General features: G+C 40.9%; 2 protein-coding genes across 4 annotated transcripts; both read right to left on the reverse strand.

The window, feature by feature from the left end:
- Positions 1–18,882: 18,882 nt before the first annotated feature.
- Positions 18,883–70,171, reverse strand: FBLN5 (fibulin 5). The gene is made up of 11 exons (XM_086613508.1): positions 70,155–70,171; positions 67,974–68,028; positions 65,486–65,537; positions 63,651–63,893; positions 34,382–34,504; positions 30,971–31,087; positions 29,888–30,007; positions 25,326–25,448; positions 24,621–24,747; positions 21,560–21,755; positions 18,883–19,044 (listed from the first exon to the last, which is right to left on the reverse strand). Exons 1-11 carry the CDS (start codon positions 70,169–70,171, stop codon positions 18,883–18,885), a joined length of 1,335 nt encoding a protein of 444 aa, XP_086469634.1.
- Positions 70,172–86,012: 15,841 nt separating this feature from the next.
- Positions 86,013–118,710, reverse strand: TRIP11 (thyroid hormone receptor interactor 11). Of its 3 annotated transcripts, none has more exons than XM_086612635.1 (20): positions 118,572–118,710; positions 115,921–115,997; positions 114,681–114,791; positions 113,352–113,627; positions 112,430–112,498; positions 111,562–111,727; positions 109,473–109,838; positions 108,787–108,827; positions 106,744–106,947; positions 102,637–105,666; positions 99,635–99,775; positions 99,229–99,422; positions 97,663–97,826; positions 97,230–97,333; positions 96,793–96,892; positions 90,242–90,323; positions 89,317–89,431; positions 88,645–88,767; positions 87,304–87,451; positions 86,013–86,766 (listed from the first exon to the last, which is right to left on the reverse strand). In XM_086612635.1, the coding sequence occupies exons 1-20, from the start codon at positions 118,708–118,710 to the stop codon at positions 86,558–86,560; spliced, it is 5,859 nt and encodes a 1,952-aa protein (XP_086468761.1). In that variant the 3' UTR covers positions 86,013–86,557. The 3 variants fall into 3 exon arrangements, with proteins under 3 accessions (XP_086468761.1, XP_086468760.1, XP_086468762.1); XM_086612634.1 differs by having other exon boundaries at positions 106,744–106,950; XM_086612636.1 differs by lacking the exon at positions 99,635–99,775 and having other exon boundaries at positions 106,744–106,950.
- Between the last annotated feature and the right edge of the window lie 322 nt (positions 118,711–119,032).

A 119,032-nucleotide genomic window follows, 5' to 3' on the forward strand; every position in this document is an offset into this window, starting at 1 on the left:
TATCTAGAGAAATGCATCACATGAGACACTGGGCACGTTTCCACATCAAACGAAAGTTACAAGACCAGCTTAATTTAAGATGATATTTATGTCAGACTGCTGTTTAATAACCAGGGTAATCTGAGCCACCCAGGAATCCAGCTGTATGGCATACATTTAAAAAGTACACTGTGGCTTTTGAACAGGTCAGTTTGAAACTGCTTCCTATCACGACTGCTACTTTAACAGTGCTCTTGGATACAGCACGTTATAACGTCAGTAAATAAAATGTATTTTCTGATGCCAATTTCATCCAGTTCAGAAGGGAAATTGTCTAGCTATATTCACAACTTCCTTCTGAGTTTTGGCTAAACCATATCTCCAATTACCTGAAGTGTTCCTAGAGAAGGTGATCTAATTAATTATTTCTTGCCTATGATAATGCTTACATGTTAATTCACATAGAATATTTTGATTTTACAAGGACATTTTCCTATAGCAATACCAGGTTGAAGCTGTTTTAAGTACAATTTAATCTCAGATCTAATTTATATGAAGATTTAATTCTGTAGTAATTCAATATAGTTACTATTTTTCTACCTGCCTCCATTTCTCAAGGTCTGTCACCTGATCGAAAACACAGTCCTCAGCCGAGTCTTGGAAGCGCACTGTCAAACTAACACTCATGCAGCCATAAACAAACCAATCCCAGGCTCTGAAAGGTCTTCGCTACAAAGTAGCTACCTAGTAGTGGTAGTCAGCTACCACTGATTGTGCAGTGTGGTAGTAAGGCACGAGAGATGTGCAGCATCACCTGTAACACAAACGGCCTTCTGCAATTCGTGTTCTGCAAGTTGAATCAGTCTGTCAAGTTTTAGCCTGCTAGAAAAAACATGCAGATCAATATGCTGACACGCTTAAAGAATTCTGACTTTAAAAACATGCTGTCCCATTCAATATACCTGTTGGTATGCATGAGGTGAAACACACCAGGGCTTGTAAAAACGATCATTAGTTTTTCTTTCTCACGAATGAAGAAGTGAAGAGTGAGAAAATAGTAATTCACAAATGGCAAAAGTATCGCTGTATATTCACGTTTAAATACTCTAAGTATCAATACACAAGGCGGCTATGTTAGAGTCAATCACATCGGTGATGTACATGGATGGAAGAATCACTCCCGCGAGGCAGCCCAACAAAAGCCACCCTTCCCGGCTAGCTTTGTCCCCGTTCACTCCCAGGCGCGGCCCACGTTGCCGCACTGAGGTGTGCCGCGAGCTGGAGAGGCCGCTGGAGATCGGCAATCAGAGGGGTCTGCTACAAATACAAAGCCCAACTTCGCATTTTCGATGAGCGACCAGGCAAAGAAAGTAAAGCACCACCTCAACCACCCGCCGCGGGGGCCTGAGGAGAGCCGGCCCGCAGGGGACGCCCGCGCCGCCTCGGTTCGGTGCGCTACGCCCGGCTCCGGGCTCCGCCGGCGGCCGCCGCGGCGGGGCCTCGGGCTGCCCGCGGTGCCGGGCAGCTCCCCCGCCCCGGCTCTTGCCCTCCCCGAGGCCTCGCTCGCACCTGCCGCCGCGCTCCGCCGCCCCCTTCTCCTCAGAGAGCCGGCGGCGGGCAGCGCCGCCGCGGTCTCCCGAGAGGGGTGACGGTCCTCGCTCCCCCGGCCCCGTACCTGCCGGGAGGGCGCCCGACAGCCCCTCCGCCCGCCTTCGGCTGCCGCCGGTCGCCTCCTGCCCGCAGCTCCCGCGGGACTGCCCTGCCCCGGGGCCGCGCCTCGCCTGGCGGCTCCTGCCCGGCCGCTGGCTGCCCCTCCCGCCCGGCCTCTCCTCCGCCCGGCGGCCGCCGGCCCCCGCCTGCCCTGCCCTGCCCAGCCCAGCCAGGCACTGCCGGGCGCGCCGCTCGCACGGCCCGTGAGGAGCGCTCCCGCAGCGCGTACTCACCGATCCCTACCGCGGAGGGGGAGTTTCCCCGCTGTCTTGGGCCTCAGCCGCTTCACCAAAGCTGCTCACAGGGGCAGATTTATCTCCAAATAGCCGCCAGTAACTTTTCCTTGCCGCTCGCTGGACCGTTACGCCGGCAAAGTCAGTGCCAAAGCTGCCCCTCGCTTTGCTATAAGCAAAACCAGGCCTATATTTTAGAAAGGAAGAGTGAATTTTTAATTTTTTATAATGTTCTTAGTAAATGGCATGTCCAGCTGGAATATGGATCCCTGTCGAGTTAGGCTTTATGTAGACAAGTGAGAGAAAGCCCCTGCCAGAGTGCATAGTTTGTAGGTAATTTAAGGATCACACATGGTGGATTGGTTGAGAAATTTCAGCAGGAAATTCTGGTTCAGAAATTGCCTTACAGGAAGCAAAAGTTTTGCGAGGCTCAAGGTGGTCTCCCTCTCCCTCTTCCCCTTCCTCTCCTCGATTCTGGTTTCTGATAAAGAACTAGAAGTGCTAAAATACCCCAAGACACAAATACGAGCAAGAAGTGGGGCTGCATTAGTAGGAAAACGGGAGTATTTCCTCAAGGAAATGCTGTTCATGCTCTAAAAGCATTAAAATTCCCAGTCAGTGAAGTTTCACACAGTCACCCTAGTAGCTCTTGAATTGCAGCCTTTGGTGGATTCCCCATCCACCAAGACTAGTTTTTCTATGACGGTATTTTTTTATTTTAAATCTAATAGCACTATGGACCTGCTGCTAACTAAGAATTTCATGCCTGTCATCATGCAGTGCAGCACAGCTACTTTGAGCTCCAGAGCCACTGTAAGGGAAGACCCTTTGCCAAAAGCACAGACTCATCCCACTTGAGCTAACAAAGCATCTCTGTTCAGCTCTGCACACAGCCAGCTGTGCAGTACTGGGGTATCACATAGCGCAGCACCTCTGATTCCTGCTAACAGAGCTCATGAAGTTATGTGTCGTCACTATTTTAAAGAAATGCCAGCAACCTGATATAATTCCAAAATTATCTGAATCCTCCTGAGGTGCATATTGAGCGCACGTTTCAAGGCATCTCACTGAATTTATGTGATCAAAGAGCTTTATTTTCACTGCTCATAGAAGTGCGTTGTTTAACTACCGATAAGGTCCCTGCATGCAGCTTGCTGCTATCAGGTTACATCAGCATTTTCACGCTCAAGGGTTTTTCAGGCTCTTCAGCGACTTCCAGTCCTGCCTAAGAGGCTTTCCAGCTGCTGGAGTCGGCAGTGTGGTAGCAGCCAGACTTTGGGACTGCAGCTTGCCTCTCTAATGAAGGAAAGGACATTAAAAATGGCATTTTTGCAAGGCAGTTAAAGGAAAAAAACAATTTGTAAGACTACCTTTTTCTTTCTCAAGGTAAGGCTGTCCTTTAATTTGAAGGGGCCTCTTCTCGCATCCCTGGGGCTCTTTTGATGGTTTGGGACACACTTGCTTTCAGCTGCTTGAAAATTGGGAAGTTTGTTTCAAGAAGCATGAAATTCAGCTGCTCATGGTAAGGTATGTGGCCGACCTGATTTTGTATGGAAGGGGAGAACATTATTGTGCTGTGATTTTTTTAGCTGGGATGGGAAACAAACCTCCTCCCTCCCTTACAAGATTTTTATCCCAAATAGATCTGGTCTGAAGATCAAGCATGAAACCAATTTACCTCTGGTCTTCGCTCCCTAGACCTCTCTGTTAGCCGCAAATGTGATCTTCTTTCCTTGCTAGCCTCCTGGCAGCATGGGGAGTGCCCCATGCTCTGCTCTAGCAGCTGCTAATCTTTCAGTAACTAAACCTGGCATGAGAAACTCAGTGGTGTTCCCATGCCTCACTGACGCGTGCTCTCGGCCTCTCTCTCCTCTGTGTCCATCCCAGACTGTCAATGAAGTGTCCTCTCTCTCCTCTGTGTCCATCCCAGACTTGGAGACGTTCAAGGCCAGGTTGGACGAGGCCCTGAGCAACCTGATCTAGTTGGAGATATCCCTGTTCCTTGCAAGGGGGTTGGACTAGATGACCTTTGAAGGTCCCTTCCAGCCCTAACCATTCTATGATTCTATGATTCTATGAAACCACTTGTCCTCACTAGTTCCTGGCACTCTGCAGCTGCTCCTGCCGCCTCCACCCAGGGCACCCCCAGTACTAAAACCAAGCTGAGAAACTGGGCTGGTTTTGGCTGGCTCTGCCAAACCACAGTGCTCTCAGCTCCAGAAACACAGGGCTGAGACACTTGAGCAGCCCTGTGCAGAGCCAACAGAGGAGAATTTATTAGTCTGGGCTACGGTTCACCTCTTATATCCCCCAGTGAGGCCTGTCTGATCTGTTTTGAACCTCTGCACAGTGCAATTTTTCACTTGTTGCTGAGACTGTTTATGCTATTGGATTACAACTTCCCAGTGTTTTTCTTGATGAAAGAGGAGTAGCTAGAAGAGAAGACTAGAAAGTAGCTTTAACCAAGAGTGCATATCATCGTCTTTGGGCCTCAACCTTTAGGAAGTGGACCTGAAACAATAAAAACACCACGTATAAATACCAACACAGATGTTCTCGAATCATTCTTTATATCTGCAAAAGCTGTCAGACAGACTAAGACCCTTTTTCTTCACTTTGTGCAAATACTCCAGTGAGCAAGGTTTTAAGGAGGAATGCTGATGGAGGCTGCAGCTTTGCATAAACCAAGCCTGAATTCTCCCTGGTGACCCTTTGCATCAGAAACCTGATCCCCCCACTTGTGCACTTACTCAGTCATGCCAACTTCCATGTTAAAAATCAAGCAGTTCAGAGGTTGAGTCATGTTTGCACAGAGCACACTGAAATTTTTCAAGCAAAAAAGTCGAAAATATCATTGCCTAGTACTTGCCTAGTTTGCAAATGATTAAATACAATTAAGCAGCTGATGATTGCAAACAGCTTCCTCAGTTCTGCTGAGAATGCTTCAGAGCAAACAAGTGGCTAACACTGCTGCTTGTGCAATATTTTAGTTTGAGAAACTGACACAAAGTGAGGTACTTACGATCAGACTTAAAATCCAGCATATACTGCAATAGCCAAGTGACAAGCTCAGCTGTCGGGACCTAAAAGCAGGGCGTTATCAGGACATATCCAACCCACAGCATGCAATGTCTCACAGCCAAACTCCATGTGTAGCCACTAAATTATTTTTTCTGACACAGAGGCTATTTGAGAGAGAAAAATGGATTTTGCAACTTAGATTTCAGTGAAATATTGGAGTCCTTTTCAGCTGAAGTCTCTAAGCAGTTAATACACCTTTGTTATAAACAACTTCTGCAGCCAGAGGCTTTTACTACCATGAAAGTTTTTGCAGCAGTAATCTTTATTCCCTGAGGTTTTGCTGGGAGAAACATGAAACTCTTTCCTCATCCTCCCTGTCCTACTCTCAGCTGGAGCCTGGCTTTTTCCATCCCCATCATAACCTTTGGGTTTAGCAGACATCTTCCCTCCCCTACCACAGATGCTGGGTGGGGTCCACACACTTCATTATAGAAAGCTGCTATAATTCAGTCTGTGGCTATTATTTTTTGTTTTCTCCTTTTTTCAAACGCATGTTTAGCGTCATGCTTTCCTGACATAACCCGTTGTAATTCTGCCCACCATCTGAGCCTGCAGCCAGTTGCCTCTTCCCACAGCGCTGCAGAAGAACAGCTTTGTTGCACAATGTCCAGTATCTTTTGAAAGTGTTGCTAGGATGCCTAGAGGAGAAATTGCATGGAGCTACTTTGTTGTCCAAATTAGACCCTCTCTTTATCTCATTTAGATTTGATGTACTGTGAATTTGAAAAGAGATTTGCTGGCTTATTTTGTCTTGCCTTATGCTATAAGGCAGATTTTCTTTGTGCACAAACACATCATTAATATACATTCTGAAATAAAATCTGAAGTGGGCTCATCCTTCGTGCACCAGAACGCTTTGGTCCTGTGTCTCCTCAGCCAGTCCTGTGTCTCCTCAGCCAGTCTCACATCTGTGCTGGCTGCAATGTTTGCTTCTGAGCTACTTAGCAGCCTTCAACCTCGTAAGGTTGGGAGGACATTATCACACCTGCTGAAAAAAGACAGTAAGATTAAATATTATCAACATATTGACACTTTCAAAATGTTATCAACATATCGACACCTTCAGATATTTTCTAGGGCTTTTATACCTGCAAGATTGTGGGTAGATAGTGCTACCCCAGCTTTAAAATGAGCATGCTACATGCAAAAATAACTTGGCATATCAGATCTGTCATCGGGATCCAAACAATTCTAGTAGTTTCCTGTTTGATTTGGTTCTTTAAGCCAATATATTTAGTGTTTATCTGGATCCATAGAGTCTGCTGTTTGAAAACTATGTGTTCAGGGTAAAGGATAAAAGAGAAAGGAAGAACATTTTCTGTTGCTGATTTCAGGAAAGATTTGAAATCTGAGATATCTTTGAGTTCCTGTCTACCTTCCAGTGCAGTAGTTGGACTCAGTTCAATAACGGGGTTTCAAATTGTTCCCAAACCTTCATTGTTCGGGGGAAAAAAAACACAACCCCAACAACAAAACAAAACAAAACAAAAATCCCACAAACAAACAAGACCGACCTGTTTCAGGAGAGGCTGGTGTATCACTGAAAAAGGCTCCATGGAGCACCTGACTCTGAAATACTCTTATTTATTATAAATAATTTCCATGGCGTCACATTAACAAACATAAAGGTCATGAACTCCTGTATTTGAAGCAAATGTGTTTGACATCTGGGATCTGGCAGAAGTTTCTCCTGTGGGATAGATTGTTTGCGCAGAACTTTATTGAAGAATAATATTAAGAATGAATTACGAAATATTAGTGTAACCTAGTAAGAAATTATTGTATTTTACAAGCCAGAGACATAATAGATCTCACAGAACTATTTTAGCTCATCTGATTCAAAAGCACATCAAGGAATGATAGCTGTGACCAGTTAACACTGAAAATCTGTTCGGTTTAAGCACTGCAGTTAGAAATGGGCTGGAAGGGGAGGTCCCAATGCAGGCAATTGCTTAAATTGCTTAAATTGTTTTTGCTGTACTCCCACTCTACGAAGGGAGCGAGGAGGGAATTGGCAGGGAGCCACGGTAGCTGGGGAAGCTGAGGGCTGGGGCAGAAGCCAGACTACTCCTGAGCACCCCCCTGCCCCAGCCCCAGGCATCAAGCACGTTCGTGGAGCTGGGGATGGGCCAGGGATGGATGGGACACAAGGGCTCTGGGAAGCTGGAGACCATCGCTCCTACACAGTTACCCCTCTCTCCCCTCTTAGCCAGGCCAGTGGAAACCTCGTAGGAACAGCCCTCTCCTAATACCCGGGGAATGCTCCCCAGGCAATTTGTGAAGCCCAGTCTTCTCAGGAGGTGCTCTCCCAGCAGGCTGGGCTGGTGTCACCTCCTGGGGTGCCTGTGGAGAGTCTGCCCTAACACTGTTCTGGTCCCACTTGCTTGTGATGCTGCCCAGAAACGCCACTTTCAACATGCAAGAGGTGATGAGAGGCAGCTCTCCAGGTCCTCCGAGTTTCCTTGGAGCCTGGGTACCTACCTGCTCAAGCAAAGGGCAGAGCAGGCAGCCAACCCAGGGACAGGAGATGTCCAACTGCCTGCCCAGCCCCTTTCTTTCCCTCCCTTTTTTGGGACCACAGGGCCAGGTGCCACTGCTCTGCCCTGTGTTTTCACACCATCATCTCTCTGGGGTCGGCTCAGGGCCTCTGAGCTGGCCTCCCTCCCAAAAAAAGACACAGGGCTGCCCGAGGATGAGCAGATGTTCCTCTCTGCAGGATGCAGGGGCCGGCCAGCTGTCACCCGCATGCTGGAGCAAGGGCAACTCACCAAAGGTCCTTCCTGAAAGGGACTGAGTCAAGAAACAGGCCCCACTTGTGAAGCACAAAAATTGTCTATTGTTTGAAGTTGTAAAACTCTTTTTTTTTTTTTCCCTTCTTCCATTTTCAGGTGAAAGCAAACTTCATTTACGTTGCTTAAAGGAGGTGAGAGCAAAAAGCCATCCCAGAAATCATAACAATTTAAAGCCTGCTGGTCCCATGGACATGAGGGAGCTGGGAAGAACATCCAGGGAGACCAGAGACTGGTCACTCACAGAAGCTGGAAAGCTGTTTTTCCATCTAAAATTGCTTGATACAAAATGAGAGCACACACTGACCTTCTAGCTAAAGCTTTGGGCTCGTCCCTCAGGGAAAGGCAAGGAGGCAGAAAGAGACCAGTCTGGTTGGTACTTAAAGCCACTTAAGAAATAGCATATCTAGAAGAAACAGAGGTTACCAGCCCACTCTACCCTGATTTTAACCCTTTAATCCAGCTGCAGGATGTTTGGCCGTGTTCCCAGACAAACAGACCAGCATACAGCCCACCTGTTGCCCACCCTCCCAGCCTTCACTGCACAAGCCCTCCGGCAGCATTGGCTGCTCCTGACCAGTGCACCCAGAACCACTGGGAAGCAAACATGCAGCAGCCACAACTCTGGCTGCTATTGTTAGAGATTTTAGGGCAGGAAAAAGGATGCACTCTCACTCCAAGGCAGGGAATTATGCATATTTAACTCATGTTTGGTTATACGCGTAAATATCCAGAGAGGGAAGAACATGCAGGTCTTCAGAGATCACTCTGAAGTGGGTTCAGAGACTGAAGTGGGTTACCCTCTTGATACAACTTGATCGTATACCCGGGCTGAATGGTGCAGGTGTCATGAACCTGTGTTAAGCCAGAAAATTTAACAGCTGCGAACTGCAGGATGTTTACTCTCAACAGTATTGTCTTGACAGACTATTTTTAAGAATCCTGAGTCAGCAGCAATAACTGAAGATACAAATATTTGTTTGCAAGACACAGTAGCTTTGCCATGTTATTTCCCTGTGGTCCTCAAGGTAAAAGGTTTATATGTGTATGACTAAGGCTGGCCTTCCATAGTGAGCAAATACCCACTTGCCTCTAGTATTACATTCAGTTGTCACTATTGCTTTAACTCTTAGCTCCATAAGAACTAGATCATATGGTAGCAAGGAATTCAAGGGTGAAGGGTTAATCATTTCACTGCAGCTCAGGGATTAACTTCACATTAAAAACACATGCATTTGTATCCAAGTGACATAATGAAGAATGTGGTGGGAGATGGAAGGTGCAGTTGTTCAAGGAAGTAAGGATTTATTGAACTAGTTCTTCAAGATCATAGGAAATCTAATTGAACATTTCTCAGCCAGTGCACTGGCTGCTGCCTTGGTTAAACTGCTGTGGTGATCCCATGACCAACAAGGATTTTCATTAGCAGACAGATGGAGGTTGTGTTTCGGTACTGGATTTTAGGTTGCTTTGGCAATCATTCTGTAACGATATGGTGACTGAACTGTGCAAGAGCCCAGGAAAGGAGAAATAACTCAGGCTAGAAAGAGAAAAAATGAAAGTGCAGAAGTGCCATTAAAGATCAGCAAACAGCTGCTGTTTGGGACAGTCCTTAGGAACAGTGGCACAGGCTGTGAACCCTTGAACGAGCTGAGTTCACACATGCTGTCCTAATGAGTTACTGGTGTGAGAAAATGCTCACCTGTATGAGACAGGGAGCTGCCTCCGGCTTCCTGGAAAAACTATGTAGGGCTCATTTTTTCCATCACTGATGTGACTATGTGCAGGCTGACACAGAGGACAGCTTAACAGCATCCAGCAGCACCTGCGGGCCCAAGGAGCAACCAGTGCCACCAAAAACAGAGAGGGGAGGAGAAGGCAGAAGTTCTGGTACACAGAATACAGCCAATGAGACTTCTTAAGGAAATACAATTCTTAGCTCACCCTTAAGGAAGTGCAGCAGGAGTTTAAATCCCTGCAGGATATCAGTTTTACAGCCCAGCCAAACCCCATCTCTCCAGCAGCACAGTGTCCTTTAGCAGCTGGCTGGACAGCACTGACAGAAGAGAAAGTACAACCTCCTTCTTCTGTCTACACTTGTGAGTCAGCTCCAGAGATACCATTGCTTTATTGACAGAGCTCTTGCTGAACAGAGGGACCCTTGGCAGGGAGGATACTGTCAGAGCAGATTGGTCTTGCATTGTGAAAAGAGCAATAAAAGGGGAGGGAGTCACACTGTTCAGTCCCATGTGCAACCCCATCTAAAACAAATATGACAGCATGCGTAATAATAACAAGCTGAAAAGCAAACTGTAAGCAGCTAGAGAAAGGACGTGGTGACTCAGGACTGGAAACCTCAGATTAGGTTGCTAGAGCTGTACGCCAACAGCTAAATTAGAGCAATGTTTCTTCTCAAATTGTCCACCCTCTACCAAAGTGAGTGGAAGGCCCAGCCATTCGGTGGCTTCACTGGTCAGGCCACTTCCACCGAGGCACTCTGGTGGGGAATGAAGAACCAGAAGTCTTTGGTCATGGGTCACAGAGCTACTTTCTTATTTTCTTTGAGCAGTTCTAGAGAGTTGTTTGCTTCTCTTGAAATTTTGCAGCCCAGCGTTCCTGCAGTTGGCCTTTCCTCTTTCACTTTACATGCGTGCCCGTTTCGTTTCAGTGTCATTTTTATTGAGCATGTGATTCAGAATTAATGCATTTGCAGCGTAGTGGAGGGAACTGACATGTCCTCATCATACCGTAAATGAGCAGCGGCAGTTCCTTTGAGTTCAAAACAGCTCTAAAGATCTTTATCTGCTTTCTGAGTGGCTTGTAAATCATCACAAGCCCAGTGAATGGCGTATTGCCTGCCTCTGCAGTGAGTTATTTGAGCGATGAGAACGCAAGAGAGCAACTGTGTGACATAAGTGCATTCACTTCCCGCAAAGCAAACCAGAGCCAGGCTTGGCTGCCCTTGCAATTTGCTGAAATAAGAACATTCCACCTGCAAAAGACAAACCCAACCAACAAACAGCCAAACCTCTTTAGGCATGGGTCATTGAGTATGGTGTGGGTGGAAAAGCCTTTCTTGTACTAAAGTCACAAGCTGTGTAGTGCAGGTGGGAGTGAGAACTAGCTACTAGTTAATGATTTATGTATGAGGAAACCAGTTCAGCCTAAATTATCTTATATTAAAACTACTTTTTAAGGAGACAAGTTTATCCCACAGAGCTAAGCCAAATTCTGCCCATAGCTTCATGTTCACTGCACAAACCTCTGCCCCTGTGGGCTCTTTACTGGCCCACATTGCGCCTCCAAGAGCCAGGGAAACTGGGAGAAGAGAGTGGCACCATGTCAGGCTGGGAGGAGAGCTCGTCTCCTGGGATCCTCCGGGAACACCTCCAAGGCTGCAGCATGTGGCCTGTACACCCTCCCACACACCCTCCGAACACGTGCTGGTTAAAGCATGGCTGGTGCTTGGGGGAACCAGGCAAGGGAGCCATCCCCACCATCAGAAGCTATGACCTGCTCCTACCTTCAGTGAAGCTGCAAGGGAAAGAAATGCTCAGATACATCAATCTCCTGGTACAGATAAAGTAGCATTACACAAAATGTTAGTTTGAGCCGTATCATGCATAAACCCAGCAGGAAATGAAAGTAAAATACACATATGTACCTCCAAGTATAGGCAAGTTTACAACATATAAACTGTGAAAGCAAATTAGCCTCTTGAGAATTAATTGTATTTTGCTTTGAAGTTTTCTCTGCTACTGTATATATGTTACTAGTGCTTATGACCAATAGGAGTACCAGTATCATTGATCCTCATTCAACTTGCTTTCCAGAGGGATTACATGACTCTGGCATGAATGCTTGCAATGATCTTATGTGATCACCACTAAACCAGACAATGATCAAAATAGACTGTAATTCACTTACAATTTTTGTTAGCAATATATTTTTTTTTATTTCAAAAAAGCTTTAAAATAGTTCCTACTGGTGTATTCAATGTAAACTGCTCACAAGTTGTAAAACAATACAAGAATTAAAAGCTCATTTTCTGCTAAAAATGAATCATAGAATCATAGAATGGTTAGGGCTGGAAGGGACCATCAAAGGTCATCTAGTCCAACCCCCCTGCAAGGAACAGGGATATCTCCAACTAGATCAGGTTGCTCAGGGCCTCGTCCAACCTGGCCTTGAACGTCTCCAGGGATGGAGCATCCACCACCTCTCTGGGCAACCTGTTCCAGTGTTCTACAACTCTCATGGTAAAAAATTTTTTCCTAATATCCAATCTGAATCTACCTCCCTCTATTTTAAAACCATTACCCCTTGTCCTATCACAACAGGCCCTCCTGAACAGCCTCTCCCCATCTTTCCTGTAGGCCCCCTTGAGGTACTGGAAGACCGCTATAAGGTCACCCCGGAGCCTCCTCTTCTCCAGGCTGAACAGCCCCAACTCTTTCAGCCTGTCCTCGTAGGAAAGGTGCTCCAGCCCTCTTATCATCTTCGTGGCCCTCCTCTGGACCCTCTCCAACTGGTCCATGTCCTTCTTATGTTGGGGGCAATGAAGTAATGGTTATAGGTAAAAAGGGGCAGGATGAGGGACATCATTGAAACCATCCGTTTTAAATTACAGTATTCCTCTTCTGAAAAGAATGAAGACTACAAAATATAACATGTTTGTTAATCTCGACAGCTTGCAAGTCAGAGTTAGGGAAATGACTGTTTAAGCAGAAGCAGAAGTTCTGTTGAGCATCCATGTAGGTGGGCAGTGAGTCCTCCCTGCACCTGTACTGGCTGTAGGAGAAATTGTTGATATAAGGTGATGCCATATGTGCTATACGTCAAATTGTACTTACAAGTTTCTGGTGTCCAGTGCATCTTTTGAAAACTGATGCTGTGTTCGAACACGAGTGTTTGCCCTCCTATTTTTATTGAAGCGACTATTAGCACTTTCTGTCTTTCAAAGGCCCAATCAAAGCTAAAATGTTTTATACAGCGAGAGACTCATCTCAGAGACTCCGTACACTGAGAGCATTCCTTAGTACTTTTATGTTCTCTTGGTTTGTCCTTCCCTTGCCTCTGGCCTTGCCTGGCTCTTCCTTGACCCATCCATCAGCTAGCCATTGTGTCTGTACCCTGGTAAGGATCAACCGTGCTTAGTCCTGCCAGCGGGAGACAGATGCTGGAGGTCAAGGAGTGAATTCTTCCTTTTCCAGATGTTGCGTGGGATGTCTTCATTCCAGAGCTATTTATAGGCTATGTGGACTCTTATCGTTCTAAGGAGATAATCTCCTTTTTAATGTTTTGGGTTTCTGATTGATTATTTTTGTCCATAGCAATGACATCATAACCAAAGCACTGAATTTAACTAATGAGCAAACTCTTTTTTTATTAACTCTCTGGCTCAATTGTAATTTTATCCTTCAATAATTCTCTTTTTTCATCTATGGAAATGACTGTTCACTGGTGTGAACTGAGTGCTGTCACTTACACCATAGTAAATCACACCAAATCAGACTGCATAATTCTAAGGGAGCACAACCCTGAGGAATGGCAGAAGGATACATTAGACCTTGCTGCTGGTCGTATGTATATTATAGGCAACATACATATGACCTGTTATTTTACATTTTCTATATATGTATAAACACAGTGAGAAACTGTATACACATGACGAGGTAAATCTCCACTTGACATCATTAAGAAGCCAATGAAGGTATGTCTCCTCCAGGTGAGGACATGTCTCTATGCGTTTTCTGCCTTCCTCATGGACCTGGGGTCCAGACTTGGCCTGACAAGTCTTTCTGATCACTGTAGGAGCCCTGCGATCTCTGTAGAGCAGTCGCTGTTGTTTTGGAAGCAGCCAACTTTTCTGTCCCCCTCCTCTATCTAAATGGTATCAGATGTCAGAGTCCAAAGACATATTTTTAAATGATGAACTAGATTCAGGTTTTCTTGTGGATACTGATTTAAATAACAAATCTGTGTAATCTTGGCTGGCCTTCTGCCTCTTTGTTTGCATTTCACATCATCTGCAAAATGAGTTTACTGACTAAAAAGGTTCTTAAAAATAGCGATTTCTTATGGATACTGGAGAACTCTGGTGCTGGACTTTTGAATTCTATTTGTGTTATGTGTAGGCAGCCAGGAAACACTGTACGTTTTGAGGATTTTGTCAAAACTAACCTTTGTAGCTATGATTTCACATGTTGAAGACGGAACATTTGCAGCAAGTTGCTGATGAACAATCTCCAGACTAAGGTCCCAGTCTTGAAAAACACGTGCACATGCAGTACTTTGAACACTGCAGAATCTCAAGGAAGTCAACATAATCCCCTATAGGTTACAGAGAGGAACAGTTTCTATGAATGATGCATGAGCCATGACTCTGCAAAGGCTTGGGTGTAGCTTGATGTTTTGAAAATATGTAGAGTCAAGTGCCTTTGAAGAACAAGGTTGAGGAATCATTGAAGAACAAGGTTGAGGAATCATTCATTGAAATGCAGTAATGAATGGCTTGAACTACGAGAGGAAATTTTGAAGTATCAAAGAATATCTCAGGAAATCTTAAAGTACCCAAAGATAGTTCCCACAGAGAAAGAGATACTGCAATCATATTACTGTTTATTTACTGGAAACAATCTTTCAGGTCTACTGTAAAAATAATACATATCTGTTTACATTTATACCACTGACACTGAGATTCAAGACTTAAAAAAAACTGGGCTAAATCCAGACCTGATGTAAGGTGGTTAGTGATCACTGATTTCAGCATAGTGGTGATCACATTGCACTCTCTCTGACTGGGCCAGATACTGTTTTCAAACTGGGAAAACCTCATCCAAGGTGTGAAGAGCCTAAGGATGTACTGCATAAGCATGTCCTTATCAGGCCTCTTAAAAAGCCTTGAGACTATCAAGTCAGCATGATATAGATGCCATTTCAGGAGAAAAGTGACTCATCAGGACACAAAAGATCATCTATCGCCTTCAAAGCTGGGGGTCTGTGGGTTTTTTTTCTAATTCTCTTCATGAAGCCAGACTGTACCAGGCTGGGCAATCCCTTCAGCCATTCAGACCTAACACTTTGCTGTAAGGGTGCCTACTGACATTGCGGGGAGGGGAGTGCTGATGGTGGTAGTACAAAAGCAGCAGACCAGCCAACAGCAGTGCCTGCATTTCCAGCAAAACACATGAAGAGCTTGTTGTACAGATGGTGGTTGCAGAGGAACCTGGCAGGGAAATAACGGATCTGCCTTGGCTGTGAGAAAAGGAGCTGAGGCCCCTAACCGAACTAGCATGAATCACTTGGTTCGTTTATCAGGATAGATTCTCCTTCCCAGTCATTGTGATCTGTATCACAGATTACTGCCATTTCTGCTTTTTGTTTACTTTTATTCTAATTATTGCACTGGCAATAGGTGCTGCACAAACACACAGTGAGAGGCAATCTTTCTCCTGAGGATCTTCATTTAAACAGACAGGACAACGGGCAGGCGGGAGAGGCAAAGAGCTGTGCCTCCCCACTTCAGCCAGGAAACAGCTCTGCCACTCTGAGCAAGGAGCATGTTGGAGCAGAGCCAGAGGGAAGCCACACATACCCAGGCCAGGGTCAGTGCCCTCATCTGGTGCTGGTCAGGATATTCTCTATTAACCATATGGTTAAACTCTTTGTGTCAGAAAATCCTCTGCAATAGAATAGAATAAAGAATAATTTTCTTAGCTGACCTGAAATTCTGTCTGCTTTTAGGGAGGCCCAGCCTCAAAGGAGAACAAGAACGTATACAGCAGTTGCAAGTTTGCATTTTTAACTTTCATGCTGTAAAAACTTGAAGTATATAGTCCTTTTTTTTTATTTGGTGAGAATTGCTGTAATATATGAGCCTGTGATGGTCTATTGGAAACAGACCCCTGACTAGGAAATGGAGAGTTTAGATGTTATAAACTGCTAGTAATTTATTATTTTGAGATTGGCATATGTTTTGGCAAAGTTAAAGTTGGCTGAAGTGATAGCAAGTGATGAAAGATGTTATGGCGGTTGAGAAGTGGCTGAATTCCTTTATTTCATAGAATCATAGAATCGTAGAATGGTTAGGGTTGGAAAGGACGTCAAAGATTATCTAGTTCCAACCCCCCTGCCATGGGCAGTTTCCAGACTTTTCACTTTTTTTTTTAAGGCGCAGAATGTTTATATAGAAAGTGTAATATTGTTCTATGAGTATTTTCTGGACCCTGCTAAAACCAAGCATTCGAGCTTGACTCTTTTAACAAAGTGTTTTGTTATGGAATTCCTCTGGGTTTTGATATTTCTAAATTAGGGTTAAATCAGGTTGGTATGTGGGGGCCATGAGAGAACAGCCCAAAAGTGAGAAACTGTCTGATGTGTAACAGGGTGCGCTTCCTCTCCAGGAGGTGATGTGATGGCAGGAAGAGAGAGGACTCCTCAACTGGGCATGAATAAGCCATAACATAGGGGCACAAAATGGGGGGAAAGCAGCTTTTAAGCACTGGGGAAACTTTCAGCATGTTAAGAGTTTAATGTCTTTAATGCAAGTCACTGCCTGCTCCTTGTTGGCTCACTGGGCCACCAGAGTCTGCTTGTTTCCTGTGTGTCACTTCCATCATCTGGAACACACGAGCACTTTTAGTCTCATGGTTATAAACTAGCCTTCCTCCTTCCTGGTCATCTCTATTTTCCCCTCGAAGACTGTGGTATACAATGAGCCATGATACACTCAGGAAACACATTCTTGTTTCTGATATTTCTCTTCACATTTCCTCTACATTTATCTCCTCCGAGTTGGCTACTCACAAAATTCATTGGCTTCCTGGCCTCAGCTTGGTCCACTATACTCTGGAGTCAGGCTCCAGGTTTTTTGGTTTTGCAATAAAGGACAGCGTGTGTACAGAGCTCTGAGCCACAGGATTCCAGGATGTTGTAGCAGCATGGAGAAAACTTTCAATCATTAAGAAATGGGAGCTGCTAAAGCACACTCAACTCAGCGTTTCATTGCTGTGAGCCATTGCATCAGGGCTTCCTTCAAGCTGAGTACAAGTAAAAAGAGCAGAGTCTCTACTAAAGCTTGAGAAAAACCACTCCAGACTAACTCACAAAGCTTATTAGGAGCAAGAGAGTCAATTTTCTGATTGTGATGCAGCCTGTGTTGTGATAACTTCCTGAGTCTGTATTCTCCTACTTAATACTCCACTTTAGCAAAGACCTCACAGAATGTTTCTACTCTGCTCCAGCCTGCTCACATTATAATCTGCATACACTCCTTTTCCCAAGTAGCATGAAGCATTTCCAGCCCTCAAAAAGACGAAGCAAAGGTTAATCTTGCCCGCCCTAGTGATGCTGGAGAGCAATTAAGCCAATAAGGAAAATGCAGGGGGAAGAAACAAAAGAGCTTGCTTCAGAGAAATTTTAAGAACAAGGCATATGAACCCTCATCCCTACTAAAATAAAAGACCAAACTGTCAGTGGCTTCAACAAGGTAAGCATTTTATCTCCAAAGTATGCTTTTTTTTTTCCCTTTTTTTTCCAAACTCCTAAACATATATATAGATTTAGCTGAGCACTGTGAGGCCTCAGCTGGAATACTTTTCACAGTTTTGGGCACTGCACTTCAAGAAAGATGTGAACCAACTGGAGAGAATCCAGTTGAAAGCAACAAGAATGATCAAAGGTCCAGAAAATGTGATGTATGAGGAAAGACCGAAAGAATTGGGTTTGTTTAGACTAGAGAGGAACAGTCTGAGGGGAGACATGACAACAGTCTTCAGACATGTTAAAGACTCCTGCAAAGGGGAAGATAAACTGTTCTCTATTTCTACTGGAAGTAGGCTAAAAAGCAATGGATTTAAATTACAACAGCAGAGATTCAGATTAGACTTTAGGAGAAACTTTCTATTGGTTACAGCAGTTACACCTGAGAAGATATTGCCTATGGAAATTGTGGGATCCCATTGATTGAGGTCCTGGTATAGTGGGGCCTGCTTTGTGGCAGAGACATGAACAATAAGACTGCTCCAAGTCTTTTTCGGCTTATTTTTCCCAATGTTAGGAATGTAGGAGAGAGACTGCACGTGAACAGAACAATTTATTTTTTCTGAGGGAATTTGGACGAGTGTGAGCTGAGTGGTCTTTGAACAGGAGATTGGTTGCAGCCTTAATTACAGAGTTAGTATCACTGCCTTATAACCATTACAACCTGTTTTCAACTATCACACTCAAGGAAAAAAGGGAAGAATTAAGTTCTGATTCGTATCTTCTCTCAAAGTCCCTGGACACTATTCTGGCAGTGGAGGCCTGTGTCAAAGAGCCTGGGTGTAAATAAGCATAACATCCTAAATATTTAAAACATACCATCCAGTGATAGATTTCTATGAACTCTGTTATATAGAAAGATTTAATACAGGAAGGAACCCAAATATGTGACACTTTGTTAGAAAGTAGAAGATTACATAGTACATCATGTGTTTTGGAATGAATTTACAATTAATTTTAACTACAAAAGAGAATCAAAGAAAAAGCAGGTGAAACTAAGACAAATGCAGGGTGAATTGAGACAAAGTGCCTGACTGATAACTCCAGAGATAATTTGGAATTTAAGTTAGCACTTCTGAGATCCCTTGTTTCAATAGGTGGCTTTCTGTTTCTGTTTCTGCTTGTTTGTCTGCTTTCCATTTATAATGAAAGGAAAAAAAAAAAAAGCAAGATTGCAAAAGCCAGCTTTTTCCTCAGTTTCTTTGGTGCTTTTTTTTGCTAAGCAGCCTTGGAGCTACAAAGGTTCACAGTCTTTCAAACATAGACTCATACCCTAGAAGTGTTTACAATGGAAAGAAGAGTCCTTAAAATATGTGACCACATAAAGAATCATATGCGATCGGCTGACAACGCATCTTCAGATGTCTGCATCCTGGTAGAGGCTGAGCATGAAGAGGCCTCCCTCCTCAGACAGGCATAGGTCACCGGATCTGTGGAAATACTGATTTGGTTTGGAGCTGCTATACGTACTGGCTTCTGAGGAGAGAGTTCTGCAGAGGAGGAATGGTCTCTTTTGGTTTAATGTTTCCAGGACACAAACTCAAGGTTTAGAAGGAGTACTGTGATACATATATCCTCAGCCGGATGACAGAGCTTCCTCTGAAGTTGATGACAGTGTTAACAGTGATCATTTCCAAGTCCAACTGAATAGTACGGGGCCCCTTCACGGGGCGAGTCATCACCAGGGTAGCACTGATCGGTCCCGTTTGCTGTGCACAAAAAAAGAGAAAGTAGGTGAGATTTTCAAAAACAGCTCTTGAAAACTATTATCTCACTATGGTCTTCAAGCAACCGAAAAAACTTTTCTGTTGCAGTGCTTCAGACCACTGCAATTCACAGGAAAGATAGCTTCCTTTCAGCATTTGGCTCCATTTCAGTGTTTTGCATGAACTATCACCTTCTACAGCTTGTAAAGCCTTTGGGAGCCTCCCACATAAAAGGAGCTATTGAAGACAGAAATTTGCTATTGTTCAAATGGAAAAAGATGAAAACACGGATTTAGGGTATAAACAAGTAGTGACACTTCTTTTTTTTGTGTGAGATATTAATTTGTTTGATGTAAAGAACACTGTTACTTTGAGGCAGCGAACACCAAGAAGGGGTTATGTTAACAGAACTTGGAGAACAGATGTTCCCACGTGAACAGGATCGGGGTTTGTTGTATAATTGCATATGTTAACGTCACAAAACCTTACCCTCTGAAGAGAGCTTTAAATATGTGAAGGCACTTCAGAAAATCTGTCTTTTGGTAAGTGGAAGCAGACCTTTGAAGTATCTGGCCAGAACAGTGGATTATAAGCATTTAAACCCCAGAGCTTCTGACGTTAAAACGAAGTGCCATTTGTTTTCCACCAGAAACTTACGCACGCAAAGCAAGACCTGTTTTACCTCGAAACCGGGCGTTTGTGTAATCTCTGATCAGAGAAGCCCGACCAAGGCGCCAGGTGGAGCCGGGCGGGCTGCCCGGGCCGGCCCGCGGGCGCTCCCGGGGAGCAGCGGCCCCGCCGCCCCGCTCCTCCCCAGCGCATCTTCCCTTCCCGCCCGCTGCTCTCGCTCTTCCCAAGGCAACGAACAGGCACCACCTGCTGGCTACCAGCCTGAGGGAGCAGGGCTGCTGCCGGCGGAGGGAAAAGGGCAGCTTGTGCAAGCCGAGCGCTGTGGGTGGCACGTGGCTGGGTGTGTGATAAAGAAAGAAAAGAAAACTAGCAGACTCCAGCAGCGATGCTGGTCGCTGGAGCCTTACCGTCTGGTGGATCGACCCAGATGAGGGGAAAAGGTTGGTGGGAGCAGTAATGACTTTGCAACAGGAAAGCTCTTGTGAGGTATAAATGATCGTTCCTGAACCTCTTGTCATTTCAGGATTTTGAAACATTTTCCTTTTTTTTAAGGTGAGAATCTGAGGCTCTCATGAGAAATGTGTATTGGAATCTATCGCACTATCTGTTTCTGTGAGGTGTGGGAACCATCAATGGCCACTGAACATCACTAAATGTGAGTATCAAAGCCAGGTTGTGCCCAGGGTTAAAAGTCAACCTTCTGAATGCCACCATCCCTGGTGGCTGTGCCTCATTCTGTGCAGACACTTCCCATCACCCCCGCGTGTCACAGGTGCAGTGAAGATGACTGGGGAACGGAGACGTCTTCTGAGGAAAATTCATATTAAAATAAAAAAAAAGTAGTTGTGTTTTCTCTAACAGTGTCTACATAAAATGTGTGTTCTCAGTGAAAAAAAAATACGTAACAAATGAAAGCAAAGAATCTAGAAAGTAAATTCTTGGAATAAAGGGGGTTTTTTTGCTTCCTTTTTGGGGTTTCGAGTTTTTCAATTTCTAATGAAGATTTCAATAAAATAAATGAGAAACATTGACTCTTTCAGTGACGATTACTGACTGTCCATCACAAAAAAAGGGTTTCACACAATAGTTTCTCTTGAGCATAGAAGACTTGAGCTATTCTTAGACATGGGTAGAGCCCCAGACTTTCCTGAACCTAAGGTCTCATAAAACAAGCATGTTTGCTTTGGACAGATTACCTTCCTGAAAGAGCCAGCAGCCCCTGCAGATCAGCACACCACTTTCCATGTCTACATCTAAAAATGCCTCATGCTGAAAGTTTAAATGATATTCATTAAAAACTGAGTTCTGCTACCAGATGGATACCTTCACAAGAAGTACATGGAGCTACTGGAACGAGTCCAGAGGAGGGCCACGAAGATGATCAGAGAGCTGGAGCACCTCTGCTATGAAGACAGGCTGAGAGAGTTGGGGCTGTTCAGCCTGGAGAAGAGAAGGCTCCAGGGTGATCTTATAGCAGCTTTCCAGTACCTAAAGGGGGCCTACAGGAAAGCTGGAGAGGGACTTTTTACAAGGGCGTGTAGTGATAGGACAAGGAGCAACGGATTTAAACTGAAAGAGGGCAGATTTAGGTTAGATATAAGAAAGAAATTCTTTCTTTACATTGAGGGTGGTGAGGTACTGGAACAGGTTGCCCAGAGAAGTTGTGGATGCCCCATCCCTGGCAGTGTTCAAGGCCAGGCTGGATGAGGCTTTGGGCAACCTGGTGTAGAGGAGGATTTCCCTGCCCATGGCAGGGGTTTGGAACTAGATGATCTTTGAGGTCCCTTCCAACCCTAACCATTCTATGATTCTATGATTCTATGATTCTATGGATATTCAGCTAACGAGAAGCTACTCCGTGTTTTCTCACAGTGAGTGCCAGACTTACCCGCATGTAGAATTCTCTGCCCTCATTCCCTGATTTGATTTGGAAGATGTAATAGGCTCCAGGGTAGCGAGTTGTTGCTTGCATCTGAAAGATGTCAGAAGGCACAGACCGCCCGGACACCATATCCATCACTCTGTACAAGATGGTGAATGGCTGATCTCTGCAACCGGCGTTTTCAGCTGGACACATGCAGCGACTAGTTGTCAGAGATAGGATTGTCATCAGGGGTTATAAATTGCTGTAATATTTCATTCTTTATATGCAAATACAGCTGCTTAAATAAATAAACAAATAATGTTGTTGACCCGCTAAAAGGAACAATGAAACTTGTAATGAATTTGCTCACTTTTAGTATTCTCTGTGTTGCTACTCTGGCCTACCTACATCCCTACCTTCTTTTTCTTGTCTCCTAGGCAAAAATATCTTGGCATCCTTTGTCTCCTTCGATCACTTGAAAATCGGTACTTTCTTTAAAGCAGCTCTGCAGATGCAGAACGGCCAGGATGTGTTTCTTCTGATAGTAATTTTAACTGAGCTGTCCCCGGAATAATGTCAATTATCAGATCATTTCATTGATGTTGCTACATAAATATTGCATTCTTTGTTTAACAATCTTTTATATACTACATGTAAACATACAGCGAGACATCCTGGATCAAACCAAAGCTCTAGCATCAAATGCAGAGCCTTAAGGAAGAAGAGGATAGCAAGCCAAGCATATGACATTTCCACCAGCAGCCTCCAACTGTTTGTGACTCAGGAAATTCTTGAAACAAAGATGTGTTCTGTGTATTCATCAGTCCTTAATGCATTTATTATCCATCAGCTTGCTCACCTTCCCAGTATACCACATGAATGTTGGGCATCCACAGCCCACTCTGCCCAGGAGCTCCACAGCCCCCTTCACCTCTGCACTGCCCCTTGCTGACTTTGATGTTCCCAGCTCTTCCAGTGAAAGGAGAGCAGCCAGTCAATCCCTGCTCATCCTCCTCAAGCAACTCAGGATTTCATTTTTGACACTGTTCATGGCTGAAGAGTCCTATCTTAGTTGTTTCTCACAAGGAAGCTAGTCCGTACTTCTGATCATCCTCATTGCTCTTTATGAACCTTTGTCCAGTTATGTATCTTTTGAGAGGAGGGGAAGGAACTGCACAGACTTGAGGATATGGGTACACAATGGCACATGCTCTGAGGATATTCTCTACTTATTAACACCTCAAATTCAGATTGCTTTTCTGACCACTAGTGAGTACTGCGGATCATGGAGCTATCTATAACGACCCTGAAGTCTCAATTTGGACACATTATGGCCAGATCAGTGCTCTTTATTTAATCTGTACTTTGGGATTTTCTTTTTACTTTACATTCATCTTCACTGAATTTCATCTGCCATTTTAATTGCACAGTCATTGAGGCTCCTTCTGCAACTCTTTTCTGCCCACCCTTTTCTTTACTGTCCTCAGACACTGTTGCGGACTTTGCCCATCTCATGGTGTATCATTTTTTCCAGGTTGCTTACAAATATGTTGGACAAAACAGGTCCAGCTCAGACTTCTGCAGAACTTCACTGTGAAAGCTGACAATTTAATACCATACTCTATTTATTTTTTATCTTTCAGCCTCTTATTCTTCTGTTCTCTTACTTCTGGATGCTTGATTGCCATAATAACCTTACACGAGGTTCTTTTCAGAAGCCTGTGGAAATCCAAACGGACAGCATCAACCTATGTGCCCTAGCCACATGCTGCTGATTTCTTCAGAGAACTCTAATAAGGTTGTAAGGCAGGATGTCCCTTTATAAATGCCTTGTAGGGGAATTTACTGGAAAAGAGTTGGGTCTTTTTGCCTATTTTTTCTATAACCTCCACTACTGACATAAATTTCAGACAGTTCATCTGGCATGTCCCCCATAAAAAGGCTCCTGGCTTTACAAACACCCAATTCCTTCCACAGAAAACACAGATGCAAGGAATTCACTTGGCTTGTATACTGACCACTTCTAGACATATGTCACAAATTAAATGCAGTCACATCTAGACATGGACTAAAGCCACTGAACACAAAGCTCAGAGATCAAGAGTTCTGGTGCGAGCTGATCTGTGAGGACTCTATAGTTGGGCTCTGGGGAATTTAGATACAGAGGCTTCAGGTATTTCAAATTCCAGTTTAAGACTCTACCACCTCTGAAGGTCAGTAAACCCAGAACTGCAAGAATAGCTGTGTCCACTCCTCAGCTGCCCTAGTTCAGAAAGCAATGTAAAGACATGAAGGAATTATAATGGAAAGAAGTTGATTCTTCATCTCTTGCTATAAAATACATTAGGCTACCAAGCAATCCCAAGCAATTGGGTTTAGTGCAGACACTATTGATGAAATGCTATGGGCTGTGATTATAGAGATCTGTTGGGAGGTGAAATATTTTAAGCTCCAGACAAGTAGCTACAAAAATGTAAAAGAAACAGGCAATATTTAGAAATGTGGGATTTTTTTTTCTTTCTTGCTCAAATGATTCCAAATTTAGTCAGTAACAATGCTAATAGACCCATCCAGACGTATTCAATTTCTGGACAAGGCAAGTCAGTCTGTGGACTTTTCAGCACTTTCAACCTTTAAGCAGTAGGAAACTACTTGCATCCTGCTACAACTATCATCTAATGTTTCAAAGTACTTCCCAGACATAAGCTAGTTAATATTTACAGGAAATACTCATACTAATAAACAGGCTGCATTTGAGCTTGTGTGAAGTCAGTTAGTAATATAAGTACATGTCTCTCGTTACATTACAAACCTTGCTGTTTTCGCTACTCACTGATAAGTGTTTTTCCAGTCTAACTTTCCACACATCTGAGTATCATATCATATCCCACCTGGTGACCCGGTAAGGAATTGCAATTTATTATTTTTATAAAGCTAACCAATGGTAAACGCAGCAACAGCATGTATGTATAGCTCTGTAGACACACTTCATGGCCGTGTTGTAAAAATGCAGCTTGTTTGGTTCACTCGAGATACACTTGACACAGATAGAATTTGCTTTTGTGGCTGTAGGTATGTTACTCACTTCTCATTAATCTGGATATAAGGATCCTCGCATCTTACTGGGTCTAAACATTTATATTCTCCTGGGATATTGAAACATGTTTGCTGCGGAGTGCAGGTGAAGTTTCTGTTTTCACATTCATTGATATCTAAAACACAAGAAACAAGAGAAAGGCTAAAGCAGGGAAATACAAGCAAGGCACCACTCTTACAGACTGGTTTCTATCTTAAGGTTTCTATCTTAATTCTGTCTTTCTGGTTTCTATCTTAACTGCCCCAAACTTTGTAACACCCTTGCCCATGAGAAGTGGCCTTTTGATAACTGGCCCCTCTTTTAAGATCAGTTTTCACTCCACTCATTTCTGCTTATTGGAGTGCTCCCATGTGCTAAGTGCTGCAAAAATAGAAAAGAACTTGGCTGCTCAAGCTCTCTGAACTTAGAGAACAGGAAAACTAAAGAGATGTGGAGCAGAGAAGAGAGCATCTGAGGGCTTTCCTGTGTAGCTGTTTCCTGGTCAGTAAAGTCTTACTTACACCAACACACCACTTCACCTCAGTGGAACTATTCGCATGATGACATTCTTAACAGAATTACATAATTGGCCCCTATGAGTATTTCACTCTGCAGTGCCAAGACCAAGCATCTGAATCCTTGAAAACCTCTTTCCAGACACAGGACCTATTTTCTGGTCCCCTTGGGTTTTAATCAGCGCAGCAATGTTCTTACCTTGGCAGCTTCTGCTATCATCAAGCAAGTTATAGCCCGAAGGACAGATACAGTAGTAAGAACCAGGCCCATTCACACATTCGTGCTGGCAGAGGAACTCTGAGAAGCTGCATTCGTCCATGTCTGCAGTGGTAAAACAAAGTTTAGTGTCTTTGGCTTTACAGTCAAAAGAGCAGTCCCACAGGCAGGTGGCCATCCAGACTACGTGCCCATCACCCCAGCTGGAGATTGGCACTCTCCAGCTCCCTAGAGCTCTGCAGCAACCCAGCAAAATGCTATACAACAAGTTCTTGGTTAAACATTTTTTCCTAGGGAAACCAAAGCTGCTGCTGAACACAATGCATGGGCTTTATTTATTTATTTTTCTTTTCAAATACCTGTCACCAGCTGGCCATGTTTTCAGTTCTGTTTTACGTCAGAGATAGAGCTACTCCAACAACAAAGCTGCAACTGTAAGTTGAAAGGAGAGACTTGGCAGTGATTTTCTTTTCTTTTTTTTTCTTTTTTTCTGGAGAGCAGACTTCCCTTTCCCAGAGCCACATGGGTCCCAGCAGAACTCCTGCAGCCAACCCCAGCTGTTTTATGTTTCTTAGCCTCTAGCCAGTTGCTTCCAAGTCATTCCAGCAAGACTATAGAGCTCATCCCAGCTTAGGTCAGACCTACTGGAAGGCCCAACCATCTCCCAGATACCCAGGAAGCTAAGCAGTCTGTCAAATCTCTGATTGAATGCAGAAATTGTGCTCTTTTCCCCTTGCGCTCATGAATTGACCAGTCATTGTATACTGCGGAACTGTGCTCAAGAAAGAAAGACAAACTTCAGTGCTGTGCATGGACGCATGGCTGACTGAGGGGAAACACATGCAAAGGCGCTAGACTGAGGGAGACTGCAGTTAATCATTTCCTTACTTCCATGTTCGGGCGAAGAAAGAAACAAAGGCCAGAGCCCCAGCCAGGAACTCCCAAGTTCTTATTCCCAGCTCTGACATGTTGACTCTCCCAGGAAAATCACTTTTACTCTTCAGACTGAATTTCCCTTTCTTCTAAATTGAGCTCAGTCCATTTATCCACTTTTTGTGTTTTGTACAGATGGATTGGAAAGTATTTGAAGTCCGAATATGTTAAAGTGGCTTTGTGGCTGCAACCACGTTGTCAAAAGGGAGATGAAAGGACCTCTACATCTCCCTAGTCCTGTTATTGTGTGATTTGCCCAAGCGAGTTTGCTGAAAAAAACACCTTTCTGACAAAACATGGACTGAGGGCCGACTCCATAAAAGAACCGAGATATCATGCACCCCCATCCCCTCGAGGTGTCCTAGCCCATACCTCTAGCACATTGGATTCATACAACCTGTGCTCAGCTGCTGTCAAGTGCTGGAAGGACTTAAAGCCGCAAGAGTCTTACATTTCTGCTGCTGCACCCACCCAGGACAGATACACCTTTGCTATTTCTAAACATTTCTGCCATTCTGCTGACTACCTGCAGAGGACAAGGTGCTAGGCGTTTCAGAGCACATGCAAGACCTCTATGATCAGAAAATAATGTCGAAGTTGGGAAAGCCAGGTTGAAATCTCTGCCTCTCTCCTTGAATTGGGCAAGGGATGCCTCCCATCTTGAAGGTAAGCTGGCTGCTATGCCTTGGGCTAGTCCAGCAGCTGTTAAAGTACATCTGGATCCTGCGTGTCTCATAGAAGTGTCCTCCTAACCAGGCAGTCCGTTCGTAAGTCTCAGCAATGTCTAGTGATTGCTTGTGAAATGAAAGAAACTCATCAAGAGAAATTTGACCTGCTTTGACCAGCATTTTCCTGCCCAAAATTGTCAAAAAAAGGTTTTCTGCTCTACATCTGGGTGGTGGAAAGTCTCTTTTGCTGGCTTAACTCTCAGACATTAATGAGGCTGAAGAATCACCTCTTCTATCACCGTTTTGTACTGGCAATACTTATGTGGCACTGCATTGAACTTAACTGTTCAGGGCCCCAACTAGCTCAGGAGCACGTAAAAAGGTGCAGGAGTCTATCTTAGAAGCAGAAACTCCATTAGAAAGCAGAAAACTTAAGTCAGGTGTTGCTACATTAAATGTTAAATGCATAATACCCTTTAGATATTTAAGTCTCGCTTTTTTTCCCTTATAATAAGGAGGTTTGCAGGGAAGAACAGCTTTTGAAACCCTGATCATAGAATCATGGCATCAATCATAGAGTCATAGAATACTATGTTGGAAGAGACCTCAAGGATCATCTGGTCCAACCTTTCTTGGCAAAAGCACAGTCTAGACAAGATGGCCCAGCATCCTCTCCAGCTGAATCTTGAAAGCATCCAGTGTTGGAGAATCCACGACTTCCCTGGGGAGATTATTCCGATGGTTGATTGTTCTAATTGTGAAAAATTTTCCTCTTGCGTCCAATCGGAATCTCCCCAGGAGTAACCTGTACCCATTACTCCTCATCTTTTCCATGTGACTCCTTGTAAAAAGGGAGTCTCCATCTTCTTTGAAGCCACCCTTTAAATACTTGAACATGGTGATAAGATCTCCCCTAAGCCTCCTTTTCTTAATGCTGAACAAACCCTGTTGTCTCAGCCTTTCCTTATACAACAAGCTTCCCAGTCCTTTGATCATCTTTGTGGCCCTTCTCTGGACTCTCTTCAGCCTGTCCACATCTTTTTTTGTATAGCGGGGACCAAAATTGAACACAGTATTCCAGATGTGGCCTGACAAGTGCTGAGTAGAGTGAAATAATGACTTCTTCCCAACACAAGAAGGACATGGAGCTGCTGGAGCAGGTCCAGAGGAGGGCCACGAAGATGATCCAAGGGCTGGAACACCTCTGCTATGAAGACAGGCTGAGAGAGTTGGGGCTGTTCAGCCTGGAGAAGAGAAGGCTCCGGGGTGATCTTATTGCAGCCTTCCAGTACTTAAAGGGGGCCTACAGGAAAGCTGGAGAGGAAATTTTTACAAGGGCGTGTAGTGATAGAACAAGGGGCAATGGCTTTAAATTGAAAGAGGGGAGATTTAGATTACATATAAGGAAGAAATTTTTCACTGTGAGGGTGGTGAGGCACTGGAACAGGTTGCCCAGAGAAGTTGTGGATGCCCCATCCCTGGAAGTGTTCAAGGCCGGGTTGGATGAGGCTTTGGGCAACCTGGTGTAGTGGAAGGTGTCTCTGCTCATGGCAGGGAGGCTGGAACTAGATGATCTTTGAGGTCCCTTCCAACCCAAACCATTCTATGATTCTATGATTCTATGATTCTATGATTCTTTGTCACTGCTTGGTGATGCTTTTGTTGATGCATCCCAGCATCCTGTTGGCTTTCATTGCTGCAGCAGCACACTATTCGCTCATATTGAGCTTGTCCACTAGGACCCCAGGTCCCTTTTCACAGAGCTGATTCCCAGTCGGGTAGATCCCAGCCTGTGCTGCACTCCTGGATTATATTTTCCCAGGTGCAAGACCTTACACTTGTCCTTGCTCAACTTCATAAGGTTAGCTCACTCTTCCAGCCTATCCAGGTCTTCCTGCAGGGTGACTCTCCCTTCCAAAGTGTCCACTTTCCCACTCAGTTTGGTATCATCAGCGAACTTCATCAGTTTACACTTGATCCCATCATCCAGGTCACTTATGAAGATACTAAACAGCGTTGGGCCCTGGGGGACCCCACTTGTGACAGGTTGCCAGTTTGGAAAGGAGCCATTTACCACCACCCTCTGGGAGCGGCCTGTCAGCCAGTTCCCCACCCACTGCACAGAACACTTGTCTAGACCATAACACATCAGTTTCACTAATCTATACACATAATGCATATCACATATCTTGTCTCTCAGAAACAGCATATTACATCTGTTTACTGTAAATTAAAAACCAAGTATTTTCCAGTGCATTTTTCCTTCCAATAAATGTTGGCTGAATTCTCTAATTTTATCAGGCTATGGGAACATTAAGCACAGAAATAAGTTTTGCCCTCAATTAAAATAAAGCAATAAAACAAAAACAAAAACAGGAGAGGAAAAAGTACAATGACATAAGCACAATTTCTTCTGCTATGTGCTGAACGGAATAGCTATAGCTGTACTAAGAAACCATATTTTGCTTCTGAAGTGTAGGCACACCCATACAGGGGAAACTGGGGAAGGTTTCAGGCAGGAGTGTGCAGTCGTAAGAGCAAGAGGAACACAGGCATTCAACAGACAAATGGAAAAGTGCTTTATGTAAAGTATTTCTTTAATAATGGAGGAATGTTCTAGGACTATCCCTACATTACTTGCTCTAATAAAGCTTCCTGCTCAGCATTACAAAGCATTTTCTTATGGTTTGCTGTTATCTTGGAGCTTTTTAATATTTAGCTTATTTCTTTTAAACCATTTGCAGCCCTCCTTCATTGTGCTTTTCTAGGTATTTGCTATGTGCTTTAACTGGAAGGAAGATTGTGTGAGTTGCAGCTATCCTGCTGCTAACCATGGACCAAGGCAAAAAACTTTCTAAAAAACATGTACAAAACAATACATTGGAAAAAGAAAACTTAATAGAATTAAAGAAACCAAACCAATAAATAACTAAAGACAGTTACCACTGCAGTTAACTCCATCAGCTTCCAGTTCATAGCCAGGTTCACAGCGGCAGAGAAAAGAGCCGTAGGTGTTGACGCAGGTCTGAGTGCAAGGGTTTTCACTTGTACATTCGTTCACATCTATGGGAAACCAATGCCCAACGCATCAGTGACTTCTCCCCAAACTCTATTTTCAATTCATTACTGTAAAGCATTTCAAAGAGATTAGCTGTACACTCAGAATGATTTGTTCTGAAAAAATATAACCAAGTCAGTATTGTTTATTGAGATTCAGGCTGATGCCAGAAAATAGCATGTTGGAAACACAACATGCATGGAAATGAAGCATTTTGGGAATGTCTTCAATCAGAAAAATAACATGGAAGATGGGGATGAAATATTTATTACAAATGCTTCTATCTTTGTCCTGCCATTTAAAACCATTGAACTGATTTTGTCATAACAGATCTGAGACAAAATGCAGCAGGATATTCCTGAGGAAGATGATACAATGAGGAACGGTCCTCGTAGAAATGTAGGGCTAAGACAAAACCTTTTTTTTTTCCTTTTAGGACATTAGCAGCTTCTGGGCATCATTATCACAGTCCATTTCCTGCAGCATGTGGGAAGATACTCCCTGCTTAGCTAGGGAGAGTCTTTACAAAGAGGTTGTGTTGACTTTGATTGAGGTAGCACATCACAGCAAAAGGTGGTCTAATGCTCGAAACCCTAGTCTGGAACTCAGGAGACTCAAATCTAATTTACTGATCCGACAGAGTTTTCCTGCCTCAGGTGAGTTACACAGCTCCAGATTTTGAAAGTAAATTCAGTGCCTAAACTCATGGTCATTTCGCTGAATTGATTAAGCCTGTGTTTTAGGCAGCTTGGGACTCTCTGCTTATTTCTCCTGACACACTGGTCATCTTGCACTGGTTCCCCTCCAAGGTGCTGTGAAACTACAGAACTATCTCAGGTTGACAAACCTATGAACTTTTTCAAAAGCAGTGTTGGGAAGGTTACTTGTATTCTAAAAACTAAGCAAGTTTTAAGGGTGTTGCTGGGTTGGGACCCAAGGTTTCAGTCATGGTTTACCATACACAGTACCTTGGCATGATCTTCCGTCATCATTAAGGGTAAAGCCTGGGTTGCACGTGCAGGAGTAGGAACCGGGCACATTGGCACACAACTGCTGGCAGTAGCCGTAGCGACATTCATCTATATCTGTAGATGGCACAGACGAAAAGCAGAGTGGTCTGCATTTTCACATGCAGGTACAAAGCAGCAAACACACTGAGTACCAATAACACAGAAACAATCCAGCATACTGGTTATAGATATAACAGTCAAACTTTCAAGCCTTCAAATCTAGAGTTATAGTTAAAATACATCTCTACCCAGAAGAAGGTAGTAATGTGTTTTTTTCCACAGGTAGCATCTATCAGTATGTCCTATTAATTGATAGTCATTGCTGTAATCTTCAGCTTCATTTGATGTCATCAGGAAGCCCAGAGTCAGTCCTTTAAGCAGCTACCTCACAGCCCACCTGATAGCTGGCACAGCCTGTCAGCGTAAGCACAGCCAGTGCTGTAGCAAAGATTTGTCAGAATCAAGACAGAAACCTTTTTTACCTCCACATATGCCAAAACTACTCACTAGAAAAGGATTAAGTATTTGTTCCTAAATATGTCTTTTTTTTTTTAAAGAGTATATTCTTTAAAGACTTTTTTCCAAATAATCACATTCACATTTTGTGTGAATTTTTAACTGGTAAGTTATAGACTCTAAAATGTTAACAGTAAATGTAATGCCAAAATTGCAGCATTAGCAGTACATGCAACTGACTGTTACAAGCACAAGAAAATTCTGTAAAATACGTATGATGGTAAGTGCTGGAAGAATTTTGCCCCTGGACTAAGAACTGGAATGAAATGCCTGGAGTAGTTGTCCTTTCCAAGGCTTTGGCATCAAGTGGCTTCTGCTCTTGGAGGATTTTTTTAATGGCTACTCTCAAAGCTTTGAAGTTAAGTTTGTGCAGGAGAAAACCAAGTGTATTGTCTCTAGTCAGTTTGCCAGAAGGAGCAAAGCAGGAAGGCACGGATTTTGGTGAAATGACCCCCATCATAGGTGCCAACACACGTGAAAAATGACAAAAAGTATTCTCTCTATGGTTCACATGTATACATACATATCGGCATGAATTCCAGCAGTTCACTATTTGTTGGCTAAATTGGCTGCTTCCTGTTTTAGTGTTAAATATTAAGAATGTCTTGGGAAACTGAATTCTTGAACGACTTGAACATTTACATAATGTGGTAATACCGTAAAACCAACAATGTTGTGAATCTGTTGTGTAAGTAGCTACATCCTGCAATTCAAGTTTATGTTGTTGAGGCAGTTTTGCCATAGAAAGTCTCAGGAAACCACTCCGAAAATGTCAAAAGTCTTGGAAATACTCTCTGTGTAAACTAACAAGGGCACTGACACTCAGTTTTACCCTTACTAGCTTTTATTTCCCACTGCATTCTCAATAGCAAGATAACCTAAAGGCCAGGGTCACCTATGATATGTACACTAACAGCAGGCTTGGCCCAAATCCTGCAAAAAGTGACATGGATCTTAAGTAAATCAATACCTCATTTCACTGGCACAATGCATTACTTTAAATATATGCTTAGGCTTTTGTGGGACTGTTATCTCACGCGTGCTACATTTTGAGGATGAGGACTTCTACAGGGCTTCTTCTTGCGGATGGGTTGTGTGGATACTGCTGTACTGGCTCCTCCTGTACAGACTTTACTGGGATAATTACAACAGAAGTGTAGTTTTTTGTAACTGTGGTTTACTAACTGCACCAAAAAAGCATGTCTCTAAAACACAACCCAGCCCTCTGATCACAGTAAACGGTCTTTTACTGCTTTATGCCAGCGAAAATCATTTCTCCAAGGCCAGTGGAAAGTATGGAAAACTGAAACTTTTTTGTCACTTAGGGAAATATATAGCAACTCTAAACACAATGTGCTTTTAGGTCTTTGCGTTGCCTTGCAATAATCCACCCTATGATTACTTAAAGTGGGCAAAACTGGGATGTTAATGCCTATTTTAAATAGCGTAAGCAGATACTCGAATCAATTCAGCAGTACAGACATTTCAGTTCTCTGGTATATCCGTCAAGCAGTAAAGTACTTTAGAGCCACATCCAAGTCCTGAATGCTGTACACAACCCTGTCATTTGGGCTGTAACTGGGAGAAGTAAATGGGTAACAAAACAGGTGATGCAGAGCAGAATACTCCTTCCTGTCCTCCCTCATCCCCACCCCATCATGTACAGCTGTACAACCCCTGGCACAAACTTTCTTCCTGAAGAGAAGAGGAATTATCTGATATGAAGGAGCAGGGGCTTTGGAGACTTCATATCCTGGGGGAACTACAAGACAGTGTCTCCCCAAAGCAGCTACGGCAGCACAGACCCCAGCTTGGATGAGGCTCAGCTCTGTCCCTGCCAGGTGAGTTACACAGCAGCTGTTTGCAGTAGTTAGGAAAGCAGCCATGAGTCAGTCCTCCACTGGAATTGGTACTTGGGAGGAAAAAGTTGGAAAATAACTGGAGAGGGTCCAAAGATGAATGGGCAGGGAAAGCCCGTTCTCCTTCCAGAAAAGTTGGTGTGATAGGACAGACCAGCTCTGCAGAGCTGGCAGGCAAACAGCCTGTGCCAAGGGGAAAAAATAATAATAAGCAAACTTTTTTTAAAAAAAATAGTTGCATCCCATCTCCTAGGCCCTATTTATGTACCTAAAATTAACATCTACTTCATCAACCCGTGGGCTTGTCAAGTGAGGGGAATGGGCTGCAGGAGATGGAGGGAGCTGGAAGGTTTTCCCGTGCTCTTTGTTGAGGAATGCTCTTTTCAGCAAACAGAGCTAAAAGGATGAACAGGACATTGCTGCAAGGAAAATAATAAAATCAGAATAAAACTGCTTGAAAGCTACTGAAACAGCATCCAGTTCAGAGGCAAATTTTTTCTCACCCCCAAGAAAAATGGTTGATTGAATCTAGGGATTTACTGGCTTGTTTCTTGGTATCAAATACTGATCCCTTTGGATCCGGACTGTCACGATGTAGAAAGGATAGGTTTGTTTGGGAATAAATCACAGAATCACAGAATGTTAGGGATTGGAAGGGACCTCAAAGGATCATCTAGTCCAATCCCCCTGCAATGTTTTTGTATACGTGCTTGTGATTGATCTTAGATGAAATGCAATCCTTCAGACCGGGAATATGAGAATCCCACATGATACATGGATGTTAGTCATATGGCATTTACATCTTCTGTTTTGTTCCACGAGGGAGTCTCTCTGCCAAACTTACACTTTGGCACTTACAAGGATGAAAGAGAGTTTCCACGTAGCTGAAGGTTTAACCGTGTACTTGATAAAGGTGCTCAGTGACATTATTTCAGCTGTTCACAGGTACACACACACAGATGCTCAAATACCGTATTGCATGAGGTTTTTTTACCTAAACACTGGCCTTCTAACAGCCAGTAGCCTTCAGTGCAGGAACAGGTATAGCCCCCCTCAGTATTTATGCAGATCTGGGTGGGGTTACACTGGTGAGAATCTGAAGCGCATTCATCCACATCTGCAACACAGAAATACAGCAAGAAAATATTAGAAATGACAACGACAGAAGATTTTTCACACTGTACAGGGACCTGCACACACAATGTGTACACTGGCTCCATGCGAGGAACTGAAGTGTGGTGGAGTAGAGAGAACGACCATAACCTGAAGTAAAATTCGTAATAACAAATGTCTGAGGGCAGTGAGAACTGAGGGTGCCTGTCAAATCTCTCCCTTTTGCAGATGACCCAGTGTTTCTCAGAGCTCCTCAAGAAAGGTATCGCATTACCTCAAGCTTTTTATTACTTGCACATTTGATTGGCACTGAGCTGGGATTTCCATGCTACAGGGCAGTGTTCAGCCCTAGGGAAAGGCTGCCGAAAGGGCTATATAACCCCACTGCCGAGTAAGAGATGAACGGGAGTTCGAGAGATATACAAACGCAACTCAGACATATAAAAAAAAAATTACTTCCTACCCCCACCAACACAGATTATCCCACTGTGATTTTTCTGACAGAAGGTTCAACCAAAATCAACCTTCACCTGACAAAAAAAAAAATGTATATTTTCCTGGAATCAATTTCCTGACAATAAAACTTCTTTTCTACCATCCTTATTGTTTTTAATGTATTTGGGTTTTTATTACAACCCCTTCGGTTGTTTTTGTTGTGGGCTATTTTTTTTTTTTTTTTTTTTTTTTTGCAAAGGAGGTGAATAGCATTCCTACATTTATATAAGCCAGGACCCTGGAACCTAACTGATTAAAAATGCCTTTCAGAGTCAGAAGTTCAATTTGAATCCCTCCTTGCTTAATCTCTTCCCTGACATTTCTGGCGTCGGGTTTGCCTCTAGATGTCAGAAATGGAAATATCAAAAGATAAATTGTGACTTTTTTCAGCCAACTCAGATTTCTATGTTTTATTTATTGATATCTAAACTATTTTTTATTCCAGCATACTGTGCACTGGCCTTTGTTGAAGTACTATGTCATCCCAGCAATGCTACTCCCTGGATCGCCCCCTGATTCTTATTAACCCGGACTTTGTTGGGTCATGACTGAAGGCATCTCACAAACGCCCTGGGCTGGAGCAGGCAGCAGAAGGCGGGAACTGAGGAACAGCATCTCAGTATCTGTCCCTGAGGCACTTCTCACAGCCAGCTGTCTGAAAAATCCCAGCAGGCATGAAATAACTCATCCAATCTACCTCAGCAGCCTATCTAACGTGTTCAGATATATAAATAAATACATACATATTATATACACACAGAGAGCCTAGAGTTCTTATCTTGCCAACATTCATACCAGAGCAATTTATGACAAGTCAAAGCTGGTCAGATAACAAGAGTGGCACAATTAGAGGTAATTAACTCTGTCGGAAACCGGTTCCCATATATTTATTGGCCAGACGAATGTTGGCAAAATGGTGGGGGAAGTGGGAATGGGGTAAGATAACGAGTCTAGACTATATAGGTACATAGATATGTTGTTCAGTTCAGCTATTGCTTCTGCGATTGGGCTAAAAATTCTGGATCGTCTCTTCATATAGTGTATCGCATGTAATTGGTAGCATTTGAATACAGATTTTATCTAACCATAAATTTAATAAGAATGAGATTAATGTTTCTAAATGAAAAAGCTTTCTATTTGTCATGTTTACTTATTGTTTTAGGAGTGAGACCTTGGGATCTGGCCAATTCTGCAGTTTCTAGTCTAGCTAGAATTCTGCAGTTTCAAGTTTCTAGCTTGAAGAGGAGATTTCCATTTTCGATGCTCCTTGCTTCCAGTAATATTTGTAGGTGAAGCACAGTGGAGACAAAATGAAGGTCAGACTCTTACCACCACACATGGCAGCAATGCTGTTTGAAGACTATAGATCCTCCACTCTTTTGTGGTGCATCTTTCTTGCAGAGGTACAACATGCATCCTTCATCAAAGCAACGGTGGCTACAGGATTGGTTTTGTTCCTGAGTCATCTTTGTAGCTGTTGCATGAACAGCAGTACAATCGCTCTGGGAAAGTAAGACATCGATCTTCTTTTCTTTGCTATCTGCTAAGCAGATTTCTTTGCTTACTCCCAGTCTTCACCTTTTGTAGTGTTATTGGAGACATATTTCCATTTGAATGTAAATTTTTTTACAATGGAGGCTACCTGTGGAGTTCCTGCTGTCCCTAGAAAACCTGATCAATCTGAAGTTGTCTATGCAGAACACCTTGGCTTCCTGCGTTTTACACTGAATAATACCTCGCTGACTTCATTAATGAAGTTCTGTGCAACTAACAAGTATAAACAGCTTTTCTGGTAGCATCAAATCTTTTTACTTGGGCCTGAGAGCACACACTCAGTTCTATATTACATGTCTCTGGCTTTCTCTAAAATTACCCCTTACCATGACGCACCATTGAACTGACAGACTCAACAAATGCAATCCAATCAATTATTTTTGGCAAACAGCCTTCTCAGTTCAAACAGGTAGTATAATCCCAGCCTGTCTGCCAGGGGTTATTTACGTTACATGGGCTCAGTAAGTGAAAGCTGATATTTGCACACTGAGAAAAGTGTCGATGCAACAATTGGCTAACCACTAGGTATCCTCTTGAAGAATATCAGAGCTGGGAGGCAGTGGGTGCCTTGCCCAGCCCATTTACCCAGTGCAGCATACAGTGAGAACTGGTGTGATCGATGAAGTCCAAAATAGACATTTGACAGGGAAAGGGAAAAAAGAATCCCTGAATTACTTCCACTGAGGAGAAAACTAGCCATAAAACTTTGAGATTGCCTATAATGGATTCACTAGACTTAAGTGCCAGCATAGAAACTATATCAAAACAATCTCAGGGCATTTTTGGTTGAGCGGAACATTGCAAGTGGAAACAACCTGACAGCTAGTCAATAACGTGTAAATCATTTTTTATCCTGGTTGCATAGCTTATTTCTGTACCGTTCAAACATAAATCCTAGGTGTGTTCATGCCCTGGAAATATCACTTCAAAGCTCATTCATACCATGTCTGTGCTTGTGATCAGTCATACACAGTTTTAGAGTAAAACTGTGGTGCTAAATGTACATGATACTAAATTGTCGGTAGTTTTTTAGGTTCAAAGCAGACAAAAATTCAGAGAATAAAAAATTGTAAGGACCACTCCATACAAGGACAGCACATGTGGCTAAGAAGTCCCTGAGATGCAGTTTTCTGGAGACTGAAAGAGTGCCTCTGACCCAGCATAACTTGTGTTGCAGTATTCACCACGGAAAGTAATACCGCAATAAGTTGTCTGAGCCCCAAAGTAAAGTCTAATGAGCTGGAGAGCAGAAGAGTTACTAAAGAGAAGCAAGCTAGCAAGAAACCCTAGGAACCCCATCACCTCCTATTCGAGGTGTCAATAGATAGTGATATTTGATGATTTCAGCATCAGTACCATTAAAGCATCAGATGGTGTCACCCATCACTGATACCCGAGGATGGTTTTCATTATACTAAACCTGCTTTTAGTACCTTTCGTCACCAAGATCCTTAGAAAACATTACCTGCATCCCAAGATCAAGTCTAGGTTTGCTAGTAGCTAGCATTACTGAATACCTCTTCTGTGATTTTGGCTAGATTACTCAGTATGTGACTGCAAGAAGAATTGCCATGAGGTAAACTAGGAAGCACATATATATTAGATCTGTCCACAGTGAAAATAGACTAAGGTACTTGGTAGTTACTATGCGGGACAAGGAATTGGCACAGCAGCAGTGACCACACTGTAACTCATGTGCTGAGAATTTAACCTATGGGAACTCATCCTTGCTCTTCATCTTCCATTGCCCTGCTTCCTAATTGAAAAATGAGGATAACAAAATCTCTGTCGTAGTCCAGCCTCTCTCACTGTTTAGCATCTAAAACTATTCAGGGTAGGGCCTGTCCTCTTATATACAGAGCCAGTTCACAATTAGTCTGTTCTTATTTGACACTTTCCAATCCCAATACAAATCAAACTGTACTATGAAACCCTGCAATGTCCCACTTGGTGGTAAGTATCAGTCTCTCTTGATTTTAACCAGGAGATTCAAGACTAGGAAGACAAGAAATTAAAGGATTAGCCTGCAGTCACTCAACAGGACAGAAGTAAGAACAGGTCACAGACATTTCTGACTTGTAATCCTTTGTGTAGCCCAATACAACCTGCCCCTATTACGTGAACACTTAAAGATGTGACTTTTTCAGAAATTTTGTGCAGCCTCTACCTTGGCTAATGAGATCTAAAGCAAAAGATTAACTATCATTCTGAAAGCATTAAGTTCTACCAGGAGACCTCAGAGGCATCAAAGGCTCTTTCAGCTAAACTCTATGCTACTCACAATGTTACTGTTTTACCCTAATGGTGCACTGAACCTCAAGGTTTCCAGTAGTTACTGAAACAGAGAAAGAACTGTTGAGATGGTCAGTGGCAAATTGAAAGAATTATCTAGCTACCACACCTCTTCTTACCCTTAAAGACAGGACTGGGACTGTTGTTGTGAGATTACGTATGAAAACAAGAGGATCTCAAAGATCGTCATAGTGAATCATTTGAGTAAGTCCAAATTTTCCCGAGCGACTAGTGGCTCTGGGTGACTCCTTAGAGGTTCTTGATTTTTGAGAGAGCAGCTGTTCAGCACATAAAACCACACTAGAGAACCCAGGCAGGACAGGATGAACCGCTGTTCAAAACTTCTCTTTTCAAGGAGTCCTTGGCCAACGCTGACCCTGGATCTCTTGGCTCTTGATTATGCTGCTGTGTGCTATCAAATTAGAAGTCATCTATATTCTCTCATCTATCCTTCCAGTTGTTGTGTTTATGTTATTACTCCTACAGCTAGTTTTAAGGGTAGAAGTTTGGGCAGAAGTCCAGACTGAAATTAAAATTTGACCTGAATTGGGAACAATTCATTTCGTTACTTCCCAGCTGAATATTGAGAGCAACTACACAGCCCATTCCAGACCACTGCTCTCTGCCTCATAAGAAACACCACCTAGAATGAACACAGAGCCTCATGGCTCAAAACCAAGAGTTTTAAAGGTCTTTGGTTTACTGACTGAAAGAGAAAATAGGTAGGCAGAATCTCCATATACATTTGTCAGGAAGCCCTTGCTGCAAGAACCTGAGCCTGAATGCTCCAAAATTAACTACATCCCTCTCTCTTAGCTCAGTGTGTCTGCCTTCAAAATTTATGACTGTGGTGGTTTGGTCTAGCAACATTGGGGTGTGATGTTCTGTTTACTTGACATTTTGACAGAGGCGAAGTGGCTGGGGCAATGGGGTTTCATTTGGGGACTGGAAGGGTGGAGAAAGTTTTTTTATATATTTCTGGCTGACTGGCTGCCTTTTGTGAGATGTGATGTGCCGATGCTTTGTTTTTACTGGTACAGATTGTATTTTTAATGGATGGCAGGATGCCTGGTGACTGGATAGATATCATTTACAATGTCAAAATAAATAAATGAACTAATTATGTTTATCATGCAAATTACTGGCTTTGGGTTTTATTATCTGTAAAAGCTAACAGTAATCTTCATGGATTCTTTAGAATTTAACCACATCATGGAACAATGAAAGTAATTTTTAATTCATTGCTTTTAAATTTTTTTTTAAAAGAAATAATTTAAAAGCCATGAATACAAAAAAAAAATAGGACAGCATATTAATATAGTCAGAAAGAAAACCTAGATGTCAAATTGCAGCACACCACTACATCTCACCAGGGAGGCTAGTTCTTATCAGAAGCTGCAGTGATCTTTTATACTGACTCATGTCCACAAAGAATGCAGGACTGAGGCCACTCTCATTTGTATCCATAGTATCACAAAAAATCACAGCATAAAAAGAAAAACAATACTCTAATCCATTGAATTAAAACCAGATATTCAACACTGCTCGAATAAAAGATGCTAAAACTAGGAGACTAGAAATCCCAAGAGAGAATCATAAATGTGGAATCATGCTGCGAGTGTCTACAGATCCTGAGGATCTGGTTTTGGTCCACTATTTTCCATATTTGGGATAAAATGCAGAGGATCACAAGCTGATGGAGTTAAGAACTAAAAAGTGAACAGAACTCTTATATGAAAGTAATTTGCTAGATACCATGGGCACATTTGAAAGAGCATTTTAAGGCAGACAAATGCAAGGTCATTTATCAAGAGTAAAAAATGTTGGTCATGAAAATAACTCTGGGGTCATTAAAGACAATCACTTGAACACAAACTTTTCCTGACACAGTGTTGCTGAAAGGACAAGCATAAACATGAGAACACTGAGTAGACACAGGAAATTGTTCTTACCACTGTATATTGCATTAGTAAAACAGTTACCGAAATACATTTCTGATGTCAACACTTCAAAAAGCGATATTGCAAAGAGCTCAGGAAATCTCCCAAGAGTAATTTCGAGTCATGAAAATTTGTCTCAGAGCAAGATAACGCTCCATCTAATATTCTATTTAAGAAAAGATTCAAGGTATATTTGCCTGTGATCTATAAACATCTTAAAGGAAACAGTTTTTAGCTGGAGATGGTCGCTAAAGCTAGCAAAATACAATGGGATGAAATTCAGTGTTTAGAAGACAAATTAAAAATAAAAATAAGGCACAAACTTTAGTACTACTACTAATTAACTGTCTGAAAAACATAATAAAGCACATGGTAGATGTTCTCTTACTTTAAGGCCTTATACCTGAACAGTATTTCTTCTTTGAAATATACTGTAGCAAAAAACTATGTGCTTGAAACACCAATTTCTGGGTAAGGTTCTATGGCCTGTGTCACAAAAAATACAGATTATGTGGTCAAAGTGGTGTCTTGAAGACTTCATTGAATGATTTAACATCATTCAATGTTCAGTTATTTTTATCTATATCCGTAACCATCACACCTAAGATTTTCTGCTTACTTTACATCTTTTTTGATTTCCAAGGCCATTAGGAGATCTATCTTGGCCAGTGAAACTACTGAAAATGGGGATAGGAGTTTGCAAAGTTCTTCCAAGTGATTTCTCCTTTGCAGAGGTTTAAATGCATGCATGTGCAATTTTTCATTCTTTTTTTGTACTTTTATCAATAAATTTGATTTTTAGTGAGAGACATCATGTCACTGATGTTTGCAGTAACTGCAGAAAAAACATGGAAAACTTAGAAATCTATGTTCATAACATTATTAATGCTAGAAGATGCTGAGTCATCAGCCTAAAGTTTGGACATGCCAATCGCCTTCCTTTCAGGACACATAGAATGACTGCATCTTTATGAAGCAAGATAGAGGAAGGATCCAAGTTATTACCATAGACAATCTGTTGAATCAAAGAACCCACAGAGGACTAAACTGCGGGTTAGGGAAAGTGGACATGCAGGAAGTAGGAGATTGTTTGGCAAGCTAAGTGACTTTAAGAGGTGGAAAGCCAGGGGAGAAAATCAGCAGACTAGAAGAGAAGGAACTGGAAAGACCTGCCTACTGGAAGTTGGGGTTCAAAAATTTTAAGCAAAGACACTGTTTGCCTTTCTTATGCTCAGAAAAACAGGACTTTGTGAATAAACGAGACTTTATGCATTAAAGAATATAGAAGGAAACAAAGTTCTTAAGATCAGCTCATCAGTTCAGAGGCATATCAGAGTCCTTCAGGAAAAGACTTTCTTGACAAAAAGCTACTTTTAAAAGAAAAAAAAAAGTTAAATAAATATATTGATGAGTTTCATTTTGGTATTTATGAGCATATGGTTACATACTACACAACCAAGTAAATGCAAGTGGAAAGCTTACTAAAGAAGCTCTGTCCCAAGGAGATGATTTGCACCTGCCACTACAGGAACAAAGGAGATTACTGCCTTGTTAAGTCCATCCACTGGTGTTGAAAGTGGTGGGATCCGTGACTACGCTTATCCCTCCACAGGCGTGGTCCCTGCTCAGGGTGCTGTGACCATTCCACTCCCTCCATGACAGCTCCTTTCCCGGCTGGCTGGCAAGGTGATAACATCCCTAGCAGAGAGCTATCATGGAAGGACGTGGACTTACCATCACTGAGCTAGAACCACGTTCTTGGAGACTTTGGCGATTAGAAGAGAAACTTTGCTTGGACTCTGTATTCAAGAGGGAAGCCAATGTGGACAGCAGATTTCCAAGACGATATGCTTTTGGCAATGTGCGCTGTTTCACAGATGGACTGTTACATTTTGTTCTATTTGGAACATCTTTAGCATGCATGACTTCCTTTCTTAAGTAATGAATTCTGATAATCATGCCACAAATTTCTGTGGGTCACAGTAGTAGCTATGGCTGTGTTTCCTTCTTTTGATCAACCATTGACAAAAGTGGATATGTTTTTGCCATCATGATTATTTGAGAGCCATGAGCACCACGGGGTTCAACGCAGTAAGACTGAAGATTAATTTGACAGCCGTGAGAGCACAGGTCTTGCAAATTGAAAAAAGTTTGCCATGGAAAGTCTTCTTCCCGCTTCTACTAGGAGGTGTGGGTGATTTTGGGGCCTTAATTCTTTATTTTATTCTGTCCGTATTTTAGTTCCACTGCTGTACAATCACAACCCCAGGAGCTCCACTCTCAAGATAAAAAGTTCTTGCAGAGAGGCTTAAGGCTGCGAGCTCATTCCAGAATCTCTGTCTGCTCAAACACTGAAGCTCGTTCAGTCATTTATAACCCTCGAGGCTCCTTTTTAAAATAATACAAAGATTGGATGTCTATTTTTTATATGAACAATTGCAGGCCAGGACTAAACATCCGAGCTCAGTAACATGGTTATCAGTTCCAAGATTACTTGGAACAGAGCACTTTCCCCAAACTTCTCCCCCACTCCTTATTTGGACACTGAGAAATAATTTCCTCAGTAGTAGATTTTTACTCAGTGAACTCACATGTTTTCTCGAAACTTTTTTTTTCTCAAGATAATTACATTTGATAAGAAAAGGAGAGAAATAACAATGCCACATTCCTACAGTGCAGACTGAAGCCAAATTCAAACTGCTGCTGTGTGGGGTCAGTGTTTTTTTCCAAGGACGACTGACCCTGCTGAGCTTGGACACAATCCAAGATCAACTCCCTAAACACCTGTTTAATGGCATAATTCAGTGTCTGAGCACTGGCGGTCGATTGCTGAATTCATTTTCTAGCTGCATCCCATATGCATTATCTTATTGGTTGATAGCTAAACAAGGATTAAAGTGTTTTTTCACATAGATGGTCAGCCTGGAAGTGGATACTAAATAGTGCGAGGCATGAATCTGTAATGCTGCTCCTTCTGCCTGGTATGAAAATTGCTCAACATGTGTCACAGGTTCTAAATCTCCTGCCAGCTATCTGAGCCTTTCCTTAGCTAGCACACTTTTAACATTGCTCAAAGATGATAAACAACAGCTAAACTGTGCAAGGACTTTGCTCTCTGAGCACAGTTCTAGTCCTGCTTCTGTGATGGAGATTTATAGAACAGCCATGCAGACAAGAGCATAGGGAGGGGACAAAAGGGCCAGTGGCCTCTTCCCCTTCTGCTAAGAACAGACCTGTGCATGGTTCATATGCTCGGCATCCCCTGCATGATCACAGCTCCTCACTCCCACCAGTTCCCAGGGCTCCCTGCTGGTACAAATTTAGACCTGGTTGTGTGGACTATTCCTGGTGTCTCATGAGAGCTTTTGCATAAATGCACAGTCTGCATGTTAATTCTGGGATCAGAAATGAGACAAACTACTGATTTCAATCAAGGGCTTTGCTTTAACTTGGAACTCCATGGACTGGAGTGTAACTGTACTCTCTGGAGTCATGATTTCCTGTTGCAGATTCTACACAGTTTACGAAATCCATGGTCAGTGCATGTGATTTGGGAATCTCAATTATTTCCCTGCTGCACTTAATGCTATTCCGAGTAGCTGTGGAACAGCAGAGCAAGAGTGACCCAAGTACCTTGCTGGAGTGGGGTAGAGATGTGTTAGCATCCCACTCATGGCACTGAACCTGCTGAATTAGGAGGTATCAAGCAGTTGCTGCTCAACGTGGTTCTGTCTTCATCAGCAGGAAACAGATTTTTCAGCTGAACAAATGGAGTTACTCTTGTACTACCCATTTCTCAAAATTACCTACTTTGTATGATCATATGTTTATGTATGTCTTATCGTATGTTCATCATATGTATGATCATATGAGATCTGCTGGGAGGGTGGTGAGAGAAGCCAGCGAACACTTATTGAGAACACTCCCAGCTGCTGGGAGATTATGTGACACTTTCTATTGCAATGGAAACGAAAAAGATGTGCAATCAGAGCCAGGAAATGGACACTAAGAAATTAAAACATGCCTCTAGCAAAAGGTCCTTACAATCCTCCCTTTGCTGCATAATATGAAATAGTCTCATGCAAGAATCCTCTACAGAAGGCTTACAAAATTTCACAGAAGTAGAACCATTAACCTTGAAAAAGTGAATTTTATATGGCTGAATTGTCTATTTTCTCTGCAATTCTATAGGATAGTATGAAAAGACCCTGTAAGAAGGAATATATTAAAAATATAGGAGTTTAAAGCACTATTTATAAAGCTTTTAAACATGTCTGTGAAATCCTATTGGCTTCTCCTTCAACAAATTCTTTCAAAGGCTTTTCTGTTAGGGTACAGAGCATGAGAGAACTGAAAGAAGAGAACTGCTATTCCCACTTTCGCTCCCCAGGGAGCTTTGAGAAATCACTAGCACAAATAGTCCAGCCAGCTGGTTTAGCCAATTGGTGGTCAGTTTACATTTCCTCTAATAAGTGAACTTCTTGACCGTACATTTTAACTGAGTCATTAAGAGCTCCTTTTCCAAGTGTTTTGGCAGGCTAAAGAGGTCTGAGACTGTGAATAGACCACAATAACTAGTAAAGAGGAGAACAGCCCTACTTTTAATACGGCAGGAGAATTTGATCCAAATGGATCCAGAAATTAAAGCCGCAAGCAAAACAAAGGGATGCAAATATCCACCTGCAGGATGTAACAGAAACTTTTATTGGAAGAGTTGTTTCTTCCATTAAAATGCAGCCACTTCGAACATGCAACATGACAAAAGCTTTAACCATTGCTCAAGTGTCTTGTGCAAATAACTGTGGGAGGGAAGTATCAGAGATCTGAAAATACAAGAGAGATTCTAAATGTGCCACATGTACATACCCCTAGAGAGAATTCAGTATGAATGCTCTAGTCACTCTCACAGGATATCTTGAAATCTTTAATAAACATGAAAAAAGAGGACCCCATGCATGTATATAAACAAGAGACCTCCATTATGGGGAACTGGAATAGTAATATGAGAACCATCGCTAACTAATCATAGAATCATAGAATCGTTAGGGCTGGAAGAGACCTTCAAAGGTCATCTAGTCCAACCCCCCTGCAAGGAACAGGGATATCTCCAACTAGATCAGGTTGCTCAGGGCCTCATCCAACCGGGCCTTGAACGTCTCCAGGGATGAAGCATCCACCACCTCTCTGGGCAACCTGTTCCAGTGTTCTACAATCTCTCACAAAGCTTCAGCAATCATCACCAGCATCTCATTCAGGACTGGATTCAAAGCTGCTTGGCTTGAGCTTGAGACTCCAAGCAGAGGTGGCATGGTTGTAGATTGCCTCATGACACTTAAACTGCGTACGTCAAACACACATGCAATGGACACTATAGTGATTTGTCTTCCTCCAGGAATCTAAGACCTTGTTCCCTGAACCTAGCTGATAAAACCAGGGAAAAGAGACTGGCTGCAGCAACAGTGCTTGCAGAACATGTGTCTGGACAGCGGAGCAGTTTTATATTTGCTTTAGAGGCTCTGTAGAGCTGACGGGTTATACATGACTCAACACTCACATCACTAGTCAGCTCAGGTGGGTGCAGCCACAAGCTCTGCAGGCGGTGGGAGTTAAAAGTCCTTCTTAGGAAAGGAGAGCTTCAGATCTCTGCCTGTGGCAACCCTTGCCAGCTGCTCTAGGAGCTGTCATGATTGATCACAAAGTAAGTGTTATGCTTGGCACTAAGGGCATTGGGGAGCCTATCAGGGGAGAACATTGTTTTTCATATTTAATCTGAGTTTCAAATCTGTCCATGTGTCAGCGTACTTTATAACAATCTCAAAAGCACCACAAAGCCAAGGTAATTCTTGTATAAATGTTAGGGCCTTTGGGGCTCTTTTGTAAGCAAATAATGGGTAGTGGACAAAAGCCAGTGGGGAAGAAAAATCTTTGAGAATTATCCTCTGCAAATACTGGCTTCCAGGCTCAGACAGCTGTGTCCTCATTACTCTTAGCAAAGAGCTATGCATGTTGGGCAACATTCCCCTTCGAGTGTATACATAGCAAGCCATCTATTTATTTATTTCTGTGGTGGTGATCACTGGAAAATGCTTATAATCCCCGCTCAAATAACTGGCTTTAACTCAGATTTGGCATTCACTGTTTTGTAATGACTGAGCCCCATTTGCTTGCAATGTTCCAAAAATTGCCGCCAGCCAACTGGGTTGCAAACCTTCCTGAATAAATGAAAACTGTGTGGATATGGGAGGTTTACTTTGTTCCAATTAGTGTGTGATGTGGATGTTTACTGGCAATTCTCCTGCTCTTCTTACTCTCAGTGCACAGCTCCGTGGAAAAAGAGGTGTTTCATCTCAAAGGGCTTTTTCCTTTTCTCTCTCTCTTTGTTTTAAAACCCATTCAGTTACCTTTAATGCATAAATAAAGACAGAAACTTTCAAGATTTGTAAAATCCTGAGGTAACAAGCCCTCAAAGTAGTTGTGCTGAGCCTTTAGAGGCAGAGAGCTGTGTTTCATTTCACCCCAAGAACTGCCAGCTTTGAGCAGGACCACGACAGGTTATGATGGTCATGAAACACCCAGGCAGGACAAGATCTAATAAAAGTTACCTAACACTTGCAGGAGTCCTGGCCCCTGCCTGTCAATCAATAAATCAATTGAGATAAGGGCAAATCTTCTTCCCTTTTACTGATCCTGGCGTAAAACGGATGCGTTGATCTGGATAGCCTTGACTGCATTTGCACTCTGTGAAACTCGAGCTTCACTCCACTGAAAAGCTGAGAATAAAATCCTTCACTTCTGATTATTGCTTCTACTTCACTAGATCAGCTTCCATTGAAAGATCTTACAGCACTTTAAAACTTATGCTAAAACTCAAAGTCTATGTGACAAGGACAATATCACTTTCATTTTATGGGAGTCTTAGATAAAATAAAGGCTAGAACCAGTATCAGACACATGCTCCTGCACTGCAGGCACTGCACTCTCAGAACCATCGCACAAGGCATGTTGGACTTGACCTCTGGAAGTCATCTGGTGCAAGCCTCCACTCAAAGCATGGGCCAACCAGTCAGGTTGCTCAGGGCTTTCTCCAGCTGAGGTTTTAATTTCTCTAAATTAGCCATAAACTTTATGAGCCTCTGTTCCAGTGTTTGGTCACCTTCACAGGGATAATGCTTCTCCTTATATCTCATAAGAATCTCTCATGTTGCAGCTTTTGCCCGTTCCTGTCCATGTGCTCCTCTGAGATTAAGCTGGCTTCATCTCCTCTGTACTCTCACATTAGGTAGTTGAAGACAGCAAGCAATACCAGCCTCATCTTCTTAAGGCAGAGCAAACCCACTACTCTCAACCTCTCCTTGTATGTTATGCGCTCCCACCCCCTCACCACCCTGGTGGTCCTTTGCTGGATACCCTTCAGTATGCCCATGTCTGTCTCGTACCAGAGAGCCGATATGGTTGGAAGAACTGTGTGCCTGTGAAGGCAACAGGAATCCATGGCACACTGAACTCTGTCTTGGAGGCAGTTAAGAGAAAATACTTAGAATGCTTCTATACACAGATTAGTTGCAAACCTTGTTATCAGCGTGGTTCATCGCAGTGGCAGTATTTTGTGAATTTCTGCTTTATTTACTAGAAACTGTAGAGGTGGGAGAATTTTTTCATTGGATGCTTTACAAACACAGCAGAACCAGGACTGCCCTACTCACATGTACAGATACGCACATTTTTGTCCCGAAAGCTTCAAGGTAAGTCTACCTTATCTGCACCAGAATTCAGAAATTGCTGATAAGTGCTAAAGGCTGAATGTGTGGCCAGTCATATTACCAATGTCACAGGCTGTCCTGCCAGCTCTCACAGTACCCACGCAAGCTCAGAAAGACACATGTTCACATTGAAAGCTCCTAAGCCAAACAGTTCCATTCCAAGTAGCCTGGCCTGAAAATACATGTTCTGTTTAGGTAATTTAAAAAAAAAAAAAAAAAAAGTAAATAAACAAAAAAGGCAATGTTCCCAACCAGCAGGAACACTTAATGTCTGTGGTTATTCCTGGAGTAAAGTCCTGCTCTTACTCTCCAGAAGGCACATCCCAGTGAATTTTCCATCACGTGAACCTAGTGAAAAGCATTTTTTCCTTTGTCATAGTACTTTATTATCCTCTTATTACCACAAGGTCTTTGGTCATACTCAGTCTTGCAAGAGAGCAGGCACATTTTAGAAGGCACAACCTCCAGCACAGATGCATGCCTAGCAAATCCTTAGTATGATTAGCATTTTACCATTTGTAGTCTTTCTAATCATCTCCAACCAAATACTGGAGATTGCGCTTAACTCAGCATTTCATGTCCCTCCCCATGACAGAGGGAATGAACCACGGATGGACTATATATTTCTGAAATGGTTTCATGTCCCCAGCTTCTAGACATCAGCTTGAGATTTTGGTGGAGCGGAATGTGATGGTATTTTGTATCTTGTGATGATACACATCCCTTATCAGCTTCAGAATGCACAAGAGCTGCTGGTTGACTAATGGATATACTGCAAATTGTCAGCTGCTAATTACATTTAGAGGTGTAATTCACTCTGTGTAGGACACATCTATGCCATAGCTCTCCGGGCTCCAGTCTACACTCAGGTTTTCAAAAATGCCTGGTAATATGGAGATAAAATTTTTACTTTTTTCAATTAAATTATAATAATAGGCAGAGTTGGATGTCTTATGTGTAACCCTGTAAAAGTTTACTATTCTCTTACATGACTTTTCATCTGTGTCTAGTTAAATCTCTTGAAAATTCCAGTGAGCCAAATTGTCATGTTGCAAGTCGAAAAAAAAGAAAATATCACAGATTTCACTGAGAATTTTGCTCCAAAATGCAACATACTAGCTGAATAACATACTCCAGGTTTTACAAAACCACATCTTCAAATAGCACTGATTTAGAGCACCTTCCTCCTAAAGCTGGCATGCTACAGTCTTTTGGGAAGACTGCATGAAACCAACTGACAGCTGTCAGTACACAGTTCTGGTCTATTCCATCACAAAGTCAGCCCTGCTTTTAATTAAAATAATTTCAATCTGCTTCTGAATTAAAGCTCCAGATGCAATGCTTAGTGATTTGCTGGCAGCAAGCGTTGTGTATGTTGCTGCAGCCTGCCTTTGAAACACATGAGCATGATCCAAGGCTGCTCCAGCCTATGCCTGATTTGGGATTCCCCACAGGGGTTGGGACCACACCTCCTCTCACTGGCCTGGTTCCTGGTCCAGGAGTAAGGAGTGGCCTTCTGGCAAACTGACTCTGCACTGCTCCAAGATTCCTTCTTCGGAAAGGGGATGTCAGGCTACCCGTTTAAGCTATCTCAGCTTTGCGTTGCTCCACCGTAGTGACAATAACTGTTATTTAATGGGTGGAGGCTTTCACCCTTGCTATGAACTTTTTCTGCAGTGTTAGATAAAGCAAACAGTTTTCTTTTGTGCCTCTGTGCACGCTGGAAGCTGGAAATAGATCAAAAGACTTAGAAGTATAGCAACTTAAAGATACTTGATGACATCTATCCTACCTCCAAATTGTACAAGACTCTTTCTTGCTAACAATAGTTCCAGGCAGTTTTAAAATGCTTCTGCTGATACATTTTGTACTATTCCTCCACTACAACATACCTACTGTATTCTTGTATAATCTGATACACCGCACTATCATAAAGGGCTTTACTATGTTTGGTTTAAAAGTAATTTTCCTTCATTTCAGTAAATGATACTCTATTCAGGAATAATCATTCTTCTGTATCACCCACTATACACAACTTCTTTGACATTTACAGTTCCAATTGCTGTCCTCTTACCCTAAGCTTTACAATATACTTAACTCTTTTAATCAAAGTCAGCCTCAGTAATGCCTACAATTTGCTATTGCTCTATACTGAGATTTCCATAAACTTATCTACATTTAGCTGGTAGTAAAGTACTGGCACTTAATGTCGATAGGTCAGATTCATTCTCAGCAGAACATATCGAAGGACTATTCCCTCTCTGTTCTGGGATGAGAAGTCTCAATACCACTGCCAGAAACTGCCCCATGCTACGCTGCTCTTGACGTCACTGACTTCTACTCTTCATCTTCCAACAGATGGCCATATGTTAGGTTATCTTTTCATCTACTGCTGGGTTTCCAGTCCCTTAATTTCCTGACCACAATTGCAGTTTTTCTGGACTTCTGTGTATTACTGTTTGAACAAGCTTCCCATTCAGTGTCACCTATAGATATGCTGGGGTTGTACCACAAAACCAGCTAATGCCTTTGATCCAACCAGCAATTTAACAGCTCACCAGCTAATGCTTCATTACGCTGAGGGCTGGCTGGAAAACAAGAATTTTACTTGACGAAAAATATATTGGAAAATGGAAACAAGCTCAAAATATTAGAACAAAGCAGACATTAAAATAATTTTTTCTTTTTGTGGAAAAACAAAACCCAAACCAAACAACACAGTTAGTGTCAGACCAGGCAGTAGATCATGGATTCATTCAGACCCTGCAAGTTTATGATGCACCCCTCTCCCTCTCTCCCTAGGCTCTCCCTGTTTAGCTGAAGCACTTCGTGTATTTTCAGTATCTGAATGCCTTGTGAACACAGATTTATTCTCATTGTAGTGGCACGTTATTGATGTAGAGCTGAGCCGTGGAAAAGCTAAGGAAACTTTCGACAAGGATTTATGAGTTTGTATATACACATTTGCAGGTGCCAAAATGAAGACACCCTGACTTTCAGAAAGTGCTGAATGCCTCTGCCTGAAAACCTAGATCCCTCAAGGGTTTCCAGCTGGTTGCTCAGATATCGAGATTCCTCAGATAAGTAGTCAATTCTGAAAACAATATCGAGCAAAGAAGTCTGAGGTCATACTGGCAGCCCGTGTGAAAGACTTCAGGCCAGATCAACAGGCATTTCCATGCTAAGCTTCCACTGAGTATAAAGGTCAGTGAGAGCAAGGGACTTACCAAGCTTTGGGGGCCTGGGCCTTCATTTCAGCTGTCCTGTCACCTATCCTACTGCCCTATCATCTGGACCATCCTTCTTCTCACACTGCAGCATAGCTGTACAGCACAGGACACCTGCAACCATGAGTTATGGTTGAAGAGAACTAAAAGCAGAGAGGGTTTTGCTGGTGTTAAAACTGAAGATAGACTTCAGCATATCTTGTCATCCCCAATGGGCAGCACGTTCCAGTCAAGAGGCAGAACGCTGAAAATATTCCCCTGAACTGAGCTGGTGATATGTAACTCCCATTCATCTTCTGGTAACTTTATTTGCTTTGAAGAATTCTCTCATCTCATTGAAGTAATAAAATGGGAAGCCAGTCAATTGACAGATGAAAGGGTCAGAGCATGTTAAACCCCACACAACATCAGGCAGCTCTTATATCTCTGCATGGCAGCTCTGTCATGGGTCCAGTGTCTTAGGGAGAAGACAAAGGAGCAATGCCAGCACATTACCTCTGCCTATAGAGTCTGGCAAAACATACGGTCCATCTGGTTGATTTATATTGTTAAAGGAGCCAATTCATATTTTCTATATATTTTGGCTTAACATCTTGATTGTGACATAGAACCATGGCCAATTTCAGGCTGGAACCAAGCGAAAAGAAACAAAGCTGACCCAAAAAATATAAGGGAGAGGCCAAGAAAAACGGTGACTTTTAAGTCGTTGAGAACACTGCCATCTCTAGGCACTGTGGCTGCTGCAAACACATGCGAAGATTCTCTGCCTGAGAAGAGAGCTGGTGCTAAGGGCACTGAAAATAAATAAGCCTTCCAGGTAAGGAGAGATGTTCTACCATGTATTGAACTCTGCGTGTTGTGCCACAGGGAGGTAGAGAAGACATCACTCATGCAACCAAAGTTCCTGAGGGTCCCAGCAGAAAGCTATGCATGGACTGTCATCCACAGCCAAATCAGACACCCAGAGGAAAAAGAGAGAAGACCAAGCCACAGAGCCAATGGGTTGGGGAAGGGTACATGTGAAGTCTGTCAATCTTCCAGCACTGTTAAGTGACTTGATTTTCTTTTAAGCCCTGTGATTGTCTCGTTGGCGGGACTACCTTGCATGACAGCTATCCTACAAAGGGGATCTGAGGAAATCTGCTCCAGAGCAGACAGAGCTAATGGGTACATAGTGGCTTTAACTGATCTGGCACTGCTGAAATCCCTGGAAGTAAGACATAATAAAGGCAAGGCGGCCACAAAGCCCCATGTATCAAACCGATGTTAACAGTGAGTCTAAGGAATCATTGAGAGATTAACAGCAGGGGTGAGGGCACGGCCCTGGCCAGCGCATGCCTGAGGGTATGGCAGGCTGCGCGCGATTACTGCTCCTCTGAAGTGAGTCAGATATAACCTTCTGCCAACTAGCTCTTGGTGACCACTGAAGCATATGTATTATCTGGCTCAGACCCCACCGATCAATAACCCCCAATTCAGAGACCAAGCTTAATCAAGACCATTAAACCAACCTAAACTGAGAGTATCAGTTAAATCTCTTTCTCTAGCATATCCTTTCCCTCTGCAGTCTCCAAAGTTCAAGGGAGAAGGGATTCCTGGGTTCTTGCCACCTTGTATATCAAAGTATCACACAACTCCAAGAAAGAGGGAAAACTGAAACACATCACAAAATAGAGAGGTCATGGTCTAGAGACATTTTAACATTCCTGTGTCTGGACTGTGGCCTGCACATCTAACAAGATGTGGGCATTGTCCTTTCTGTGCTTATGCCTTTTCTTTGCATACAAACCAGCTATGTTGCGTAATGTGGTACATTCTCATTCGGCTGTCCCTCTCTGTATGCCACTGCACTCCCCTTCTGGCTCCTAGCCACAGTACAGAAGAAACCAGAAAACTTTTAATCAATCACCTCTAGTAAGCAAGTGATGAGACTTGCACAGATAGAATCAGTTTAGTTCAAGGTAAAGCTGAAAGCAAATTCAAACACTCCTGGTGGCCACATTTTTAATCATAAGGTGCTCTTCTGACCAGCTGTCTATTCTTCCCCTACAATGTCTAGGAAATCCTTATTATGGTGTCAGGAGTCTGGCAGGAGGAAAATACTCTACCAAACTCCCTAACCGTAAGCCACTTATGGTCAATGGTTTAGGGTCAAGCAGATCTTCTGCTCCAAGATCTTAAAATCTTCACTAAAGTCAATGGGGATCATTATCACAGATCCAAGAGGAGTTTTTGGTCTCCAGTTGACTATCCAACTGTCTACCCAACATGACTGTAGTTCAGTCAAGTTCAGTTGTGTTTATTTTCTCTTCTCACATCATCACACATAAATAGAGCCAGTCAGTGACACTTGAAAGACACTGACATGCAGAATGGCGGACTTACACTTACTGTTACACTTTGCCATACCCAGGAGCCTGCTATTTTTATTCCAGTATACAGAGATGCCAGTTTTCATAATAGCATGCCAGCCTTCTTGGCTTGCATGTTATATTTCTTGGTTCGATTTTACTCATTTCTTTGTGAGTCGTAGAAGCTTCACAAATAAACAAAGCTCTCGCCTGTGCTTTAACCACCAGACCCTACTCCTCCCACACTGCACTTAGTGAGGAATGAAAGAAGGAATAATCCAAGCCACAGAAGGCTCAGTTTACTCCGCTACAGACATATATGTACAGCAACCTTTTCTATCAAGCCAACTCCTCCACCGCAAATTGATTCACTTCAGTGAAAAGCAGCATTTCCAACCTCGTTCTCCCTGTTAAAATCTGCTGGGGGATGATACGTTTGTTGATGGTCAAATTTCTGTAGGAATGGCCCTAGTGATGTAGGGACTAGCTGAATCTTGCCTTTCTTCAGCCCTGGCCCACCATCCATGCTGGTGTAATGGTTTCCTGAGGGAGGAAGGAGCATTGAGTGTTTTCAGATGTACCTTTTTACCCATGAATACCTTTTTACCCATGAATATTGTATGGTCAACTCGTGATTACCTTTATGAAGATTATTGGGGCTGCGAATAGATCAGACCATCAGATCAGAAGCACTGAGGCTGGACTCAGAGAATTATAGTTACATTTGAAGGTCTAAACTGTTTAGAGTTAAATGTTGGGGATGACCTAGTAGAATGTCTGTGGGTGAAAATCAAAGGGGGGCCTATGAAGGCGGATATTGTAGTGGGAATCTGCTACAGGCCACCCTATCAGGACAGTGAGACTGATGAGCTATTCTTTAAACAACTGGGGGAAGTCTCGCGCTCACTAGCCCTTGTCCTTATGGGTGACTTTAACCTACCTGATATCTGTTGGAAGTATAACATGGCAGTCAGGAAACAGTCTAGGCAGTTCCTGCAGAGTGTGGAGGACAACTTCCTATCACAACTGGTCAGTGAACCGACTAGAGAAGGTGCTCCCCTAGACCTGCTGTTTGTGAACAGAGAAGGTCTTGTGGGAGATGTGAAGGTTGGAGGACGCCTAGGGCATAGTGACCACGAGATAATAGAATTCTCAATTCTAGGGGAAGTTAGGAGGGGGAACACTAAAACGGCCAAGCTGGACTTTTGGAGAGCTGACTTTGGGCTGTTTAGAAGTCTGGTTAACAAAGTCCAATGGGAGATAGCTCTCAAGGGTAAGGGGGCGCAGGAGGGATGGTTACTATTCAAAAAGTAAATTCTGGAGGCACAGGAGCGAGCTGTCCCTGTGTGCCGGAAGTCGAGCTGCCGGGGTAGAAAACCAGCTTGGATAACAAAGGAGATTTGGGAACATCTCAAAAGAAAAAGGGATGTCTATAAGTCTTGGAAGAATGGGCGGGCATCCAGGAATCAATACAGGGAGGAAGTTAGGACATGTAGGAAGATAATCAGGGGGGCAAAAGCCCAATTGGAACTTAGACTAGCCTGCTCCGTAAGGGACAACGAAAAGTCTTTCTATAAATATATTAATAACAAAAAGAGGGCTAAAGATCACCTCCAGCCCCTACTGGACTCAGGCGGTACGTTAGTCACTAGGGATGAGGACAAGGCTGAGGTCCTTAATGCCTTCTTTGCCTCAGTCTTTAATAATAAGGTCAGCAGTTCCCAGGTGAGCTGGCCTTCGGTGTCTGAGTGCAGGGAGGGAGAGCAAATCGAAGCTCCTGTGATCCAAGAGGAACGGGTCAAGGATCTGCTCCTTCGGCTGGATGCCCACAAGTCTATGGGGCCTGATGGTATCCACCCGAGAGTCCTGAGAGAGCTGGCGGATGTCATTGCCAAACCCCTGTCCATTATCTTTGGGCAGTCTTGGCTCACTGGGGAAGTTCCGCTGGACTGGAGGTGGAAGGAGGATCCGGGGAACTACAGGCCTGTCAGTCTGACCTCGGTGACGGGCAAAGTCATGGAACAGGTTATCTTGAGTGCTATTAATGAGCACATACAGGTTAACCGGGTGATCAGGCCCAGTCAACATGGGTTTATGAAAGGCAGGTCTTGCCAATCAAACCTGATCACCTTCTATGACAGGGTGACCTGCCTGGTTGACGAGGGAAGGGCTGTGGATGTAGTTTTCCTTGACCTCAGTAAAGCCTTTGATACAGTTTCTCATAATGTTCTGGTTGAGAAACTGATAACTGCTGGCCTGGATAGGCACACCCTCCTTTGGGTTAAAAACTGGCTGGATGGCCGGGCCCAAAGAGTGGTGGTAAATGGGGCTAAATCCGGCTGGAGGCCGGTCACCAGTGGGGTTCCCCAGGGCTCAGTGCTGGGTCCAGTTCTGTTTAACATCTTTATCAATGACCTGGATGAGGGGATTGAATGTACCCTCAGTAAATTTGGGGATGACACCAAGCTGGGAGGCTGTGTCGATCTGCTCGAGGGTAGGGAGGCACTTCAGAGGGATTTGAACAGACTGGATCGTTGGGCTGAGGCCAATGGCATGAGCTTTAATAAGGCCAAGTGCAGAGTCCTTCACTTGGGGTATAAACACCCCAAGCATCGCTATAGGCTCAGGGAAGAGTGGCTGGAGAGCTGCCTGGCGGAGAAGGACCTGGGGGTGTTGGTTGACTACCGGCTTGATATGAGCCAGCAGTGTGCCCAGGTGGCCAAAAAGGCCCATGGGATACTGGCGTGTATCAAGAACAGTGTGACCAGCAGGAGCAGGGAAGTGATCCTGCCCCTGTACTCGGCACTGGTGAGGCTGCACCTGGAATATTGTGTCCAGTTTTGGGCCTCTCGCTTTAAGAGAGATATTGAGCTCCTGGAGCGAGTCCAAAGAAGGGCGACTAAACTGGTCAAGGGGCTGGAAAATAAAACTTATGAGGAGCGGCTGAGGGAGTTGGGGCTGTTTAGCCTGGAGAAGAGGAGGCTGAGGGGAGACCTGATTACGGCCTATAAATACTTGAGAAAAGATGGTGGGGAGGTGGGGGAAGGGCTCTTTACATTAGTGTTGGGTGATAGAACAAGAGGAAATGGGCATAAGCTTAGTCAGGGGAGATTCAGGTCGGATGTTAGGAAGTATTTCTTCTCTGAAAGGGTTGTCAGCCACTGGAATAGGCTGCCGAGGGAGGTGGTTGAGTCCCCATCCCTGGATGTGTTTAAGAATAGGGTGAATGATCTACTTGAGGATATGGTTTAATGGGGATTAGGGATGGTTGGACTCGATGATCTCTAAGGTCTTTTCCAACCTAGAAATCTATGAAGCTGTACAATGTGGATTTATCCGACAGGACAGGGCTATGTTAAGTGTGTCTGTACTCTGTGATGTTAATGATCCTTCTTCCATTAGTCCTCTGGCATATGGTCTTCTGTCTTAATGTACAGTTCATATTTTCAAGGTCTTTGTTTTACCTGGCTTGTCTAGTCTCATTATATCAAGGGTCAACTACCTTGAATTGTGCTAAACCATGAAATGAGCACAGCATAAGCAGATGGTGACTGAAAAACTCCAGGGTCAAATAACCACTGAAAGCTTTTGTAGCTCAGGTATTCCTGAGGTAACTGGGAGATACTGATAAAGTTTTGGGACTTTCCCTCTCCCCCGGATCTTTGCAGAAACATAGGCAAAAGTGCCCAACGATTTTCATCCAGTTTAGTGCTTTACATAAGTAAGTTCCACATGTCTCACTTTGAGCTTCACTGTCATAGTATTATTAAACTGGGCCTTTTTTCTCCTGTTAATGTATTTTTACATGGTACTTGTCAGGGAGTTATCTCAGCAGCTACCATCTACTTGCGAAATCATCCTTGGTAAAATGCTGAAAGTGAATTATTATTTCAGTTGTCATGGAATGACCTGAAGGCTCAAAATACCTACCATGTTTGCCTATGGCAAAGTCAGGAACTGAATGCAAAATCCTCCAACCCAAGCCTTAGCTACCAACTGTAGCTTCTTCTTGAGATTCTTCAGAGGCAACTTTTCTGTTGCTATGGCGGCATGAGGTCCAAATTTATATTTCCCCACACAAAACTCAACAGGAAAACTATCTTATGAACAAAGGCTACACATCATGGCCTATAATTTAATCAGGAGTGTCATCGATTACATATCCTTTCAGGAGACTGGCCTCAACCTCTTGCAGAATCTATTCTCCTGACATCTTTCTTTTTTCCTTCTAGTTAATTTGGACATGGTGGCAGTGCTTCCCTAACAAGGACCATGCTTCGCCTTCAGGAACTGGCCCTCTGGAATAGCAAAAGAGTTTGTCTCACAGACCAAGAGGAAACAGGGAAGACAGAGCTGAACCAAATAAGGTTCAAAAAGGCCATGGCAGGAATCGATTCCATTGTCTTTTTCTTTACACAACCCCTTCCAGGGCATAATCTCCTTGTTGCATTTCCCTCTTTTTCTTCCTTTTGTTTCTGTATTCCCAGAGAGGTAACTAGAAAAGTCACTAATAGGAGGCAGCCTGGCTTAGTGGCTAAGCTATTGGATAAGGAATTCTGGGCTCTACCTCCAGCACAGCCATGGGCTTGCTGCAAGATCTGAGCACCTCCTTTCAGTTCCCTGTATCTTCCCTCTCCCCAGATATCTGGTTCCTTTATTTTGCTTGAAAATTCATCTAGGCATAGGCTGTTCTAAATGAGGTTGGGGACAGGACAGGTCAGTACAATTGCAGGCTTGGATGTGGGTTTTAGGTATGCTTGCAATATAAATAATAATGATCTAAAACCCATCTGTGCAAACGTAATGTTTTGAAGGAAGGAGTTTCACACCACGAGTGTAGGACTGGGGACCTGTAGGTGCGGAATGTAGGAGGTCCTGGCCGTCTTCGAGAAATGAGGAAAGCTGAAGCAATGACTACTCTACAGATGACACCTTGAAGAACAATTCTTTTTTACGCTTGGAAAGAGCATCTTTTCATTTCCCTCTGTTTTCATGCGCCCTTGTAGCTTTCGTTTTAATAATAAAGATGATACTTCTTTTTTTGTAGTTTTTTGAATTAAGTCCTCCGGCCTTCTCCCTTCTTTCTGTCTCTAGGTCAAACTCATCTTGCCTTATGATTTTACCTTTCCTAATATCTACGTCTCTGTCTTTGCGGCCTGCTTTCTCCGATTCCTCCATTCAACCCTCCTAGATGCCTCCCCACCCCCATCATCTCCTCACATTGTACGTGTGCATTAATGGGAGAGAAAGCAAAAATGAGAGGCCACCCATTACAGTTCCTTCCACAATGCCCAGAAGGATCTGTGTTTGAGGCATGTTTTAAAGATCATTGTAATTCAGGAAACAGCAAGGTGGAGTGAAGGGAAATTGGAAAGAACTCTCAGCTTATGAATGTATAATGCAAGAACACGGGCCCTCGCTCCAGTGTAATCTTGCCAACAGTTACTAGACCAAGTTCCTTGAACAAAAAGTCATTATTATGACTAACTATTCTGTATTTATAGAGAAGTAGTGTTAGAAGACAAACAGTTCAAGCAGTGTTCTTGCGCTAGATGTTCTTTGCTTTTTCCTGTATGTGGTCTTTTATTCCAGTGTTAATTGTGGTTATAAATCATTCCCAACCTGCTTTGGAATGAGTTTACACAGACTTCGTGCTGTTGAAAACACAGTACATTTGTACGTACAAGATATAAAGCATTCAGCAACTCCAGGGGTAAAAATGCCATCTATCAGGAAACAAACCCACAGAAGATTTAAAAAGTAATGATCATCAAAATATTTCTCTGCCTGTTGCCACAAATGACTACAGTTACTTCTGCACCACAAAGAGGACACTGGAGTGGGCAAAGTGGTCATCAACAGCTGTCTTTGAGAGGCACTCATGACAGGAAAGGTTGTCTTTTCACAAAGGACGATATCTGGAGACAAAAGAGTCTTCTTAAGACTGAGCAATGAACAGGATTGGGAAGGAACGTGAACACTTAACCCCTGTCTGTGACCATCCAGGTCAGAAAGGATGAGGCCAAAGAGGCTTGAAAGGAAGAAGAATGGCTTATATTTCTTTTTTTGCTGTGTTGGAATATATCAGCTCCCAGAGGGTGAATGTTATTTGAACCACCCGGGGTGCGCATTCCTCTGAGAGCCAGGGAACGTGGAGCCTCGGCAGGCAGGCTGGATGCCAGGCTGGGACAGAGAGACCCTCTCACAGCCTTCGTACGTTTCTGTCAGCTCTAGCAAGATGGGGGGGATTAAAAAAAAAAAAAAAAGAAGAGCTTGTTAAGCCTCATACAGGTTTCAGATCAAATTTTTATCCTGTTTCACTTTGGAAGTCTCTTGAACAAGCTCAGAGCTTCAAAGCTGAGGCTGCAAATCTCTCAGGGAAGGTTCCTGTGTTTAATAAGCTGTTTTGACTGGAATTCAAAGAGAAAGTAAAGATTTCTGTTGGCCTAGCTGTAGAAAATGTGACCCAGACCTGTAACCTCATATCTGACCAGACAAAAATGTGTACTCTGTTAAAAACTGGAGATTTCTCAGAAATATTGGCATTAGAATAGCTCTGGTTCCCCTGGAGTCACTAGCAAAAAGTCTCATCATCTCTAATGGAAATACCTGTGACTAATTTTATTTGTAAAGAAGGTGCTGGAAGGTGATGCCAGAACACCGACATAACAAACCTGTAAGTTACATAGTGGCTCAGCTACTGGGCAAAAAAGCTTCCAGTTTACTCTTTTTAACCATTCCAACACAAAATTAACCCTTGAAGGGCTTTGTATCCTAAGATACGAATGCTGACAAGAAAGGAAGCACAGAGCAACTGAAATACTATGACATGATGCAATGCTTATAATTAACTTACAATAAGACAAAGCCATGACTCATGCGATTCAGACTCTCCTGAATGACCCAAGTGAAATTCTGGTGGTTTATGAGGACCCTGTCAAGGTTCCCTGGTGCTTCATCTCCAAGGCCTTCAACCATGAGGCTGTGCCTCACCCCTGTTAACTGCACCAGAACTCCTAGAAACGGGGCATCTGTCCTTCCTACCACCACTGCAGTGATACAGGTACTCATACCACTTCCCTTGGTGTCCACACTTTACATCCTAGGGCACACAGATACAAAAATAAATGCTGCATAAAGACAGTGAATGTCTCCAGAGGATTTCACTAAATTAAAAATGAAATCTAACCTAGGAGAGACCCTTTCACTCTGACAGGTCTTGTTTTCTTTACGTTTTGTTTCTCTTCCTCTAACACAAATATAATCCATCATCTGCCCAAATTCAAACCTGATGTAGACTTTCAAAAACTGCTTCCAGCTAACTGTGGTTCTCAAATGGCAGTCCGTCCTTTCCTATATATTCTTGTTAATGTCTCTGTTCACCAAACTTTCCCTCACAATTAAATTCCCATATTTGAAAGTTAAAGTGACAGAAGTCAACAGCCCTGACTGAAGAAAGCGTTAGTCCTCACATTTCTCCTAGCATGAATAAGAACACATGTGGCCTTTGCAGTCTAGAAGGTCCAGTGTAAAAGTTTCCAAAATCCACCTGTTTTGATTAGCATGGTTTGCATGCAGCAGGCCAGACACAGTAAAATATAGGGGTTTCATTTCCTCTTTGATTTCAGCACTTCTTTTCCACTAACTGCCCTATTTCCTGATCCGCCTTCATAAAAGTTAGCTAAATGAAAACACTCCTGGAAGTCTACAAATCAGTAGATAAAATAACTGAGGTTGATCAGTTTGCTAAGATCAGAAGGACTAGTTGCAATTTTCAAAGGACTGGACAGCATACATGCTTATTTTTACAGCAAATTGATCAGTTATCCCAGAATTTCAAAATTCCTCATTAAAAAAACAATTCTTAAAATTTTCCAGTAGGTATTACTACTAGTGCTGGTTAGAAAATACATTTTTCCCACCTTGGAATTTAATGTTTTGCCCGTTACCTCTCCCAATCTCTATCCTTATCTCGAATTCCTCAAGCCCCACGTTGGGCGCCAAAAAGGACTGTCGTGGTTTTAGGTTGATCCGGCAACTAAACTCCATGCAGCCGGTCTCCCACTCCAGTAAAATGGAGAGGAGAAAAATATGATAAAAGAGCTGAGGGTCAAGACAAGAACAGAGGAAGCACCCACCAACCACGGTCCCGGGCAAAACAGACTCAGCTCTCTTAAAGCAAACAATTTATTAACAGTTACTTAAAAGAATAAAGACAAGCAAAACCAGTTACTTAAAAGGATTAAAAGAAAACAAGGCCAGATCTTAAAATCAACACCTCTCCACCACCCTTTGCCTTTTCTTCCCTAGTTTCTTAGTCTGTAGACAGGCAAAATTCTCTATTGTATGCTCCTGTCTTCTATGGTTTGGGCTTTTTTTCTTGTCAAAGACCAGTCCTATTTCAAAAAAGATTTTGATAAAAGCCATCAGACAATTAGCTACATACAATAACAGATAAAAAACTCACTTTATCATTAGGATAAGTGAGATACAGAAAAAAGTAGTGGTTACAGCAGCAATTCCCCTGAGCAGCCGTCAATGCTCAGTTTGGTCCTGATCTCTTGATTCTTGGTTTGGCATCAAAATAAATATTATGGCCAGTGGAATTTACTTTAATTTAGTTTGGAAATTTTCTCTCCATTCCTTCATAACATGACATTATCAAAAGTAAGCGAACCAAAGGGATATAGTCTAAATCTTCCTTAAATTTGAGTAACACAGGAGCAGATTATATCCAAGTTAAACACAGTATAAAATGAAGTAAGTGGAATCAGAATCCAGGAAAAGAGGCAAAAGCAGAAAAACTACTAACACAAGAAATTTTTCATAGGATTGTTTGTTGCTTGTATTGGAGATTGGGGAAGATCAAGGTGCTAACACAATGGCAACGCTCTGCTGGGGCAGCGATTCTTTCCTGGAGAGTTTGCTCAGTGCCTGGAACAAGGAAGTTCCAGTCTCAGCTGAAGTCTATAGTCATTAAAGCAATACTAGTGCTAACAGTTGTGTACCACCCTCAAGATAAGGGCTCACTGTCTAAGTGAAGAATTCAAAGCATGGGAGGAAACAACTTTTATACCATTGATAGGAGGAAGACCGAGGTCCAGAAATCTGAACAAGGTCACATACTGCCAGGAACTGAATCAAGGTTTCCTCAGTCCCCATCTAATGCTTCAAAGGGAGGGCCATCTATCTTCTCTCTCAAGGACAGAATCGTAAGCATGAAAGGCATGCTTTTGATGCACTGACAAATCACCTGCCATCAGACAGATGTTTATCTCATAAAAACATTACTTCTTTCATAAAAGTAGGTTTCCTGATTAAATAATAGGACTAAAACATATCTTAGCTTGCATTGAATAATGACTATATGAAATGTAGAGCTCGCATCCTGTAAAAAAATGTAGCTGAAATTCAGAAGCCTGGGCTTCAGTGATACAATAACTAAAGGACAACTGCACGACAATTGTTTCTGCAGTGTCAGACATGCTTAAATATAAATAAGAACGTAGAGTAAAGAATTTTACTGCTTACCAGCACATTGGTTGTTTTCATCCAACTGGTAACCAAATCGACAGATCAAAGGTCTTGTAACAGTAGGGTAGTTAGGAACGGGGCCTGGTGCTGGGAGTGGTGGATAAATATTTGAATAAGGATTCAAATATGGTGACCGATACACTGGGTTTGTTCGGGGTACGCATAAATAGCCACCATTCTGATTGACACACACCATGTCTCCTCTGCAGGCCTCGGGAATAGTCCGACATTCATCAATATCTGGAAGGAAATTGCAAAAGTTAAATGAGTGATTGCTTCTCAGTGAGATCTATCCATAAAACAGTTAACATGTTTTTCTCAAGACTTTGCTAAAAATCTGATACTCTCTTTGACGGAAAAGCTAGTCCTTCCTTGTGGAGCCTCACTTTGAAGTCGGATCACACTATAACAGGAAACATCCCATATATTCAACATATCCTGTGTTCTACTTGTTTCACTTCACTATTAGAGGGTAGAGGGAGAGGGGTAAGCCTGCTTTGTTATTCTATAAATGTTCAGTTTAAACACTGATTTACACATGGCTACAGCATGCTACTGCCAGTTCCTGACGCAGGGTCTGTCCAAACCACAACATGCAGATCAGGATTTCAAACGCTGGTGGTTTGGTTTGCCCAGCTGTGAAACTTGGATCCCGATTTGGGTATTCCCGAGCTCCCTTCCACAGAAAAAATTAGGGATGTTCAGATCTGGGGATGTGGTTCAGGCCTCTTTCTTGCTCTGATTGAGATCATTGCTGAATTAATTTTAAAAAGATACAAATGGTTTAGCTGAATCGAGCATTCGCTTGGTTCTTGGAGCCCAGAAATAATAGGTTGCTATGATAGGGAAAGCTGGTTTTTCCCTTACTGTTTGAGTGACTTTAACACGTGCAAAAGATGCGGCCCTGGAGACTGAATGTCATTTGTTAAAAAGATTCTATAGGGCTTCTATAGGAGCACCTCTCCTATGAAGACAGGCTGAGAGAGTTGGGGCTGTTCAGCCTGGAGAAGAGGAGGCTCCGGGAAGACCTTTTAGCAGCCTTCCAGTACTTAAAGGGGGCCTACAGGAAAGCTGGAGAGAGACTTTTTACTGAGGGCATGTAGTGATAAAACAAGGGGTAATGGCTTTAAACTGAAAAGATTAGATAGGGTAGATTTAGATTAGATATAAGGAAGAAATTTTTCACTCTGAGGGTGGTGAGGCACTAGAACAGGTTGCCCAGAGGATTTGTGGGTGCCCCATCCCTGGAAGTGTTCAAGGCCAGGCTGGATGAGGCTTTGAGCAACCTGGTGTAGTGGAGGGTGTCCCTGCCCATGGCAGGGAGGTTGGAACTAGATGATCTTTGAGGTCCCTTCCAACCCTAACCATTCTATGATTCTATGATTCTAAGTGTGTGTTTCCCTATATTGTTTCAACAATTTACTTGGAGTGTCAATGCTGAGCAGTGATAGCCTTTATCTGAGCCTCCAAGTGGAGGCTGCCAGCAAAGGCAGTAAATAGTCTGGAGGAGAAAGAGAAGGAGGGTAAACAAGCCTTGTCAGTTGGCAACTAGGCTGAGCTCCCAAACTCATCTCAATACATCACAGCTATTTGAGAAGCACTGACAGCCAATTAGTATATCAACAATGTCAAACATTGGTATACACTTATACTATGTAAACACACACGTATTTATATATATACATATATATTTTTGTATATACACATGCACAAACACACATTTGTCACACAGCAGGAACTTTTCAACTGAAATGTACCAACAGCAGCACAATGTTAACTCGATGACGTCAGGATTTCTGAACCCCAATGTATTGATTTAATTAAAGTCCTACCTAAGCATTGCCCAGAGGCACGGTCCAGGTCAAACCCGTTAGTGCATTGTTGCTAAAATGAGAAAACAAAGGACACTCAGTGACTGTGAAATGAGAGGGTTGCAGAGTCAAATGCTCATCTGGATTATTATGCTTATCACAATTGTTCAGCACTACACAGTACACCAAAATAAAGTCTCTTCCCCAAAGGACAGTCAGCAAGGCATGAACCTGAGGCCTCAGAACCTGTGCCAGCCCCTTAACTCAGAAGGTAGTTCCCTCAGGTGGTGACAGTGTCAGGCTGTTCATCTCCCTGAGGGTAACCAACACGTACTGTGCGATGGGCTCCATGCCAGTTGTTAACTCAGAAGTTACATTCCTCTGTTTTGGAGTCTTGTTTTTTGTCAGAACAGAAGGGTTCAGTTAAAAGGTACTAGCTAACTGCTCTATCAGGCTCTAAAACTCCACACATAGACCATTCAGTACATATGTCTCAACACGTTAGCCATCTGATTGAACTGAAGCCACAGTTATAACAAGCTTAATAAAAGTAAGGTTTTCGTTTACACCAGCCTTCTGATTTTTAGAGCATAAGTTTTTACATGAACATGTTCTAGGCATGCAAGGTTACTGGAAGATGCTCCTTCCTAACTTGTGGTTCTGGTCTTTATCAGGGCTGCAACCCTGAGTCTTCAGCACCTCATCAGTGACTCTCAGCGTTTCTAAACCAGTGAGAGTCCTGGTCATGACATGTGAAAGCCCATTAAAACGATTCCCTTCTCTCCCTGGTATTTGACTGGGCCTCCACCTATTTAGCAGCAGTTGACACAAGCACAGGATCCTGCCAGCAAACAGGTTATACTATGGAATGTAAGCAAGAGATATTTAGAAAACAGGAACCACTGTCCAGAGGAACCGAGTGTGTTAATGATTCTTCCTTTTTTGTTGTTGTTAAATGATAAAGACACTTCCACTTTTGTGAAAGAAATCAGTGGAAGAGTAGAGTACTTGGTTCATGTTTGGAAAAGTAGAAAGTTGTAGATGAGAGAAAAGGGGTGAGATGGATAAGTCAGTGGAAGTTGACCATTGCAGGAACTAGGGAGGGGACATGCAGTGAAACACATGGCACTGTTTGGACTGCACCTGCCACTTGCACGTATGAATACACAAAACCACTGCTAGAAGTGTCAAACAACTATGAAGGAATTCTGCCTTCATTATTTTGGCATTCTAAGATATTTTGGTATCATGTTGTGGAAAGCCAAGATATTCTGATAGGAGAATGTATAATCAGCCTTATGTTTTAGAGAATATATGTACTCTACCTTTTGCTCTCTTTTCTGTGCTGTGGTGTGTACACTACGCTTAGGTTAGCAGGAAAGGTCAAGGTAGTTTTTGACAAAATTATTTTCTTTTGGACAGCAAATGATGATTCAGAAGCACTGAAACTACCGCAGAACTGGTTTCAACAACTTTCTAGAACTTTATGCTAGAAAAGACTCCAATATTGCCAAAATGACCTGTTGCAATATCTTCAGAAAGAAGTCCTTGCCATCATTTTCGTTTCAAGTTGCTTTTTGCTTAGACTTCAAAAATCAATTTATGGTCCAAGATGTTTTTATAAAAATCACAATGGAAACAATATTTTTTAAATTATAAAAACAAACCCTTAAAGACATCTCAAAAATTCTCCAGGGCCATGAAAAGCATTTCCCATACAGATCCAATGTTCACAAAAATATCAATAAGCATGCCATGCGCAGGAAATTTTCAATGTAATAGAAAAAAACCAACTACGTTTCAGAGCCTTTTGGCAAAAGTGTTTAGAAACACAGCTCTGGACACTGAGTGTATCTGGATTATCAAGTAGGAATCCAAACTTAATGTGCCTTTGGGAACTGTTTTTCCTAATTTAAAATCCACATGGAGTCCAAGAACACAAAGAACTAATGCTTCTGCTATTTTGAGAACTGGACTGCTTTACTTCCATCCACCCTCAAAAGTCTTGCCTCTTGAACAAAAATGGTTTCAGGCATAAATTAAAATGAAAACTAGGATGCAGTCATTCAGGATCACAATCCAAAATTAAACAGTCTTAAGACGAGATCCTGCTAAACACAGAAAATACCTATTTAAACGAACACGTTTTCCAAGCATGGATGTTCCCCACCACAGAAGTGATCTGTCCCGGCTCTTGGGGGATGGCTTTTCTTATTTCCTTTTCCAGAAGTGTTCACTTCAGAGGCAGAACCAGGTTTTCATTGAGGTCCAGTTTCTACAGGGATATTTTGCTGAGCTGGCAAGGATGAGTCAATAAGCTCAGTCCATGTTCAACTCCAGAATCCTGCTGGCTCCAAGTTCTCCCCTCTAAACCCTTAGACCACACAGCTTCCTCTTCATGTAAACCTCAGACCACAGAGCTTCCTATTCACCTGCTAGCCAGTGAAGTCTCATGCCATATAGCGCTGCGGTACAAAACAGTACATAGATGTCCATGTGCACTTCTCACCTGTGCTTTTCCAGGGCTTGAAAGGCAGATGGCCAGTGTGAAAGCAGTCAGTATCCTGTAATGTGCATAGAAAATAGGCTGAAAACCTTCTGATATCCAGGCTCATCATATAGAAATAAACTTCTAGTGACACTTCAGTGTATTCCACAGAGTTTTGCTAACATGAATTTGGCCTGTGGAGAAGGAGTAATACAACTGTGGGCCAGATTCAGATCTCAGAGTCACTAACTTTACCACGGTTTTATGCGACTGGGATCAGAATCAGACTGTACGTGTCCATTAACTAATCTGTATTTTACGACGCCCCATGCAGCAGCTGTTTAGTGAACAAGTGGGCAATATTCAATAGACAATTTTCGCCCTTCTCTGACAACTTTCTTTTGAGAATATAAAACTTTTTCTTGCACATTATGCACATTTTACAGATGGGCAAACGAGAGCGCAGGCCCTGCCTAAGCGCACAGTGCAACGCATTGGCGGGGCTGCAGACGTGTCGTGCAGGAGGTCCTGAATCCAAGCCAGTTGCTCTAACCGCTAAACCGCATTTCATCCCCAGGAGACTGTATCTGAGATTAATCCGTTTCCTTAGGGCCAGATTCTGTCCTTTTACTCAGTCTTGAGTAATACATTTCTCTGCAAGTAGACGCACTTTGCCAGGTCATCAGCTCCTAGAAGCTGCTATCTTCCATGGAGCCTTCCCCAGTTAGATCATCTTGGCATCTAGTGGGACCTACTGGGTCTCTTCACTGCAACTAAAAGAAGGTCCCTCCCTAACAGAGCGCTATGGCTGTATTTGGAACTCCTTACCTGAAGCATAAAAATTCCAATCAACTAAGCTCCCACCTCCAGGTATTTACTATCAGACTGGAAACCAGGAAAGGACAGTAAGAGATTATTTTTTTCTACATACTGTGGATTTCAGTGTTTGCCACTGCCTTATGTAAAACTTCTTCTTAATACAATTAGACACAAATCTTGCTTATCTTGGATTCTAGTTCTGAATGGCAATTGTATACTATACATTCCCACAAAACCAGTACAGGAAGCAAAGGATATTTTAGGTAGCCTTAGTTCTGCTACCCAAGCAAGCTGCCAACTTTCTTTTTTAGAGCTGTCTCTGATTTCCAGTGCAAACTGAGCTGCTGAACAAGACCTACAAATGCATCAGAAAAAACCACACACAAACAGTGACCGGCACATTTGGACAATTTTTTTTAAATGAGGAGGCAGGCACAAGCTCTGAAAAGTAAACATAAACTCTAAAATGGTTCTTCGTAGTGCTGCGGAGACAGATTGTGCTTGTTGGCAGCTTTTGAGTGACAAGGAAAGGCAAATTCTGCACAGACTTTTCCTTAGAGTCAGATGCAGGGCATTCAAAATGCAACGTTATGCATTTAGGCTTGCACTTCGTTTATTGATTCCTCAAATCTTTTTGAAGAGCTTTTAAAGCAGGGGATGAAGACTGCGTACTCACTTTGCATAGAGCAAGAGTAGCACTAGAAGGAAATACAACAGGTTATAGCTGAACATTAACATACCCAGCAACTGGGCTACGCTCTGCATGGTTGCAGAGCAGTGCACGCTGACAACAGCCCCTATAAAACTGGTCAGACAAAACTCATACATTTCTGGACGGTCTTTAGTTCCCGTTGTTACAAGATGATATACGCTTTCCTCTTGATGGGGGGGTGACCTTACAGCCTCTTACTTGCTCTGCCTGCAACCACCATCTCAATCCGCTCGTTACTTTAGAACTCAAATCCCCTCAAGAATTACCAACAGACATACAGCACAAACTATCAACGCTATATTCAGCTGGTCACAGTAGCTTGCCCAGCAGGCAAAATATTTTAAACTAGTAATTAACTTCTGCAATAGTAACTAATTAGCTTCAAATCAGTCACTGTAGCTTGTGGGATCGTTTGCTGTCACAGTTCAGCACTCCCACAGATGCTGGGGTTCCTAAAGTGCAGAGTATAAGCACAGATCAAGAAGGAACTTGTCAGAGACAGCACGGCTTTAATAACAGACCGATCGTCTCTCCCCACCTCTGACCACTGAGATCCCATTCCTTTGTAAAAGCTTCAGCAAGTGGATTGGCATACCGAATCCCTGTCACAGATACTTTCCACAAGTAGATTTCCCTTCAGTAAGCAGAGAAGTTTCGTGCACACCACTTACCTTTTTAATCCTTGCATGTCCAAAACCGTTGGGGAAAGGTGGAAAAAATACAGAGTCTGTGCTGATGAATAACTAGATAGTTTTTCCAAACATCACCCTCCGCTAGCACTTCAGTTCCTCAGTCATTTATAGTCCAAAGAATGAAATAGCAAGTAATGGAGAAGATCGGGAGCCGTCTGTACCTCCTCAGACACTGGAGAGAATACAGAGAAAGCACCTGGTTTTGCTTAGTTCTCTTCTGTAATTCAGCATTAAACCAATTGGAGGAGGAATGTTAAAAATGAACACTTCATTTTCTAAGTATGTTAAACAATGCAAATGGGGGCCTCAGCCTGGGACAGCTGGTTTAGATTACAAAGCTCACCAACTGGCTAGACTCCTCACAACAACCTCGAGGAGCCTGCCAGGATAAAACACTAACAGCTTGAAGGAAAGCCTCTCCCGCTGCAAACTTCACAGTTAAATGTGCCTCAGAGCAGAGAGCACCGTTATTGGACAGAAACCCTTATCAAGGGACTGGAGAAGGGAAGGGATTGTTTTCCTTGCTCTGAGAACAAAAAAAAAAAAAAAAAAAAAAAAAAAAAAGCCAGGCTTTTTGGAGGCCCTTTAGCCAGTGCAGTGTCTTGGACGATGAATATGCAACACTTGCTGCTTCGTGCCAATGGCATGCTGATGAAAGGTCTGACCCTCTGGGAGGTGAATAAATCGAATTCATGACGATCGCAGCTACAGCAACTATATTGCTTGGGGATTATCTGAAAACAGGAATAAACAAATTAAACGTTCGAAGGAAAACAAATGGCTTGTCTACAAACACTGGCCCTTTTTAAACTGACCCCACACTTAAGGGAGTGGTTTGTGAAATTAAATATTTCTCAGGAAAGACATATCTTGCAGATCTCCAGCTATGATTGAAGAGGAAGGAAATAAACTACTTTTTCAGGTGTTTTGCAACTTTGCCACAGGCAGAGCTTTACTAGGTCAGGCAGAGCGTTTATGAGATGTGAGAGGTAAGCAATGGGATGCTGCAAAGATTATGCTAGATCCAAAGATGAACACTGAAATTAAATACAGACATAGACATAAAATGAATACTTTGAATGTCTGTGGAGTCTTCCATCAGAGGAAACCCTTTATTCCTAAGGAACGTGAAATGTCTGACAAGGTAAAACCTATCTTACATCTGTCTGTAACGGATTGAGAAGCAGAGAAATAAGAGTTGTTATAACAGATGTTCATAAAACTGGCCTCTAAGCATGGATACCCAGCTTCAGATACAAAGATTGCGCTGTTTGAAGGTTGCTGAGCACCCACAAGTCATATTGGCGCCAATGGGAAGTGCAAGAGCTCTGCACCTCACTAACTGGCTGTAATTGTCCAAATTACTTTTCAAAAACGACAGCACCAGAAGCTCAGTGCTACTTCTGACAGTTTGTCTCTTGGTGACTTGCTTACATTACTTGCCATCACGTGGAAAATGAAACACTGTCCTAGAATTATTCAAGCAGCGTCAATATGTTTGCAGATAAACAAGAACCAACTTATTTCAAATAGACTTCCTAAAAGCTTAACAAAAAGCTCAAGAGAGCTCTGAAGAATCTCGCCGGTCATGTTGTGGAGAAAAGTTTTGTCATGGGAAAGAAACAGGCAACAGAGAGAAAGCAAAGGTTGGGCAAATTTTCACTTTGGCAAAATGTTAACTGCAAGTACTCCATTACTCTATAAGCCCAGTGTTGCTCAGTACACTCGATGGTCTGGAGCGCTAACAAGCCTAAAAGTAGCAGTGCTTACTGTATGTTAGGTATCTACTAGAAGACCTCCTGAAACTATGAGGAACAGCTCTACAGTGAAGCAGATGCTCTGAGCATTTATATTTGCGGATGAAGAGCTTGCTTCCTATACTTGTTGATACTTCACTTGCTGATCCACTCAATTTTTCTCACCATCACATGGCAAAATTATTGTCTGCATGCCAGAATCACTGTATGAGCCCAGCACCAGTCTGCTCCCCAAGAATTGCCTCAGACTAAAGAGTTCTGACTCATCAGCCAACTGGCAGAGGTGCCCTGGCACTGGAGACAGAAGGTGAATCCAGACCTGACCACCTAAGGGGCTCCCTTAAGAAGGAATATTGTACAAATGTTTTGATTTTTCCTGTCTCCATGTGACAGCTGGAGTGGATAAAAAACAGAGTATAAAAAGTGTACCAAACCACAAGTTGGGCTAGTTTACAGTGTGGTAACTTCTTTTTCCTAAATAAAAGGATTCGATGTTATGGCTAAGTGGAATTTCTGCAGTACCTTTCTGTAACTACCATCAGTCACACAATAATCAGATGCAGCCCCGCCCTTCTCACAATTCTCTGTGATATGAAGAGTTGCATAAAGGAAGATGTCTGTGGGACATAAAAGCTCTTTTGTTCGCCCTATAAAAACATGGACAGTTCAACATATCTTTCAACACCATCTGCTGACACCTTCACCATTTATGCTTACGATGGTGGCTAAACTTCAGGTCTAGCAGCACTCTCACTTCAGTGGTCTCGACTGTCTTCCCTTGTTATAAAATCCACTGGTTTATTTAGATTACCTTGATGTTTTCTTTGACTTCATGAGGAGGTGCAGAACAGTCCACAGTAGAAAATGGGGCTCTGTTAAGTAACTAAGTATGTTCTTACAAGTTTGCTTTGTGCATAGCTAGGGTTGAAACTTCAGCTCTAATTATGTTTAAGATTTGGGTTTTGAAAATTGTGTAATATTTAATCATAAAGGGCACATAAACTATGTTGTGTAACCTTAACTCTGCCCTCCTTGGATGAGATGACTGAATGTATGAGTCACGCCATGCTCCTGCAGGTAGTGCACAGCACTGGGTTAGCAGGGGCCCTCAGCACTGGAGAACATAATCTAATGGCTTCTGAATGCTAAGAAATAAGCTGTATTTAGGTCAGGGAACTCAACAAGAGTTAACTACACTCAGCACTCCTGAACAAAAAGTCTGCTCCACAAAAACAAGTCCTCATCTATTAACTTTTACACCACTTCATCTCCTTTTTTAATTCTGAAATTATACTTGCGCTTCTCCAAAACTGTATCTGCCAAAGACCCTTCTTAGATGTTCCTGTCATTTTTTAAAGTTGACCTTCTCTGAACATCCTCAAAGACAGCATTGTTGAACTGCAGGAGCAGAGTCAAATCACACAGATCTGTATGGCAGTAGGTGTGCGAGCCCAAAGTCATTGAATGTGGCAAGTCTTACACATCTTTTACACAGCATACAGACCTGAATTCACTAAAGGACTTTGCCAATAACTGATACTTTAAGGCAGTCCAAGCTTTAGATGCTGAAAACATCCATTTTGCTCCTACCAAACTTTACGGAACCAAATTTTTTACCGGTAAAACTCATAAAACACTTGGAGTAAAACCGCTGGGCTTTTGCGGAAACAATTGCACTCTGATAGCACCTAAGCTCCATGAGATCCACAGGTTGAGCTTTCGCCTGACTGTGGAGACTAAGTGTTCTTGGAGATTGCCAAATAAGCAAGCTTTTGATATTGTCACATGTTGATGTAACACATGATAGGCAGCAATTTGAACTACACCAATCTCACCCTACTGGCACATGAATAGCACTAAGCACACAGGAAACTTGGTCTCAAACCCTGATTCTGCCTGAAAAAGAGTAAGGTTTGTTTCTTCCACCTCCCGGGAAAGAATCTCAGTCGCAAACTCTTGGTGTTTGGGAAAGATTCCCTTTCCTTTATCCAAGATGGATTACCTTACATTATCTGCTGAGGTCTGCTTCATTCAGTGTCTGAATTGTAATCACCATCTCATAACATGAACAATGCAATAACCTGTTCCAGATGGCTCCGGCCAGAAGCTCAAAAGCACAGTCCCACACATATTTTCCTTTCCTAGCCAAACATAACACAAGCGAGAATTAATAGTGAAAATTAACATAATATGTAAATGTAAAAACATCACTAGGGCTAACTAAAATGTACTGGAAAAGTAGAGTCTCTGAGATTGTGTTGATCTGCAGCTCACGCTACTGTTGTGAGGAAGGAGGAAGTCTCACAGTTCCTGTTGTGCTGCTGTCTCTTGGGGCTCAGTTGCCTCAACATGGTACAGTTACCCCCGTGTGAGATATCCGTGGAAAAAAGAGCCAGTACAGCACCCCTTCCTTCCCTCCTGCATGGGGATGTCACCCATTGGTCTGAAGCATGCGTTCCTTTGGGATGACAACATCACTGACAATATCACTCTTTCCCAAGAACAATAAGCAGAGTGCCATTGTAATGTTGTAGCAGATGTTCTCAGAGTACCCTACCAGATGGATCACGTAATTGAAAGTTTTTGTTTTACTTTATCTAACTCTACCACTTATAGATGTTACTACCTTTACAGGTCTGTGGTCATTCTCATACTGGTTTCTAACAGCACAATTTCTTTCAGGAAAAAAAGGTATCAGTGGAAACCCCAGGCATCACCGGATCCATTCTGACATACAACAACGCTAAACATGGACTAGTATCTGACTGCACTTTGTTGCTTCGAAAACATATTAATCGTCTCATTAAATGAGGAATAGTAGGATCTAGCAGGTACATACTGAAACGCAAAAAGCTTAAACTTATACCCGATGAACTGTAACTGCTGTAAGACAAAACTATTTCAGGTATATTACCTTTAGTGACATCAAGTTTGATGTTCATGATCGCCTGTTTAGCTGTAGTGTTTCCTAGGAAGCTCTAGGAAGGCTGCCTGAGGCAAAAAAGAGTAACATTCCTGGAAGAATGCTTCAGGATTGTTCAAGGTTTTTTCTCCTCCAACAAAAGTAAGGTAAGCAAGCAAACTAAAAGCTTTTTATAACTTTCACAGAAAGAAAAATACAGAATCTGTCACATTTTTGGTGCATTCAACAACTCTTAGCAGGTCCCTTCATATTACTATGAATTTGCAAGAGTATACAACATTCTTCTTCATTTTTAAATCCTTAAATGACCAGCATTTATGCTTTTAAAACTTTTTTCCTGTAAAGAGTGTATAATGAACATCATCCTGGACCTAAAGACAAAGATCTCCTCGAGAGCTCACACATCTCCCTTGAGTTGTTTTGAGCATCTGAGAACATGAGGCCTCAGCCACTGTTATTACTTTTACTTTTTTTTTCTGTTGAATCTCATCCTTGAGCATGGCTCTGGTAACTGCAATTCACATTTTGCCTGAAACTAGACAGATATTTTAGTTTGTTTGTGTTTATCTTATAAGATTAACACATACATAAGCTTGGCTGCGGTCTTTTCTCCTCTGTGTTTTTCTCAAACGATCTAGACAGTGTGGTTGAAAACAATGCTCTTTAATCTTGTGACAAGATGTTTACCAGCCCCCTTTAATAACAAGCGTAAATCCTTTATGGCCGGTTTCAGCTAAGAATGACCTTCCATAAATAAAGACCTAAAAGTCTTCATACTTCTGGACCAAGACTGAAGTCCGTTTCACTATTTGAGCAAGCCAACACTGAGTCTTTGCAAGTGCCTGGGATACATAAACCATTGGCCTCCAATTATGACCAGACAGTTAGAAGCATGTACTCAAACCTCCCTCAGAAATATTCAGGACTGATTTATTTTATGCTTAAACACCTCAAGACTGCAGTGTCTTCTGCAGTTTCTCGAGTTCTTTACTAACTTGTGCACCACACCATACACACCAGGCACATCTGGCACAACAGCATCAGGCTGCACGTTAAAGCAGCTGACTGGAGACAGTAGTTCATCCTTTCGAGTTAACCTGGTAGCGTTCTCTGTCTGCTGGCGCATGTGTGCTGGTAAAGCATCAGCTTCACCTCTGCTCCCTCCTCTCCCAGGTACATCATTTCCATCACATAGAATTTATATTTTGGGTGGGTTTTCTTTTTCTTTCTCCCCCCACCCGATTTAGTTGAGCATCTTTTCTCCTTTTTTTTTTTTTTAATTTATTTTCGTCTGCTTAAGCAATTCAGTGTTTTTATCCAGAGCAAAAGATTGCCCTCTGTAGCATCAAGCATATTCTGCATTTTCCATTAAAACACTTCAAGTTCTGAGCAAAACCCAAACAAGTCTGTGGAAATGCCATCTCTCAACAGGGATGTTTAAATGTTCACAAGTATGTGCACTATTTTTGTAAGGGTACCTGCCAGAACCCTGCTGATGAATCCAGAGTAGAAAAATATTTGACATCAACCTTCTCTTCCAGAGCTTCTCTTTTACCAAATAGTGGAAAACATTGCCTTTTCAAACATGTTTCATTCTTATAGGAGTACGTACCTGTTTTCTTTTTCCAATAAAACAATCAGGAAAGATGCCTACATTTTTGTATTTTTCCTTATCTTACAACTTCCAGGTTTATACGTTACACAAATATGAGTGGCAGAAAGTTTCTGCATGAGGAGAGCGATAATTTTGACTGGTTTGTACTTACTCAACTGCTTTCCCAACCCCCGAAAACACTTATAAACTTTTCTTCAATTTAAAACCAACTACACTTAATATACTTATTCCTACAGCAGGGATTACACCATTTCACAATTTACCTGTTTATTTTTGAGGCTTTGTAAAAGTTTTGGGGAATAAATTGGCTGTGAAACTGGGTGATAAAAATGATGTGTGTTGTCTCTGTTTTCAGACTCATTAATTCACTGCTCTGCAGCAATGAGGGCTGCAGTAAGGAAGCAATTCCGAATGCTACAGGTAGAGATTCCACTGAGCAGGGCTGTACTCCTGTTTGCTAGTTCTGTTGTACATGCGCTGCAGTGCTCACAAAGTCTTGCAGAAGGATGCAGTTCACAGCACAGATCGTTTCTCTGCTGTAATCCACCAGCCTTTTCTTCAGCTTGCGCTGGTTGTCACAGCACACGGAGCTCAGCAGAACTGGGAGTTCCCCCCGCAGAAGCTGCCTGGCTGTCCCCAAGGGCTCCAGTCCGTTTGGGTGCTGTGGGAGACCAGAACTTCAAGCAGCCATGTGAAAAGTTGATGGAACTGGACCCTTCTCCCAACAGGGGTGGTTGTACTGCTAACAGAGCCCATAGCTGGAGCCTGATAAAGCAATCAGTGCCCATTTTGTCCACTGTTGCAGAGCGAAATTCAAGAAGCTGAGGTTTTGCCAGATGAGGAGAATAGAAAGGAACAAAAACCCTGACAGATCAAATGTAAAAAACAGAAAAGCAGGCCAAGAAAGTTTGAGAAACAAATCATAAGAGGCATAAAAGCTAATAATAAATTCTTTTTCAGACACACCAAGAGCCAGAAAGCTGCCAAACAGTCTGCAAAGCCAACAGATGAACAAGGTATAAAAATAGTGCTTAAAAAAGATAAAATCACAGTAGAAAGTTAAATGATTCTTCTTCATCTGCATTTGCTAGAGAAACTTCAAGAGGTTCCCATAGTGGAATTTAAAAAAAGAAAAATGAGGTAAAATCACCACCACCACCACCAAACATCATACCTGGGAGGATCTGCCTAGCTTTGAAGTGCCACCACAAGAGGCTGTAGAATAAATCAAGAAAACGAAGAGTAACAATTCATCAGAACTCACTTGACATTTAGAAAATAAGCGTCATAACTGAACTAAATGTGAAGGTACGTAATAGCTGAATTATTTATCATAAGTGTGACCTCTCACAAAATTGCCTTCGTACTAGAAGAACAGAGTGTACCAGATAAGGTATACTACGTTTAATAGGTTTCTATATAACGCTTAATAAAACACAAACCAGTAACTCTACTGTATCAGGCAAATCAGTAGAGCAGCACAGGAGACTTAGTATTGATCTTTTAGGGATAGATTTTCTCGAAGATTATCCTTAACAACTATGTATCTCAGAAAACTAGCTCTGATCCATGGTATATGGATTTATTTTTACATTTACATTGCTACTCCATGCAACTGAAACTGACTCCAGCCAACTCCTAACTGGCACCTGTAAACAGCAAACAGGAAATTTTCCCAGCAAAAACTTGGGAATTTAGGTATAATAGTTGTCATTTCTTTCTAAGATTTCATCTACCGTCCTTGTAGCTACCCTTGTCTGCCCAGGAAAAGGACCATGGAATGGGCACTGAGGCCGAGTCCAGTGTGAATAAGACTCCCAGGGATCTTGGCACTGGAACAAGCTATTAAGAGGTCTGCTGAGATACCTTTAGAAGACGGGAGAAAGGGGGAAGAGGGAAGGACCCAAGAAGATAAGTCAAACTGCTTTTTGAAGTGGAACTTCTCAGCACCAAGCCCATCTCCTCTCCTCCTCACTCTTTTTAGTAGCGGTCATAGATGTATCAGTACCATGGGCAACTGTGGGGCTCAGTGCCAAGCACAAAGTCAGACCACGTCACTGTGACAGACTACACGTAACCTTCTTCTGTGAGTTGCAGGCTCAATTCAGTCTCAGTTTGGCCTCTCACCAGAGTTTTGGTTATATCTCCAGAACTGGAAGGTTGGCCATTTGGGTTTTGATCAACTCCTATTTTTGTTTCTAATGGAAATCTTTTTTTCCATGTAACTAGATTTACTAGTCACATTTGGCCGGGGCACTACAGGCTTCAGGTTGCCTGCAAAGCATCTGACTATTAAAAGTACCATACAAGGAGCCTCTCATTGAGTTCAGGAGAAACCAGGGTTCTGAGGCTTCCCTTAATTCCCAGTCCAAGTAGGCAGGTTCTGGGCAGCACATCATAGGCGTCATTCTGTCAAGAGCCCAGTAAAGACAGAGGTACCATCTACAAGACCTTTGCCTGCAGTGGCACTCTGCGGGTCCTGGATCCTGAGTGCTCTGCAGACAGCATCATGCTATTCAGAGTCTGGGTTTGGGTCCAGACTGATCTGGCAAGTCTAGTTATGACTTTTTTTTAGAGTCCTGTACTCCTCAGATTTTTGGAGTTTCATAATAAGCCTCCTCTAAGTTAGCTGAAAACTGTTAAACACATCTGTTCCTGCTCCTATTGTCAAAAATACGGCAGTCTTCTGTTTGCCTTCATTTTTATTGGCACCCATTACTTGAGCATATAGAGCAAAGTGCAGTCTAAATATTTTCCAATTCTATTTCCAGAAAAAGTTTCAGTTTTGATTACTATTTTTCAGTGCTCCAATCTACCATTCAAGCCACTTTCTTTACTGTATTTTTACTCCTGATACAATTCAGTGTTGGATCCATGAGATGGTACGTAAATCGAAACATATGGATGAATCGGAATCAACTCAGTGATTTGCTTGTAATTCTGAAAACACCCTTTTATTACAAACAAAAGCTTCACTCAAGTATTTTATAAGACTAGAGAAAACTGCTGCAGGAGATGGGGAAACGTTATTACATAAAGGTTAATTTTACAACCGTTTCATGTAGTTGGCTTCCCCCATGACTAGCTGAATGCTGAATCCTTTCTTTCCCTTCCTATATGCAGTTTCTCAGACACTTGCACCTGAAAGTGTTCAGCTTCACTCTCATGCCCATTACTAATTCTCCTGAGAAATAATGTTTGAAGCTCCCATTCATTATGCATGTTCCGATTTAGGAACTTACATTCTTATCCAACTCACCTTATTTGCTCAAAAATGCTCCTGCCTCTTGCTCTTGTGCTATTCCAGTTGCTACTGTGTTGCTTAAGCTAAATGTGTTTTTATAGATAATACTATATTTACTTTTCAGGAACCACAACAATTCAGGGTCCCTAAGTTATATAGGTCAGAGTACCTTTACTTGTACAAATCCAGTTGCCTCTGCCAAACTTAACATGGGCTTCTGTAGCATTGGTCCCCTAGACTGTCTCTCTGGGCAGCATCCAAAGGTCAAATTATCAAAACCTTAGCATGCACTTGGCTCCCTACACCTTTAGGTAGGGTTTAGACATTTAGATTTGAGGCATTCTAACTCTTGGCTTCCTGTTCTCAGAGAGTTGTGTTTAGCAGAGCTTCCCATTCTAGGGAGTTGGGAGCTACCATGGGTCTGCTTTAACTAGGTCAAGATCAGCCATTCGACTTTGCTCGCCTTTCACAGAAAGATGCCAAGCAATAAAACACGCAACATTTTGAGTGTTATGTGCTCCTTTTCTCTGACTCTTTGGAATACTAAATATTCCATCAACAAATATTAGATACAAAGTGGCTGTGCTACAGTGACGGATAATAGTTACTCTTCTATAATGACATAAAGGAGACACTACTTAGCTGCCTCACATCTGCAAAACCTCTTCGGTCTGTGCCCCAAACCTGGCTGCGCTGCAACTCAATCCATCTTGAAACTCAATGGAGGAAACACAGGCAGCGTCTGATGTTGTAAATGAAAACCTTGGGGTTAACCACACAAAAGTAGTGCCAGAATTCCCCTTACCTTGATGGTATTGGCTGGTATTCCAACAGTATCCAGAGTTGGGTTTCCTTTACGGTAAGGGAGACAGGACAACATTCTAGGTTGCTGGTACAGCACCGGTCAGACTTGATCACTTTGTTAACAAACGTAAAATAGGCATAATTAGTTTCCCAGAAAGCATTGATTAGCTCATTAATCTGTGGTCTGTCAGTGCTTGTTGAAACACCACGTGACAGGGCTTCTAGATATTTTTCTATCAATCACTGACGACCCCCCCTAATAATAGCTGACCATAACTCAACGATTATAATCTTTTCCCACTCATCAGACTAATGCTTTAGTAATGGTTCTCTCACTAAAACAAATGGTTAATTGCAAGTTGTGATGATTTAACCCCAGCCAGCAACTAAGCCTCACCCAGCCGCTCACTCACTCCCCCACTGTGAGATCGGGGAGAGAGTAGGAAAAGTGAGAAAACTTGTGGGCTGAGATAGAGACAGTTTAACAGGTAAAGCAAAAGCCACGCACGCAAGAAAAGCAAACCGAGGAATTCATTCACTACTTCCCATGGGCAGGCAGGTGTTCAGGCATCTCCAGGAAAGCAGGGCTCCATCACACGTAACCATTACTTGGGAAGACACAATGCCATCACTCTGAACATCCCTCCCTCTTCCTTCTTCTTCCTCCAGCTTTATATACTGAGCATGACATCACATGGTGTGGAATATCCCATCAGCCAGCTTGGGCCAGCTGTCCTGGCTATGCTCCCTCCCATCTTCTTGTGCACCTGGCAGAGAGTGGGAAGCTGAATGTCCTGACTGCTTCGCAACAACTAAAAAAGTCAGTGTAGTACCAGTGTTGTTCTCATACTAAATCCAAAAACATAGCACTGTAGCAACTACTACGAAGAAAATCAGCTCTCTCCCAGCCGAAACCGGGACACAGGCATTGAAAATTAGATTGAGCCATGGGGAAATAGGATTTCTGGTCTATCCCCCGCCAAACACTGCATACAATTCTTTTCATTCATTCATACAATTCCCACCTGGTACACATGGAAAAATCTTGATGTTGACAAGTTCAGCAGCCACACAAAGCACTGAGACTAAACTGCAATTCTGCTTTCTTGGTAACAAGAACGGTCTTCTCAAAGCCCGAGGCACAGTGTCAGGGCTGTCGAAAAACAAGTATTGTGTCTGTAGCTGTATTTCTCTGGGGACAAGCAGAAGACCACAGCCTGTCTCACACACTTCAGCAGGAGCAAATGTACTAACAAAAGTGAAGCCGAGAACGTTTTGATGCAAGACACACAAGAAGCCCTCTTTTTTTAAAATATTTATTTTTTATTACTGTTTTGGAAAGTCATAGGAAGACAACTCTCACATTGCACACACCAAACGACATTAGTTATTTTTGGTTTTGTCAGGATGGTCACAAATGGCAAAGTACATTCAGAAAGACATTTTCTAGTCTTGGTGGTGAAAAACACCCTGCTCTTCAGAAAAAAGTTCACCTTAAATTTTCTGCTGTCAGACGCACATTTCGGCTAGATTTCAGTAAAGGAGTGTGGATGCCAGCAAGTGCATTTCATCTTCCCACCCGCTTGCAGGAAGTGCACACTATCTCCTTTTTTTCAGCAGACAAGGCTAAGGTTTAACTCATACAATAAGCATACAGGTCCCAAAAGACATACGAGACTGATCTACTTAAATATATGCCCCATACAAACATTACAGCTGGCTTTCACTCCTGTGCATTATCATGTCTTCGGTGGGGAAATCTGTTGTCCCACTTGTTTGCCAGTTCGACTTGTTTTCACATCTTGATGAAACATGTTAACTCCTCTGTTCTCACTGACTCTGCATGCACTTGGCCAGTCAACCATAAAAATACGTAAGAGAATTTGGGAATATATTCCCCATAGGTTCCTTCAGAGCAGGGAGCGTAAGTCTGAAGATAGGCTGGGTCTTGCCAAAGCAAAACTGGACTTCATTAAAATACATTACGCTAGAATGCATGATTGAGGACCGCTGTGTACACACAAGCTTCCTTCCTGGGTCTCTTGCAGCTGACTGGGCACTAGAACCACCATCTGAGATTGTACAGGTTTCAGGATTGTAGCAAAAATTACATAAATATTATGTTTACACTCATTTCTACATAATTCAAAGGGTAAGATGTTTATAGTCCTAATATTTGACAGCAGATTGATGGTTTGAGGAAGACTATCTATGTGCAGCATGATCCAAAGTCTGCCAGTCACTTAAAATGGCAGGTTGTCTCTGCCACTATACATCAAAACACAACGATCCAAGGGATCCTTTCTCTTTGATCTCAGATAAGGAAACAAAGCTCAGGCCACAGCTTCTATTGTTCAGTAAGAAGCTGCAGCCATCTTTTCCTTTCTTTATCGATTTAGGGCAAAATCACAGCAAAACAGAACGCTGCTACAGAGCTTTGTGCAGCTGCTACCATTGGTGGCCAGAAACCACCTGCTGAAAATACAATTATCTGGGCTGCTGGCAGTTCCTGGGGCTCAGCTCAGTTGGCATGTGGCTGAACGGTCTTGAAGGTTAGCTGTGAAGTTTCCTCATTTCTGTATTTGTCAGAATTCCTTTAAGCTTGAGACGGTGTTTGACCTTTTTTAAAACGTGGCAAAGCTACGTTGGTATCCCTGCCAACAGACACAGTATCTTTAAAATAGCAATTCTTCTTTCATCTTATTATGAGTATAATGAATGGGTTCGAATTTGTCAGGGTAATCAATGTTACATTTGATCAACATGTAAGTGTATTAAATTTATCAGATTAATTTATTCTCGTTTCACTCAGAAACAAGTCTTTTGGGACCATGCTACTACATTCATGTTTTTCTTGACTGCTGTATTTTTCTAGTCCACCTAATAAATGACAACAGAAATCTGGCAAGAGATTGCACCATGTGACATCCCATCCCCACTCTTTTTTTACCTTGAACTTTCGACTTGGTGTGAATCTGCATCTCTCCCTTAGCAATTTGAGATGTCACTCCACTTTCACTTTCAGCTGTGAACACCACAACTACACACAAACATTTCAAAGACACAATCTGTAGTTAGGTGATCCAGTAGCATACACGCTCAGCTTCTGTGGCCACAAGAGCCATCCCAGTTATGGTTCCATGACATTCACAAGAATTTATAGTAATAGGAGGAACTCTAAATAGTGTAAATTCACTAATATTGCTGTGGCAATAGGAACGAAACAGAACTGGCAGAAGCAGACTTAAAAAAGGGGGCACTTTCTTTCTGGGTGTAGCATTCCACGTAGCTGGAGCTTGTTAGACCAGAACTTGGAGGACCATGCTCTTTTTTGTCTTGCAAAAGCAAGGCGAAAGAGAACAAATAAGTTAAACGAAGAACAAAAATGTTCAACTACTGCACCTGCTCATAAGTTCCACAGAGAATTTCCCCCCCACCCCAATGCTGTGTGAAAGACCCACACAATTAACAGGATAGACTACATGAGTCACATACGTACATGTGGGGAATGGGTAAGGTAAATATATACAAAACTGTTATCAAGCACAAAGTAAACACAGAAGAAAAAAATACATCCGCTAATCTTTCAATAAAACCAAATCTCAAAGGTTTATAATAGTCTGTGAAACAGTCTAAGAAAAAAGAAAGAAACAAGGCAATTAAGTTGTTCTACACTTTTCAGTGGGAAAGTACTGCCTGGAACACAGAGCACATTTGATTTCTAACAAAGCAGCAAAACCCACCAATGTAATTGTGGAATAAGCCCTAGAATAAAAACTTCTAAGCCATGGGGATTTTCTCCATAGTTCAACAGACCTCCTAGGACTTAAGGACTGAAGCTTCTTACATTTCTCCTGCGGACGATTTTCTTCTCTCTGAAGCAGCTTAAATGAGAAACTGTGAAGTTCTTCAATACCTTTGCTTGGTTTTAGATTTCCCTCCTCAAACTCACAGCTTACTGTATAAACAGTGCTGATTTACAGCCTGCAGAAACAAACGGCCTTACCAGGTTTTGTTTACTGACATTTATAAAGCTTCTCAGAATAGAAACACGTACATATTAAGTTCTCTGCAATTAAAGAAAAAATATGCACAAAAGAGCTGAGATCTGCTCAGCATATTCAGGGGATAGTAAGCAGCACGAGCCCATTTGTAATTTACAAGTCACATAACTTTTAAAAACTAAACACTTCCTTCTGCTTTGGCTCCCCAAAAGGCAATTTTTCTTCTGAAGCAGCCAGATATCCTTAGACAGACATAAGAACAAGAGAGACTGCACAGAAGCCATTTGATTTCAGTTTTCTTTGTATTTGTTATAGAAAAAAAACTGTACCTATTCCAGTCCAGTTTAAATGAAGATGTACATCTGAAGTACCAAAGTGAAATGTTCTCAGCAGAAGTACTTTCAAATTCTCATCACATTTATTGTGTAATGCAGAATTTACTTTGGTATATTATATGCAGCTGCTATCCTTTCAGAAATCAAACTGCCAAATTAATTATTTTGTCTATAATGAAGTAAAAAAATTTAACATAAAAATCCAGTACGGTCAATCCACTTCCAAATTTGCGTAAGTCTTCCATGAAGCATTAACACACTGGGGAAAACAGACTCAGGCAGTTCTTAAGGTAAATACCAGTAATGAAAAAAACCTGCTAGATTTCAAGGCAACAAAAGAAATTCACTATTTGACCTCTCCACAAATAAATGCAAAGATTTCTTGCATTATTTTGTTTGATTCTGTACAAGTCTCAGTAATTAATTTTATTCAAAATATAACTCTTGCAACAATTTAATCCAGGATCGTAACGAAAACGAGAAGAAAGGCTGACAGTTCTAATATAGAACTTGCACAACAGTTATCTTAACACTGACTAAACAAGGAATGGCATATAAAAAGATTTAGAAATTACACATTTTAAAATGAAGATGTTTTATCTCAGATTCATTCTAAAGATGACTTTTGCAAGATCATTTTTATCCTTTAGTATGCAACTTCATTCTTTACCTGCCAAACAAAGCAGACAAGTTATCACAGCAAAATTTACAGAATAATTGACTTGGGACGTGGTCTCATAAAGACCTATTTACACGTTTGAGATAAGTAATCTTCTTCCCTTTAAATTCTATACATGCGTTTGAGCTTTAAGCCTGTATTTGGATCTATAAACTCTGGCAAGATAAAAAGTCTCTCGAATATACATCTTAGATCATTAGAGTACAGTGTGTTTATATATGTGAATCTATCTTTTGCTAAATTAGCTACTCTTCATCCCATGGACACCTCTAGAAAATGAAGCGCTCTCTGCCACAGTTAACTCCATGGTGCTGATGGGTTTGACAGTGAAAGCAGCTATTAGTTTGGAGGGGGGAGAAAAATAAAAAATCATTGTGCACAAAGAAATTAACATGCCTCAAATTGCCCCCAGATGTGACCAATCCTGTAAACAGGAGATACATGTCCTAGTCCACAGTAATGTCATAAATCACGTGTGGGAAGACTGCAGCTGCTCAACAATCACACTCCCATGTGCTCACCGACTTATTCTTCAGAGTTTGTGTCATTAATTGAACAACTCAAATCAGATCAATTTTGGTTGGATTTTTTTTTTTTTTTAATTCTGGTTCTTGAAGGCCCACTGCCAATGGCCGATTGTTTTAATAGAAAAACAGATCTCAACACCAAAGAGTTAATGCTATCCATGCATCACTGAAACAACTCAAGAGTATAACTAAGGTTTAAAAATCCTTCTATTTGTCTGGTGGTAATCTAGCAACAAGATAGATTATCTTTCTTTCCCCTCAGTTTAAGATTTAACCTATACCCAAAATGAATGCCTACTATAAAGAAGGCAGTTATCCATACCATCATTAGAACTTCCAAGGACTGGTTAGTTTGTTATTAAAAGAAAAGCAAGGTACAACTGCAAACAAGTACAAGATTTTTTTACAGAAGGCCTCATTGTGGTAAATTATATACAGCATAGTGTTCTAATTTTCCTTAAAGTGCTACTCTCATCATATTAATACAAGATTAACTATTGTTTTAGGAGATCTTTTAGAACAGCACCAGCACTGGCATCAGGAGACACTGGCAGTGGTGTAAAAGCAGGCAATGCATCAGAAATAGGTTTCATAAGCAGATGTCCAGAACTACTAGCAGGTGTTATGAGAGGCACTGCTGCAGATCGAGGTGCTAAAAATGGAGTTGCATCTGGTCTTCTGCTCATTCCCGAGACTGCAGAATCTGAAACGTAAAAAACAAAAGAAACCAAAATGCGACAACAAAAACACTTTGCTAGAAAGCATTCAAAAATTAATTCAAATCAGGCCATACACTTAACTGATTTTATTTCAGTCGTTTCTGAGAGACAGGTTCTACATACAAGAGAAGCACTACAAGGTTGGTATTACTTGCATTCTTCACTCAGTGAGACCCAAGGTGATCAACAGGGATGCTGATCAGGACTGGGTTCACTGATATACCATATGAAATTGTCTGCACAGCATCTGTTTGGCTCTAACAGGTGCTGTTAAAGCCTTTCCATATTGAAGGGAACTGGTATTGAGATTTTAGGAAGCGGGGTATAGAAGCAGTGGGAAAGCAGGGTGGGGGAAAAAGAAAAAAAAAAAAAGAGAAAATAGGAAATTGCAGGGGGAAGGGGAGAAATCAAATTCATAGTTCACAAGTGAGGAAGCACAGAATCATTGAAATCCCCTTGAAAATTCTACCTTTAGTTATTTATGTTCTGTACAAAGATTCAAACTCGCCTTCAAATGTTACCTTGCATTTGGCTGTTGGATGGAGTACTGCTAGTTTTACCAGTTCCTGCTGCTCCTAAAGGTTTCATATCATGAACAGAGAGCTTGGGTGGAGGAAGGCTTGGGCAAGATTCTGTTTCAAGGAATTTCACAAATAATTCTGAAAAAGACTACAAGAAGCTACTAGTTATTATATTTTACTGATGGTCTGTTGAAAAGTACATAAGTTAAAAATATATACATATATAAACCAAAAAGCTGTCAACAGCTTCCAAAGAATTTTGTACTGGTACTAAGTAGTCCTTAGTGAGTGACAATGAAATTTATTTTCAAAATACACAGTTTTTTGTTGTATCAATAAGTGGTATTTATGTGAATTTGATACTCTAAAGATAACACACATACTTGCACCGTGGTTCCATTTTTGATTTAAGCCAATTGTTTTAAGAATCCCATGCTGCTACTGACATGACAGTATTTCCTGTCTCCATGCTCATGCAAATCACTCCTCCAAAAATACATAAAAAACGTTAAATATTTATCTTAAACCCCATTGCTTTCCTTATTTGACAAAACGTCTTGAATAAAGGAAGCACGGAATGATTAATGTGTCAGTAGCACCACAAGACAAAATTTTGCTTAGTAAAGCCTGTACTGTACATACAAAAGCATTAATTTTCCTTTTTTACATCCATAGTTAATCAGACCACAACCCTCTGGTGGTCTAAGTGCCTGCACTATTTTAGTGGACAAAAACCAATCCCTACACTTCAAGATCACTTACAGGAATCAATTCTCAACATGCTCTTCTAAGGAAAGTTCCATAGTTTAACTGCTCCCATGGACCATGCTATGAGAACTGTTGCTATACAGTACTTGAAAGCTTAAAATATCAACTTTGTATGCTGTACATAAGAAGCACTAGCTGCAGCATCTGAGAAATCTTTTTCAATTAAATTTAAAGTATTCATGGGAATACAGTCATCAAAATACCATGTCATGGTTTTCTATACTGTTGAGTATTGCAGAATTCCAGACTCCCACATTTATGTAAACTCCAGCACTGTTAGTTTGCAAGACAAAGTCCATACTGTGTAAGTAGTTAGTGATCCCCCAAAAAAGTGGAACAGTAATTGGATTTCTGCATTAGCCCAACACTTAGTATTGTACCATTTTCATCAATGGCTACATTTATTTAGTGCAGAAAAAAACATTATGCCAAAGCAGTTGCACAAAACAAATAATGCAAGACAGTAGCACTGGCAAACGAAGCTCAATATACTGATGAACAAAACATGAGCACTGACATGCAAGTGCCTCGCTTTTCCCACTCAAACATGGAGAACGCACGATTAATTCTTACACTATTAAAAATGTTCTGATGAGTTGGCCTCAGGGGTGTACTAGGGACACTCTTTGACCCAGCTCCTCCACCAAGCCAGCCAGTCACCCATCTCGTAACTCCTCTTTGGTCTTCAGATAGTAACTAGAAAGTATTTTTAAAAAGTTAGGAAACCAAAAATAAAGCAGCAGATAAATGAAACTGCAACATTGTGCTCATTATATTTATTCAACATAACTACATGGGAATCCTACAGATAAATAAAAACTTTAATTACTGTCAAAATCTTATTCTCTGCCTTCCAAAGACTGGCAGTCTGAAAACCTGGCTCTTTAAAAATGTACATCCCACATTCTTCACACTACTTAGTGGTACATATAGAACTGGCTTACTTTTCTGTAGCTGACATATTACATCCATTGTATGCAAGAGCACAAAATTAAATCCCTTCCTTTCTGCATTAGCATTCTTCAGCAAAATGAGATCCATTCTTTTAAAATAACGTTATCAACAGATTCCATTAAGATCAGTATGTCTAACATAAAAAACCAAATTCAGATGTGGGGAATACACATTTTTTGTTCTCTCAAGAAGTGCAGGGACAGTCTCATTTAGTTTAGGAGCAAGTCATTCTATTTTCAGGTAAGGATATCGTAAATAAAAAAGCAAGTCTAGTTTTCTGCAAAGTATTACCTGATCAAGTTCTTCCTTTTTTATTCCCAAGATACTTCCCATTAATCTTAACACTTCAGGACGTTTATTTTTTGGAGTATGAAAATGTCCAACAAAGAGATTTCTCATTAGGAGCCTGCAGAGCAAAGGAAGCTTGTTAAACAAATCTGCTCTTGCTAACAGTTGATACTGTAATATTGACCCACTTATTCCTCATACTCTTGCCTAATTTACAATAATCTGAATAAACAAACCTAATACAAGGAACTAAACGGGTACCTCATCAATTTCCTTCCCCTACAAGTTACAATGTTTCTTATACAGTAAGGGTCACTTTGGACAGTATTGGAAATATTGTATACAGAAAGGTGAAACTGAGTTGTACATGAGCAAGTTTTGATGAAAGTACTACAAGCAGGGAAAATGTTTATTCTAAGATCTGGACTCAGGAAGTGTTTAAACAGAGACTTATGCACAGTCCCAAATCAAGATGTAAGGAAAGGGACAGAGGAACCCGTTTGCCTATCTCTGTTTCAGTTCTACAAGGTAAAGAGAAGAAAAGAAAATACCAAGGAAGAGAGATCTACACAACATCCAGGTGAGGCTAGCTACACGAAAAGGCTTGCTGTTCACACCGTAGACATTAATAAGAGATGTTCATTAAGAATTTTTATCTCCATTTGCAGAGCTCATGTTATTGAAGTGTAATTCTACTTCAGAAACACACCATTAATCCAAATTTATATACACATTGGTTTACTCATCAAAATTACTATTTACAACCACCAAGCAATCGAAAAACGTCAAAATAATCAAAGTATAATTACAACACCACATGCAGGAGCCCAGTTCTGCACTGCTCTTGCAACTGTGGTAGTAATATATCTGGACATAGTGAGGAATAAAACAAAAAAATGTGTATCAAGTCTTTACATTAAAGACTTACTTGTCCACTTTTCCTTCTGTGCTGTTCATAAGATTCATTAGTTTATTTTGTACATCTTCTAACATTTCTCTTCTGAGATCACCTATAAAATGTTATGTCACAGCAAATAAACAAAAATTGAAACGTTGTTACATTACTAAGACACACATTTTAAAATAAAAATATGTTAATATTGTTATGGTGTTTTTAAAAAAAAAAAAAAAACAAACCTAGCTGATTTTGTTAAAAAGTGCCATCTTAAGTGATTATTATTTGACATTAAAAGCTAAAATTTCCAGAACAATACTCAGTGCTGAAGTACAGGAACACAGAGAAAATAAACCAATTGCAGAAAGTCTGATGAACTGCTCTATTCCACCCAGATAATACAGAACTGGAAAGAACCTCTTGATCAAGGTCTATAGTCCTGTGGTGGCAATCTTTTTCATAATCTGATCAAACTGCATGTCGGCATGAGGTAATTCTGATCTCAGCACTCAATCTCAAATATTTCCTAAATCCAGCTATTCTGCATACTCTACCAGGTTGCTAAAGCTCTGCAGTACTAAGGAGTTCTCCAGTCTTCAAGGAGGATTACTGACTGGCAGAGCAACATCACTAACCTGTTGTAGGTCACTTCTGTGAGGACCTTTCCCACTCCTGTTAACTGATTTCAGCTCTTGAAGCAGCACGCTGGGACACACTAATGCATCCTAGAACCAGTGTGTGCTTCATGACTCTGTATACTGGCAAGAAAGGCTCTGCAGAGATTTCAAGATTCCCTATACTTTTGGGAATACAAGCATTCAGTTAAAAACGGCACAGATGAAATGTCACAGCTACCATGAACCAAAGACAAAACTGAGAGGAAAATGGCAAACACCACAGCCTGCAAATTAAGTGAATAGGTCAGTATAGTAAGTTAATTAATATGAGGTTGTCTAGGAGTGTGCAGGGAGTCACTACACAGTGTCCGCCTTTTTTGCGGCTGACTCCGAGTTCTGATACTGTTCTGTAGTGGCTGCAATGAAATTGGTTCATCTAGGATATCACAACACTGCTAATGACATTCTTGGCCTACACAAGGGATCCTATTTTTACTCTCCACAAACCTAAAACAGGAAACATTAGAAGAGTAAAAGAAGAGTTTAGATTCTGCATTCATTAGTGTTGTAACTTTCCGCCTTTCTGAAATTCTTGACTTTAATCAATGATTTGTCTACTAACTACACACTTGAGCCTCATGACATCAGAGTGTTTAAAGAGGAAGATATAAATGTAGAAGCCCATTTCATTAAAAAGAGTCATAGTATGATATTGTTCCATTCACTCTTGCCCAATAATTTCACAGCACCAGCTTCTCTACAATTCTAAAATTCCACTAACATAAATTACTTTCTAGCTCAAATACAGAATATACTCAATTACCCCAATCATTCTGTGTCAGTAACTCAGGCTTCTTCTGTCCTCCCATATAAAGCTCATAATAAACAAAAATATTCCCCTACAAGTTTTACTTGCCATAAATATTTCACAACATTCTGATTATAAGGAAACAAGGCATAAAGTTTTCTCTTTATAAAAATTCAGGTATACCAAAAACTGGGTAAGAGTATCTGATGTTCAGGTCTACACAAGTTTGTACAAAAAACCCCCAGAGAGTAAGAAGTGCTAGAAAAACTTATCTCACTTAAATTTCCAAACACAGGATTTAAGAACATTGGCAATAAAATGTTCTCAGACAAGAAAAGAAATAATTACAAGGTACAAAGAATTCTTAGAAGATAAACTACAAATGGCTTCACCTCAAGACAGTAAAAATATAATTTTTCACCAAACTGGGGTTCTGCACTATACTACCTTTGAAGTTACTTTTTTCCTAATAAAAGTACAAGTAAGTCTTAATCACACATAAAAGCTTAACCAATATATTATAACATGGACTATTCATGTGAAGACCAAATCCACCCTACAGTTACATGAGCAGAAATGATGAGCTTTTTCTCTGCTCCCTCTATAAGGTTGTATGCTTATTTTCAAACCCTACGGAAGATCTGCTGATCAGCTTAATTTCCCTACCATTTTAACACTTCTCGGGCTCATGCTAATTAAAAGTGTGTCATTTAAAAAACAAAACAAAACCCATAAAAGATACACTTTTCTTGTATCTATCTTGTAGTTAATTTCTAAAAAGCCTCAACATCTTTGCAAGAAAAGTGACTTTTATAAATTTTTATATCCTTCAAGTCATCTGAGATGCATGAAAAACATTCCAGTCTAGTTTCCACAGGACTTTGAATCTTTAACAAATGCATGCCACAACATCGTTCTCAATTAACACAAATAACTCCATGAGAATCCACACAAAGTTTTCATATATATAATGCACTAAGGAGCTAGGCTGTGAAATGGATACAACCTAATATGTCCTGTTCAAATACTCTACATTTTACTTCACAAATATGAATTTTAGAGAGTACAGAGTAGAACAAACTAACTAGTGTCATGCTGGGAAAGTTCTTATTCAAGGAACATAAGGATTAAGTTCCTTATTCGAAACAAATTAAAAACCAAACAAAATTATATATATTATACAACAATATATTTTATAACAACTACACCCATGTGCACTGAAATCCATTCCAATAATGTGACTGCTCTTCAGCGCTCCCCTCTCTCAAACACCAGGCACAGAAGAACTAATCCAGTTTCAAGGTTTAAACTTACTTGAAATTATGCGACTTTGTGATTAAATAGGACCCCAATACTTGAAGGAAAATGTTTGCAATATAATTATGGAATGATAACAGTTATAGGAGCATACGTGGAAGTTGAGTTATTTCAATCTGCACAGAGTAAAAGGGAATTAAGAAAGTAAAACTACTAATGCCACAAAGATAAACAAACAGCATCTGAAAACAAGTTAAGTAAATCTCACACTGTTGCTATTGCTCTACAAAGCAAGACAATCACGAGTTTCCTTTTCAATTTTTATTCACATGATGAATTTTAAAACAAATGTATTAAGAATTTATATGAAATGTTACTGTTGTTTTCTATTTTTTCCTGGCAAAAAGATTTTGTATCTTTTTCAGGATATAAAGAGGAACAACTTTTAAGGACAGCTACACAGCTATGTTTCATCCAAAGTGACTACGCAACTCTATCATTAAACATATTTTTTAAATGGAATATTTCCTTCTAAAATAGAATCTTACAGTTGAAAAGGACTTAAACACATACTTCGTGTGTATGAAAGGACTGAAAAACAGAAAAGACCTGAGCCAAAATTCAGCATGGACTGCTGTAAACCAGACATTTACAACAGTCTCCAATAATTTGTTAACCATTTATGGCAATCCAGAAAACTGCATCTGGTACATCTTATACTTTTCCATTAAAATCACTTCTCCTGCCAAAAAAATCCATAAAGAAATCCTTCAAAAGTTTTGGCTAATGAAACTGTGTCTGGGAATGTATTTGGCCAATTTTCAATGAGACATTATATGTTTTCTTGTGTAAATAGAGAAAACAGAGTGGTCTTTTTTTTTTCCAATAAAAATCATGATTTATTCTACAACAACATTAAAGTGCTGTTTCCTTTATGCAACAGTTCCTTTCCATTTTTTTTTGAGAAGTAAATTGCTTGCCAATACAACATAGCTTGATAAAATGCCGAGATTCAGTTTTCTCTCAAAGTTCATACCCCTCCTGCTCTCATATACAAAGGTCTGCAAACAAAATTAACTAGTAATGAAGAGCTCCCCATCCGAGAGTGCCATATTTGCATATGGCCAAAGTTAATTTCAAGTCAGGGCATTTGAAAACTTTTGCTGTGAATGTCTGTAGTGAGACAGAGACATACAGATCAGTCAATTCAAAAACAAATCAGTATTTAGTTGTAGCAGCTTAAAATATAATTTAGCTTGTAAAATTCTTAAGTGAACTCAGGTAGCACTCCTATGACACCCACTTGGATGCCAAATTGCACTTAGACACAACTAAATTCGACTAAGTACACATTCAATTATGTAGTAGAAAAGTTGTAACTTTTTTGTAGAGTTCTTGGTGAAATCGTGAAGACTTTCAAGTGCCTTTTCACACCAACTATCTGATCATAAGCAAGTACGCTTTAAGAAAATATTATTTCATAGATTTCATAGATTTCTAGGTTGGAAAAGACCTTAGAGATCATCCAGTCCAACCATCCCTAATCTCCCATTAAACCATATCCTTAAGTAGTTCATCCACCCTTATCTTAAACACATCCAGGGATGTGGACTCAACCACCTCCCTGGGCAGCCTATTCCAGTGGCTGACAACCCTTTCAGAGAAGAAATTCTTTCTAACATCCAACCTGAACCTCCCCTGACTAAGCTTATACCCATTTCCTCTTGTTCTATCACCGATCACTAATGTAAAGAGCCCTTCCCCTACCTCCCCACCATCCCTTCTCAAGTATTTGTAGGCTGTAATCAGGTCTCCCCTCAGCCTCCTCTTCTCCAGGCTAAACAGCCCCAACTCCCTCAGCCGCTCCTCATAAGTTTTATTTTCCAGCCCCTTCACCAGTTTAGTCGCCCTTCTTTGGACTCGCTCCAGGAGCTCAATATCTCTCTTAAAGCGAGGGGCCCAAAACTGGACACAATATTCCAGGTGCAGCCTCACCAGAGCCGAGTACAGGGGCAGGATCACTTCCCTGTTCCTGCTGGTCACACAGGAATACTTTTATTTCAAAAGTAAGACAAACTACAATTTAAAAAGGAATAGCAATAACCAGTTGTATATATTCAGAGCAAGAGCTACCACTGCATCCAGCAGAGATGATATTCCAGGTCTTCCCCCAGCAAGCCTTAAAGGTATTCACTCAAAAATTCCCCACAGGTATGAGGGGGAAAAAACAAAAATAAGAGCAGTTAAGTAATCACAGAGAGTGAGCAAACCTCTGCTCTTCAAGTTCCCTTTTTAAAGCTGCTTCAGGGACCAGTCACAAGTTTTCCTCTGATTTTAGATTTATCCCATTTGCTCAGTGAAAGCCTGACCATAACAGAGGATGCTGCAGTAATAGCAAAATATGGTGACCCACAGAAATAAAGAGGGAAAGAGAAAGTACGACTCAGTTGGGAAAAATGGAGGAGGAAAAGACAGATGAAGACAATAAAAAAAAAGAAAAAAGCCTAATACTCCCTCATCAGTCGGTACTGTTAATAAGTTCACTCATATCAGAACTGCCATTCAAATAGATGCGAAGAAGTAACTTTCTCTCTCTGTTCAATAAAACATTGCAGACAAAATTAAAACTCAGGGCTGAGATGTAAGTACAGAAATTTAGCAACATTATTATTAGTCCTAAGTCCTTTAGCTAATTCTATGACTCCTTTCTCATGAAAACCAAAATTAACATAGTAGTGAAAAAAAAAAGTGACCTTACGTTACTCATATAGCTATTTTGTCACCTCCGAGTGAGTCTCTGAGCTTATAAATCTCACTGATGTTTGATATTCAAATACATTGCATTGAAGTTACCCTTCGTTTTTTTTCATTTGATTAAATAGCCTAAGGTCATAAAACAGAAATACACTGAAATTATATCAGTTTTTAGTAAAAGGTTATCATGCCTTTTTAGGCTTTCCTACAGTTTCAATGCTAAATGTGTTTACAAAAGAGAAGGCTATGCATCTCTTACAGAATTCCTGTTTCAGTGATGTCAAAGAGTAAAAAAAAAAACCCGAACAGTCACAGAAACACAAAAATCAAAGAAACATTTATGTTGGAAGGGACCTCTAGATCATCTAGCCAATCCCTCTGATCAAGCAGGGTCATCTACAGTTTTGAGTATCACCATGAATGGACACTCCACGTTTCTGGACAACCTATTCCAATGTTTGACCACCCTCATCATAAACATTGTTCCGTTTCAAAACTGTTTCTTCTAGCAAATTCCTCTACCATCTGGCAAAGTTTTGTCTTCAAATCCAAAGTAGGTGACATTCATCAAATATTAGAGTACTTAACCTGACAACAATATGTAAGGCGTCTTTCCAAATATGAGCAACCAGGAAGCTTATTTGAAATGAGATCTACAAACACAATCTAAAGATGCGTCTAAGACCTTCCACATAATCCACATCTGTGCAAGAGCTGCTCCCTCAACCTCTCTTACCAACAGCACATCCTTTCTCTCTATCTCATTGTATTCCTGTGTCTTATGTCAAATATGATATTTACTTACTTTGGAAAAATCAGACAACATTTGGTATTTCAGAAACTTTACAAAAAGACGCTTACAGAGCTAAATCAAGGGATTTGGTATTTACGGGGGAAAAAAACCCAACCTAACTACTACAGGGCTTTCTTTTGAGAAATCTTTTTGAGAAATCTTTTTGAGAAAAATCTCTAATAGAAGGTAAACATATTTTTTGCAAATTTGCTTTATAAACAAGGAAATCCTCAAAAGGTGGCAACAGAATTACTCTTTTCCTCATAGGAGATCAATTTTGGTAAGTTTTTAGGAATACTACATTGTCTTCTCAGCTGCTTGGCATGTTTTAAGTAGAGATAAAAAACATAGTTACCTTCTTTCTTAAGCTCTTCAATCTGCTCCTCTTTGAGGTCAAGCTGCTCAGTAAGCCTTGATGCTGCATCCAGTGCAGCATTTGCCTCTCCTAAACTTTCCTGAATAGAGGGCAGGAAAGGGACAAAAAGAGAAGCAAGGGAGTTCACTGTCACAATTAGGCTAATTTAACACAGATTGAACCCAATGCAGAGACTTCAATCATTTGTTCTTTGGAATAACCGGATTGTAAACATCCTCAGAAAATGGACAGTTAGCAGAGGAATGCTACTTTGCCAATCTTCGTTTACTGTCCCCTTCTCTTCCAATGAAGAGAGCAAAGTTACTTAACTTGATGTATTCTTAGGCAGAAACACTTAACACAGCACTCAAATGCAAAACATTCAGGCAAGAATTGGCGTTTAGTTTCACAGGGTTCAACTTCATTATTCAGCCCACCTGCAGTGATATAACTTTTTCTTCTAAGTTTTCCGCTTTTTTCCTCCATTCTGCAGTCTGGTTTTGGTGTTTCTCCAGCTCTGCTGAATACATCGCTTTTTCTTCTAAAGGGTTAAAAATACAAAACAAAACAAAAACTCAATTCACAACATGTAACTCTTTTTGGGATACGCAATTGCAAAGCCTCAGCATTATCACATCTGGTCTTCATGAGGTAGAGGTGAAATTCAAATTTCATAAATGCAATACTGACCATCAGTTTTCACAGGGCCAGAATTGTATTTATAAGTTTTTTTAAAAGATAACAGATTCTGAAATTCAAGCTATCAAAAAGGAAACCAGGTAACTAGTATTTAGAAAGCATCAAAATATGGTAACTATCCCAGCTGAAAGACACTCGTTGCAATCTTTGCTATTTCTTGACAGAACTTACCCTGTTGGAATTGCTCTAGTACCATCTGCAGGTTGGCCAGTGACAACGCATACTGCTTCACTTGGTCCTGTGAGATGGTGAGCTGTAGCACAGTTTCATCTCTCTGCTTGGAAACCAAGTTTAATTGCTCTTGCAAAGATTCAACTTGCAGACTAGCTTGATGACTTGATGAAAATAAAATACATTATTTATGAAGACAATAACAGAAGTCATCACAGAGAAAATAAAATCCCAGCAAAACCAGCCTACCTTTAATTTTTCAGCTCAATTTATAAAAATGAAGGTAATTTTTTTTTTCTGCTTCCTCTTAAAAAAAAAAAAAGAGCCAACAAAAAAACAACCTAACAACAGATTTTAAATAAGTTTAGTAATAAAATTTTGGCAGTCACAAGAACCCAAAAAACTACTTTTGTTTGAGGCGTATTAGCAAGCAAAAGAAAAAAAGTCACCTTTGTTGTTCATTATTGTAACAGTTATCTTTACCAAAGAAAGAATCCATATCTTGCTAATTGTCTACTTCAAATTACTGCATGAGTCAATAGGTCTTTCTACCAATTTTTACTTTTAAAGTCAGTCTCCAAGAACTTGGTATATCTTGCCCCATACTGACCACTGAACGCCCCATTTAGCTTCCCATTATGCAAAAATATTATGAACCTGATTTACTCCTATGCCGGTCTTTTTAAAGAGGGCATATCAGGGGGGAAACAGGCAGTATTTCTTGAAAGGTATTTGACAAGTTTGATGAAGAACTAAGAAACATTCTGATGAACGGTTTTTACAAAACCTTCTCCTAACTCTTCCACTTTCTCCACAGCTTTTCATAACAAATTCCTCTCAATTCAGAAAGCTCTTTCCTGAGAACATTAAGAGCAGAATCCATCTTTGGCACTTAAAGAAAAAAAGAAAGACTGCAGCTATATACATTTTATTAAAATACTTGTTCATTTAGACAACTGTAAAAGATGAAAAGAATTCTTTTGCCCAAAGTAATCGACATTCCTTTAAATAAAACAGTATTAAAGCAGTCAAGATAGGCACTGAGTAATTTTAATACTTGAGTTTTCCTTGTTCTGGATGAAAAATGTGATTACAGCAAATAAATAAAAAAACCCAAATAGGCTCTAGCCTCCCAGATTCTGCTACCCATGAGGACTTCAATGCATCTCTCTTCACATATATATACAGTGTATAAAACAAGATTCTTTCAAACTGAATGAAGCCTTGACTTAAAAGTAAGTTAAGTCCATCTTTTTTGACTTGACAGACAACTATGTTGATGAGTTGAAGGATTTTTTGTTGCTTCTAGTTCTAAGCACTGTCAAAGATGTGAGATTTCAATAGTTGCTACTAAAACGACAAATACCTTCTTAAGTTCTCAACAGTAGCCAAGTAGATTTCAAATCACCTTCGTGATTTAGAGTAACAAAAGTTCATATCTTTTTGTTTTCTCAAGTGTTTAGCATGTCATAGAACGGTAATTCAGTAAAATAAAGCCATCAGTACCAGTCTAGCTACCTGTGACATCTATAGCCAATGCCACTGCTGTATAAATTAAAAGATTACCTGGCATTCTCCACTGCTGTAGATGAGGACACAAGCTTTTCTTCCAAACCCAGAACTTTCTTTCTTAGCTTGACCTCTCTGTCTTCTGCAGCTAAAGCTTCTCGTGTGTAGGAGTCTTCCATTTCTAAAAGGTGATTACGTAATCTCTCCAGTTCCTGATTCAGGCGCTGCTCTTTGTCACGCAAATGCTGTATCTGTGTAGAACATATCTTAAGTTGCTCATACTATCACCTTTCACAAAAATAATTTAAGCAAACACAAAACACGTCCATTGAAGCACACTGCACTTGTATCTATTTTAAATCCTTTTAACAAGTGACTCCTAACAAAAATAATCCAGAAAATATTACAGATGCAATTACTTATTCTTTTATTTCTTGCAACTGTAAACTATTTGGTAGTGTACCTCACTCTGCAGGGCACTGCTCTCCATTTGCTTCTGTTTCAGTGCTACCATGACTTGGTCTCTCTCTTGCTGAAAAGTAACAGCCTTTTCCTGCATTGATTTAACTTCATTTAACAGTTGATTCAATTCTCCTGTCTTGCCCTGTTGAAGACACAAACAAGCATTTCAAACGCGGCAAATAGTTTTACCAAAGGAGACACAGTATTTGCCCAGAAGAGCGTAAAGACAATACTGACATAACAAGAAAAAGGGCAGGACACCCATGGCCCTGCAGCATAGAAAAACATTCAGGGAAAATATTATTTTGAAGTGATTTCACTCACATGTTGCAAGACAACGTAGAAGTTACAGCTAAAAGACACTACACAGATGCATTGTTTCAAATGCCGTGAGCAAACAGGTACCTACCTACCTACCTTCTGAGGAAAGACATGTATTATGTACATACTGTCTCAGACATTTGCATACTTGAAAATGTCACTTTTCCCGCAGTGTTTGGAATCTATTTTCTCTGATACCTATTTATTAGGCCATGTACATGTAAACCATCAGCCTAAGGAGGTCAACTTGTCTGAACTTCAGAAGACTAAACACATGAAGAAATCTTTAAAAAGAAATCATAAGGTGACCTCACTCCCAAAGATTAGCCTTCAATGAACCACAGCAACGTCCATCCCGTTTTCAGATGTCAAATTGCAATGAATAATGTTCCTACTTACATGCAATTTACTACAACTTTACATCAGCATATAAAGGAGTGACACAGTATGTCCGTTACACAGAACTCGCATGTATACATGAATGCATTTTCAGCTATTTGAACCTTTTCGGCATGCTCTTTACCTTTTGTCTCATACGTTGTTTTGAAAGCAGTTACTTTTATTCAATATGTTGGGTAAAAGTAACCCAACCTTTGTTTTCATCACTTATAAGCTTCAATTATTTGTTTTCATTAATCAAACTAAATATAGTAAAATTTGTTCTGTAGCAGAATCATAAACTTGCAGGCAAACCTTCTCTTTTTATGTCGTGTTATCTTCTGACATGCACGCAAAATACAAACTGTTTGAATACTCTTTTCTCTAATTCTCCATGGCAAACACAAAGCATGTAACAGGAACTTCTCAGATTTGTGCAAGAAAAATGCCCAGACAAATGTTCCATGCCCGTTAAACTGAAAGCCTAAGATATCAGTGAGTGGAAGTACGTAGGCCAAGGACACACAACACAGAGAACCTAGCCAGACAATGCAGATTTCCAGGAGTTAGAACAAAAAAAAAAACAAAAAACAAAAAACTGTGACAGCATGAATTCATAAAGTATTAGGGTATTTTATACAGGCAAGACTGATGGACATAAGCCCCAATGGCAATTCAAAGCTATTTTTTCACAATGTAATTGTACTTGAAGACAATAAAACTTCTCACTGTAATTCTATAGTATTTCTTTAGTAGAGGTTTCCCTATCCTGTTCTATGAGCAGAGCTAAACATCTGTCCTAAATCAAACTTCTCAAAAAAAAAAAAAATCCTAGTTTTTCACATACATTATGTCAAAGTTGAGATTTCCAAATGATAAAAGACATAGATGTTATATGTAATTTGTATTTTGCTTTTCCAATCACATTACATTGCAGATTTAGTTGCTAGTTTGAAAATGCTTCAAAGAAATGTGAGGGTGGTGAGACACTGAAACAGGTTGCCCAGAGAAGTTGTGGATGTCCTGTTCCTGGAAGTGTTCAAGGACAGGTTGGATGAGGCTTTGAGCAATCTGATGTAGTGAAAGGTGTCCCTGCCCATGGCAGGGAGGTTGGAATTAAGATGATCTTTGAGGTCCATTCCAACCCAACCCTTTCTATGAAGTTTTTTATTATGATTATAGCAGGGAAAAAAAAATAATGCCGAGTTACTTAAGAAAGGTTTGCATAAATACCATTCTGTGATAGTGGGCAATGCTCTTAACTTTTGAAAATGAAAAAAGATGCTAAAGGCAACGGGGAGAATAAGAATAGCATGCATGGAGGGGGACAAACGTAAGAGAAGATTGGAGAATGGTGATCAGAACCACCAAGATGAAGAGAACGGGGACCTGGACAGTACAGTGGAAAGAAATAAAATTATCTGTTTGGAATTAATTACCAGAAAAGACTGCCCACTAGGACATATTCACTTTCAGAGCCTACAAAGTAAAACAAAAATATCTACATCCTGGAGTTCTGTTGTCAAGTGTTTGTCAAAACTACAGGAAGACTTTTGCACTGTACTTAACACCTATTTCTCAAAGAGAAATGGCAATTCACACATTACCTTGCTAACCCAGCAGCAGCAGTTCATACAACAAGCTGTTGACCTGTGTATCAACAATGTCACAGAATTCTTTGCTCTTAAAAAGATTATTCCTGAAATTACATTATGCAATAACTAAAAATCCACTGCAACTTTTCTCTGAACATGTGCTTTGAAAAAAGTATCAATTTTCCCATATGTCAAATTGTAGAGAAGAAATCATTAATTTAGCTTGTCTAATCCTTTTTTTTTCCCCTCCCCCAGTGGAGTTTCTCCAGCCGTAAAAGAAAGATACATAAAGCCATTCATCTCACAGGGATGTTGTGAAGCATCAACATTGTAATGACAAACACTAGAGGAAATCATATTGGAAAATCAGTCCTGCTGGCCAACTCTGCAGAAACCAAAAATAACATAGTGCACTTAATGAACAACAAGGTCAAAGCAAAATATTAAGCAGCCGGATCAGTAAACGAGCAATTTCCAAATAAATGAAAAAATCTAGTTTATGGCTGCACAATTAACAGATAACACTGTAAACCACTTGCCTGCTGACTTTCAGTTTCTTAACTTTGCAGGGAGAGGGTTTTTGTTGTAGTGCAATGCAGAAAGGAGTCACAAATGGATTTCAGGCAAACACTTGATGGCTACATACACACAAAAATGCATTACCATGTGACTAATTTTAAAAGATATTCATAAATATGAATGCACATACCTGTTCTTTTTCTTTCAACAGCTTCTCAAAAGCAAGAGCTTTCTCCTTCATTGAGTGAGACTCAAACTCTTTTTCTTTCAGCATCATTGAAAATTGCATATTAGTCTCCTGAAGTGCCCGGAATTCTGTTTCTTTTTCCCTACACCTTGCAACTATTTTTTCATTTTCTTCTTTCAGTTTTCGAATATCCATTTCTAAAATTAAATTTCTTTCTTTAAGATTAGTCACAGCTTGCTTCAAAAGTTCATTTTCATTTTCTTTGTTACTAAGATTTTCACTCACAGAAAGTAACTGATCACTTTTAGATTTAATTAATATGTCTTTTTCCCTAAGTGATTTCTGTAAGACATCATGTTTTTCTTTGATCTGCCTCATCTCTGACTCAGTCCCTTCTTGACTCTTTCTTTCAATCTCTGATGCTGCAGCCACAGAATCAGATAATCGTTGATTGTTTTCCTGAAGAGTCCTAATAGTTGAATCTTTTTCTTGCAACTTTTTTTTCAGTTGTTCCAACTCCTTTTGAAGGAGTTTAAACTCATCACTGAGTACTTCAGGAGCACTGTATTGAACACCTGAAAGCTGTGAAACGGTGGAAGATGTTGCCACAGATGGTGTTACCAAATCAAGTTTACTGAGGAGAAGATCTTTGGTGTTATGAAGCTGTCCTATGCTGTGTTGAACTTGGGCTAATTCCTGACTAAAACTTTTCAGCTTTTTCTCATTCTGTTCGTAACTCTGAATCAAGCCATTGTAGTCTACCTGCAACTTGAAATTACTATCGCTTTCAACCGAAATTTGTGCCTGAAGCTTGTGTAACTCTTCCTGGAGGTGAGCTGACTCATGCTGCATGTTCTGAACTGTGGTTATTACCTGTTGCTTCCACTCTTCCATCTTCTTTACTTGCTGTTTTAGTTTATCACGCTCTTGTAGAAGTTTCTCAAACTGGTTACTGTTAACACCACCTGACCCATTATCAGTACCTGTACTGGATGTCTGCAAGACAGTTAATAAGGTTTGGCATTTTTGACTTAGAGCATCTATTTCAATATCTTTCTCTCGAATGATACGGGATAAATTCTGAATAGTTTCTCTAGACATGTCTTGACTGCTGTTTTCAGATCGATTACATAACTTCTGATTCTCCTCTTGCAACCTTACCAAAGCTGCTTCTTTAGCAGCGACCATATCCATGATATTACGATACTCTGTTTTTAACTGACTGTTTTCTCTTGTCTTTTCACTTAGAACTGCTAGTACTTGTTCTCTTTCCCTAAGATAAGCTTGCAGCTGCTGCTGAAGACAAAGAACATCCTGCCTGTAGGAAGCTGAGGAAACTCTAGCATTGAGAGCTTGTATTTCTAAATCCTTCTCTTGAATGATCCGAGTAAGTTTGCCAACTTCATCCTTAGACAACTGATCAATTTGCTGACTTAGGGAAACGTTCTTTTCATTCAGAAGCTTAATCTCCATCTCTCTTTCTTTGATACCTTTTACCAGTCTTTGAATTTCAGCTTTAGATAAGTCATGTTTTTCATTTCCGTTTTCTCTATTAAGAGTTTGAACTTTGGTTTCCTGAAAAAGATCAGAGGAATCAGTCTGAATAATCTGTCTCTCTTTGTGCAGTTGAGTTTTAATCTGTTCAATTGTTTTCTGCAAATTTTTAATTTCCTCATCTTTCTCTAAAGAAAGTCTTTCATGTGTAACATTCATTTGCTCACACTGAAATTTAGACTCATCTATTTCCTTTCTTTGCTCCTGCAAAGACTGCTGAAGTTGCGCTGTTGTTTGATTCTGATCTTCTATTGTTTTTTTGTGAACTTCTATTTCTTCTTCAAGATTACTCTTTATCACTTTTAACTGCGTTACCTCACTTTCAAGTTCAATAATTATATCTAGAGTTTTAGGCTCAACCACGGGCGTAGATCTACTTTGCTGATCTTTAAGGCGTTCAATTTCTTCTTTCAAATGATTATTTTCTTCCTTCATTACTGCAAGACTTCTGTCTTTTTCCTCCAAGTTCTGTTTTAAGACATCCTGCGTTTTTGAAACTCTCATATATTCCTCAAGTTCTTGCTTCACCTGTAAGGCTTGATTTTTAAATTTTTCAATAAATATCTCTTTTTCTTTTATGAGTTCTGTCAACTGCTTTTGTCCTCCTAAGCTAGTAGTCAACATCTCTTTTGTTTCTTGATGGTCAATTTCCATCTGCTCAATGCTCCTTTTAAGTTCAGCAATCTTGAAGTCTTTCTCTTGATTTAGTTTAACTAGGCGCTCATGTTCAAGCTGCAAAGCAGTGGTATCCATACTACGTGCATTTGATAATTCCTCAATAGTTTGCTTATACTTATGTGCTTGTTCCAAAAGCCTCTTTTCTGTCTGGCTTAATTCGGTCTCTAATTGCCTTTTTTCCATTTTCAAAGCCTCCACAACACTGTCTTTTTCCAAGTAAACTTTCTTTTTCTCAGCAACAGCATCACTTAATTCTTGTTTTAGTTCTTCAATGGTTGCTATCAGCTTTCCATTTTCTGTTCTGAGATCAGACAGAGATTTCTCTAAGTCTTCATTTAGTTGTCTATTTTCTGAAATGTCATTCTGTAGTTTTGCAATTTCTACTTCTCTTTCTTTCAGAATCAGATCTTGACAAGTGTAGCTAGATTCCTGATTATTTTTTTCTTTTAACGTGCTCAAGGATACAGAAAGTTCCTCCTCTTTTTCTTTTAGTCTCTGTTGCAATTCTCCAATTTCTTTTTTATTATGCAAATTAGAGTCCTGGGATTTCCTTAATTGTTCCTGAAGATCTTTAATATTATCTTGAAGCTGCTGCTTACTTATATGCAAATCGTTAAGTGTATATGAACACTGGGTTAGTTTTTCTTTCTGACTATCTAACTCCTTAATAGTTTCCATCTTTTCAATTTCTAATTCTGATACTTTCTTTCTTTCAAAATCTATGTCAAATTTCAGCTGTTTGATTATACTTTCAGTTTCTGTGTGTTGTTTTGACAGCTGCTCTTTCAGTGTAATCATATGCTGAAATGAATACAAACAAGAATTCATTAGGAGAGAACCAGCCAAACTATGCATTTTATTCATTTTTATCCTCTGAATAATAAAAAAAGTAATCAAGAGCAAACAAAAACATTTCCTAGTTGCCAACATTAAGTTGGCAAGCAGTATCAACAAGTCAATATTAAATTAATGAAAACCAAATATTAAATTGGGATAGATTACATTTCACTACAAACAAGAACACCATCTCTTTCTAAAGAAGTCTAACTACTTAAATCAAGGAATAAAAAGAGAACTACCTAAGAAAAAGAACTGTCAGAATTTGTCAGGGCAGTTGGAATGGGTATGCAGCAAACACCCATTACTTAAAAACAGGAAGGTACTAAATTTAAAGTAAGAAAACACAGAAGTGAATGCACATCTGTATATTTTGTTTTCAATTTCTTGTTTAAGTTTATTTTTCAAACATACTCACTGAGATTCATTTCATAGGAAAACACTTTAAATGTTCAATTCCATAAAGTAAACCAATATTGAAAACACATGGTTTGCAAATATATGTTTACAGGTCAAATATATCAGAACAGTGACAAAAATGTATCATTCTATTTTTATTACATATAATCGGTGACACTTTTCCCTCCACAAATGCTCGAATTATGAAGAACTTGTAATAAAGTAACTTATTTACTGAACATAATTAAAAATAATGAAAGGAAAAGAAAAGAAGTTTTAAAAAACATTCATGTTATGCCTACTGTCACGAAACAAAGGTCAAAATACCAGCAGGATAAAAAACGTCAAGTGTCTTACTAGGAAAAAATCAAGTCGTATTTAACTGGACTTCAGAAAATATAATCGCTTACAGATAGCTGGCATGCCATTTCATTTCCTTGTCCATAACAAGTGTGTTTCTTCCACTTCAGAATTTCACATTTAAATGGTAGATATGGAGAAACATTGGCCCAATGCTATTTTTGATAACTTGTATTTCTCTGCTATCTATGTTCAAAGATCAACTTAAAAGATAAACACACATGTACACAAATCTAAACATTTATTTTAGCAGTTCAATAATTAGTTGTAATTATTTATTACCTGAGTAGCTTCTTGATTCTGCTTGTCTAGTTCTTCCAAGTCCGCTATTAATGCTTCTCTTTCAGCAATACTTTCATTTAATTCATGTTCTTTCCTTTCCAAATCTTGTCTTAACTGACTTAATTCTGAATTCTGATCCTCAGTATACGCAGGAAGAATTTTCTCATTTTTATGTTGTGCACTTGTCAGGTCCTTCTCAAGTCTCTCCTTAAGTTAAAAAAAAATATTCTAAATACTAAACAGTTTATAAATTTCAGTAATACAAAGTCTAGATTTGAAATGGTTTCTTTTTGCCCCCTCAACAAGTAAAAGCAAAGCATACATTTTAATGTTTATCCCTGTTCCTTGCAGGGGGGTTGGACTAGATGACCTTTGAAGGTCCCTTCCAGCCCTAACCATTCTATGATTCTATGATTCTAATGTTAGCATCTCCAAGCCTACAGGACTATTATCCCAGTTAAAAATTCTTCATTGTGAAGTATTCAACTCTACCATTCATACATACACATTTATTTTCTCATCACTAAGTTCAGGAGTGCAGTTTAGAACCTTCTGCACAAAAAGCCATGGTCTGACAAGCAAAGTTATATCCACCTCTGAGATATGGATCCACAGCTAAAATAGACTATTACATCTCCAAGAAATATCATAAACATGTAGCATGCTGCCCAGTGAGATAGCAAGTTTTAAATAAGGACATCTCAACAATATCGTGAAGAAAAACCATCATGGAAACTCTTGAATGTAAGCAAAACACAGAAGACCTCAGTTGAAAAATACTACTGGCTACGAAGTAATCGAAATCAAACCTCTCACGCCTGAGTTTATAAAGGATTAAGTCAACTTTGCCAAAAACTAAAGTTGTGTTCTAGAGAAACTGTATGTTCCACTGCTTAACTTCATCAGTAAGGTGGTGTCCTGGTTTTAGCTGGGACAGAGTTAGCTCTTCTTTTTAGCAGCTAGAAGAGCTCCGTGTTTTGGTTTTACTCAGAGGCTCGCTCTGAGAAGAATGTTGATAGCAAGCTGATGTTTGTAGTTGGCCAAGGACTTTTCAGTGTGCCATGTCCTGGCCGAAGTGCAGAAGCACAGCGGGATAAGGGGGGAGCATAGCCGGGACAAGGGGGCCATGATTCCCCTTGTGATTTGTGGTGGAACTTAAGATTGAGGGCCAAACTGGCCAATTAGTATTCCATATCATGCAGCGTCATGCCCAGTATAAAAGTGAGGGTCAGCCGGACAGAAGGGCTTTTTTTGCACTTTGGCTCTTTCGCCGCTTCTGCTCTTTTGCGCTTGCTGCGTTTTCACTCTATTGCTTTTTCTCCCCCCTCTCTCTCCCAGTACTCCCACTCTCGGAGCACTCTCTCTCTCTCTCTCTCCCCCTCTCTATTTCGGGGCCTCGCGTTCGTCTGGGATTGCAGCTTCAGGACGAGACGGGCTTCACATACGAGGGGGTGGTGAGCATCTACCCTGTGTATTAAATCATCTGTATTAAATTGTTCTTATCTCAACCCACGGGTTTCCCATTTATCCTTTAATTCTCTCCCTCATCCCTGGGGCTGGGGGAGGGTGAGTGAACGACTGGGGTGGCGGGGGGGGGTAGGGTTTGGTTGCTGGAGCGGCCTAACCCACAACAGGTGGAATGTAGTATTATTTAGAGTACTACATGGAAGAAGAGAAACACTTTATAACTGATAACAGTGTCAAAACTGAAACATGCCGAAGTAGAAGAGGGGAAAAATGACAAATTTGACAGAATGTACTATTAATACTTTAAAAACGTATGTTACAGCAGCCTAAGTAGCAACGGAATAGGTGGAACTCCACTAGTTTTCTTGAACAGAGTACGTTGTGGAGTTTCCCAAGTCAAAACGTACCATTTCTATCAATTCTACATGTAATTATAGAACTAATCTACAATTATTTCTTTGATTACAAAGTGGAAGTGTGAATGCTCTAAAAAATGTATAGTGCCAGACCATTTGTTTTCCATCAGTCACTATTGTTATGAACTTTTTTATTGGCTTAATTTAGAAATTGCTTTACCTGATTTAAACTTGAAAGTCTTGCTATTTCATTTTCTGCTTCTATACAGGAAAACAACAACAAAAAAGATAATTTTACTACTTCCCAAACAACAATAAAAATAAATAATTCTCCCACCTCGCCACAACTGAACTCTATCACTCAGAAGAAGTTTCACAGTATTTTGTGATGATGAGCATCAGTGCTATAAAAGATTCAATTCTACCATCAATCACCACCACTAGAGCATTACTTTTACAACTGAGACCACATTAGGAGGACTTTGGTACTACAGCGTATCAGTTATGCAATATTAAAAGATTTTACACTTCTTAAACAGATATGTTTCAGTATTTCTTTAAGAAGATACTAGCAACAGAAGACTGCCTTGACACAAAAAGAATTTAAACAAACAACTTCTGTTGAGGTTTACTTACTTTTACAGAAAGAAAGAAGACATGATTACTCACCTGGCAGACATGATTACTCACCTAATCAAAAATCTCTACAATAATCACGCTAATTCTGCCTCCTTTTCTACTTAACTTTACCTCAATGGACAACCCTTTTCTAAAGCAGCAACTTTTAAAAGTTACATATTCTCATATTCAGTTCCAAATTCTTAAAATAAATTCTGAGCACTGAAAACCTGTGAAGATCTATTGTTAAATAAAAAAATAATGATTAAATAATAATCATCATTGTACCTAACAGTGCTTGCTGTAGTCTGACAACATCTTCTGGTAGTGATGTCTTTGATTGGAGCATCTTCTCCTGCTCTTTCAGGAGAGCACCTTGCTCTGCAACAGAACTTTGAAGCATACTGAAGTCAGATTTAAGATTTTCATATTCTTGCGTTATTTGGATTTTTTCTACCTTTGCCAATTCTTGCTCTTCCAGAAGAATTTTGTTTTCTTCTTTGGCAGAAGATAATTCACAATTTAATTTTCTTATTTCATCCTCTAAGTCCTTTACAACCTTCAACTCTTCTACTTTTCCTCCTTCTAGACTCTGAGCATTTCTCTTCTGTTCACTAACTTTAGAGTTATCCATGGCATCAGTGCTCACACCATCTAAAAAGCAAAAAAGATTGTTTGCAATATTAACCAAAACTGGCACTTTGGATCTTTTGCTTCAGAGTCTCTTTTTCCAGGCCTTCTCCTGACAGAAGGAGACAGTCTAAACGGAAGACATGACCATCATCAATAGAAAGCGTACTTAAATAGAATTAATATTTGAAGCCATGCTATATATATTGCTGATTTGATAAGCAGCTTTTCAAATTCTTACACATCCCTGGCAAGAAGTAATTTTAAAAGGTGTTACAAGACACACATTGTTCACAATTTAACTAAAATACACTTGACTCCCATCTCTCTTGGTGGGGAGATGACAGAACCTAATTTATCAGGATTTAGAGTCTCTCAATTTTCTAAGAATAATTTATCAAACCCCATCTGATTCAGCCTGATGCAAAATCCCTGTTTATAATTTAATTAACTACATTTCAAAGGTTTGCTGAATGGTTATTATAGAGAATAATTTACTACAAATTGGTACATCATTTGCTAAATGATGCACAAAGTTTTTCACCTAAAGATCTTGTTTTTCAGAATTGATGATTTTATAGATCAACCGTACTATCATGACATTCATAGCTCTGTACAATCCCTGCAATGTAATTTCCAGGTAAACTAAAAAGAATAAAAAGGCACAATCAAAAACGTACAGAAATAAAAGTTAAATGAAAGCACGCTGCTTGTGAATTCATTTCAGTGTAAGCTCAAACATTTCCCTCTGCCCTAGTCTGTATTACGTTGTCAAACGGAACCAACAAAATTAAAATATAAAATACTCTAATTCTTCAAAAGTTGTGAGCAGTATTTATTTTTACAGATAACTTGTAATGCAAAAGATACAAGTGTCCTGCCTTTGACTTCATTAAATCAGATCTGCTGGTATACGTATGTGAAGTATATATACAGGACATGCAGTAAAAGACAGATTGCATCTTCACAGGCATATGATTTTAAGAAATAAATTCCCTATCAATACTAGCTTAGAAATAAAGAGATTGTGAAAATATTTCCCTTATTTCCAAGAATAAGGAAATATTATAAGGAAAGTATAAGGAAATATACTCTTTCCAAAAGGAGAGTATACATTCTTTGAAAGTCAGAGTTTTAATAGATAATAAAATAAGAGGTTTACAGGCAAATCTTACATATTTGTGCAAAGAAGCCCCTAAAAGAAATCTAACTGATATGAATATTTTTATAGAATGTGAAATATCTACAAGACAACAAAAAGCTCCTTGTGAGAACTACTGAGTTTCTCCTACAATCTCGTCACGTCACTGCTAGGCATGATTCTTATGGCAATCTTTGAGCTTTTGTCAAGCAACCCAATTGGCACACAGTACTTCTCACCAAAATTATTTTTGTGCTGAGATTTTCTCATCTTCAACTTTGTATATCTTCTCCACACCTATATTCAGTCTTAGTTTAAAAAAAACAGGAAGTGTAGAATTTAGAGCACTACATTTGATAAGCATAGAAAACGACCCTCTCGACTGATATGTGCCAGAAGGTGAAATGCTATCATTCCAGTGTTCCAGCCAACCACAGTGAAAGTAAGGCATGCACACGTCTTAAACATGAATCTGAACTAAAGCTGAAATCCAAATTCCTGAACATCATGTATTTGATATCTGTTGCACTGTTACAGACATATTTGATGCTTCAACCCAGATTCACTGTACACTAAATAAAAAAGAAAGCACATGGTAATAAATACCTTGCTGTAACTGATTCTCAAGTTCTTCGATTCGCTCTTCGTATTCACTCAGCTCTTCTCGGTGTCGACGACTTATCTCTATGAGCTTTTGCCTGTGGGCGTCCTGCAACACTGAAAGTTCATGTTGGTGTTCATCTATTTCTTGACTTAAACTCTGTTTGAGCTCCTAAAAACATCATCAGAGAAACAGAATGGTAAAATACAGTACGGAAGCTTAAGAAAGAAAAAATACAAAAGAAAGAAAAAAGTTTTCCCTAGTAAAATTGAAGGATTTATTAGAGAATTTCTCACAGAAGAGTTCAAGTTTCTTGGCTTTTGTTGTTTTGGGTTTTTTAAAACATGTTAAAAGACATTCCTTTTAAAAATATGTTTACACAAACAGTATGCGCCACACAACAGCAAACACTAAACCAACGCAGAGAGATTACAACTCTTCATAGGAAGTGGATACACTGGGACGTATTTCTAGTAACTTCCAAGGATGACATGCAAATCTGTATTTTGCATCTTCAATGAAAAATGGGAAGATGCTTCTGAGAAGGGAGAAGTTATTTTGGGTATCTAAATTTCAATTCCATAAGTCATCAACAGCTTCTGAAAGTGATCTGCCTCAAATACTTTTAAGCTTCTGTACCATCATCAAATCATATAAATACCCTTCCTCAGAATAACTGACTGTTTTTAAATACAGCACAGCTACGTTTCAGTCAGCAGTACAATTACACGCCCACATACGTTTTCAATAGATTAAAATGTCAGTGCTACTGTTGTAAATATTTTAACTACAGTCACAAGTCATGTGACTATACACAAAAACATCAAGAATAAAGCATAAGAGAAGACTAGTTTGTCAAAGTTGTCATCCTACCTTAACAGTATTTTGCAGTTTGCATATTTCATTTTGTTCAGCATCATTTGTCCCTTGCACTTTCGAAGACTGAGGAAAAAAAAAAAAAAAAATCACATATCCACATGAAAATTGTGATAAATACATGCATTTTTCCCAGAAGCACTTCCTCTGTTGATACTCAAAAGTAGAAAACAACAAAGCTAATGTGAAGCAAAATTCGAATCTACAATAACTTTGATCAAAAAAAGACATTTTAACGGAAACATTTTAATTTTCTATGGATCTTTTTTACTATTGCATGCAAATGTGTAGAAGTTTGGGGTGGGGGCGTTACTGCACCGAATAAGACAACAGGGTTGCTTAATTTTACTTGAATATTTCCACATGGGAAAAGTATACCTCTGAAATCAGGCTATAGCTTGAAAAATGATGACTCACATCAACAACAGCTTGAAAGATTATATCCTTTGTTGTCTCAGCAGACCATAAATTACAGCTGACACATCAAGGACCGAGAGAAGAGTAAGTAAGAACAGTATGCAAGTATTCAGCTATCGTTTTGAACAGTACTGTGCTGTGAATAAATAACATCACAGCCAGGAAGAGGAAAAGTCTTTTTCTAAAGTCTGCACAAAATTGAAACCCTGAAGTAGTATTCTAGGCGAATGTTGACGAAACCCTTTTCCTAACTTGAAAAATCATGCATAAAAGCATCACGAAAAAGCATGTGGAAGTTAGTCATTGAATGTGTCTCTAGTCACATGACGGCAAGAGAATAACTAAAAGATCATCAGGTTTCAGCTTTTCCATCAAACCATGTTGCTTCTAGAAACTGTACAGCATTGACTTTCAAAAGACTCACTTCAAAAAAACACCAAATGCAGTGAAAACACTAATGTGGAGGAGCGAGGGGAGGGTAAGATAAAAGGGAACCACTCACCAGTGCAATCTGCTTCCAGTGGTCAACCTCAGATTCAAGCCTAGAAACTTCATTGGACAATTTGTTTATTTCTCGTTGTGACCAGATTATATCTCCAAAATCCAGGTCATCTCCTTCAAAGCCTGAGGAATGTCTGACCACTGGAACATAGGAAGCTGATGCAGCAGCTGGTGGCAAAACACCAGCTCCTAACTGTGCCGACTGAGCAGCCGTCTGTACCTTCTGCAGTTGTTCCTGTAGTGCGTTCTGTCTAGCTTTTAGATGGCTGATTTCCACCTGAATATACAGAACACAATGCATTGTTTCAAAAAGAACACCACCAAAATACACTCCACTTTACCCCTCCTGGCCTTACGAAAGGTGAACCAACCAAACACCCCCCCATCCAGCATAAATTACTGGTCACTTTCAGTAAAAAGAAGAGGAAGAAAACCCCAAACACTCTCCTAATGGAGAAAAGCAGTCTTAGCTGATGTTTTACAAAGCACCTCACACAAGGACACATACTAAAAGTTTTAACAGTTTTCAGTTAAGTAAAACTGTTTGCTGATTTTTGCAGCAAGATGTTTAAACAGGGTATTCAGATGTGAAAATTAAGCAATATATGATGCTCCCTCGGTTCTTTATAGTACATTTGATTTCTTTTACACTTAACAACTCAATGTATTGAAAATTTACCTATTTACAATAAACTGAAATCAGCTGCATGCAATTTTCTCATAACAACTCTGATATTGTTTAATAAGTAGAATTCTATACATCTCAAAATTCTGCTTCCTCTAGCTCCCACAGGCATTTACAAATAAAGCAGAAATAAAAATCCTTTTGTGTAATTCTAGGCATACTGGCAACTTTCTTCATTTAAAAGGCTATGAAATCTTGTTACAAAATAGGTCATAAAGTTGATGTTTCCATCACAAACGGACACTTCTCAAATTATGAAAGCTAGTTCTCTATAATTGTACACTTTAAAATAAATAATTATGACATCCACAGACAATATAACTGCTCCAAATGAGAATTTGCTCCTGTTGCCTTCCTTAAAGATAAATGAAACAGAAATACAAAGCAGTTTTAAGTGTCCTTTCTCACAGTGATTCCAGTAACAACAGAAATTCTGATACACGCATGACATTCCTGGAGAGTTTTCTCTTGTCTCATGTATCTCCTGACAGTCCTGTTTAAATTATATGATTCACTTAAATATGTGTCTCAGTGTTGACATTAACAAACCAAGAAACCATAACTGTGACCAATACTTCCATTCATAGAGCACAATACATAAGATTATTGAACATACTTACTCAAATATTATATTCCGTATCCTACCTCTTTCTGTTGAAGCTGATTTCGGTACTCTATTGATAACTGCTTTATTTGAAGCTCTGCTGCTTCATGCTTTTCTTCTAAATCACTACAAACTTTTTTCAGTCTCTCGTTCTAGCAAAAATGAGAATGTTGGTAAATTTGAAACACTTCTTACCAAAACAGAAAAGCCTAAGTCTGCTGAACAGTAAAGAAACCAATTAAATTGTACTGACTTCTCATGTTATTTCCCTTAAAACATACAGTAACAGTAACTTCCAAGTGTGGGCCCAAAAATCACATCCATGTTCAAGCTTTCTATTTTTATATGACATGGATGCTACCTCACGTTCAGAAAACAGTTTGTGGTGACCAGAGGTAAATGACAACAAGAAAATTTCAAGGCTGAATTTACATCTTAGCATGGTCCACAGGTGGAATTTAAGAACAACCACTAAGCATGAATCAGAGCTAATATCCATACAGTCAAGTATTCTCTCTCTGACATTGGCCAATAGCAGATGGTAAGACTCTAGAAAAAGGACAAGCAGGAAGAGTTACTTCCCCAAAATACTATCTGAACTTCTCAATGCTCTAGAGGGCTGAAGGCATACGTGAAAGTTGTTGCTTCACAGCCATAAATAAAGTCACAAGACCAACAAGTCCTTTGTAAAAGTACCCAAAGTCACTTTCCAAATGGGCACATAGGATTTCTAAACAGTTTTGGAAGAGCACAAGCCTCCGTAGCTCTGTCAAAATGACCATGCAGTAGGGCAACACAGAGAACTGCATCAGGGAACACACACACTCTGTACTTTGAAGCTTGCTGCAAAAGACATGCTGTTCAACATAACCAGGCATTCTAGATCTGCTTTTATTTATGGTCATATATAAAACACTATAAACCAATTTTAACTCTTTACCAGCTAAAATTTAAGAAAATTTAAAAGACTTTTGCATTTGCAAGCATTTCAGAGCCAAGTCTATTGCAGTCCGAGTCCACATGATAGGCAGGAACAGTGGCAGAGTGCAGCAGTCAGCAAAAGATGAAAACTTGCACCACGTGCATACTGTAAAAAACAAGCATGTCTCTCTAAATGTGATGGTGGTTTGTCACCAAAAAAAGAGCCACATTCTAACACTACTGTCACCCTTGTTTCCAGATTTACCCAAGGACAAGCAATTTCAGTGTAGTATTTCACCTTTACAAGAAACAAATGTTATTTACTGCTTTTAATTACAGTAGCGTTCAAAAACTTCTTACTTCAAACTTTTGTGCGGCATTAATACTTTCTATTTCTCTGAGTCTAGAGTTGGACACATGGAGTTCTGTTGCTGCATCTGAAAGAAAGTGAAAATATTCATGTTTATTAATCTATTTTTAAACTTGTTAGGTAGATGACAGTTAAGACCACAGTCATTAGTAAGTATCTTACTTTAGACTGCTTCAGTGTTCATTCCTAGGTAAATATCAAAAGCTGCTTTTATCAGAACACTGTCAGAATTATTTTTCAGACCAGAGATTCTCTAAACCTATTTTAATTCTCTCTTATCTAGGCTTTAATTCAGATCACAAAACTAACAGAAAAGTAGGGATTTAAGCTTTAAAATAAGGGAAATGAAAAGTTTTTACTTGACTATTTTGTGTCAGTGAATCTGTTTTTCATTTAGAACTTTGCCCCTGACACAACAGTTGTGTGTTTCTCAGTAATTTCGTGTGAAGTTTCAAAACAAGAATTAGTTCCATAAAATACACACAACAGTGACTAAATTTTCAGAAAAAAAAAACAACAAACAAACCCAACAAAACCCACAAAATAACTCACACAACAAAACACCAACTCTTTCCCCCAACAGAGGCACAAAAACCCCATAGGACTCACTTTCATTTACAAAGATGACACAATCTACCATACCAGTTTCTATGGTACAAAAAGCACATAATTCCGTCCCCGGATACTCTTCCGTTAATAATCAACCTTCCTCAAACAGGCAATGTTTACTTCTCCCATGTCCCACTTCTGGGACATAGGCAGAAATACCATATTTGCTTTTATCAATGAGAAATCATCTGAATTGACTATAAAGCAACCTTGACAATTTTTTCAGAATTTGAAATAAATACAATTTTCAAGTAAATACTGCCTTTCATCTTTTCCTATGTGCTGTTTAAAACTGATGCAGCTCAAGCGCTGCAGAGGCAACTATCTACCCATGAAAACTAATAAACTGAAGATGCTGAAGTCTATAATCCACAAACACCATCTTCAGTTCAGATAGCAGTGAAAGCTGTAAATATAAGGGATAATATTAAAAATCGGGAAACATAAGAAAATTTAAAAAAAAAGGAATGTAAGGAACTGCTTGAAAAGTGTTCTTTAGGCCACGTAGTATTTAAAGGTCTTTACAGAAGAGGACTTAGATGCAACCAGATTTTTATACTCTGAAGGTTAGTCACACAGATGCTGCTAGTGGTTCACTAGCAGTTGTTCACTAGCAGTCAAGTACACCTGGAAGTAACTACTGAACATTACCACATCACTTGCACAAACTAAAGCACAAATGCATGAATTGGAATATCTATTTTTCCTTTAGAAAGGCAAAACAAACACACTAGTGATACCTGAAAAACACTAGATGACTGCATGGTTTAGCAGTGTAAAATATGTTTCCAAACTAAACTAATATAGATTTCGAAATTTAAAAAAATCCTAAGCAAGTCTTTGAGTAAAGTGAAAAAAAAGATAACTTTGCAGTTATCAGAATAAATTTCTCTCTTCCAAGCATTTTACCTATATACCAAAAAAACCCCATCCATTTGAGCTCAGTAGTATCAGCTTGCCAACAAGATTTATACAATACTTCCACAACGTTTGCAACTTCACAACTATGAAACATTAATTTCACAGTTAAGATGAGTATTAGTCATCTTATAAGTCATCGTTATATACTCACAAGTATTTAGGTGTCTTAGCTGTTCTTTGTGGTTGCTACTCTTAACACTGTTTTGAAAATGCTCGTTTCCAGAAGTTATAGCTTCAAGATGGTAAACAATACTAGTAGTATTAGCCTATTGACATTTATTACCATGCTATACAATTGCTTTACTAGAAAAATAAAAAATTTTACTCAAAAACGCATAACAAAAACGCATTATTAAAAGCATAAAGAAAAAACTATAGTCTAGAATAAGTTTACTATTACATTATTGAATATCTTATTCTGATGTCTGGGATTTCTTGTTTCGACTTTCTGTTTTAAATATAAATCATCCTAATCCAAATTCACTTGGCTGTAGGAGAATGGTAGAACTCGATAGGTTTCTCTGGGCTCAAGTGAAACAGAAATAACAAAACCATCAGAAACGCTGGACCTTTGCCTGTGTGACACGTCAGACTTGGATCACCCCAGTGGCAGCGGATGCTCTGTACTACGACTACTCCGCAGCTCTGTGAAGCCACCCCAAAAGCAGCTAACCAAACGGAGTTTGACGTCAGCTACGCAAACAGAATGGGAGAGCGCTGTGTGCTTTCGTCAGTCATCAACGCGATGCCTCACGCAATTCCCAAACTTCCCAACACTACGCCCGGAACAGGTTTACCTCTGCTATTATAGCTTGGGAATACGTTTGTTCCTTCTGCAGATCCCGAGGTCGCAGGAGCGGCACCGAAGCCGGCAGCTCTCCCGACAGGCACCGAGCCGCGCTTCCGCGGGACCGCCCGGCGCCCCGCGGCCGGCCGCCGGGCGCAGACCGCGCGGGACGCCGCCGCCGCCGCCCCCTGAGGCAACCGGAGGCCGGCGGGCGGGCTACCTCACGACTCCAGGGCTACCCTAGCAGGCACGCAGCGAACAGACAGCCCCGGCAAGCGTCCGCCGCCCCACATGCCCCCCGCCCGGCGCCTCAGCCCCCCTTACCGCCCACTTCCTCGGCGCCCTCCAGCAGGATGTCCTTGGTGAAGCTGGAGATCTGGCCGGTGAGCGAAGACAGGCTGCCGCCCACCTGCCCCAGGGACTGCCCCAGCCCCGAGCCCAGCCCGCCCAGCCACGACGCCATCGCTGCTGCTCGGAGGGCCTCGCGCCGGGCGGCGGCCGCGGCTGACAGCCGCCTTCCGCGGGCGGAGGGGCGGCCACCTCCTCCCCGCTACACGGTCACGCCTCCTGCTGCGGGCTCAGCAGACGGGGCCCGGCGACCCCTCCGCCAGCACCGCGCGCATCCCCCCGGCACGGCACAGCTCGGCTCAGCGGCTCCTCCCGGCGGCTCCGGCCTCTGCCACCTCGACGCTCGCCATGACACCCCCTCCCGCGACACCATGGACAACGGCCTCAACCGGCTAGAGCGCCCCCACGGCGGATATGACGTGTTCGCAGCAGTGAGG

The sequence above is a fragment of the Tauraco erythrolophus genome, chromosome 6 (assembly GCF_009769465.1).
Source record: "Tauraco erythrolophus isolate bTauEry1 chromosome 6, bTauEry1.pri, whole genome shotgun sequence".
In the NCBI taxonomy this organism is placed as follows: domain Eukaryota; kingdom Metazoa; phylum Chordata; class Aves; order Musophagiformes; family Musophagidae; genus Tauraco; species Tauraco erythrolophus.

Bases quoted from the DNA above. Each gene is read 5' to 3' on its own strand.
- FBLN5 (XM_086613508.1), bottom strand. The intron at 63,894-65,485 runs GTAGGACTTTAA...ATTTCCTTCCAG, and splicing joins TGCCTCTGGGCAATGCTTAG to ATATTGATGAATGTCGGACT. The intron at 25,449-29,887 runs GTAACTGTCTTT...TTACCACTGCAG, and splicing joins TGATGGAGTTAACTGCAGTG to ACATGGACGAATGCAGCTTC.
- TRIP11 (XM_086612634.1), bottom strand. From the start codon at position 118,710: ATGGCGTCGTGGCTGGGCGGGCTGGGCTCGGGGCTGGGGCAGTCCCTG. The intron at 111,728-112,429 runs GTAGGATGACAA...TGATGTTTTTAG, and splicing joins AACTGCAAAATACTGTTAAG to GAGCTCAAACAGAGTTTAAG. The intron at 109,839-111,561 runs GTATTTATTACC...TTTGCTTTTTAG, and splicing joins TGAGAATCAGTTACAGCAAG to ATGGTGTGAGCACTGATGCC.